Source organism: Phaethon aethereus (assembly GCF_964289735.1).
Source record: "Phaethon aethereus genome assembly, chromosome: 5".
NCBI lineage: Eukaryota > Metazoa > Chordata > Aves > Phaethontiformes > Phaethontidae > Phaethon > Phaethon aethereus.
The window spans coordinates 62,572,247-62,716,425 of record NC_138579.1 but is presented as its reverse complement, the minus strand read 5'-3'; positions in this window follow the sequence as shown (position 1 = coordinate 62,716,425).

The following is a 144,179-nucleotide window of genomic DNA, read 5'->3' as shown; positions in this document are numbered from 1 at the left end:
CTACTGTGTTTTTCTTAAATTTAAAGGTTGTAGAAAACAGGATATGCAAATCCAGCTTTTTCTTAAAGTGATAAATTGACTCATTGCACTAAAGTTAAATGCAATATTCACTGCAGATACTCTGTTCTATGCAGAAACTTGGGTGTTTTGGAAATTCTGTAAAGAAGTCATGTCACTGAAGGAGGACCCAAAGTAAGGCTCGAGTCTTACTTGCAAAGCCACATAAAGGAATGGCACCTCAAAGAACCAAGTTCGCTAACTTTATTTCTAGGTATTGTTAATATAACTGCTCCCGCAGTAGTGGCTTATATTAAATTTAATTCATTGTCCTTGATTCAAATGACATAAAATAGCAAGCACTATTCAGTCATTTCTGTGTAACAAAATAAGAAGCTGAAAAGTTTTGGAATACCCATAAATAATAATTTATTCAAATTATAAAGGTGACAATTTTTAAAATTCTTCTGTTAGCCTAAAATTTAATCCATGTTCCTCAAAATAATCTCTAAAAATTTGCAAGGCATGTCACAAACATGGTTCAATATTAAGGTGAATTTATACCAGGTAATGGGTATGAAGACACACTAGTAGAATTTATATGGTTTAGATCTTAATTTGGGGAAACCATGCTGTGTTTTAATGCTACCGGCATAAATCAAAGTTTGGGAAAAATGTTTTGACTGACATCTTGAAATGGAAGTAACACTTATACTGTTGTTATGACATGATTTTATGACAATTTGTGTTATAGGCTTCAACTCAGCAATGATACAAAAATCCTCTTCCTTACTGAAGAGTAAAATTGCTTAGAAGTATTTAAATGAAAAAAAATGAAATTGCCTCGAGAAAGTTAATTTCAAGATAAGAGTAAAATGTTTGAGTTGAATTTGCGCTGTGCTGTCAGTAGGGTTGAAGTACTGTAGAGACATGAGGTAAGAAATTTAATATTTCAAGAACTAATAAGGAAAACAAAACAGACATGGAAATAATCTTTCAGAAATTTTATTTGCTGAGTTGTATCACCTTATGCAGACACAGGGAAAGGTTGCTGCTGTTAAAATAAGACCATGTTTATAAAGTACTTATTGGACACAGCATAATACATCTGACAACTTTCAGGAGGAATATAAATGTGAAATAGGATGTTCAGGTAGGCATACGTTCATGGATAGAACGCTGCCCCTTTTCCCTGCGATGCCAAGAACATGCTTAACTCAGGCTTGTGATAAGCACTGATAAAGCACTATTAAATTATTCGTTGAAATGGGATGGAAATTAGCTGGCAGAGTGGAAGTGAAAAAAGCGGATGTAAAAAATAAACTGCGTGTCATTACTTCCCAGAGTAATTTCAGGATGTCTAAAAAGAGGCAGGAGCGGTGTTGTTCGTCATGCCCGTTCGAGAAAATACGTGAAGTGTTGCTCTGCTTTTCCTGGCTGGCTCTTCTGTGCCGCTCACAAGCATTGAGGTAAGTACGTAGAAGAGAGAAAAGCAAGAGCACACAGTAGTTCTTTCCTTTGCACAAATAGCACTGTGCCATATGCTGTTGGACAACATCAGTTAAAAACACAAGGAATGCGGCTCAAGTTGAGCCTTGGCCTTGGAAGAGGTGGCTGATAGCGCGCTCCTCCCGCGTGCCGCAGAGGCGTTTTCTCGGGCAGCGCTGTGGGTGCCGCGCGGGCTGCGGCACTAAATAGCTAAGCCTGCTAATAAGAGGAAAGGAGAGAGACTATGAGAGGGAGGGGACAAGGAGCGTGCGTGGTAGGAGCCAGACCGCTGTTCTGTCCGAGCGCTCGGGTGACGCCCGGGTGTGTGGGTTATGCGTGTCGTAGTTAGAACCAGCAGCAGGACTTCGCCGGGCCGCGGCACGGCTCTGCCCCCAGCAGCGGGATTTGCAGGAGCCCCAGGGCGGACCAAGTGCGGGAGCGCCGAAGGAAGCGTTGGACGTTATCCAGTTGCACCACAAGCGTTTCAGACTTAGGAGGTGACATCTGTTTTTTCAGCAGGTGTTTTTATTTTAAAGGGAAAAAGGTGTTAAGTTCAGGCTCCCATCTTGTCTGTTTTGCCCACTTTGGAGGTCCACTCACGTCCCAGTGATGGGAGCTCGTGGCAAGGTATCTGTTGCCAGGCCCAGTCCATACAACATTTTAGTTCTGTGACACAACGTGGGAACACAACCGTTCTTTTTAAAGACTTGGGTAACCTGAAAATCCTGTCCACCTTGCTGAGACAAATTCTGGAACAGGATCTCTCACTATATTTTCTCTCACTTCACTTTTGATGTCTACTGTGCAATGTATGTGGCTGATACCTATGTCTGAGCTATTTGCCTCGAGCTCCCTTTGAAGATAAGGAAAAGAAAAAAACATTCTTAGGGTACAGTTAATTTAAATGCTCATTTCTTTCTGCTGCTTATAAATGGAACTTAAGAACTTAAGGTGACTAGCTGAGATGTACTTTTTTAAAAAATTTAGTTGGTTTTTTTTTTATACTGGAGATGTCCAGTTGGCCAGATGAATCTGAAAGTGCAAAGCAAGAGAGATATCTGTTTTTTTGTTGTGTTGTTTGTTGGTTTTTTTTAGTTTGGAAAGGAAATTTTCATCTTCAGTAATGTTAACACATATTAATCCAACTGTATGATACTCTTCACATCTGATTAATTATTCACTCAGTGGATAAGTTCTTTCAGAGAATTCTGTCACCACTGAATAAGGTATTTGAGTATTTCCTGTTGGTATTTCATACGTACACTTTTTCACAAATTAGTCAAAAGAATAGACCATTCAGTGCTGACAATATCTGTATTAGTATCTTGATGTGATGCATTTGAAATGCCTTGTATTTTGTAACTGGACTGTTAAACAAACAAACAAATAAAAAATAAGTTCTTTAATTTAATAGGTCCTTAGCTACAATATTCTCACATTTATGAAACTTAAGCATTGGTCGATGACGCTCTATGCTCAATAACATGCCAAGTGACATAAAGCTGGTTCTTCTGCCACAGAGAAGACAAACTGGTCGATATCTAGCTCTCATCTACTATGTCAATGCACAAATCTGAGCTACATAGTTTGGTAATGATTTATGATAAAAAGGACATATACTGAAGGCAGCATAGAAAGGACTTCTGCTGAGGCAATGTCTGCTTTTCGGAGATAAAGGTGGAACTTTCTTGTTAGTGTGTGTCGAAGTGCTAGCAGTGTAGTAGGGCTATTCTGTTTAGATGAATTGCAATCCAAACCTGATGTTAGTTGAATTTACGTTTTCAAAAACTAAACATGAATTGAAAGGCAATTTAATGACAATTGGAGAATTTAATTAATTATATTCCTTTCTAAGGACAAGGAGCAAGTCACTCAGAGCAGAGGCCTTGAACTACTTAATAGTAACCTTCAACAACAGAAGTAAGAAAGTGTAGCTGCAGGAACTTGCCACGACATGTCGACTGTACGATGAGCTACAGGTGCAATTTGTAAAAATGCTGGAGCACAAAGGATGACAGTGGAATGCAGATGTAGAGAGTGCTTCCGAATCCACAGGGTTTCACAAGCAATGTGTGTTAAAGATGCAAGACATTTCTTCTAAGTGATTAGAATTATAGAATCATAGAATTAGTGAAGAGAGTGTTCTATATTTTTTTTTTTCCTTTTCAGGCTTTTTATAGAAAAGTTGGAATTTTATAACTTCCCACAGTTATAATTTGGCATGTCTGTCATTTGAAATTTTCAAAGCACTTTCTCAGGTTGACATATGTCATGAGGACTTCGGTCTACTAATTCATAATTACACATGTGAATGAAAATTTGATTTATGTATAAAGTTTTCTGAAGAGTCCTCTGGATTTAGAAATATCTCTATAAATATAGAATGTAGAATATTCTTTGAAAATAAAGTGTTTGCAGTTCTAGTGATGCCTTGCATTTCCCAAAGGATTTTGGGCTGTGATTTAATGGTTCCAGACTTTTGTCTTTGTTGACTTATGGAGACCTTCACATGCTTACCTCTATTTATCACTATGCATGAAATACTCGGAATAAGAGAGGCACCCATTTAGGACCTCTCTTCTTCCCCAGTTTTGACTTACTCTGGTAAGTCAAGGCTGGCAGGATTTTCACAACCTCTGTAGCAACAGGTTTCTTTTAGCTCCTGGATGCAGTCATTGTTGAATCATGGGTCAGTTACCTTGAATAGCTACTTGGTTGTCATTGATTCTAGAAACAAGATTTCCCAGCCACTCTTTTCCATTGCACTAATAATTTATTCCCATATCATACGCCTGTTAGTTGTTTTGGGTTTGGGACTGCCATAGCTAGGCCAGTTCTCTTTAGCATTATTTAATCCATTTGTTCATTGTACATGGCCATCAAAATTGCAGAGCTATAAATTGGATTGAAAAAGTGTTTCTTAGTCTGGGTCAAAAGTGAAACTAAGACTTCTGGGTGGGTATAACATGATGATAATGTTCCACAAAAGAAAGGAAGTCATAAATTTATTACTATTATTTATAAGTTTTCAAAAAGAGCTTGGAGCTTTCTAAGAGACACATGTATTTCAGCACAGCTGACGGTGTGGCAGTGCTCATTGGGTAGTGAAGGAACTTTCTACCTTACTTCAAATTTCTGTGTGATATTGTAGTGCTTGAATCGTTGAGTTAGCCAGACATAGAATAATCGTGCTACCTTTTCTTAAAAATCGTCACACCAGAATTAGTCCCTGCTGCTTTTGTCTCTGTGTAGTTTAGCTTTGAACATCTATGCACTCTTTGAAGTCTTCCCTATTTCAGTGGAATTTTACACGCCAAAGGTATAAGCTTGAAATTTGGGTTACAAGACTGCTAGAGCTGCCAGAAGAAGAGATTTTTCTCAACTCTCTTTGCTCTGGCCTGTGTGTTCTGAATTAGCATTGCAGCGAACGTGTAAATATGTATGAGGCAATACCAGCCTCCGAAAAAATCTGGCAAGTGAGGGCTAATGGTTTTAGCAAATTCAGGGAGACTTCCAGTTGGGAATTCATATGCTGATCGCTTTCCACAGGAACTGTAGTCCGCAGAGCAAAATATTCTGCGAAACATCTGTGTTTCTGGCTAAGGCAGGTCCCTCCGGCAGGAGAGGGAAATTGTGTCTGCCTGGGCTTCTCTTGGAGGAAACTGAGTCCTGGGAAACGGAGGGCACTGAGCGGAGCTTGTTGTTACTCAGAGAGTGCTTGTGCTGGCTGGCTGGAAGGACCCGGTAGCAGGGAACAGTGGGCAGGTGACGGTCATGAATAAACCCTTCTCATTTCTGCTCTGCGTCCCCAGCCTCTCTGAGCTTTCTCTCTTTCAAATTATTTCTCTAGGTTTTTATTCTAACCAAACCTGGCTCCTCTGCATTGGAGGCTTTGTTGGGTGCCTTGCCATGTGGAAAAGCTCTTAGGTAGATCCCCACAAAGCTGGATGAGTTGGGGTCCTATGAGAACGTATTTTAAAGCTAACTGTTGATTTTTAGATTCATAGCTCTGAGCTATAGTGAAGTTGGGTCTCTTCCTCCTAAAGTGATGACAGCATAAACTGAGACACCGGGAGCTTCAAGCAAACCTAAGCCACTGGAGCTTCTGGATGCTTATAACACCATAGTAAGGGTGGGAACTGATAAAGAAGATTCAGAGGAGACTTCAGTTAAGTTTTAAATGAATGAAAGGCATCTGCAAAAGAAAAAGTGAACATTTCTTATCACAATCATAATGACAGGAAAAGAAGCTATGATCTTTAAACCATTATGAAAGCAATTTAGAAAGTTTAGGAATCTAATTCCCCTTAAGTGTAACAGTTTAATGTCTACGTTTATTTTTTAAATTGGCTTATTAATAAAAAAAAGAACAGGAAACTGTTACAAGTGTGCAACATCCCCTGAAGTGTGATTTAGAATACTTTCACGATTTAAAGAGCAGAGTTTTACTTTTACCTCTTTTTGAATTGACAACAGAAGTGTGTTGGCATTTTATGCTATTTCATCTTTCAGATATCTCTGTTAAACTTATAGGTCTGTTTAGTTTTGAATTGGTTGCATACCTAAATTTTTTTTTAAAGCTAAGGATAGATTCTTAAACATATTGGATCATTATGTTTATGCTATTTGTGATGAAGTTTGTATTTAAGTCTCAACTATCCTCAATAATTCTGTTTCCCCAAGGAGATTGTCTTTTACAGGTCTGTGTGGATCGGGAGAGTGATGAGTTGCTACTCCTTGTCTCTTATCCATGAATAGCTGTATTCCACATTTAAATTGCACATGCGGTAATAACATTGTGAGTGATCAGCATATTTCAATGCTGGTTTTAAAAGACTGTATATCCATTCCTGAAGCAATAATATGTATCAGTTATATTTAGTAGTATAGCAGAATTCCATACCTATGACTTTGACAGGGACAATGCTGGTGGTATCCATTGTAAATTCTTAGCTATGAACCAGCTGGATACCTTTGCTTTGTGGTTTACTTACGGTTTTGTGCTTAAATCTATTTTGTGAAGCTACTTAGTAGAAAGCAGAGACATTTCTACTTAGCAACATCGAACTAGAGTCAAAGACTGTGCAAGAGCAAACAAAATTTTGTATTTCTCCTACTTTTATCCTCACTTATTAGAATAAAGTTATTCTTCATCGTCGTTGCATGACCTTTTTCTTTTGTGAAGAGTCTACGTTTCTCCTGAGTAGAATTAAACATCTCTGTTGAGGAGAAGTACCATCAGATTGCAATTAAAATAATAGTGATCTTCCAGCTGAAACATTAATAACTTTTTTAAATGCTACATTTAATGTTCCAGAACAGGGAGTCATATAACACAACGAAGTTCAACAAACAGTACAGAAGGGATAATGTTTATCACTAGCATCATATCACCATATGACAGTGGCAGGTGGTGATCCACAAACGCCATCACAGTCATCAGAAACAATGTGGGGAAATGAAAGCATTCAAAAAGTGCAGTATATAGCAGTACAAATAAATTCAGACCTGTTATTGTTAGATAACTGTAAGGTAAATTTCAAAGTTAAAATTTATGGTGTCTGAAAACATGCTTTGTGGATTATTGGCTATGTAGGATGCTGCATCCTGTGTGTATATTGATTTGCAGGAGCACTGATGCTGCAAGCAGACCTAGCAGTCATGTATTCTAGAGGTTCCTAAAATAACCCTGTGTCCTAATTTTTCAAGACATGGGAGGGAAGAAATTTATAGAAGAGCGTATCAATTAGAAAATGTAAAATTATGTTTTAAATAGAATTTTGTTTCAGAATTTTCCAATCATTTTATTATTTTGTTGAACTGTAGTTAACTATTTTAATTAACTTAATTTTCAATATAAAAATGCCTATTGACTTTATTTTTTGATCTATGAAAATACACATTCACATCGTTTACTACTAAAATATAATATGTTGTGAACATGGTGATAATAAACACAAAGAAAAACTTTAAACTCCTGTGTATCACGCATATACAAAATGAGTAGTTAGAAATTGCCAGTTATGAACTACTAAGAAGGAAAGAGTTCTAGATTTGCACGTCAGTCATTTTGTGTTAGAAATATTCTTTTCTTTCTGGGATGTCTCTAATGGGAACATAGTTAATATCAAATTTCGCCCACTTCCCTTAATTCTTTTTCTTTTTTTTTTTTAATTTGAGGTGTGCTAGAGGTGCTTTAAACCAAAGAATGTAAAACAGAGATAGGATTAAGGCGATGCTTTTATCCACCAATGGTGGGCATGAATATATTGGGAAAAAAGTGAGAACAGAAGGTGCTGTGCCACCCCCTCATCTGTTTCGGTCATTATGGTGTACCCTTCTGTGACATTTAGGGCTCAGCTCCGTCACTAGGCTAGAGGCTGCATTAAATCCTGAAATAAATAAAATAGAGCTTGAAGGACTGTGGAAAAGTCACACAGTTTGTGATTGTGAATAACTGGATAGCTCTTGATTACTCATGAAAATACTGGCATATCCTGAAAACTGATGATCTTACAAAGAGTTATATTTTAGAAATTCAGGGATCAACATAAATCCGTGTAAGCAATCATATATCATAGAAAGCTACCTGAAAACAAAACCATGTCTGATACCTAATTGTCCTTTCTAGGTGGTAAATGCTAGATGTGAAATATTTCTGCAGCTTGTGATGTTCATTCATGAATGATTCATGAAACCCTATAAGTTGAAATGTGCTGAAATTTTAGGCTTGGTGAATGCTTGAATACTGTAAATAGACTAATTTATTTGTGTTTGGTTTTTTTTTTTTTTACACTGCAATAACGTCTTACCATAAGAAACCTTTCAATGTGTTGGATATAATTTTTATCCATTATGTGGCTTTTTTTTTTTTTTTTAAACAAGTAGCAAATCTATATTCTGGTTTATAAATACATCTTGCCTGTTGTGAATTAGTGTTATGTAAATTGATGCATAACTATATGTATTTACTTGCGTAAGTCTTTTGCAGGATGATTAGACTGAAATACAAAACAGTTTGATACTCTAATGAGTTCTCTTTTTCATTAAAAGGGGTTGGTCAGCCATGTCATATCTGAGCACCCTGAACTGAATTTGCCCTACAGTTTTGTGAAACTTCTGGACAAATTCTGGACATTGTTCTAAGAGTAACTCCACTGTTTAAAAGCATTCTCTGTGCGAGTGTTACTTCTTAGAGGATGTAAAGTTGTAAACAATTAGAGTCCTTACAACAGATCTTTTAAGTGTTTGCTACTCTGAACCATCTTGAGGGACATCAGGTTTTTTTCTTCTTATGCTTTTTTCCCCCTGTTTTGAATTCTTACTGTGTATATCTTTAAGCATACATCTTTATTTTCCTTTGTTATCTTTAGAGGTGATTTTTTGGCTGACTTTTAAAGTTTTTTTTAACTCTAGTAACACCTTCCATTCACTGATGCTGTTGAGAAGTAGATTATGAAAATCGGTCTAATTTGCTCTTAAAACTTATCTCAATGAGGGTGCACAAGTCTATCCTCAATCTAGAATTTTATTGTAGCACATGAACTTTGTCCACTTTGTCTCATCGCTGACTGTGTAGCCTGATAATGCTCCTGTCACTAGGTAAGCAAACTTGCATTCTCTTCAAGCCAGGCATAAATTCACTCTTTAAAAATGTCCTTGTCTGATGCACAAACAAGTCACAGGTTCTGAAGGAAAAGCTTTATAGAAAGAGCACTAAGCACAGAATGAGAGATCTGTTTATAGGAGAACAAAGCTTGCGAGGACAGTATTGTCATTAGTTTTGAAGTCGGACGGGAGTACTGTTTACTTGTTCTACGCATGACAATATTTGTTAGAACAGGAACACTTTTGCTTGTACCATGTAATTTTGGCAGTATCAGCAAGCGAAGAACAGTTTCTCAATCGCTTCAAGAAGGCATATTCCACTTCATGATTATCATACTACTTACGACGAGTGTGGTTTCGTTGGGCTACTAACACAGGCAGCGGGCTATTAATGTGACATTTACGTGACTGAGCGTGCAAGTGCGTGCATGGTCCACAGCTTTCCCCTCTGCCTACTAGGGCTCACCTACTGGAGTAGCTCCGTTAACCTCCCTAGAAAAGAAAATATCTCTCATTTTGCTTTTGAAAATCTCTTGCAATCTTGTCCATACGCGTAGGTGTGTGTTTTGCCATCGCAGTGTAATAATCTTCTGTCTACAGCTTAGTCAATAGAATAATAAAAAAATCCCAGCAATGCTTATACTAAATGTGCTATAACCACATTCCGATGTATTTCTCAGCCTTTGGCTCAGTGCTAATATTTACCTTGCTCAGGTAATCCATGAGCTCCTCTCCACTCCAGTTGTAAAGCCGCTTGTATACTGGTATGGCAGAAAGGCAGTACCACTCACGCACCTTTTTTTCTAGGCATTTCTTAATGGAAAAATATACTCTATGGTCTGAGTAACTTTATGACATTAGTTTCTCAAGGATCCATTAGCATATTTCCTTTAAGGTTATTACATGCATACGGACTGTGGCTTTTATTCTCCGTAGAAACAATGCCTGGGTAATGTGTGTAGAATAGTATCTTAATCAAACAATAACAAGTGCTGGGCATGTGGTGCAGTCCCTAATATGCCGCCAAAGTATGTGCATCGTCTTGCATTATACTACTTTTGGTTAATTTGAATCGGGACCTCTAGGGGCAAGGATGGCATATGCTTTATCACTGCTGAGCTGAACATGTCGCTGATTTTCAAGAAGCAACAATTTTACAGTATTTTTCACATGTTGATCTTTGTAATTTAAGGAAAAGAGCAAAAACATATATTTTCTTAAATCTCTACATGTGCAGTTCCAAATGCATGTTTAGTAACAGGAGAGAAATGAGGTTGAGGTCATTTAGCAGTGTCCTGGAGTTTGTTTACTTAAGCCATATAAGCACTGCTGACCCGAGTATTACTGGGCTGTGGCTGGATCAAGATGGCTTTTATTACTGTTCCTATTAAAATACAAAATTAACAATTATAATGAATAATTTAAGTACCTTTGCACCCCATCAGACTATGGCATGTAGCTGTAATTTCAATAATAAAGTATTTAATATTGGTACTATGCGTATCTATTATTGTGTTTGGCCGTTAAGATTCTTTGAAGCTTCCTCTGACGTGAAGGGGAGTGAACCTAGAACCAGCCTCAGTGTTTCTGATCACCATCAGAATCGTGACGTGTTAGCAGATTTACGAGCTATGCATCAAAACTAATGAACCACTTTAAGCCATGTCATAAAACCGGAATTCTTTTGTACTTAATTAGATGGCCTGAAAAAGAGGAAATTGGACCAAAAAACCTATAAAATTACTTTCATCAAAACAAATTGGAAACAGATGAGCAGCCACAGTAACTCTACAGTAATAATGCTGCAATCCTTACAACGCTATGTCTTGGTTCGCTTGGATTGCTTATTCAAGACCCTGTTTAAGTCTTTCCCCACGTTGTTCATTTAAATATTATAGATGGAACTGCTGGTGATGCGTATGGTCAAGATAGCATTATGCTCATAGCCTTGTCAGACTGTAATTATTTGGGCAGATATTTTTTCCCCTTTCCCAAGATGTTTTCTTAGGAATAACATAGAAATTTCTGGGTAAAATTACTCAAATATTTTTGAGAATAAGCCTGTGCAAAACCACTCATTTGTACATATTTTAAAAAATAATTTGTAACAAGTTGTGGAGAAATTTGGTACGCTCATTATTTGGAGCAGGGATTGAAATTTGGCAGGGAATCAGGAATGTGACATTTGCTGAAAATAACCCGGATTTAACCAACTTATAAGGCTTCAAAAAACTACAGTTTGCACATGTGCGGTAAAGGTGTGTTAGTTTGGCAGCTTAAATCTTTTAAGTCTTTTCATCTGTACCGGGCATGTTCGAGGCTGGAGTCACAGAATCTGAGCGGGAGTTTCCCTCAATCGGTCCCAGACGGTGGGAACTGAGGAGGAGGAGATGTCTGCTGTCCACGTTACCACTATGGGTGTCTTCGCGTTGCAGAGGTGCCCTGCCCTGCCTAACTTGAAGCGGATGACTCGGGAACATTGAATTTGGCAATTTCTAGCTTGAAGTGGATGCCTGTCAAAGCTTACAAAATTAAGCTAACTAAACAAATTGAAAATCCATTCTACACTATATATTTGATAGCCCACAAAAGGCTATTAACAAAGAAATTGCAACTTTGTGTTATTAGAACTTCCTAATTGTGTTCCTTGAGGTTTAGAGATCTGATTTGCAAAGTGCTAAGCATTCCTCGTAGCGACTGAAGCAATGGAAACTGTGTGTTGAACGTTCAATATCGGGTTTTATATAATGAGAGTTACTCTGAAAAATCCGATGGGAAGCATTTAAATTGGATCCACAAATTAAAAGGCACTTTTGATCGTAACTTCTGCAGGTGTCAACTCCTCGTTTGCAAAATGGCTCTACTATCCCCTTACCTCCTAGTAGCTGTGAAACTACATTAGTGTTTGTGAAAAGTATCTTTTAAAATCCCATGAGGAAATGAATAATTTTATCATCGAACTTTGAATAGTGTTTACTACGTAGATTATGGAGCTGCTTAGTAATAAAAAAAATACTGAAAATACTTAATGGCTTCTTACTTAATGAGAACAATCCATCTGTAAATGGAATTAGCCAGTCATTCAGTGGGAAAATGTGATCATAGCAATATTACAGTACATAAACACAAACAGGTTTTATGCTGGGACTTGCTAGCTTTTATGTGATTGACGTTTGCCGCTTTAGTATTCTTTTAGCATTGTTTCTGGTGATGATTTAATAACTATCAAAGCAGGAATTTGATTTTGTACAAGGGCTTATTCTTGCATATTTATGGAGATACGCTTGCATATTTGTGAATTTGATTATTCACTTGAGGAGACTTATGTATATAAATGATTTGAAAGGCATTGTCCACTAGCAATTTGTTAAAAAGTATTCTACTCTAATTTCATCTCTTAGAAGCTCTGCATGGAATATTTTTAGGGATGAATATTATTGGTAGTTCAAGAAATTAATGATTAAGCCTTTTAACATTCTGAACTTGTGTTTTCGCTCAGATTTTCTAAAAAATCAGTGCTAATGATTCCTGACTTCAGTTCTTGATCTTGCTGTCACCAGAACCTTAGACATGTTCCAAAGAATGAAAATGTGTTTTGGAAGCCTTCATAATTTCTGCCTCAGCGAACGCAATAGACAGGTGATGACACCCTGTAAATGTGTTTTGAGCTCTCTTGGTGGCCCAGATCTGCTGATCTGTCCTGCTGACAATGTCCTCTGCATGCTGATTCCTCTGTTGGTAAAGAACGAATTCAAGCAGCTTCTTATTATCCTTTTAGCCACTTTTATGGAGGTCATACGTATGTACTATTTTCAGAAAAGGGGATGAGGCGAAATTATTGCAGCACTCTTCAGACCCCCATTAGCTAGGGTGCCCCTTATCTCCCCTCCAGAAAAATATCACTGGTGTTCAAGTCAGGCACCTCTGTGTATGTACTACCTTATGAGAATCTTGGAAATTTCTTTTGCTCCTAGAAAAATCACTATAGGAAAGATAATAGAAAAAGGCACAAATTGAAAAGCAATTTTGAGATAAATTTTAGATTAGAATCATTAATGAAATGGAAATTATGTTTTTTATTTTCCATGTAATGTTATTTTTCCAAGAGTTTTGATTTCTTCCCTCAGAGGAACTCAGTTTTAATTTTCTCCTTTTTTCTTCTGTACTTTGTTTTTCTTAGGAAGATGGTAAACTGAGTATCTAGGGGAGTTTCCCTTTTTTCTTCTTTCCCATTTTAACTTTTCTGAACAGCGATGGTTCAGAAATGTTAGTGATTAAATATGAAAGATTGGTGCTTTTAGACTCCCACTTTTCTTTGGTTTAAAAGGTTTTGAAAAATAAGGGTGAAAAATGAAACAGGAAATGAAGGTGAAAAACAGTGAATGTTCTCAAGCAGATATCAAGCTTGGTGGCTTAGCAGGGCTAAGTAGTTTGAAATGCTCCTTTTAAAGAATATTTCTAGACCTTGAACAAATGGAAGTTTTTACACTGAATCAAAGCAAATAGTGAACAAAGAATAAAAAATAAGAAGAAGTAGTTGAAAACTTTTTCCTGTGTATTTTTAATGAGATTAAGTTGAGGTTTTTTTAAGCAGTAAAAATACATTAAATTATATAGGATAAAAATTATGCATTCTTTTCAGCATTTCTAGAACCAAAAAGTACAACCTCTGCATTAGTATAGTTCTATTAAAAGTTCTGTAAACCCAAATATTTTTGGGTAGGTGTTAGGTGAGGCAAATAAAAATGTTTTGGCCAGTATGCTTATAATCTACTAATATTTCCTTTGCAGGCATATTTCAAGGGAAGCATCATCACGGCTATAATCATCCTTCTTCCGCTGCTAGGATTAAATCTGTCCATAAAATAGATGGGAGCGCACACTGAACCGTTTCAAAGGATGGCAAAGTTCCCATGATAAATTAATACCCAAGTCAAACTGCCTGCCTTTAAGGACTCTACACTCTGTTACTCCTGTTCACTGCCCATTAAATATATATGATGTCTTTAAATGCCCCAATATAGCTATAAACACATTCGGCTGAAACTTATTCTCTTTAATATTTATCTACATCTAGATCTTTGTACCGTTATATCCTTCTTTCATATGAAAGTTTTATACTGTAGTTGTGAGGGAATGCCCACAATCATCACAGTTATATCAGTCCCTTCAAGCTACAATATATTATTTCTTACCATCTCTGTCACATGGAACAGCTTCTCATAATTGCAACCTAAATGTTTAATGTGACAGAAGTCGGGATGAATGGGGAAAGATCTAAGTGTAGAGTGCAAATTAGCTTGAAAGAAGACGACAGCGGTTCTTGCTATGGTCTTTGTATTGTGTAGTCTTGATCATACAGATCAAATTCTGGGAATACAATGAATTATGTTTCATCCTCGGTTTCCATCTTTCCTGTAGGATACTGGGTTTTGTTTGGTTGGTTTTTGTGGATTTTTGTTTTGTTTTTTAAGAGTAAGAATGCTATCCATTCAGAAAAGACGACAACATGTTAATAGTTCAACCCTTCGGAGCTGTTTATTTAATGTCATATGGTTTTTGTTTAACTATCCTAAGCAGACCTTTTCTTGCAGGTCAATAATTACTTCCAAGTTGCTCATTTATATTCTCATACAACTATCTCCTTCCTAAATTCTGTATTTTCTGCAAAATAAGGTATGATTATAAACAAATTGAAACAGTTGCTTTTATTTTGTTTTATTTGTAATGACACTTAACTTGTCATAACCTTGTGATTTATTATGAATAATGCATTCATAATAAAACCGGCTTTATTACAGTGAGGGTACACCAGTTTCTTCTTAATCAACAGTTTCATTTTTTCAATTTAAAAATGCAGGTTTTGGAGACTCCATTTAAGAAGATGGATACTGCAATGCAGTTCAGTTATGGATTTTGCCTTTATTGGTGAGTGAAACCCACATTCCTTATGTGTGTAAGACAGCCTGCTTATAAATTCTCATGCTGGTAACTAAGATACAGTGCTATAATGTGTGTGTTTCTCTGAGATCGTTCATCTATTACGATTGCATAAATGTCCATGCAGACATGTAAATGAGAACAATTTGGAAGACTGTTTTGTTTATCTAGTTTCTCATCTGTTATTTTGTATTCCTTTTGCCTTTATTCTGTCGGTATCTTGTGACTGTGTTATTGCTCTGATTTGGGTGGAAAACCTCCGTTATTATCACTACGGATCAGGAATACCATATGACCATAATTTTCCGGCTTTTTGTCACAGACCATAACACATGTTTGTTCAATATACTACAAGAACTGAAGCGTTGGTTTGGGAATGAACGGAAATACTTCCTAAATAATTGTGGTGTTTTGTGGCTTTTGGTTTTTTTCTTTTACTATTATCTTACATTTTCTCAGCTTGTGCCACTTCTGTTTTTCCTTAGCTTATAAGTTAGGGTGTCTTGCAATTAATGATTTCTTTTTTAAGATAAATATTTCAGGTTATTCTAAGCTATTTTACAGTGGAATCACACTAAGTTGTATAAACACAGTAACTAGATTTTTAGATCTGTGTTATTAAAAGAACAAAAGTTAAAACCTACATGTATATGAAAATGATTTCTAATGATTTTGAAAATACAGAATAGTTTTATAGATGCATCTGAAACATCATGAAGATCCCTTTAATTGTAATAAAACTGTTTTTCTAAAATAATTTTCTCCTCTCTTGTACTAATAATCTTGGAGAGCATGTACTGGTAACACTGGGACCTGTGATGACGACCCAAACCAATACTACTCATATGGGTGTAACCAGTGAAGAAACTTCCATTGACAGCAATTGGCTACATTAATAGCGAGGGCTACTTTGAAACGCTTACTTTTTTTTCCTACTTGTGTTCGATAGCCAAGGTATTAAGGTTTCTGAGCATGTGGCATCTTGTACAGAAATTAAATCAGTTAAATCAGGGAATGTCTCCTGATACTATGCAGGTCTTTACTGTTTTTTCCTGTGTGATCCAACACAGCAATGTGCTTTATACCTTTAAATTACTTTGGATCTCAACAGAAGTTGAAGGTTCTCAATAATCTCCTAACTTTTAAATGCTTGACTTTTTTGTTCTTAACCCAGTGCACTGAAAGGGGTGTCCATATCTAACTTCTAATCAGAAACAAATCTGCTTCACCTTTACTGTGATAAGCCGATGTTTTCACTTTGTGTGAGCCCTGCAGTGATTTGTGAATGAGATACAAAATGAAAAATCCTTTTTCCAGAGAAAGGGCAGTCAGTACTTCAGATATTTGCTCAGCTTGTTAGATTTATTTAAAGTTGAAATAGCCGGGAAGAATAGCAACTGAGAAATACTATTAAAAGAGATTTCAGAAAATATTGAAATAAATGTACCTTTAAAGGCTGTGACTTAGCGCTTGGGGATATGCTGACTCGTGATATAGGTACATAAATCTCCTTTCCAGCCCTACAACATCGAATGCATAGCAGTTCTAGGACATTACCTGTATTCATTCAAGTTTCTCCAGGTTTTGCAGTCATGCCAGATTAAATTTATGTACAAACATGTTCTTATACTACACAGATATGGTACGTGTCTCTTCCAGACACAATTTGAGATTCACTGTGGTAAATAAACTGGCTTGATGAGCATGTGTGAGTAATCCCTTTTTTAGTCATACAAGCCTGTCAGAACTACAATGACAAATACCCCAAAAAGAGGTTTGTTTCAGTGAGTTCATTGCCCAAGGTATTTAGTCAGCCTCTATTTTTTCTCCCATACCACTATTTTAAGTGCACAAGCTGCCAATAAAGCCTATGGGAGATGCCCTCTTACACTGGAAGGAATCGTATCCAAGTGATTAGCGATATCATCATGGAACTGTTCCACATAAACAAATTTTAGCCAGTCTGTGCCTCAGCTGCTGTGCAAGTGGGTCGATATGAGGGTGGTTTACCTGCAGGGGAAATTCCTTTCTTATAGTGGAGGCATTAATAGAAAATCAGATCACCATCAGTTATGTTTGGAGATGACTCAAGAACGTTTTCTCTATGCTTGAGGAAACTAGGATCTTTTGCTCCAGCGCTAGTCTGTTTCTGGGACCTCTTTTAGGTGTGTTCCCAATTCCATGCATTTTCTTATAATCTCACTGGGTGCTATAGAAGGTAATGAAGGAAGCATCCAGATTAATTTTCTTTGCCTAGGCATGAGTAAAATAGTTCTAGCTTGATTAATCACCTCAGTTATCTCTTCATCAGCACACCCAGTCTCCTACTCCTCTTGAGATTTTCGTAGCCTCCCCCCTGCAATTTCTGTGATTTCTTACATCACACGTTGTTATCGTACTGATCGCTTCAAAGAATTTCTGTCTATGCATGGAAAAAGAATAGCCGAAACTGCATACGAGGAAGTACTTTGGATTTTTTTCTTCACTCATGGACAAATCTGTTTTGAAATGTCTCTTAAATCTGAGGAATGCAGGTGCCATTTGTGGCCCTATCAGTGTTTTTCTTCCACCTGTAGATGTTTCAGTATTGTCTTGTCCTTCTGTAGAGAATGCTTTTGGGGGATTAAGTCGTTCCCGCTTGTTCTAACCCCTCAGTGAGATATTAGTTAGACAGTGGCCACCTCCCTGCGTCATCTTTCTGAGCCTGCAGCCTCATGTGCTCTATTTCACCTATGGAAATTACTTTTTGGTGACTCTTACTTTACTTAAGTTAGACATTCACTGCTGAGTATCTTAAGCCTTTAAACTAGGTTTCTCTGAGAAAAGGCTCTGCTTTAGACATGTCCTCTACCCAGTTTACTTTTCATTTGTCCGAGAGTATAGCTTCCAGCCTTCCCCTCAACCATTCCAGCTCCCAGCAGAGGCAGTGCTAGAGGCTCTTGGTTTTTTATTTAAACAGGGTTTTCCCATTTGAAACCCACTTGTGTTTTTATTGTCACAGGAAGAAGTGTTTTGGGAGAATTCTACATGACTGAATAATGCAACAACGTCCGAGTACCCTCTTGCCTGGTCACTGGTCATGTGCATACCATGCCTCTGGGTACAGAGGTGTTTAGCTGGGGCAGAAGGATGCAGAAGGCTCAAGCGTTTCCTGTGGGGCATTTTTGAGGACCATTTCGATTGCAAAGACTTGCCAGGCAGCTATGCTGGGGTTTGTTTGTGCACTCACCAGGGACTTTGATTTAGCATAGTTGTGTAAATGGAAAGCAATTTTGCACAGCCTGTACCAACAGTTTGTTCTTTGGCAACAGCTGGTTAACACAAGTTTAAAAAGGAAAAAAAAAAAAAAATCAGTGAAAACAAACAAGATTAGGGTTCCGCACAGGTGATATGAGAGTTCTGCCAGCTCCCAAGATACCGTAGGAAAAAACCCACCATTTTTCTTCCTATTTCAGAGAGAATTACTCAGGACATTTAGATCCTTTTCAGGTAGTTATCAAAAACTGGAATTTAAAATTTAGAAATTCATTTCAGTTGCAAGTTAAGTCCACCAGACCTCTTGTTGTCATTTATAGTAGCAGCAGAGACAACATCAGGTGCTGAGGGTGGCTCAGCTGTTGGCCAACTATAAAGGAGCTTGCATACTGAAACCGTATACACCGTCTTATAATGGTCTGCAAGGCCCCTTTTAGGTCAAAAGGGAGGATTTTTGTATTTTTTAAATAGCCACTGCTTTTTCCTAACTGCTTATTTACTGGTTATTGCTCGCTAAAGGAACATCTGGTCTGGGTATATAAAGGATGTTATGAGGCTGGATTCTCACAAAATTCCTTTGGTCTTGATATTTTCATTACAGTGGATAGTGTTGCCAATTACAATTTTTTTTTTAAAACAAAAATCAGCTCATGAATTGAACTTTCTCATTTAAAAAAAAAAAAAGTCAAACTTTGCCATTGCAGAAAATAACGTGGAAATTAGAACTGTAAAAAAAGATATGAAATATTTTCAAAATTTATTCCACAGTTTCAAAGGTTTTTCTTTTCATATTCTGTGATTGATAATTGCTGGAAGGGGCAAAACTTTAAATCAAAGATACTAGTACAAAATTGTCAGTTCTCAATGGTGTGTTGGTTGGGATCCATGGCTTAGCATATTTCTAACTGACCCATTGTGCCGTCCTCCTGTGCAGTATTCTCACAGTTCCATCAGCAGCACATACCCAGTTCCTCCTTTTATTTCCAGGAGCGTTGACATAAAGTGGTCAGCGAAAGAAAACGACAGGAGATAAAGACTTGAGGGCAGAGGTTTGAAAAGGTGTTTATGGGAGTTGGTACCCAGTTCACACAGTTACATTAACGAAAATAATTCGTTAGCAAATTCTATTAGTGTCTTTTGAAGTTCTTAGCTAGGGAGACCTAGTGGTTTGACCTAAGGTGACAGCAGAAGTTCAACAGTTGAATCTGAATCTTCTTTACTGTCATCTGGCAGTTATCGTGGATGAGACAGTATTTCTTGTTCGAGGAGATTTAAGGGAAATGTAGAAATTGCCATTTTAAAACATAATTCCAAAATTACTACTTAAAATGATTCTTCCCATCCATGTAGGCTTATATGTGCAGTACTTCCTCTTGCATTATCTTTATGCTTAATGACAGTTTACTGTTTTTGCTATTGGAATATTAAACAGGACATTTCCCATTAATGTTATTTATACCCATTTTATTTTCAGGTACTGTCATCCTACTGCAGAGTTCTACTTTGGCAATAAATTACTAAAAAACAGTTGTATTTTATTCCAAAATATTTTTATATGAATGTAATCTGAATCTCAAATCCACATTTCAAAGTAATTTCTTCAAATATAATACTTTCCTAGCAACATGTTAATTAACTTGCGGTTGTCCTCATAGTTTAATATCCAGAAATATTCTATACTAAAACTGACACTTGAAGTTATTTTATTCAGTTTATGTTAAAACTGTGTCAGTAATGTTCTTGAGATAATATATTAGGAAAACAATGGCTGACTGGGAATCACGTTGATCCCCAATTGATCCTCAGATGCTACTCAATTTTTCATTTTGAATTATAGTTGGGAAAAGATATAATTATATGAGTGAGACATCATCAAAATAGATGATTAATATAGCAGAATATAGTGGCAGGTCTTATATCCTAGTTTAAAAAAAACAATAAAACCCACCCCTGGTTGTATCTAATACCTTTGTGTTATGGGAATATTCCTTTTTCATTAAACCAGTGGAAACAAAGCCTCCATTTAAGTCAATATTTACAGTTGTTTTTTAGAGAGTTAAAAATATTATCATATCAATATGTTTCCATTACAAACTACTGCATTTTGACAACAACTTCCAAGGAGTAGGAGGTGATGAAATCTCCTAACAAATAGCTATTCTATGTTCGATATCCATTAGTTCAGTATATAATTCCAAATACTCATTAGTCTCATGAAGCAGAGACCTTATCTCAGTAGGTTTTATAATTAAAGCTGTCTTTTGGGAGTGAAGGAGAGGGAGATTGCAGAATGTTGTTTAAGATGGAGAATCTTGGAAGATATCTTAAAGGACTAAGGGTATACTGAGAAGTTCTGTGGTCCTTCTAATTTTCTCTGTACCCCTTTTGAGTATAGGGGAACCTCTGTGTGCAATTCACTGTGATCTTAAATATATTCTCTTTAAAAAGTGATCCACAAAGGGAAAGAGAAATGTCTTTTTCTCTTTTTGTTTCTTTTTTATTTATTAATTTTGAGTTGTACTTTTTGTTCTTTCCTGGTATACAAAAGGGCTGAAAAACTGAAGGTTATGCTATGTAGAATATAAGGTGCTTAATGTTAGCAATACAGTTGCTGCCTACTCAGTGGTTTTTGGAAGCCTTGGTGTCAAAAGAAATAATGTGATGAAATTATCACTGAAACTTTATCACTGAAATCCAATTGACTCAAGAATATTTTTAGTCATAATTTCAAATAATTATTGTTTGATTTTGGCTGGTAATTTACTCAAATGAGATGCAGAAGCCTTTGTCAAAGGTTCCAGATCCCTACTTTTCCTACTGACACAAATCTGAATACTTCAGTAACTTTTATTGTGGAAGAAGGAGTAAACAAATGACCATCTTCAGAAATACCTACATTTTTTAAAAGTACCTATTAAAAAAATATTTAAATAATTCCCAAGACTGTTCCCATATGTATCAGAATAAACAAGACAGAGAAAAATGTGTTTCTTACATTTTCCTACTAGCAAGTATGAAAACAATATTGCCCAAGTCTTGCCATTCATCACAAATTCTGATCATGTGGAAAGGAATTTTTGGACAATTTTTTCTTCATCACGTAGAAAGGAACAGTCAAATGACTGTTCTTGATAACACCAGTATAGTCTATTTTGTGCTAAAATGTTAACTTAACTTCAGGCAATACCTTTAGTTTTAAAGGTAGAGACCAAAATTCTCTGTTGTGTGGATTACACACACTGTTCTGTAAAATTAAAAACATGAGTATGTTATATAAGGTGGCTCATGTACATAACACCAAGTTTCAGATTAATGGAGACTGGGAACTAAATGTTTTATCACAAATAAGAGAGCAAGAAATGAATAGGAGCTCTGTCAGGAGTCTATTAAAGCTGTCCTCGTTGCTGCAAGTTCAAGCCTGCTTGCTGCAGTCATAGAAATATGTTCATTTGACATAATTGATCAATACAGAGTGAAAATATAATTATCAGACTAGACTGAATTATGAAAGGGGAAAAAAAGGTCTGGCTATTATACATTTTCCCCCATATCCACACAAAACCCCCAAAAGCCTCCAGTAACATTTCAAGGTTCTATATTGGTCCCAGGTGATCCTTTTCTTTTAGATGGTCTTGCAGTGACAAGAAAACTTTAACTGAAACAGATCTTTTCCTCAAGTCTTCCTCATAAAAGGCTGAAAGAGATAACACAGGAAGGAGATGGGCCGTCAGGAAAATTGATGGTGGGAAGGAATTTCTGCTTTTCTCTTTCACCAAGCGCAGACAAAGTGCCTGGTCAGTTATTTAAACACTTTCCACTGTTCTAGTGCTCAAAAGTGGTCTGTGCAAAGTAAATCAAATTAAGGACATATAGCACATGAAACGGTAAGCCACTCAAACAGAAATCAATGTATGGTGGTGCTGTAGTTGCAGTGTTGTGAGAAGGCGTTTTAAAATTTAGTTGTGTACAATTGCAAGAAATGGGGTTTCTTCCCTTTCACAGGCACAGTGAAACCAGTTATTCAGGATTTCAGCTCAATGAAAATGGAACGTATGTAGCTGTAGTTTTAAGGACAGCAGTAGAAGTGACACTGTGCTATGGCACAGGAAAACTGCTTTTGTTTGGGGGGAAAGGGAGGTGAGAGAAAGAATAGTGTGGGGTTTTTTAGTATATTTTGTTGTATAGTCTGAATTCTGTGCTGTGGTTTTTGCTTACATAATATTTTTTATTACATATTTAGATTTAGTGCCACTTTTGTGTGACTGAGAGTGTCCCCTTGTCACTCCCTGCTGAATAGGACTTGAACCCCAGCTTGCCCCATGCTTTGTTAATATTAATGACCACATCCCTGCTGTGTGAGTAAAATCAGAATAGCCAAAGTTAATAGGCAGAACGCGTACAAACTGGTCTGAAAGGGCTCCAAATAAAGCTGCCTGCCTCCATTTGTATGTATGTGCATGTGAGCACTCCCTGTTTATTAAAAGCTGCTACTGCTAGAAAGAAAGAAAAATTGAGTCACCCGGGGAGGGGAATAATACTGAGATAAATCGACTTGTTTCAGTCATGAGTTGCTGCTTGTTTCAAAGTAAGGTCTCACTTTTCTGATGTACTCTCATACTTGAAAGTTGTCTGTAACTGTTGCCCATGAAACCTTGAGTTCAGTGGTTACTTTCAGGTAAAAGATCAGCGAGGTGGTGGAGAACATGAATCTGTAAATCCTTGCTCTGTCACTGTGCTGCTTTTAATGCTCCTCATTTTTCTCTGTGTTTATTTGGCTTCATTATCCTTCTCAGGCCTTATTTCCTATATCATAGCCTCTTGCTAAATTTTCCTCCTCATTTGTGGATTGATTTTTCTGAAAATACCTCTCAATAGTCAGAATGTGGGTTTTGAAGATTGTTTCTTTTGTAACAGACTGCAGAGAAAGCTGAATGCGCTGTGACTAGGGGATCCGATTCTCACCTTTCTCTGCTTCTTAAAGGCTTAGAGTAATGCCTGCAGACTTCGGTAGGAAGAATGTTCATCAATGAGGAGCGGAGAACAAGCCCTGTATGAGTTTTAGATTCTTGTAGTGCATCTCAGCTTCAGCACTCAGCAAGTTTGAATTGAATAAAATCCCTGTTGGTCAGGCTCTGTGCCACAAATTGTGTAAAAGCAGGCTGCAGCTGTCACTGCAGGATGGAAAGATTATCCTGAATCCCGTTTCTCTCCCTGCTCCTACTGTCCTACTTAGAGCACAGGGAAATTGATTTTCTAGCTTAGCCTCCAAGGAATGAAACTTCTGTGAACTGATGTCTCCCAAGTTAGAACAAAGTCAATTGATTAACACGAATAATCCGCTAATAAAAGTAAAGCAGACCTCGATCGGATAGCTATGGTGTGGCTTAAAGACAGGAGGTTTCTCTTTCCAAGCCCCAACGTCTGAAGCAGGAATCAGCAGCAGAGTGCGTGTGGGCAGCTGAGGCACAGGTGGGGCTGGCTGGGTGTCGTTCGAGCCAGGTGTTTTGTCTCCTGCCCTCTGTGCCTTCCTCTCTCTGTCGGGTTTATGCAGTCTGCCCTACCAACTTCGATATGCTGTTTATTTCTAAGCGGTATCTCCTGTGTTTTCCTACAAATACCATTTTTTTGCTAGTCTAGGCCTTCAGAGGTTTTTCTAGACCACAACTACAAGTTTGACATGACTGCAATTACATTTCTTCTTCTTTACATTAGGAGTAGCTTACTATGTAATTACTATACATACTTTGTAATATGGGTAGACAAACTGCTGAATCTGGATCTTTTTCAAGAATGGTAACTCTGAGACATTTGAAAGCTGTTGTCTTATTTTGAGTGCATGTGAGCAGGATACAGGTGCTTAGGTAAGTAGTTTCTTCAGTCAATGAGGAGAGGTTTCTCCGAAGACTAACTTTGACACTTGGAGTTCATCTCTAATGTCTCGCTCCCTTTTGACTAAAACACAGGCCTAGGGCTAGTAGCCTTTTTGAATGCAGCTCATCTGTTATATTTTACTGGATGTGTAATTGTTAAAAACTCATATTATTAGTATGTTATCAATTCCTCACCTGAGTAGACAACTTTCCCACCCTTGTGTTTCTATGGGTATAAAAACTTGATACAGTTTCCCTTGCATTTTCTGAGTATTGTTTGTTGACTACTTACCCCTCACCCTAAGCCAAAATCCATCTGAAATATACCCAGGGAGAAACTTAGCTCTGTAGTGCTACTTAGTAGAACTTTGCATGGTCTCAGTGTAAGCATATATCCTGTGGGCATGACATCACCTTAAGAAAGATAATATTGCTTTCCTACAATATGCTAAATTAAATTTCTCTAGTCTCAGTGGACTGACATCAACACAAAATTATCTTTTACTGGATTATATTCAGTTAAAGATTTGAATGTTGACTATGAAATTTTTCTAGTTTTTCATAGAATATGTAATACTAGGTAAGATAAAATAATTTGTCTTGGAAACCATTCCAGAAATGAAAAGATAGCAGGATTTCCTGCCAAAACAATATTATCGTTTTTGTTTGCTTGTCCTTTTTTATGGGGGGAAAACAGAAAGCAAATACTTCTCCTCTCCTGCTACATATAAGCTTATCTAAAGATTAAGTAATTTTGTGTAGTTGGAAAAAGGCGAGTAAAGCACAGTTGCAGGATATACTTACATTTTTCTCCATAAAAATGAAGGGGTTTTCCTCTAGATATTAATTTTCGAAGATTTCTACATGTTTTCTTGTTCTTGGTAGTACAATTTCTAAATACATATTGGAATCTCAAAGTTTTAATTTTTAAGAACAAAAATAACATTGGTTTTCTCCTAGTTGATTGTCGTGGTTTGGCCCCAGCTAGCAATTAAGCACCACACAGCTGCTCACTCACTCCCCCCACCCCGCAGTGGGATGGAGACACAATTGGAAAAAAACTCGTGAGTTGAGATAAAAACAGTTTAGTAGGACAACAAGAGAGGAGGAAACAACAAAGACAACAATAATAATAATACTACCGACAAAGGAATGTACAAGCACAAGTGATGCCCAATGCAGCGATTGCTCACCACCCAGTGATCAATAGTCTGTCCCCGAGCAGTGAGTCCCACTCCCTGACTAACTCCAGTTTATGTACTGGGCATGACGTTACGTGGTAGGGAATATCTCTTTGGCCAGCCTGGGTCAACTGTCCCGGCCGTGCCCCCTCCCAACTTCTTGTGCACCTCCCCACTGGCAGAGCATGGGAATCTGAGAAGTCCTTGACTTAGTATAAGTAATAATAATAAGTAATAATAAGCACTACAACTACCTAGCCACAACTAAAAGCTTCAGTGTGTTATCAACATTATTTTCATACTATAGAATCAGAGAATCATAGAATCATTAAGGGCTGTCAACCCAACACCACCATGCCCACTAAACCATGTCCCGCCACGTCTACACATTTTTTGAACACCTCCAGTGATGGCGACTCCACCACCTCCCTGGGCAGCCGGTTCCAATGCTTGACCACTCTTTCAGTAAAGAAATTATTCCTAATATCCAATCTAAACCTCCCCTGGCGCAACTTGAGGCCATTTCCTTTTGTCCTAAAACCAACTCCAAAGCACAGCACTATACCAGCTGTCTGGAAGAAAAAACAACTCCATCCCAGCTGAAAACAGGACATTTATACTACAGAAGACTAAGATTTCAGTGTTTTGCTAAGCCCAGCTTTCTAAATTCTTATTCTTAGCTGCAGCCTGTTACTAGTGTAATACTTGCATGCACTGTGCAAGAGAAAACCTAGTAAGCCGGAATTCTTGTACTTGCTGGCAGCTTTCTCTGTTTAGAATGTTCAGGATCTAGTTTGCTTTATCTCAGCACAGTACTTTAATTGTAGATAAAGTAAATAAATGAATAGAGAATTTTGTGGGAAAGAAGATTTCTGTTTAACCCAAATTCTTAAATACCGTTGTCTTTTACAACTCTGCCTCTGTGAAGAACACTTCCTAGCTAGTTACAGTAAAAATTAATTTTTTTTCATTATGTACCATTTGTTCCATTTCAATAAAGTTTGTTTTATAGTTCAGTATTCCAGAAAAGGAACACTGCTGTCTGAAATGTAGCTTCTCAAATATAGCTGAACTGATGATTCAATCCGAGTAACAAACCTTGACCCAGCCACCGATCATTGCCAGGTTTAACTTGGCAAGTGCAGTGACTTCTGTAGTTATTCACAGTTCCTTTAGCTTTCTTACTTTTGCCCCACATTTTCATAGTTTATGGGAAACAAGTGGTGTGTAAACAGAAGAGATCAAATATCTCAGAAGTCTACTTCCTGCCTCGGCACTGTGCTTATGTGCCTAATACAAAAGGTACTTGTTCTGTCCAGCATGAAATGGGCTGCCCTCTGAAGGAACATGACTTTTACAAGAAAGCGATATGTCTTCCTCCGCTGTTGTGTCTTTCGGAGAAGTATTCCCTGAAGGGCATGAATGTATGCAAAGCTTATGGAGTCTTTAATACAACTTGTAACTCCTTCAATCTTCCCATTTACTTGTGGGAAATGGGCACAAGTGCTCTGAGGTGCCTTTTTTTGCTGCTAGACTTACAGCCACTAGAAGTAATTTTCATATTACTTTGTGGTTGATTTGTATGTAGACATTTTTATTATGTAGCAGTGATTTTAGGGGAGGAGTATTTATGTAGAATCAAGGACAGAAATGAGTGCATTGTATGTAAGCACAGCCCAGAAACTTTAAAATGAGAGCCATGCCCACTGAACATAACAGCATTTAGACAACGGCTGATCTGTAAGACCAGGAAGAGAGGTTGTTCCTTCTGCTCTCTTGTATGGCAGAATGGGGAACATCTTTTAACTGGTCAGAACATCTCATAGTGAATGTCATAGCTAATTCAGCTATGCATAGCCGTTACATGAGTAGAATGGTGTGGCAGTAACTTGCAGAAAATCAGAGTAAGACAGGGAAACCTTTTTATGCCTAACTATCCTGCTAAATTTACTTATGCAAGAAACATTCTTCTGTGCAAAAGAAGACAGAACTGGTTTCAAAGCAAATAACTTCAATAATCTAAAAATATTCATCAGCTAGAAATGTCCATAAAGCTTCTTTCTGCGAGTGTTCACAATTAACCTACCCTGCGCAAAACAAGAGAAGCTCTTTTAGCAATTTTAGCAAGCTGAGTTTACACAACAATTCATCACAATGGTAATTGTCTATTTTAAGATTGCCATATGCAGTTTCACAATTAAAAATGAACACAACAGATAGAAGGAAAGTAGTTGTCTCTGAAACACTGTTGTTAGTGATGTCCTCATCTGTAGATAATTAAATAATGGATCAGACAGGACTTTTTCTGAACACCGGTGATAATTATTTATGTCTGGTCTCCCAAGTTGTTATTAAAAGGTTGCAGTAGCAATGAATGCCATCTGAGGAAGACTAGAAGCATTTTTAACAAGGTAGTTAGAGAGGCAATTTTTTTCCTGATTTAACTATTTCTTTCTCCACTGATAAGAAAAAAACACGTTTTTTTCATTAAATTTACAGCAGGCAGCAGGATGACGTGTGGACTGTAATCTCCACCCCGGTGGCACGTAGCCCTTTGTGCCAATCGTTGTGTCCTGGACACTAATGGGTCGCTCTAACCTTTTATTTTTAGCAACATATTTCAAGCATCTAAACTATTTTGAGTGAAAGAAACCAAACCGTTCACGCTTTTAGCAGTAGCTAACAGTATAATATCTTCTTTTAGCCCGGAGTTCCATTTCCAGCTCTACAGCATTGCCGCCTCTGACGGGTCAGAGTAGTGCTCTGTCTCTAGCCCTCTCCGGAGAGAGGCCACGGGCCCAGTCAGTTCCCTCTTGCAAGTAACTGCTACATTCAAAAAGGTGAACTCCTGCCTTTCAGGAGGACGCTTGTTACGCCGTACAGCGGACTGCATTATAAACAATTTCTAAATCCGGAGCTTGCGGTCCGACTTCCAGTAGGCGATGTGGAAGTTACAGCACGCGACGCCACATCGGGCGCCGGCAGAGAGGCTGCATGGCGGCTGCTGAGAGGGGAGGCCGGGGCTTCCCGTGCCGGACACGGCCAGTTCCAGCCGGCTCCAGCGGCCCCGCCGCAGGACACAGCCCGGCCCCTCAGCCCCGGGTGGTGGCACCTCGGGGGAAACATTTAAGAAAGGGCAAAACGCCACGTGAGGAAAAAAGTGTGAGAAAGAGCCCCGTGATACCGAGGTCAGAGGAGAGAGGGGAGGAGGTGCGCCAGGCGCCCGCACAGGGCTTCCCTGCGCCCGGGGAGGAGACCAGGCTGCAGCAGGTGTTTCCTGAAGAACACAGCGGCCCGTGGGTGGCTGTGGGGGCCCAGCGGGTTCTCCTGGCAGGAGCTGTGGCCTGGGGAGGAGCCGCACCACAGCAGGTTTCTCCTGATGTTCCGCAGCCTGGGAGAGGGCCCACTATGGAGCAGGGGACTGTTTTGGACTGACTGCAACCCCCCACTCCCCATCCTTCTGCACCACTCAGGGGATGGAGGTACGGATGGGAATGAAGGAGTGAAACTGAGCCCAGGAAAATGGGGAAGGGGTTTTGCCTTTTGTCTCTGTTTCTCACTGTCCATCTCTATTTTAATCTGCAATACACTGCATTTCCCCCAAGTCAAGTCTGTTTTGCCTGTGACGGTGATTGGTAAGGAATCTCCCTGCCCTTATCTTGGCTCACAAGCTTTCTCATCTTATTTTCTTCCCCTGTCCAGTTGAGGAGGAAGAGTGAGGGAGCGGCTGGGAGGGCATCTGGCAGCGGTCCAATGCCAACCCACCACATATGTGCAGGTTGAAAATTGTTTTATATAAGACTAATTATCCTTTGCTTTAACCTGAGGTTACTTTAGTGTTCTTTGACCTTTTAAATATTTAACAATACCTCAGTTAAAGCCATCTCGCTGCAAATGCCTACACTTTAAAACTTTCCTTGTTAATTGTACTCAATCCTGGGTGCTGGGTGCCCAAAGTTAACTGATATCCACAAAATCTGGCTGAACGGTGGATGAAGAAGGACAATCTAGGGGTTTTAGAGTCACAGGCAGACATTTTCAGGAAATAAAACACAGGCAAGTATAACCATAGCACTAGTTAGTTAAGAAGAGCTTAAAAATTACACAGCAGAGATAGGAAATAATGGATAAGAATCAAGAAACAAACATACGGTTGGAAAGTGAGAAACTTACTTAAACTACAAGCAGCCAGTATGAAAATTTTCCAAATATCCCTGAATCTTGCCATTGCTGTCATACTTGATGTGTGAGTTTCCAGAACTTCACTAACAGAATAAATGCTGCAGACAATTGGAGAGTGCTTGTGCCCTGGTTCTTCAATTTTGTACTTTTTTGGACATGACAGACCATATCCATATGAGTTAGTGAGATAAAGATGTTCCAGCACATCTCCTATAGAGGAACTAGACAAATAACACCAACACATCATTCCAACTGAATTGTTATAAATGATTACTTAGGGAATGAGAAGAAACAAGTTCACACTATTTATTGGAAAAATAACAGTATAAAGAAAAAGCACCGAAAGATCATTAGGTCATGTCATACTGTGAAGCAAAACTAGCAACTGAGTTGCCTTCACATGTTCAGCATTTGGCAGATAGTCATTCTGTAATTCTGTGGCTCTTAAGACAACAGGAAAGTCATTGTATCTTGATTCTTTTTCCCTTTTATTTGGATGGATCTCTGCTAAGGAAACCCCTTTAAATCGTACCTATTCAGGAAGCACTTAAGTCCAGCGGTGACACTGATATTGTATACTCAGCTATGCAGAGGTGGATTTATACCTCTATTGCAGTGTTTTCCTGGACTCAGAACACAGGCTCAAACCATTCTTGAAATGTGGAGTGAGGGTATCTGGCAGTAGTGTGGTTTTCTGATCCAAATCCTGGATCAGAATCTGTAACCTTAATTTTCTTGAATTATTTTAAAATCTTAGTCTATTTCCATCGTAACTGCAATTTTTGCCCTTGCTCAATCCAGATGGTATTAAAATATTTTTGTGCTTTATTATATAAACATAATAATTGCATGGCATATGATTTATAAATATTGCCTTAAAAGTGTAGTTTTGCATCTGTATCAGAAAGGTATATAAAAATAAACATAAATTGTTTATCCCTATTTTTACAGATGGCATTAAGCATTTATAGAATGAATGTTGCTCATCATTGCTTGCTGAGTGTGTGACAGAGCTGGAGGGAGGAAGAACTGAGATCTGATTCCCATCCCTCAGCCTGTTCCTAGACCTGTTCATCTGTAAGTCCAAATCTACTCTCTTTCATATGGTTTATTTTGCTTGCAGCACAGTGGAATTCGTGTTTAAAATGATTTCTCAATATGGATGTTGAGAGGGTGCGCAGATGTGCAGAAGAATAACATTTGAATGTAAAAATATTTTTTGCAAATTTGAGTAGTAATTTTAAAATTAGTATTACTTTTTATAATAACATGTGCAAGACTGTGAATGGGAATACTACCGCACAAATGAGGATGGGAAAATAAATTTATTAGTAACTGTTCTTCAAGAAAAGATGTTGGTGTTACAATGGTTTGTAAACTGAATGTGACTACAGTTTTAAATTATTGCAAGAAGGACAGGAGCCATGCTGGTTGTATTTGAAAATGACTATAGCTTAGATGATGCATAAAATAATGTCTCTGCTTTGCACAGAATTAATAAGGCCACAGTTATGTCTAGCTTAGTGTATCTGAACCAAAATATGAACCATCTGAAGAGAGCTAAATAGCAAGCAACAAAAGGTTAGAAATCCATACAAGACATTTTAGAGCTTAATGACTGGGATTATTTAGCAGAAGGGCATAATTTGTTCTCCATGTGTATGACTGACAGAACAAGAATTATTAAGTTTAAATTGCAGAAGATAGATACAGGTAAATATTAACAACTTTTTAATGGTAAGACAACAAAGTAGATTTTAAAATCTTAATTCTCAGAGGTTTTAAAGTTAGGGTAGATAAATACCAGTGAGGAAGGACTTGGATATGACCCATATTTGCCTTGAAATGGGACTGAAGTCATAAATGACTTCTCAAGACCTGTTTCAAACATATTTTTGATGACTGTAGAATTTAGTGGGAGCTCCACTGAAATGTAGTGGCTAAGTCAGTAACCTTTGAACAGAAAAAGATCCACCATGTTCTGTTATTTTCACTGCCTTTGTCACCATATATATGAAACTCCCCAGTCATCATTTCTTTATTTCCAGTTTACTGGATGACAGAGAAATAGTTAACCTCTATGGACAATAATACTTCACAGTGACATGAAACTACAATGATATTTTGTCTTCTATTGCTAAAATGACTAGACAGCTTGCTTTTTTACTCAAACAAAAGCAAACACTTTTAAAAGATGGCAAACAAGTGTTAAATAATTCTGTCTCATCATTAAAAAATATTCAAAGATAACAATATTGGTATCAAAACAAAAATTACATTTCACATCCAACTTCTTGCTCTTGAGAGCATGCATAATATGGAGTTAAGCTAATTGAAAATAATGAAGTATTTGCATAATTGTATTCTGGAAATTGTTGTTCAGTCTGTTGAAATCTGGAACACATGAATACAATGCTTTGTGAACCTGCTATTCCCAATTTTACCAATTTAATCTACAGTAAATCTTATTAATACTACCAGTAAGTAGTAGAAATATTTCCTGGTGTACTTGCAGATTAATTATGCTTGTGGCAATCTTTTCTTTATAAGAGGAGGTAATTCATTCAAACAATAGCAATTCTTTCTGAATTCACTTCATACGTCATTATGATGGAATGTAATTTTGGGAATAATGCAAACGTAAGTTTCAGTAGCTGGAAGCTATTTTTTTTTAATGAGATATGCTCTAACATATACCACAGTTTCTACCACTGGCATGGTAAAGTAATACAGAGACAATGAATATGATTAAATTTAGTATTGGTGTAATTCATCTGAAGCTAAAGCTAAATTTAGGTAGTTGCTGTATTTTATTTATGCAGATCATTCAAAAATAAATTATTTCTACCAAATTGTGCCTTATTAAGGTTCAGTATCTAGTTTTACTTTTGTTATAGGTGTGATCTCTATGCTTATTATAAACAAGGGAGAGCTTGATGTTACATTCCAGGAAGGAGAAAGCACAGTTCAATGACACATGTGGTCTAAGGCAAAAATTATCTGTCTGCCAGGAGGCTGAAAAAGGAGGAACTGGTAGCCCTACCTAGGAATTGGTAGCTGTAATTTTCAGAAGCATCTTACCTGTATGCAGGAATTTTTCCTGTTATGCCCTACTATGGAAGACTAGCACCCCCTTCTTTTCCACATCAATGCAATCTTGCTTTTTCTGCTAACTAGGGGATTTATGTGACCGTATAAACAGAAATAAGCTAGCTTCACTGTGAATGTGCATTTCACTGGTTTTCAATTGGTAAATCATACCCACAGATGGTGCAAGTCGTGGTATTCTAAGTAGGATTCGTTTGGGATGGACAAAACTACATCATGGGTGTATTACCTTGAGTTCTTCCCTGGCATTACTGGGTCTCTGCTGGGAAGTGGAGGTATCAGTAGCCTGGAAGGAGACCACTGGGGATAAATAATATCATTGGGGGATGGAAGGTGGTGGCAGTAAGGTCAGGCATTCAGGGATTCAACCTGAGAATATGGACTTGAAGGAACCAATGAGTTGAGTAGCGCAGTTTGTAGTGCAGTCCTGTCAATCAAGTGAAAGCAGAAGAAGAGGAAAAGATACAAAGACAGGAAGAGACAGCTTTTTTTTAAAAAAAAAAAAAAAAGAAAATTTATCAGTAGCAAATGTTTATAAGAAGGGTAGCTTTCTCTGGCTGCTACAGAGCTAGGTTCTGCAATTTAACAGATGCTTTCTTCTTACAGACTCTTTTCCACACAGCTTCTGCTTTACAGATAAAGTAATAAAGTAAAGAGATCAGGAAGACAAACACAAACATACTTTTTCTCAGAATGGTCAGTCCAATGGGAAATATCAAGAAGTTATTAAAGTCAAGATGTTCCATACTAAGATTCCCATAAACATCTTGAATATATAGAATAAAAGATGTAGAAAAATAATAATAGTTTAAAAATATTCCTTATTTGAACTTTCTTAAGTGTGTTAAAAAAAGCAGGTCAGGTAACAAAATACTGTTGGACAAATCTAGGCCAAATGTTTAATCAATATGAATGTCTGATCACTTTTCCTCTCTGTCATCCTGGGAATATGTTTTCAATATGCCTTTTGTAGAATTCTTTAATGTCTTTTGCAAGTTACTCTGGTTAAAGTGCTTTGATCTCCTGATATACCTGAAAAATCAATGGGGAGGAGAGGGTACAGAAAGCGACGTATAACCAGGGTTCATATCACAATCATAAAGGCTGCCTTTTTACAGCTTTTTTTTGGCTACGTAGTGCTGTGTGATGACTGAGAAGTTATCACTAACTCCCTATCTTATATTTTAGAATTGACTTTGGAGTGTTTCAACTTGTGCCCTCATCTATTACCATTAATTTATAGATTGTATTTTATTTTGAGATTATTCTTGATATTATATATCAATATTGTGGCAATTTATGCTCACATTATTAAGTAGATAAATCTGTTGAAAATCAGATTATTTTTCCTGTATCTGAATTTTACTGTCATTCAGACAGAAATGTGTTGCGAATATGGGACTTGTGGATAAATGTATAAATGTATAAATGTTCTGTAAGTAGGCACAGTCCAAGAATTTTGTTTTCTGGCAGTAACCTTTATGAAAGAAAAGCCATCTTGCGTTCAGGGAGGAAGAGGTTTCTGAGCTGTAGAGAAACTGGAGAGTTTTCCAGTTGTATGTTTTGGTTTCACAGGGACTACAAACAAGACGCAGAATATGTGTTTTAAGCATCCAGCCAAATAGTGGATTTGTGCTCATTTCCTCTTCTGAAACCTGCCCAAAACCCCTCGAAAAGGATAACTATGTGAAGAATGATGACTGTATCATATATTTGAAATATATGTTATATATTTGAAATATATGTTATGTATTTAAATTGCTTGTTAACAGATACCACAGAACCATTTACATCTGGAATACTTTTTAATCTATGTTTATCAGAGACCCTGATCTACAGTCCTGTGTGAACACTGCTCTTAATTTCTCATCTGTGTAGCTGAGCTGGAGTGTAATCATTTAGGAATATTTCCCTTGATTTTTTGGTTCAGGGCCCTGGTGTATGACGACTTTTGTCTGACTGAAGTTCCTCTGAATTTGTTTGAGAGAGAAGGCATGATAAAGCCAACATAATTGCGACTACATTATTCTGTCCCCAGCAGTCCTGGTTCAAGAGCCCCCTTGGCTACCAGTGCTGCTGCCTAGAAATTGTCTCTTGTACCCTCTCTGCTTTGGCAGGCATCTGCCAAAATCTATTCATCTGGATGCTGCACTTCTTTGGGAATAGGGTATGCCTACTCCTCTCTGGTAAAAGACTTCCTTTGCTAATAACGGGAAGGAATCTGTCAGAGCTGATAGTGTTACTTCTCATTCTGTCAGACACTCTAATTAAACAGTGTACTGTGTCATGTGGATGTTAAGTGGATTCTCTAACTTGGATTACTGGTGTTTCTCTGACAGCTCAGGTGACTTCAGTAACATCTGGTTTTCCTCTCTAAGGTGTTCTACATCTTCACCAAAACCTATGAGATTGTTAACCAAGTTTTCTTACTGGGACTATACCTTGTTTACCAACATTCTTAAATATCTTTTCTGCATCTGGACCATGTATGATTAGAATTAATAAATTATTTCATTATTTACTTCTCTAGAACCTGATTTAATCTAACTGCTTTCTTGAAATAAATCTCATACAAAAGCATTCTAAAAGTGAAAGAAGGTATTCTTTTATTGAAACTGAATTAGTTGAATGGTATTTTCTGATGTGAATCTTTGAATCCCTGAATTTCATAAAAATACCTATGAGCTGACAAAACAAATTGCACAAATGGAACTTAAGCTGACAATTTGAATGGCTTACTGCTATATTTAGCAGAGCTTAAAAGCTTGTAGTGCATCCAGAAAGGTCCGACACTTTTTACAAATTTTATAGTTATAAAAGTAGCTACAAATTTTAGTAGTCAAGACATTTTATAAAACTAAGGGTATGCTAAAATAGAGATGATCTAAATATAGCAATTGTCTCTATATAATATGCAGAGCAGCAACTTGGCATGAATATTGTATGCTCAGAAGCCCACTTACCCTTTACTAACATATTTTCACCCACACATGGCTGCCAGTTTGGGCCTCTTACTATACATTGTGTATGTAGTCATTTTAATTTCTTTTTACCAAACACCTGCATCATCTTTAGTCCAGGTTCAGGATTAAGGGGAAGGGATCCATGTGACTCTCAAACAGTTCACAAATGTAGCTGTATTACCATGCTGGCTTTTGAGAACAGCAAATATAAATTGCTAGGCATATATTTCATTCAGTCTTCACAGAAATTATCAAACAGGACTACACCTATTATGAAATAAATAACGTAAAAATAACAAGCTTGCTTCAGAAGCAGACTTCTCTGAGCACAGCTGGTGATGGGATGGAGGAAAAAGGTGCTATTTATGATTAGCTATTATAAAGTAGCTGTTGTGCTGCTGTAACACCATCAGGTTCCTTGCTTTGGTAGAATAAAGTGAAGCACTACAAGTTGGGGAAGATTCTTTAGTGTAGGTTTGGATCTTTACTGAATTTGGACCAGAAAAAAATGTTTTACTTCATAATAAGCTGGAAAGCTTAGAGGGAGCCATCATTTTGAACATTTATTCCGAACACATTTTTAATCCAGTACAGTTATCAACTTCAAGTCTGATTATAAGAAGTATGAAATAATTAATGCTGCAAGAAAATATGAGGATTTTCTTTCAAGAAGATGTGTTATTACATATGTTGGTTTGTGTTCTGATGCTGAGTGATGAATTGAAAGCACTGTGGGCATAAAGAAGCAAGCAGAGTAAAGAGGAAAACTTTGCATTTGAATAATGTAGTACTGTAACAGCTAACACTAACGAGGCCTGACTTTTCTGACTGAAAAAAAAATTAGTGAAAAGACTAAGCATTAGTTTAAATATTATCAAATTTTCTTCTAAAACCACAGATTGCTTTGTTCTTTTCTTTTAGCTCTCAAGTTTTAAGGGATCCTACTTAGGTTTGGATCCAAGGTGACTGTTAAAAATGAATAGCAAATAGAAAGCACATTTTAAATCTTGTGTTCTGTGGTGGACTGTATCTCCCTCACTGTATTTCTAATATCAAGCTCTGCATCAGTGAATCTGGCACCATTTGGAAGCCAATCCTGCTTCCACTGGAGCTAAAGACAAATTTCTTCATTAATGGAGATGAAACTTGATCTTTTCATAGAGTATTTCATTTTCATATTAAACTTGTAGCTTTTTCTGTTCGTTCTTCATTAGCTATCAATTTCAGCCTGGGCTCAGAAAATGCATGAGCTAAAGGAACCATATGTTTGAGATTATATTTTAGGAAAACTTTTCTGATTTGTCAGAATTCCTTTGAACTAGATTTCTGGCATGTGCCTCTGTAAATATTTGAAATTAGCTATTTGTGCCAAGGAAGTTAAGGATTTCAGTTTACTGTGGAGTATGTGAAATGTGTTTTAAATCATTTATGATAAAGCAACATAATTAAATGTTGATTAAGGTTTAATTTGATGCTTTAAAATTAAACAGGAATGGTGCAGTTAAATGCTTTTAATTCCACCTGTAGCAGAAGGTATATCAGCTAGCTTATGTACCCTTATCTTACAAATGGATCAGCTCAAGTACTGACAGCAGTTTAGTTCTATAAGCTTGTAGGTCTGCTTAGCTTGGTATGTCAGTGTTGTTTGTTTCCCCAGTTCTCTACAATTTCAGCTAGCTTGAAAATCTCTGTAGGGCATTATCTAGTAGAGTACCTGTATAAAAAGAGGATTTTGGGGGGTAGTATCCATACCTGTAAGAAGGGAAGTTTCTGCAGTAAGCTGTAACTATTTGAAGCGTTTATGGGAAGATGTGTGCTTTAAGTATGAGAGAGGCACACAGAATTTTTTTATTTAGTCCATTATCCTAAACAGGTATCTTCACCCCTCTAAGAAATGCTGCTTTTCCAAGAAGCAAAACCATCTTTTTTTATTAAAAACAGTTGCGTGTACAGAATTGATGTGGTCAGGAAAAATGGGATGCAAATTACAGATGCAGTCGGACCTGTAGGAACTCCCTGTGTACATCTAGAATGTGGTGTGGGAACCATCCCTATCACCTGAGAGGTGTCCTACAGAAACAGTACAAGATTTTAACTTGCAGCATGCTTCATAACCAGTGATTTAGATATAAAGATTTATACTACAAAAATGTATAGGTATTGTCAGAAATGTCTCCACCAATTTGAAATGTCTGAGGTTATGACAGCAACCCAGGCAGCAGGTCTTCAGCTTCATGAAAGAGCCACAAACTTTCATTCGAAAGTACTTAAGGTGTTTCCTGTTGTCTTGCCCTCCTCCATATTTCCTCAAATGCTCTTTTCTTTTATTTGCAGCTGGGTAGACCATGTTCTTCCTCAAAAACGTATGCTGTTCCCAGAAGCAACTAGGAAAGTTGGGAAATCAGTAGTTAGCAAAATATTGTGAAAGAGAGCTTGAAAGCTGATGGAAGTATTTAGGAATGTAATTAATTTGCATAGGACTCATTCATAACTGTAATTTTGAGGATATGTTTTTGAGGACAGTACTTTCCTGCAGTCACATAGTTACAATCAATTAGACAAAATAAAAAACGTTATTCCAAATCCACGCAAAACCAGCTTTACTAAGAACTGGCATTTTTTTACAGAAGAACAAACTAACGTGCTATATATTATAAGAGTCCTCTCAATTTTTGAATTGGGAGGTTGGCATACTTTCAAAGGCCAGATTTGCCATAATAATTTGTTTGGCTTGCCTACACATAGATTATCCATATTGTGGCCTGTTCCTTACTATGTTTCTGTATGGGCTTCAAGATCTCTTTGGCCAGTGATTGTTTTATGGGTTGATTTGCTTAGAGAGCTGTGGGCTGAATTCAGATTATAAGGGAGGACACAAAATTGTGCAAATGTATGTTTTTGAGATATCTAGGAATAAACACCTTGTCTACCAAAGCAAATAAGCATGTTTTTCACACTTTTTCAGGAAAGTATATAGTTATGGGGAATTAATTACAATTTTATTTACTGTAATAGAACATGAAAAACAAAAAAGGCTTATAAAAATGGAGCCAGCAGTAAGAGATACCTGATTTCAAAAACAATCTATGACCATGCCTACCAGTTTGTTTTGTGAAAACTAAGAACAAACAGTTCAAACTCAGGTAGCTCAGGCAGTCGGAACAATCCTCTGAATTTTTAAGTGCATATATAATCTTCACTAAATTCCCAAAGACTTTGAGATTTTCCTGTTAGTGGAAAAAAGCCACTGTTCCAAATCACAACTTCTAAGAAAACGGTATGCTGCCAGGAGTTCGCACAGGAAAATAACTAGTCCTGGAATTGAAATAGGTCTTTTTTTAAACAAGCCTAAAAATCTGAACAAACTGTGCTCCTTCACTTCGTGAAGATCCACCCCTGTGACCTAAGCAGGCTCTGCTAGCCATATGCTGATAGGTCTTATGCAAGTCCTGTATGTGCTCTCATTTGATGACTTGAATGCCTTCAGCTGTGTTTAAGATTTATCTGAAGCTCAAAATAGAGAGAAAATTTGTCTTCTGCTGGCAGAAGTGCTGCACCTGCTTTTGAAACAACATTAATCCTGAGCAGAGATTACCCAACTGAGAACACTTATGAAACTATCTTTCAAAGACGTGCCTTAAGTGATGAGAGATGTTGAAGACTGAGACCTGCTGAATCTTTGGTATGTGAAACCTTGAGCTGAGAGCAGGTGGGATAACATGCAAGAGTTTGAACATTAAAAGAAAAAGACCTAAACCTTAATAGAGTCAAGATATCTAGACAGAACTGAAAGAACATTAGCTGTCAAACTGAAAATGAAGTAAGTCTGGTTGTTTCATTCACTGTGTATGCTTCCCACATATTAAGCACTCAGAATTCTGCATTTCAAAATTAGAATATGAGTCGTGTTGAACTACTGTCCCACAGCTTTTCTAAATGCCATAGATGTTACACACAATAAGCAGAAGGGGCAGGAGGTGCACAGTTGGAGAGGGTATAAGACATACCTCATGCTCAGTATTGCAAGTGGGATCCTCACCAAAGGCAAAATAAGGTGCTTTTGGATAGGGAAGCTTAACTTGAACTCTGGAGTGTATAATGAATTTATAAATGGTATCCAGATTAAGCAGCTTAAAATTAGCTTGCACATCTCATTTACTTTTGTAACTCATCTTGTATGCAGTATAGACATATGCATAGTAGCTGTCTGAGGGCATTCATTAAGAAATGTGGATTTTTTTCAGCATTCCAAGTACTCTTTTTGTTTACAGTTTTCCAGTTCCTGTATTTGCAACTCTCAAAGTTAGCTTTACACCTTTAGGCTATGAGGCAATTTTTCACCATCTTGATTCCAGAATCAGTCATTTTAAATTATCATTTGACTGGAAAGACAGGAATGAAAACACAATTTAAGCTTTCCTTAACAGATGATTCAAGGATGAAGCACACTTCAACACAACATCTAAGAGAAAATTAAATTGGATTTGAAGAACATTGACACTTTTTTCCAAAAGTTTTGGGGGCACAACTGAAATTTGAAGAGAGGCCTAATATTCAGAGACAGGGAGATGCTCAGAAAGTTATGAGAATAACCATCCTGTATATAATATGAAAGTCATCAGCAATATTGAAATTTCTTAGTCTAACGCAGCAGAATCACATTTTACACAGACTTCTTTTCCCGATTTCCCCAAAACATATTATATTATTTAATATATTTTATATTATATTATATTCTTTGTCTGTTTAGCAAACTCGCATTTGGCTGTTTTGACAAAATCACCTATCCTATGCCTACAAAGAAAATTATACATCTATCAGCTATGGTACGAATTTGGAGTCCTAAAGCTGTGTACTGTTATTCTTCCTGAAGACACTGTTAAGAATGCTGTTATGGTTTAGCTTTGGTTATCTAGCATATGAAAGTCTTGGCTAAACTGGAGAAAACTACTTTTATTGCAGGAAGTTATACCAATGTAAATGATAAAGCTTCCCAAATACAAACAAACTTGTATAGAAAAGGCTTGATGGTTTGATGAAATTTTCAAAACATGTAAACTACTAATATTTCAAAGCATGTAAACTACTAATAACAATAAAAATTATTAACAATATTCTGCACTTTATGTGCAAACTGAGAGATACTCCCTTTAAAACTGTCACGGCATCTTCAAATTTCACTGGAGTAGTTACAGAAAAATTAAGTTAGTAACATATCTTAATACTATCTGGCTATGCCTGAAAATTATCTCCTATAATTTAAACATATTTGAATTTGAGAATATTGGTACTTACTGTAAATGCAGTTTTCAGTTCTGCTTTTGTGCTTTTTAAAAGCTTTTGGATATTTTCAGTTAGTCTGCTTTGAAAATTCAGACTTTCAGATTCAGACTTCCAGATTCTGAAAATTCTGAAAATTCAGATTTTTTTCTTTCAGACAAGAAAGATGGAGCAAAGCTCAAATAAGGAAGAGAAGGTGATTTTGTGTCTTTGTACACTTGGAGCAAGTCAAAGAAAGTGGATCAGATGCAGCTTACACGGAAGCAAAAAGGATATGTTTGTTAGGAAAGTTTGTTCCCTCCGACTCTGATTGTGTAACCCTGAGGAGATTCAGCTGTATGCTGGCCTTTGCATACACATAATCCAACCTTCTATAGTCTAATGTTGATTAAGTAGTGAAATATTTTATGATTTTTTTTTTAATTGCGGTAGACAGCTGTGAACTCCCCACATAGTCACAAGATAGTTCTCCATGGTAGAACAGTGTATATCTGAAATACATTGCTCTTCATGCTTTCCATGGGCATATTGACTCCTATGTGTTTGTTTAAAAATAGCGTATATTAGAATAGCTTCACAGAAATTGTGACTAGCACTATTAGTAACCTCAGAAAAAGGAGGGTAAAAGTATGCAAAGCTGACACTTTCTTACAGTGTACTGTAAACATTGGAAATAGTCATCTGCTGCTGAAGTGCTACAGTGTTAGAGAAAAACAATTTAAAATATATCAGAATACAGTTATGAATTGTAAAAAGAGCTAATCTGAAATTAAAAGGAATCCTGTTCTGATCTCTGTTTACCACAGTGATGTTGCAGAACAGCACCAATGAATCATGAAATGTAACCTGCTGGTGTTACCGCTACCACTGAAGTCATCAGACTTGCTAGGTACTGGAAATCTCCAAAGTCAGGTAGGAGATAGGAAATAAACACGACGTCTCCACTGCTGCATCTCCTTCATAGCAAGTTATCTTCATAAGCACCAGAACTAGGAAGCTGTTTGCCTGTGTATGTATGTTTTATGTCTGCTTACATGCTTTGTCTGAAGTTTTTTCTCTGGTTGGAGCGTAAGTTCTCTTTCCTGGAAATATTCTTTATTTTAAGAAAGCATATGTATACTTGAAGCCTTTCTCTCAGTGGGATATGTAATGTGATTACATAAAGATCTCTCTTCTCTTCCCATCTGTTTAGTGTCACAAAACTTGTGGGAACATAATATCTCTGAGGCCATATCCTGCTGTCAAATTTTGTTAAAATTGAGGAATGTGTTCCAAAGCTATTGGAGGAGATAAACAGCATGAAGTTATAATCCTCATTTCCTTAGGATCAAGGGAAAAAATCAGTGTTCCATATCTCTATGACAGCAAAACAATTTAACATCATCACAAAATTTCACTGCTAGGTTTGTAGTATCTGTGAGTTACAGTATTGCTGGCTTTGTGTTACCGGACTTTCGTTTAGATGGAACAATGTGGTATTTGCTACTTGGGCTTCATGAGCTACGTTTTTCAGACACTCTGGGTAATGCACTACGCAGGTCTTGTCACATTGTTGGAATTAGGGGGAAAAAAGGAAACTCTGCAAACAAAACATTGATTAATACTGAATACAAGTCTTACTTTTCTAATCTCTGATGGTTAATCTGGAGATGCCACCATAAGAACTATTGAGGAAAAAATATTGTTTATTTGGATTTTCTTTTCCAGGTAAAGTATTACATCTGACAATTAAGTCAGCGAGGGGAATCACTCAGTCAGAACAAATGCAAAATATGAAGTCTCCCTATTCATTGTTTTTGTCTCTGTTTAGTAATTACAGACTTTTCTCTCAAACATAAAGTTTTAAAAATCTTGACTGTTTAGAAATTTTCACACCATGAGAATGGGGTAGCTACTGGGGAAAATGAATAAATGAAGATAGCTTAAGAAATGACATCAACATTCCATTGGACACAATTTCTAGCTTTCACAAGTTTGGTTTAGCTTGGTGTAGCTTGGTGCTGCTATATCTCAGATTTACTAATTTTGTGGCAATAATATCTGTTCACCAAATTACTGCATTTTCTTTCTTATTATCTCTTTGCAATTTAGCATTTGAGTTACTTTCCTTTTCTGTCCTTGTTCAAGCTACCAGGAAGTCCTTCACAAAACTAAATTAGGCAATTGATAAAGTCACGTATTAGATTATGTTCCTTTGCACACAGTACAGGTTTTCTTCTGACCATGAACTCAAAGTAATCATGCAGAGCTGCTTTGTCTATGTTAATGGAATACCTAACTACATTTTACATTGGTGGAAATGATCCATTGCTCTGTTGTGGGGGGTGGAAATGTTTTGACAGATACAATTTTCCTATTCTTACTACAGAAACAATTGGTTTTTAACAATGCAAATGAAGAGCGTCAGCATAATGATCAATCTTTCAATATTTGACAAATTACATATGTTTGACTTTTTACAATTGTAATGAAAACATTAGTAGAGCTTCATAACACTAAGCAACAGTTCTTCCTATATTTACATCCAGAAAAACCACCCAAGTATTTTATAGATTTTCAGCCTGGATCCTAAACTTCCTAAAGATAATAATTTAAAAGAAACATGTAAAATTGTATGCATAAAATTCTTCTTGCCTCTTTCATTGCATGAATTCTATGAAAGATGGCTAAATAATCTTGGCAATTGTTTTTGAAACTTGAGTTTTGTGAACTACTGTGTCTCCGTATCAGTCATCATATATACCAAGGCTCAGCTTTAGAAAAGATTTCATTGTAAAGTGTTTTTCCTCTAAAGAAACACTGGAGGCATATAATGTGTTTTAAATTGATTGCTATATGTTCACAACATCTCTGGACTGAGGACTGATGACCAGTATATTTTGGTTTATCATATTTCATATACATAAGGGACAAATCCTTTCCAATAACTAAGCAAAGAATGAAAACTTGAAGAATATTAAAGAACAAAACTCCCAAACCACATTCTAAAGCCCAAGCTGACTATGCATTTAAGGAAATCATGCTGCATCAGCTACTGATACAAATGTACTGGTATTTTTATTAAAAAATAAAACTAGTCCTTTTCTTGGGGATTATCTGTGGTTTGTGCTTTCTTACATTAAATGCTTATATTTGCGTAGTAGTATTCTCAGCAGCTTAAAATGCTTTAGTAGAATAAACCCTTTTCTCCTTTAAGTGACGGCAATGTTTCTCTTAGCCATTTTATTTTGGGAGGGCTCAAGCATAAGTAAATAGTTGTCTTTTCTAATGGCTAGTGCTAGTTATTACTCCATCATCTTCTCTTTATTTTGTGATTTCCAGAACAGAATTCTCAACTTTCAGGAGCTCTGACTCAAAAAGTTTTCAGTCTTTGTTACAAAGGAAACAAAAAATTTATAAGACGTCACAGGTTTTGGGTTAACTTGATTTTTTTGGTACTTGGCTGCTCTTCAGAATACACTCTCAAACTCTTTCTTAATTTTTTCAGTTCTCTGCCCTTAGTGAAACCTCATGATGAACTTGAGGGTTTGTCACATTTTTAACCCAATAACAAGTGGCCTTTTCCACCATGCTGTTAAATTGTTTTAGCTCCAGTGAGTTCACCTCATTATAGTATTTGCGTATTCTCTAGTAAGGATAATTTTCCTCTGCATATCTTTTCTCTTTCTTATTTGTCAACTGCAGCCTGTGACTTTTCTAATCACTAATCAGAGTTAACACAGGTTTGTTAATGTGTAAACTTTTATACCACTGTTAAAGCTGCAACAGCATTTAGTTGCTGCAGTCAGTGATTTATCTGAGTAGCTGGTGCTGATTTTTCTTTTGTTTGGACTTGCAAACGATTGGAAATCAATTGCATTTCTTGAACCTTTTGGTGGATAACACTGGTTGTCTTGTCTGTAATGATTGCTCCATGTGCTGCTTTTTTTTGATGCTGCCATGGAACTATATGGGCCATTCTCCCTCAGATGTTTGGTGAGTTTTTTTGAGACATTTTAGATCCTGCCTTCCAGTGTCTGAGGATCCTGTTTAAGAAGTGTAATATCATTACTTTTACTCATTACCTTTTCATCATACTTAACAGAGTATGCAGAAAAGCTAGCCTAAAACATCTTTTCTTCTCCTCTTTGATACAGAACTCATTTGCACTAAGACTGTAAGACTGACTGTTTAATCAGAGACTAGTCACAAAATTCTCTTGAATTTCAACTTTGCTTTATGTTTTATTGGAAAATATCTTTCTCATGTCTCATGTTTTTACCAAGGCCAATAGTCTACAGATTTCTTCAGTGCAGTCTTCAGTTAATTCGTGCAGTGGAAAATAGCTAAGAAAATGCTTCAACAAAAAGGGTGCTTCTGAATCAGCTTTTGTCAGAAACTGGGTACCAACAAAAAGGTAACCTCTGTCTGCAGCTATACAGGAAGCCATACTGAAATTTCCCACAGTCGTCTTCCATATACATGCTAAGTAAGTATCTCTGCTGGCACCTTTGACTTGTCCATTCTTCACCTCAGAATTTTCTTACTTTTTTTTTTTTAATAAAAAATCAAACTAGTGGCATGATGGAGACATACTCAAGTACTTACACAAATTTGACTTTGTTCTGTCTCTGGTTCCATTGGGCTGCTCATAAAAGAAAGTTTCACAGCTTTATTCATTCTGCATGAAATCAGTTAGAGACAAAAGGGATAAAAAGGGGTGTCAGTGTGTTTGTGAATATAAATTTGTGGTGGAGGGTGGGGAGGAAAAAGAGTTATAAATGAAAAAGGTATTTGTGATTTGTATGCTCATTTTAGATAAGTAGGGGGAACAAAGCTTCATGTGATCTAGTTTTCCTAAATAGCTTTTCATAATACTGAAAAGTCCTGGTTGTTGATGGATTGATCAGAATGTGCTGTTTCACAAAGTGCAGAGTAAAGGGTCTATAGTGTGTGTTTGACTGCAAAAGCTGACAAATTGTTTCTAGTGTGTTTTGCTGTTTGCTTTAGGTAGAAAAACAAACAAGTGGACAGGTTCTCCATTGTACATCGTTGGCATTTAGGGAAGAATGTAACTTTAGAATTGTACTGATGGCTGTGATTGCATCCTAGAGAGGAAGATGGAGTGTGTTTTGGTTGCTATTTAACAGGAACATGAAACCTTGTCTGGGTGAAAAATGTTGATAATTTTATCGATAGGGCTTAGTAAACTGGAAAGTATATGCTGACATCCATTATATATGCTATAAATTCATGCATTACCTTAATTAGCTTAAAGCTGTGGTACACTCACTTGTATTACATTTTCCTAAGCTTGTTTCAGCTAGTTTAGTTTTTCAATTACTTCCCTTAGATGCCTGTGGCAGCTGAGAGAATTTTAAAATTATTTCTTATTTTCTTTTTTATTAATAGGCTAAATATTTATTTTAGTATTAAAAAACAGAACCAAAATGGCTGAAGGAACATTACACAAAGATATTCTTTCAAAATAATTTATCTTACATACAGAGTTTGTGTTGAGAGAGCATGGTCAATGAAACAAAAAGATGCCAGCAAAATCTGAGGCAGTGAATTCTGTTGCATTGTAATTGTTATCTTTTCAATATGACACTGTAGAGACCGGTTCAAGAAGGGATTAAGTAAATTAATTAGGGATGGGATTCCTAAATTGTGCCCTGAGCTCTGGAAAATAGATTTTGTTTCCATTTCTCTGTGAATGGTTCTGCACCCAGAGAAAATACACACAACCTCTTGGACATTGCTAAAAACGTGGTAAAATTGGTTTGGACCCACAAAAATGTAGATAACTGAAGCTGTCAGCAATTGCAGAGTCATTTTACTGAAATGGTTTTGTGTCTGACACACCTGACCTTTACTTGTCAGAATATTGACTTGAGTAAAAAGTTTTTTAAGCTCTGGTCTAAAGCTCAATGTGATTTTAGAAAAACAGAGTACCTTAACTTGCCTAACTTACATCATCATGAGTTTCAAAGAAAAGACACTATATTGGCAAAAAAGACTATGATTTTAATTAGAAAGATAATTAAATAAACAATGATTAAAATGAGGAAAAACTGAGACGTGTATTTTAAAGTATTATTGATTACTGTAATAGTAAAAGGAAAGAGTAGACAAATAGGTACAAGGAAAACTTCAGTCACTGGGGGTTTTTTTATGTTTTTCATAACTTCAAACAGCTTACATATAGAAATTCAGATTTATGGTAAAAAAGGCTTATCACAGTTTGTATAAGAGACAAGTAGCAGAATAGAAAGGGCATTTACACCAAAATTTTTAATTATAATTGTAATTTTAATCATTTTATAATACTATTTTATTAATAGTATTGTATTGTATTGTATTATATTATATTATGTTACTATTTCAGGGTTAGGTTTACGGTGCTTCCTCACTGAAGAAAATTCCTTCAGCTGCTGGATTTAGCTGAACAAGTCTAGTGCTTTTTCTAGAATAATTTACCTCAAATTGCCTCTGGAAAACATTCTAACCCATTTGGCTCTCCCCCTCTTATTGCAGCTGTTCAATTTTGTATAAATAATTAAATATTCATTTGAAAAGGTATTGGCACTCAGGGGTTGCCTCTGCCAGCTGAGTGCCCTAACCCCAAATCTATAGACTCGCTTTCATGCTTTCTATTTGTTCCAGTGAATATTTCAATGTTTCATGTAAAATTGAACAGCTTGAAGAGGACTGACTTGGAGAGATCTGTTGCAGCATGGTAAAAACATTCTTCCTGTCATGTAAAAGAGACAGAATGAAGTTCATCATGGAGACATTAGAGATGAGGTGTATTTGAACAAGAGTCATCTCACACCCCGTATAAGGGTCATAATTGCTGTAAACTCAGGCGTAAGGGAAAGGACCGTGGGTTTCATGTTGCTCTTCACTGTTGTTCCCCCCCCCCCAGTCCCCTGGTGATTACATTTTTCAAAAATAGCAAAATGAAATACTTATTGATTTGTTGAAAACTTGAAAACATTTCAGTGCTTGTGGGAAAAGGAAGATTTCTTGTTTTATTCGGAGACTATAATTCTTACATTATGGATTGATGTGCTGTTGCCTTCTAACCTGCTATTAAAAACTGTCCCCAGCCAAGCATCAAGAGCAGGAGAGATGGGAGTTTATCTGCTCATCTCTCCAGTGTATGAATTCAAAACTACAGGGAGCCTATTCAAGTGCTAAATAATAACTTCAATGTGTGAAATTAAAAAGGGAAATTAAGTATAAGAAAATACTGTTGAAAGTTCCAAGTGTCATCACAAAAACACAGAATAACCCATTCATGTGTTTTTCAGTAACTTTTTATTTCCCCGTTGCTAGTGTTCTGCCAAAGCTGTCCATAGCGTTTAGTTTCTGTCCTGTGGTACAATAGAAAAATAGAGGCAAGAGGGATAACAGTTCAAAAAATAAATCACATTAGCTGAGCATCAAAAAATAACATTTGGGAAAATTGGGTGGGAGGTGTTATTCAAATTTTGAATTTAAAAAACTAATGAAATCTTTATGTCATCTGTACTTTAACATTAGTTATTTGCATGTTATATACGCCTATATACAGATCTGTATACAGATATAAACAAGTCTGGGTATTTCTTCCTGTTAGCGTCTTGTGTTTTGGAAAACCAGTACTTTTAAATTTTCTAAGCTTTCATCTACTTTTACTTTCAAGTTAGTTAAGTGCATTCTTCTAAGAATAAAGGCAAATTAAAAAAAAAAACTATTCATAAGAACCAAGAATACCAAGATTATAGGTGAAAGTGTATTTTGGATGGGAACTTCATTTCAACAAGATTGTTTGCTTCATAAGTGTATGTTCCCTCTCTTGGAGTACACTAACACTTTTTCTTTTCCTCCTGTGAAAAATTTCTTGAAGAAGAAATGTCGGAAGATAAGTACTCTAGATTTTAGTTTAAAATGTCTCCTGATGCCTCTTCTATGGACTTCATCAGATGGTCTCTGATACTTGAGAACTTCCACACTTCCAAAGTGTGAATAAAACTGCATGGCTACTTCTAAAGAGTCTATTTTGATCTAATACCATTTTTCAAAGATGTAAATGGTAAAAGATGTAAGGTGATGGGAAATCAGACTCGATGTTTGAAACTATTTGCATTTGTACTTGTTTGCCTTTTCTCAGGCATTTTTAGCTGAGAGCATTGAATCTAATGGATGCTTAACCTTGACGATATGTAATTTTTTCAGAAATAGTAGGGCTGATGCAGCCCCAGTATAGGTAAGAGTGGTACACTGAAGTGGGCAGCCATAATGAGAAGTTGTCATCTCTCCTAGTAAATCTACATTGGTGAGCTGGATGTTCTATACCCAAAGTAGAAGACTGGCAACCACAGTTTCTGGGATCTGGGATCTGCTCTATATTTTGCCATCTATGCTTGGTGGGCTTCAGTTTACCTATTTGTTAATAATTTATACTTATAATACTGTAAAGGCTTTGATGAAGCTTAATCTGGACACTTTGAAGTTAGTGGAGGCAAAGAGGTATATTAGAGTGCTGCATTAGTATTGCAAGGTAGAATTATCTTGATTTAAAAATAATTAGCATGTATCAGTGTCTCTAGATCCTAGATGCAGTTCAGTATGAAAGCTTGCTGATTGTGGTCCTGCACGTAAATGAAATTTCCCTGTTTTTTTCTGTAGTGAATTAATTAATGCTTGTCTTTCTCACTTCTGTCCAGCTAAATTTATCTCACTATTTTCCCATCTTCTCTAGAGAAATTTGAGGAAGAAAAGTGTATTCTTTTTCTGAAATGCTCCTCCCAACCCACGTTAACTGCATTTGAGAAAGCCTGAACATCTGAAGTTGTTGAGCCTGGTGAAGTTACCATGTAGCATTTTACTTTTACTGAGATATACTGTGTTTCACGGACTTCTCAGCTCTTTATGTTCACAAGTCTCTGCACAGAAAAGCCAGAGATGGATTCTTTCCATTCCTTTGGACTCCTTGTAGTCCCTTCCACCTTGGCAAATGGGTATAAAAACCTAATGATGTAATTTTACACACAGTGCATGGGACAGATAACCCTTTTAAAAGAACTTACTTAAAAAACAGTTTGGTGTAATTTTGTTTCTTGAATGTAATAAAGTGCAGAGGCACAATGACAAATTTCTAAGATGTCTACCAGTAAGACTTAGTTAATTGCCTGATGATGACTTCTTAAAAACAATTAGGCCACAGTTTTCTTTAAATAATGCACTGACCTCCCTATGCAAGCTTAAGGTCCATAAATGTGCTGGGTAATTATCTTTTCACTAATCAAGGAAAAGTATTATTGAAAAGATTCCAATTTAGAAATATTCATAAATAACTCAGACTTAAGCTCATTTATTTGGGGCATTTTTGTGGTTTGTTGCTGTGTTCTTTAACTGAAGATAGTTAGAAGAGACTAAACTTCAGACGACCACCTCCCATATAGCAAATTTTTACTGAAAAAGTAGTGTTTAAGAACACTAAAGAGTGTATTTAGGTACATTTGTTATCCAAAGACTTGTCTATTAGCATTTACAAACTGTAGGCAAGTTAACTCTTTAAGCTAGAAATGCTTTTTTCTGTTGGAAAAATAGTTTCAGAGGATGAATGAGGCATGGAAACCCTGTTCAGCATAGCTGGCTGCAGCAGTTCCTACTTCAAATTCTAGAAAACCATGAGGCAGTAAGTTTTCTGTTCAACAGATTTTCCTGCCTATTAACAGCCAATTTATTTGACTCTACTGTGTGCTATTGGAAATGCTAGCTACCAGAAACAGACAGCGTATGTGTTTCAGGGAACAGAAAGAAACGCTTCTTTTAAAGTCTGTTTTCATCTCCTGTGAATGTTTCTCCTACGGCCTTAGGTTTGGAACTAAGTGAGCACAGCTTTTCCTCAGTGCAGTGTTAGATGTTTTCTTTTTAAATATGACAACTACACCTAGGTCAAATAGAATTACGAATTCATATCCCTTAGAAACCTGTCCTGAATCAGCTCCATTTCGCTGGTGCAAGTTCCGGTTCATCTAATTCTCAAGTAATTGCAAGTAGACGTTAGTCCTTCTGTCTGCTGTCAGATGGGATATATGCAGCGGTGACACCTGCAGAATAAATGTCTGCTATTTCAAAATCATAGAATCATAGAATAATTTAGGTTGGAAAAGACCTTTAAAATCATCAAGTCCAACCATAAAGTTAACACTGCCGTGTCCACCACTAAACCATGTACCTAAGTGCCACAGCTACATGTCTTAAATACCTACAGTGATGGTGACTCAAACACTTCCCTGGGCAGCCTGTTCCAGTGCTTGACAACCATTTCAGTGAAGAAATTTTTCCTGATATCCAATCTAAACCTCCCCTGGCGCAACTTGAGGCCATTTCCTTTCATCTTATCACTTGTTACTTGGGAAAAGAGACCAGCACCCACCTTGCTACAACTTCCTTTCCTAGTTATAGAGAGTGATAAGGTCTCCCCTCAGCCTCCTCTTCTCCAGGCTAAACAACCCCAGTTCCCTCATCTGCTCCTCATAGGAATTGTTCTTTAGACCCTTTAGCAGCTTTGTTGCTCTTCTTTGGATCCGTTCCAGCACCTCAATGTCTTTCTTGCAGTGAGGGGCCCAAAACTGAACACAGTATTCGAGGTGTGGCCTCACCGGTGCTGAGTACAGGGGCACGATCACTTCCCTACTCCTGTTGGCCACACCATTTCTGATACAGGCCAGAATGCTGTTGGCCTTCTTGGCCACCTGGGCACACTGCTGGCTCATATTCAGCCAGCTGTCGACCAGCACCTCTAAGTCCTTTTCTGACAGGCAGCTCTCCAGCCACTCCTCCCCAAGCCTGTAGCATTGCATGGGGTTGTTGTGACCCAAGTGCAAGACCTAGCACTTAGCCTGATTGAACCGCATACAGCTGGCCTCAAGCCATCGATCCAGCCTGTCCAGATCCCTCTGCAGAGCCTTTCTGCCCTCAAGTAGATCAATACTCCTGCCCAACTTGGTGTCATCTGCAGACTTACTGAGGGTGCACTCGATCCCCTTGTCCAGATTACTAATAAAGATTTTAAACAGAACTGGCCCCAATACTGGGGAACACCACTTGTGACCGGCCACAAACTGGATTTAACTCCATTCGCCACAGTTCTTTGGGCCTGGCCGACCAGCCAGTTTTTTACCAAGTGAAGAGTACACCTGTCCAAACCACGAGCAGACAGTTTCTCCTGGAGAATGCTGTGAAAAACAGTGTCAAAGGCTTCAGTTTACTCTAGTTTTACTATACTGATTAGGTTTACTATAATTTTTTAGGTATTTTTAAATAATCTATCAATCTAATTGTTTAGTGTGGTAAATGTCAACGTTTGAATGGTTGAATGTTACAGAAACCTAGAAAGGCCTGTGTGTAAAATAAACAGCCTACAGGTGAGGAACAGGACGTGTAATATCAAATTATCAGTTGCTCTCCATAAGTCTGCAAGATTTTGCCAATGAAACTGCTTTAAAACTACTCAGTGATACCGTATGCCTCAAGGTGCCTATGCCGTTTTGGGATTTAACCACATCTACACCAAACCCATCACTTCTCATGATAGATACTGTATGGGTTTATGCCAGCATTGATCTCTTAAGTGGGATACATACTGAAGTAAACATGCATCTACTTAGCACTTACTAAAATAATGAAATGCCTAAATTGTGTTCATGCCCTGTGTATTCTGAAGAGGGCAGCCAAGTTTGGTAGACCCCAAACTAAGTAACTGTTTTTCCCCCGCTATGTTTTTACACTATGTCAAACGGTGTAAATTTTAACTAGATTCATTACCAGTAGTTCAACTTTCAAGATGAGTCTTAAAATAGGAAAATTGTCTGTGTGCAAAAGAAAAATTAGGGGATGAATTAAAAACATAAGTACTGTACATTAAGATGTGAAATGAAATAACTCCTTTTCTTTTGCTTTATATGCAAGAAATTTAAAGTAAAGAACAGTCATATTGGGCCTGTTATTTAGCGTTTTCTATATTCCTGTGTGTATGTCTGTTGACAGAAAGATGCTATGATTCTTGTAGCAGGCTCTGAATCATACAGGATGGTGAATATTAGGCTCACAAATTATCGGAGTAAATAGAGACTTCTCTCGCGACAGCAAAATAGGGAAGCAAAATTACTGTGGTCTAGATAGCCACTTCACTTTTCTACAAAGAGAAATGCAAGGAGGAAATTCTCTCATAATCAAAAATCTCCACTTCGCCTCCTCTCCTATCGACCAAGGAACTCCATCTAGATCTGCTTTTTGTCTTTTCTGGGTAAGCAGAGTCTGATTATAGCTTGTTGTCTCACTGCTTCTTATTTTCTGAGTTGGCAAAATTAAATTTTGCTTACATTGTTGAGAGCCCTTGAACTGGCTCTGAAAATAACGTTACTTGATTACTGTAAAGTTATTTCTCAATTGGGGTAAAAACATTATAGTATTTTTCTGTTAAATATTTACATTAATTAATTTTAAGAATATTATTGCTACTAATTTGAGGCTAATTGGACTGTAATTTTCCTTCTTTTTTGGGATATTTAAATAATGTCATGACATATCTATATGCAACAAAAATAAGATAACGTTCTAATTTTTATTCTGAATTTCACATTTTAATACATTAGGTTAAACTGTGTTAAGCCTCTGTTCTCTGTGGGTTATGTAAGTCAATGTAGGTAATAATCTGATTAACAGGTATATCTAGAAATTCTTGTTAGGATCAGTTACATATTAAGTTCAAAACAAAAAATCTGGCTCAAAAAACTTTGGAGTTATTTAAACAAAGATAGGTGATTAATGACACTTCTTTTCCTTCAACGTTCAACTTTGCAAAGCTTATTTATGGCATTACTGAAATCATCAATGTACCATTTGCCATGACTCTACCGTAAAAATAAACTCCTTAAAAGCTCCAAAGATCTCAAAAGGAGCACAGAATGCTTGTGGAGAAACCTCAGTCTGAACATACATCCTAATCTTATTTTCAAATGATCTTTCCAGTATTCTAAAAAAGAATGTATATGTCCACTGTACAGTAAGTTCTGTCCTAGTTTCTATGGTTTGAAAATGAATCACACAGTTCAGAGTGCCAAATGAGTATAAATTAAATTGTGTTGTTCAAAGATTTTCACTGAGAGGAAAATTTAGGTTACAATTAAAGTTTATCAACTAACTGACTTTTAATTTTTCCTGGACAGTACTTCAGGTATTTTCAAGCTCTTTGCTTGATAGCATGCTGCAGTGCACTCAATTGAAATGAAAAGGGTTTGTAATTAGTATGGTTACTTTCTTATGCAAAATATTCCCAAGTACTGGAGAAGCTTTAATAATATTTTTTGCTTTGTACTTCATGGGTTTTAATCTGATAGCAACACATCAATGGAAACAAGATTTAAGGGTTTGCTAAAGAATCAGGTATGTCTTCTTTATGAACTGCACAGTAAACCTGTGCATACACTGGATTTTTGCTAAGGCATTCAATAAACAAAGACATCTTTGATGTATATAAAATTGTTTGGAATTTTAATTTCTAAGACCTTTTTCTTGATGAAAGCATTAAGGTTGTATACTTTTTATGAGTAGCAATTAACTGTGACATTCTGGCCTGTAAGAGAGGACAGAAACCTGTCACAATCCTGTCATGCATTGAGATCATGCTTTTATTCTAAAATGGCTTAAATTCTCATACAGAATTGTGTTAGTATCAAAACGAATTTATTTCCTTATCCATTAAGGAGCTAAGGCTCTTGCAAGGTCTTAGCAGAATATCTTGGGCTCAAGATAATGATTGTTCAAGCCCTTAGTTCTTCCTTTTTTCATCTTCATGTAATGAGACTCACCATTATTCCTACAGTTTTACTGCACTTTTGGGGGCTTAAACAGTATTTGTTCTGTTAGCTTTCTCTGATGTAGCTGGGAAAAGGCTTTGTGTGTTGAGCAGAGTAATAAATACATTCTGTGAAAAGAATGAAGCAGAAGAGCAAAGAATATAATAGATAAATAGAGCAGCGCATGGAATTGCCAGTTGTTAATTCCCCTCATGGTGACGGTGCTACACGATACTGAAGGTAAATGCTTAGTCTGATAAAATTCCCATTAGCAGAATCTCAAAATTCTGAATCAACAGGGAAACCAGGGCTTGAAGACAGGGAAAGATGAAGAGAGAGGAGAGGGAAATTCCTTTGGAAAGACAGTAGTTCCTTGGAGTATCCTGGTTATCTGTATTTCTATTTCTTCCTCTTACTATTGATCCCTGTAAAATCATGGAGGACTCTCACAGGAATTTTGGCTGACTACAAATTTCTGTTGTACTTCTCTGTTCTTGGATTTAGGTAGTTGCCTTCCACAAGAAAGAACTTTGATCAGAAACTTGTTTCTGTTTTTACTTCAGCACTTGTACATGAAGAAATAAAAGCTGATTGATAAGACCCATGTTCTTTATTTTGTCCCACAGGTGACGAGTAACAACCAAAGAATGGCTTCTTAGGGCTCTGACATATGAAAAAAGTATTGGTTTTGCCTCTCTGCATCTATGTGCTTGGTGTTTCTGTGCGAAACTGGTCTTCTGCTTTTGTCTCTGTAAGATCACACCCTTCCCAGAATGCTACTGATCAGAAAATGGATTTGCAACTTTATTTCAAAGTGTGTTTATTTTGAAGAGTGCTGTCACCCTAACTAACCCTTACAGGGAGTAACCAATTCCAAGTTGCTCCTGCTGATAGGAATGAGAGGAGAGAAAAAGGGTGTAGAATTGGTGGGTAGAACTATTGAGCAATTGGATCTCCCTTCGTATATTCAAGGAGAAAAATTAATTAATCTGAAAAGAGCTGTTGGTGTGAGTGGCTTTTGTATGGAAAACTGAGCACCAGGGATATGTAAAATAAATCCAGGCACATGACACAAGCATCAGGTGATAGTCTGAAGTCCAGAACAAAACTCTAATCAGCCATTAACACTTTATGTAACAATTCTCCTAACTTCCATGCTTCCAATATGGGAAAGAAGTCTTTTTACTAGCAAAGCCAATGAAATAATGTGTATTTAGTATGCAAATATACCTGTTTCCTGTTACTATGACTTTCTATTTTTTTAAAAATATGCATGTGCAAGCAATATAGGTCATAGTTTAAATGAAAGTAAAAATTGTTCTTCCTGTAATATTAATTACTATGAAGGCAGATTAATAAAATTATAATTTAAATAATAATAATTTAAGTAATCTCTCTTTTAACAGGAAAAATGTTGGATTAAAACAAAATTGTTCTTCCCTCTGTCTTCTTCTCACAAGTACCATAGCAGATGTTAGAATATGTTGCATTATATAAGTTTTCCTTTAACATTTCAGACTGATTCTCAGGATACGTATTTTAAGAAGCAATCCTCCTCAATTAATCTGGGAGAGGTGTGATTTTTAAAAAACCTTATCAGCAGCTGACCTTAAAAAGAAGGCAGCTGAATCAAGGTGGTGCCCTCTTTGGAGGGAAGCTGTTGTGGTTTGCCAGATGGCAAAGATGTCAATAATTTTGGATGGTTGGGTTTTTTTGGAGGGAGTGGTGTAGGGGTGTTTTAGTTTTTTTGTCTTCCCCCCCCAGTTTGATATTACCTGTCTTTTTCTTTCTCTGTCTCCCAAAAAATATCACTGAACTCTTGCTTATGCCCTTGCTATGGATGGGTTTGCTATCAGCAATCCTTTGGTAGGGAGCTGTACAAATGGGTGGAACATCTTGGGCTAAAATAAATACAGATTATAACATTACTATAAAGATGTCCTGGCAGGATTAAAGACTTCAGCGGAATCGCTGTGAGTTTCCACCAATACAAGTGAGATTAAAATCTTGATCTGAAACTGCTGAGAGGTTCTTTTCCCTAATGTGATGAAAGCTGTCAAGTGCAAAGGAGATTCTGTCAATTCATAGTGTGACATCAATGCTGGCTACACAGTATCAAAACTTGTTTTCCTCAGTTACCAAAATGTTTTCTCATTTTTTGATCTTCAGACAGTAAAATAAACCTTGTCTTCTTCAATAACAAGAAAGAAAAAAAAAATCTGTCACAAATGCTAGTAATGCTTTTATAGTTTGTTCTTTGGTGTTTGTGCCATATAAGAGCTTTAAAAAGGTGAGAGAAGAAATTAACACTTGTGTGGCTCAAACCTCTTAGGAATTTGGAACTTTCGGAGTTAACAGCATTAAAAACACTAGTTTATTACTGTCTAGAGCCTTTTTTATTTTCTAAATAAAGAAGTGGTCATTAGTGGAGTTTATTTTAAATATTAACAATTTTCTGTGATCCTTTTTTCCTGTCACTTTATGTAGTATTTAATGGGGTTTGGTTTCTATGTTTTATATATTCCAGGCTCCTTAGTATTTCAAACAATAGAAATCAGATGGATAGAAGAAAAGTTATTGTCACATGAGAGGTTTTATCTACCTCTACTTATATGTTGGTGAACAAAACTAAAGCTCACTAAAATATCAAATTTCAAAAGACAAATTGAAAATTAATTAGAAAATATTGTTTATGAGTTAGATATCATTTGCTTTAAAATTATACTCCTTCAATCACTAGTTGAAATCAAAACATTAACTGTTCTGTACAACTAGTTCACTGAGTAGTTCACAAAGAGAAATTATTTTTATGTGAAATACATTAATTTAATTTTTGTTCCATGATACCACTTTATGAAGTATGTATTTTTTTTAAATGGTGCTAATGGGCAAATTTGTTAGTCAAAGAGTTACTGAGTGAATTAATTTTTAGCTCTCAAAATACAGTCTTCCATAGGTGCCTGAAGCACACCTTAGTGATAGCGCTGCATGGTATATCTTCTTGTGCCATTCTGTCTGGTGTGTTCTGTCGGTATGGGTGATATATATCACGAGTTTCAGAGATGTCTTCCCTGCTGTTATTCACATATGAAGTGAATTTTTCCGTGCTTGACTGCTGTTTTCTAACATAACAGACAACAATCTTTCATGTCTATTCCTCCATTTTTACAGCATTGTATTTGAGCACTTCTCACATCTGATTTGTGTGCAAGGTAAAAGCTTAGAAGACCTTTTTACTCGTCATTTCAGCTGATCATTAACTCATTTAAAGAGTTGTTTTCTGGTAAAGCTTTAGTATTTGCTTCCCTTTTAACAAATTTTCATTGTTGTATTGTTCCCTACTTTTTAAAATATTCTTGTGTCTCTTCCACAGCTTGTTGAAGTAGTTCAGACGCTTTTTGTTTGTTTCTCCAAATAAATAAAATTTGCTTGGCATTTTTCTATTAACTACTTACATAAAAGTTTAGCTCAGTGTCTTATCAATAGGCTGAAAGTGAAGGTAGGTTTCAGTTTGTGAAGTGGTAATTTCTTTATTGTCATTCAAGAGACAAAATGAATCATTGTTCTCCTAACTATATTAGTTTTAAGTTTTCCTCTTCCTATTTTAACGTTATTCACGGAGAACCTATTGTAGATGAGCTTCTAATTTACTAATTTCTAACTAACTACTACTAACTGGCTACCAATTAATATTATCAACTTCCTATTGTTAACTAACAAATTATTCTAGTTAATTGACAGATATCTTCTCAACCCTTGAACACCAAAATTTAGAATGAGCAACCATGCCTTTTGTTGGGTATATAAACAGGTTCTCTTTTTTGCTTCATAATTCACTGATACAGTACTGTGTGTTTATTCTTCGCGTAAGGTCTGGACAACAGTTTTAACTATATTTTGAGTAATTACCTTAATTTTTTAGGTTTTTGTGTATTTCCAAATTTTGGAAACAGCATGGCTGCAAAAAATTGCCAATGTCAATATCAATTAGTTAGGGTAAATAAGAGATTATTACAGATTTTCTTCTGTCAGCTGAGTACTTCCTATGTCATCTCCTCATTTTGCAGGTGCCACTGCATAAAATAAGATGCAGAATTAGAGATTCCAAGAAACAAACGTTTCAGGGTAAGGCAGCAGGAAGAGAAAGGCACTGATCCAGAACTGAAAGTTTAGGTGTTCTTCTTAGGTGGTAGGGAAGGGGAGAAACCACTTCTGGTACCGAGGACCCACTTGCCTGGTGCATGGAGATACCTCGTGGAACGAGGCGGAGGGACTTTCTCTAACCAATTGGGACTACTATCCAGCTCATCCCCAGCCTCCTGCACTCTGTGCATCGCAGGGTATCAAACTGCAACATGTTCCTTTGCTGGCACAGCACCACCATTAACCCGTTTGGGAAAGCCACCCTGGATGCTCTACCTGGGCTCTGTTTTCTTTGTAGCAAGTGCCAGAATGGTTCAATGAGCTTCAGGTGGGCTGGGTGGGTCATGGTAGCAAGCATTCAACTACCCTGGGCTGATGGCAAAGCACCCCTTTTCTTTCTGCCTGCGGATGTACCTCCACTACAAATTCAAAGAAATAAGGGTGCATGGAAGGAAGTTAAAAATAAAGGTCAGTCCTAAAGCTGTGTTTTAAAAGTTTGGATAAAACTGTGTGCACTGCTGATGTCATAGATTTTTATTTGGTGTATATGTGCTAAATAGCTAAGTATTTCAGTATGTGTCTGGAGCTTTTTTCATTTCCTTTTACTGTTCATCATATATTTCATATTTGTAATTTTTAATGGTCAATGTTTAAAGTATTCATCATTTATTCTTTATTATATTTAAACTCTGTATTGGAGGTGAATGACAGTGAAATACAAAGAGAATTTGTTCTTTGTCATGGGGTTTATATGTTGAGGCAGACCAAATAATTTTCTAGTCTCTCTAAACTTCAGTTCCTCCAACTAAGCAGAATGACTCTTCCATACAAACATAGCATATTTGTTTTATTTCTTTAGTGATTATGTATCCTGAGGATATTTTTGAGATATTTCTTGAAAACTGAAGAGTAGAGCTGTGAACTCACATGGTGTGAATTGCCTTGATTATTTTAAGTATGATATTCTAGAACTGGCTGAGAAAATATTATCTCGTTTTGTTTAAAATGAATCCTCACTATTTACATGGAATCAAGAAAAAAGACATGATTACATGGTACAAACAAAGGTATCTTTACTTTTGGCAGTTAATTATTCTTTCCTTCTCTTTTGCAAGTTTTGTTTAATAGAAGATCAGGCTTTTGTATTGTTCTTTTAAAACACTCATTATCCATTTTTGTCGTTTTCTGTGTTCTGCTTTTCACATCTTGGTTTCTGTCAGTAGCTTGCTCTCCTTCTCAGAATAATTAAATTTTTTTAAAGTAGCTTTAGAAATCCTGATATCTACATTTGGAAATAATGTTTAGTTTTCAGAAGATTGCTGCTTTTTAGTTAGGATATATTAGAACAGATATGTAAAAAGAAAATTTGCTTCTTCCTTTGTATTTGCAAGTTTTTCTTGAACAAAAGTAGGTAAGAAAGAACACTTAGAAAACATGATTTCATAAGTTTTTGCGACTTAGTAAGGGAGGGAGTTCTTTCTTCTTATCCGGTATCACTCCTGCTTTCTTGCAGCTGATCAATGCAACAGAGACATTTTTATATTCAAAACAATAGTGTTTTCTAGATAAAATTAGCTAATAATTACTTTGTTTTATTCTTCTGTGAATGAAAAATCACACTATCCTTTCTTAGCCTCATGTTTGAAGTCCAATGAAGCCTTGTTTCTTAATTTGATGATAATGAACAGTATTACTTCACGTAGGCTGATAAAATACTTTGTCCTCGTAGAATGATAGCACTGGTGGGAGTGGTGCACAGGTGGTGCAGCTTACTCCTGGTAGAGTTCTTACAAGGAAACAGGCCAGTGCTGGAAAGTAACAGGGCATCTGGACTTCATTTTTCAGTCCAGGCAAAGAACAGGTGGACTAGGTTTTTCTTGAATTCAATATAGGCAGCATTTAAGTATTGTGTCTCGCTATAAATCATGAACCTAGGTGTATTGCAAAATAAGGGCACTTGTCTGTCACTTGCAGGTGTTCTGTGTTTTTAATATCTGTATTTTACATACCAGGAAGGGAAGCACTGTACGTACTGGGAAGCCCAAGTGGAGTACTTACTCTACGTGGTTCATATCATGTGGGTGGGTGGCAGGTACTCTCATTCATACTGTTAAGTAGAGCAGGTTTACGTTGCTCTACCATGCAGAAATGCAATTGAAAATGTGGAATCACAGTTGTTTTATTGCTGCTTTCTTAAAAGAAAGCTGAGACACAAATGCTTATGTTGTGCAGTAAAATAAAAGATGTATCAAAAGCAATCCGTGGTTATGCAGAGGGGGTGTGGTGGATTTTGTTGTTTGGTTGGTTTTGGGTTGTTTTTTCTTGGTCAGGAAACTGAAGTTTCTCTGTGCTGGCTTATTTCTCTCTGTTTGTATGTTTTTAGTTCCAGGTCTTTTAAGAGGTTTCCACTGAATCTCTTGCAGCTGAAATTCATAGCAAGGTATATTCTGGCTATCTGCTTTATGCCTGCTACTGAATTTCACTGAGTTACCTTTGAGCTACCTTCTGGAAGTGGTGGGATATTTTTGTTGTTTATTTTGTTCTTTGCTTTATTGTAGTAAGCGGGGTATCCAAAGGAATATCTATCTTAGACCCTTTTTTTACCTCTTCAGAGTTTTTGTATAAATCTAGACTGTCTTAAAACTTCTGTGTGAGGGCATATCTATATCTATATGAAGTCTTGTGATATAAGTGTATTTATATCATTCTCTCATGTGAAGAGATTGCACCGATTTAGACTTTTTACATTTTAAGCAAAAAATGCTTTCTTATTGTACATATAAAGCTATGCTAATAACTCTCATGTCATCAATTAAAATAGACGAAGAGTAACTCTGCTACTTGGACCACATGATCAGATACGATGTTGAGGGAATTCAGCTTAGACCTCCATGTTCAATGCATAGCCCACCTGCCCTTGATTTTCTGCTGTCTATCTGAGGTACATCGCTTTTGAAAGAGTATCGTTCATGCGTATGATGATACAATATGTAGGAGGTCTTCTAGGGCAACATTACTACAATGTGAATAATCATATTCAGCTTGTCTTATGTGCAGTTGCTTTGCTCCACACCAAAACCTGAACTGGCAGGAAGAAAAAGTCAGAAGACACTAAATTCTTAACAGTTTCCTTATGGAGGGTTTAGGAACTTATCCCCTACTAATGAGCAAGGCGCTAGCAATGAACATCATGCCACAGGATCGTTACTACAGAAGTTGGGTTCCCCCGCTGTCATATTGTTGCGAGTATGAACTTGAAAGAAATGGGCGCTGTGAATTGACAGGTATGTGATGTTTTGAAAAGACAAGCTGAGTTATTTCTTGGAGAAAATAGGAATTGGGCAATGATGTGCCAAAACTTGTATCTAGCTCTGCTATATGAGAGCTGTGAACAGGTAAACAATGTTGTTTAATGACTAGGTCCTTGAACTAAGCACCACATTATCAATTTTATATATGAATTTCTGTGTACCCAATAACTTTATCTGTTTCTAAACAAATCACTCTATATGCTGTACTATATTCTGATATTAAACAAGATGTTGTGCAGCTTGATGCTAAGTGGGTATTCTAGAACAGTTATACCATATTACTTTTCTGTAGAGATACTTACATTCTGGAAGACTGCTAAACAAGAATAGTAGTTTTTTTCCCACTTCATTCACACCCAAAAATGACTTAAATTCCCTGTGTAACTGAACTCTCAAATGAAATGCAATGACTGGTTTAGGAGAGCATCCAGGAAAGTGCCAGCAACTCACCATTATTCATGTTGTGGACTACTAAATGAGCAGTCTGAATCAAATCCTGCCTGTTCTGATATGCTTTGTGAGTACTGAGTTCCTGCCATTATGTGGTAAATGAAAACCACCATCACCACAAATTACCTACCATTTTCTTTCATGCAGGTGACCTTCTCGGTTTGGAGTTTTTAGTTGTGTGTGTTTGGGTGTGTTTTTTGTTTTTTTGTTTTTTTGGGTTTTTTTTAAGAAGAATAAGTATTCCAGTTGCATTTCCTGAGAAAATCAAGCTATTTAGTAGTTACTAAGTACAGATCAGCTTCTGTCACTCAAGGTTAATTCTCATGCTGATGTCCTCTGTGGATAAGGTTTTTTCTGCTGCATTAGCAAGCTGAATCTGTATATTATCAACAGCTGAATAAATGAGGCATAGAAGTGAATGCTGAATATGTTAAAATCAAACTAATGCATAAAATCACAAGTGAAACATGGTATCTTTAAAATTTGTCACTTTTGCTTTGTAATAAACATGGTTTAACACTTATCTCTTGATTTCTCGTGCCAATGTTTGAAAGGTTGCAGTATTGCTTCTAAAATTGCTATACACTGCTTTTGTAATCTTCATATATTATAAACAGGTCATGAAATTCAGTAAGAGAAAACAGAAAATGCAATCAGGCCCTGGATGGCAGTGATGGCTATAGATGTATCCAGGAAGCAAAGATAACTAGCCATTGCTGTAAAATCAGATTATTTTTTCCTCTCCTCCCTGGACAGATCCAGCAATCTTTCCACTGAATTTAAAGGGATATGGACAGAGTCCTTCAGATTCTGCTTATTTATCTTAAACCAGAATATGTCACGTCGGTAATGCTGAGAAATAATCTTTGTAAAAGCCTCAACAGGATGACTTTTTTCCATTTAGCATGTAACCACATTACATTTAGCAAATATTATAAAATAAAAACTCTGCTTGTGGCCACAAACTTACAGATTTGGGCACAGCTAGCTTTGTATACTTTACTAAATATTTTCATATCTTCTGTCTTTCATGAAAATAATTTCTTTCCTGCAACTCATGGAAACAAAAGCATTGGGACGGGGGGGGGGGATTATTGATTATCCCCTGTTGGTTATTAACTTATGATTTCATATTCCTTTTTGATTAATATATTCCATTCTTCTATGATTCAGGCAGTGAAACTATTAATAATTTACAAATAGTTTAGATTGATTTGTCTAATTCATTAACATGAGTAAAGCCTATATGATTGTTAAAGTAACATTTTTAGTTTAAAGGGTAGAATATGGCTTACCCTCTGGTTCCTATAGAAATAATGTTTATTGGACATACTGGATGTGTTATGCTTAATCTTTATTACAATCTCACGTGAAGACTGAAGAAAAAAGCCATGCATGCCTATTGAGGGATTCATGTGGTGATTACTACCAGTGGCAATTAGCCAGTAACAGAACATGTTGTGTGCAATGACAGTAGAGGGAAATGCAAGTGAAGGGAGAAATAAGGAACTCCTTTAATTTTTTATTTTGGTGTGGAAACTTGCGTGGCTGTTGTAGAACCATAGAATGTAGAGTGAAACAATCCAGCAGTATTGGAAGAGACAGTTTATTTTTGCCTTCAGGCCTAGAAGTAACATTTGCCATTAAATGTAACATTGATAAAGATAAAACAAAAAGAAAACAAAAATCTCAGGGCATCCATTCCTCAAAAGTCAGGGAGAACAGACTGGAAGGAGACTGGAAAAAATCTGGATTTCATTTGAGCACATGTGAATGCAATGCTGACAGCTATGTCTTGTACTGGAGAGTTTCTAGTTCAGATGTTTCCACTCATTTAATTCAGTAGTATGTTTTGGAAAGAGCAAAGATTAGTTGGATCCTATGCTAGAGATAGAGAGGAAAAATTCCCTCTGGCTTTGCCAGGCAGCTCAGCTCTTAAAGTGCTGCTGACTGGTATTGTTTAAATGAAACCTGCCTTAATGATTAGGCAGACACTTGGATCAGGCATCAATGTTAAAGACCTGTGTAGATTGTGTAACCACAATTGAAAGTTGAAAGTGTGAATTGCACTGACTTGTGTAGGTGAGGGTTACTCAGCTGTGACTTTTAAAGTCTCTGCTTTAATTACACTTGAGAATAAAGCAGTAATCGCTTAAAATTTTAAAAAATTATTTCTAAAAAAACCCAAAACAAAACTTTCTTTTGCTTCGTTATTTTTCCTAAGCTACTCATCAGATTCTGTCTATAGCTGATGCTCTGCAATGCACTTAGTCTTGTGTACAGTGTATTTATTTCAGTCACCATTCTGCATGCCTACTGACTTATTATTTACATTAGAATAATGTTATCCTCCAGCGGAAAATGTTTTACTGACGATTTGTGCCAAAGTATGTCATTGATACTTTTTGTTTGGTTTTAAAACAACAACAAAAAAAAGAAGGCTAAGACATCATTTTCTGGCTCTTATTACTTAAAGTAGCACACATTTATGGTAAACACTACAGGTTCTGCAAGTGTTTTCAAAACATATAGAAAATGCGTGAAATTACATGTACATACACACATGGTTAACTCCTCAATAGTGACTTACACTTTGTTAAATTTTTGAAGACCATTTTGTATGTGTGAGGCTTTCCTTTCAGGGAATAAGAGTTGCTAAGTAGTAGGAAATTTGTTTCTGTGTTTGTTTTAATTTGATTTTGAGATCTCTATATGTTGAGCAGCCTCGGAAAGGAAGACATCAGGTTTTAATGAATTTTTCAAGCTTATACAATCAATAAATGCTTCTTCACTCTCTATAAGAGGTTCCTTTTTAAATTCTGTGACCCTTTATTTGCCTCACGGCCGTACATTCAAGAACATTTCTATTAAGTGTAGCTGCTTCATAACATATTTCTTACATTTCTGTTGTACATATAAACATGTATGTGCATATATAGGTATGTATTTTTACCATAAACCCACAGAAAACTTGAGCAAGAAACCTCCAAGGTGGAAATCTGTGGAAAAATAACTGTAAAAAGTGTTTTTCTTCATTATTTCTTATTCAAGTAGTATATCTTATTGGTCATATTCATCTCCTAGTAAGTTCAGCAACGAGTGCACAAGAATTCATAGTGCATCATCTTTTAGGGAAAAATTTGAGATTTGGCTCTTTTTTTCTCAATGTGGTGAACCCAGAGAAGGAGGTATGAATTGACGTTTGAAGGCAGATAAATAAGGCACATTTATATAAGTGAAGTACCGCTTCAAAGCTGGTTTATTTGTTTCTGAAACTAAATAAGAGGTTCATAGAATCATGGAATGGTTTGGGTTGGAAGGGACCTTCAAAGATCATCTAGTCCAACCCCCCTGCCATGGTCAGAGATGTCTTTCACTGGGTCAGGTTGCTCAAAGCCCTGTCCAGCCTGACTTTCAACACTTCCAGTGATGGGGCATTCACAGCTCTGGGCAGCCTGTTCCAGCGTCTTGCCACTCTCATAGCAAAATATCTGTACTGTTAAAAAGTGCTCAAAAAAGTTGTGCCATTATGAAATGGCAGCATATAACAAACAGTTATTTTTCACAAATTATTTAGCAAGGTGAGCCCTTAGCTCATGAAAAGGAATCACAATGGTTTAAGTAATTCTGAAACATTAAGTGCTTCTGGTAGTTAATTGCCAGGGTTAAAATATAATGCCTTTTGTGGGGGTGGTATGTTGATTCCCCCAAGAGAGCTTAATCTTCTCCTGTTCTTCCAAAACCTTGCAGAAAACTGAGACAAAGCAGCTTCTCCCTAATTTGGATGAACTGAGAAGAAAATGAAACCAGGGGGTTTTAAATCTGGCTTAAAACCAGAGGAAGAGGGGATTTTTTTTTTTTTTTTTTTTTTTGTCTGACCACTTGGGTCCCTCTCTGGGAGGGAGGAAGGAAACTTATGAATTGCTACATTGTTCTGACATGTCTCCTAACCAGAAGAGACAATGTGTCCTAAGGGCTTAAAGTACAAATCAAAAGATAGAACAAAGGATATAAAATATGTGGCATATATGACATGCATCTATTTTAAATGACAAATGTATGAAACCCAAGTTATTCATACTTATAGGATATTAAAGACCAGGACTTGTTGGATTTTGTCATTGGCTTTTATCTCCTAGAAGATATTTTTCAAGATTACTAAACCAAAAGAACAACACAACAACAAAAAAAAGTGTTCAAATAACTTCTAGCATCTCAAATAATGAGCTTACATTTTAACTTTGTCTTAGTGATTCCTGTAGTGTATGCAGTATAACATTATCTGGAAAAAATTTACTACCCAGTGTTTGGAAAATAGCAGTCAAATTGCAGCAGGGAAAGTTGCCTCTGATGTGAGGCTATGGCTTTTTCATTACTTGCTCAATGCCCCTCTCAAAGTTACTTTCAGGTGGATTTTATATCACTTGAATCTGCATAGTCTTAAAAAATAAAACTAACTGAAGAGTCCTGTTGGCCAGGGAATGCAAAGCAGTTAGCATGTCTTCACTGCTCTGCAGTAGAGAGAAGTAACAGAGGAAGGCATTTGCGCTGAGAAATTAATAGAGATATATATTCAATCCTCACCAAAAAATTCATCCAGAGGGACTGGCTTATTGCTAGCTAGAAGACAAATGAGTATTAAATTGATCGTTTATTTATGGAAGTTTCCAGTTGACTTTTTTCATAAGTTATGAAATTTATCAGAAACAGTTTCTTTTTCCAGACAGAATCCATACACAATAACAATTGTTATGGGTTTTATATATCTCCTTCTGCCAAAAGATTATTTATCCAGTACAGGATGGTAGAGCTGGCTAGAATAATTTACCGTATCGTATTATGCAGTAACTAGACTAATTCAAAATGGGCAAGCTGAGGTGCTCTTGCCAGCTGTTCATATTTGCCTTGCCTAATAAAGGCTTTTACTTTTAATTTCACAGAATCATTTAGGTTGGAAAAGACCTTTAAGATCATAGAGTCCAACTGTAAACCTAACACTGCCAAGTCCCATTAAACCATGTCCCTAAGTGCCACATCTACACTTCTTTTGAATACCTCCAGGGATGGTGACTCAAATGCCTCCCTGGGCAGCCTGTTCCAGAGCTTGACAACCATTTCAGTGAAGAATTTTTTCCTAATATCCAATCTAAGTTTTCCTTTATTTTTATTTTTCCTAATATCCAATCTAAGTTTTTCCTAATATCCAATCTTAATTTCACACTAATTATGGCTCTGCTTATTGTGTCATTTTGTAAGCTAATATGTCTTGGTGACTCTGTTTACAACACATCACTCTTTCAAAAACATGGCATAACTTCAGTTTCAGGACATATGATTGTCATCTGTTGCACTTCCTTGTTTCTAAAGCGTTGCTTTTTCAGTTAAAGGGTATTCAGGCATGTGTTGTGTAGACATTAACATAATTACTTCATCACCAGTTAACATATGTTTGCTAGAACATATAGTGTGGCTTCGTGTTACTCATTGTTAGACACATGCCAGAGATTTTTCTTTTTGCCCTGGATTGTGTAAGATCTTTTAAAGTACATATTTGTTTTAATAGCTCCACATGCTTCATTTCCTGAAGTTAAAACTAAATTAATTAAGTAACCAGTAGTAGCTGGTTTCTGTGCTTTTCTTTTGGATGAACAGTGCAATTGTGGCATCCTGACATAGTTGATAGAAAATACTGATTATATCCTCAATGAATGAATAGGCTGCAAAGACGTGACATGACACGTGATAGTTGCCCAGGAATTTATGACAGAATATAAAGTAGATTTCCTTATATCTCTGGTAGATCTTTTTTAGGTGTATGTGTTTTGGTTTTTTTTTTTTTGGTAGCTAGTGATGTACATTTAACTTACTTCACATAACGTAATCAAAGAATGTCCTTTGAAATAAAAAGTTGAGATAATAAAAACAAAGGAAGGAAATCTTTCTTTAAACACGGAGAGCTTTCTGGCCTACTCTTAATGAGAATTTACTGTCTTAATCAGATTGATTAGTATCTATGTTATGTAAAGGGTCAGACTGCATATTCATAATGACACCTCGGCTTCAAAATTCAAGGCTACAGTAACCATGTTTCTGTTCATTCCTATAATTCTGTTTTCTATTTAGTAATATGGTAATAAGATTACGTTAATTTTTGAGAGGTAAAGGGTTTTTTTTCCTTCTGACCACTATTAAAATTCAATATAGGATGCAAAGGGGAAAGCAAGTTGAGAAGTGAGTACTGGCACATAATGAAAAGGTACTTGAAAGACTTTAGAAATTTTGAGGTACTAGTTCTGTCATGCGTCTGTGTACGAAGTACATGAGAGTATTTAGACTAGAGACATATGAATGGATGTAAACCCTCCCAAAAGCCTAAGACTAAGAACCAGAGAACTATTTCCATGGTTGTGTCAGACAGACAAAACCAAATCTAACCTGACCTGTGTAGACTAAGTGATCAAAGACAATTAATGAGACAGTGTTTCTCCCGAAGTCTTATTTAAAATAAGTTTAATTAAACATATATAAAGAACCCTATTGATGATCTGAATTATAATAAAGAAAAGTCTTGTTAATGTTATTTATATTCAAATATTTGCAAATAATTCAAATAATTGCAAATATTTGCAAATAAATTAGTTGGCATGACTGTTTGCTTACTGGCACTGCAAGGCAGCATGGTTGCTTTCTACACTGATATCAGTTATGTTGAGGAATTTCCACAAAGAAAATATACACAAGCAAAGAAACTAATAGCTTTACCAGTGCCTGAAATTGCATGTGCTGTGCAATTCTAAACTAAATTTATCTTCAGAAAAAGGAGACTTTTATTAAAAAACGGAAAACGTTTGTAATAGTTGAGAACACCATGAATTCATCAATGCCAAAATTATATGCACAGTCTGTGTACTGAAAAAATACTAGCTATAACTCTCAAGTGAACAAGCATTCTGATTGGAATGAAGCATTAATATTTGTTACGGTCACTCTCCAGGGAATGTTATTAAATGCCACCTTTTTAAAAAACAGAGATGTATTAAGAAATTAAAAAACAATCTATAAAAGTATGTTGTTGTGAGTCATAACACCCTCATAAGGTAATCGGCATCTCCTAATACTTCATAAAATGTGATCACCAATCTTGATGTGGAAAAAAATTAATTTTATATATATAAGTTGGCTATTCAAGAAGTTGGAAGGTAGAAGAAGTTAGGTATGAATTGGAGTGGGGGTGGGGGAGAAAACTGGGGTGGGGGGAAATGTGTTCATCAATTTTTTAGTGTTTTGAGATCTGAAACCAAGGAGTTCTGATTAAATTATATTTAAGGTTAATAAGATCTAGCATGACATTATGTATTTCCCCATTTTGGAGAACTTTGCAGCAGGCATACAATACAATGCATTTATACAAAATGTTTATGGAAATTATGATTTTCCTTAAGAAATGTCCCTTAAAATATAGCAAAAAAGAATTGCATGCATTACAGCCATGTTTTTAATCTCTGTTATTACCAATTTCCTGAAACTTTCTGTGAGACCCAGTGAAACTGCTGTTTCTTGGGATATATGTGATGGTCTAATTATCAAGCAGTAGAAAGTTTCCTGTAAAGTCTCCCAACTATGGAAAGGACAAAGGAGTATTGAAGTTGAGGGGAAGAAAATAAAACAATCACATTTTTATTAAGATGCAATAACAATTTACTAACCAGCAAAAGCATAAATCTTTGCTGGTGTGCTCAAGAGGCATCAAGCTCTGAAATTTTGTTGTTGTTCTTATTTTAATGCTAATGGACAGTGCTTTGTAGTAATTCAACCATCCATTCCAAACACAATGCATTTATTTTTCTTTTATACTAGAGAATACTGTGGAATCCCAAATGTAAAACTAAAAGAAAAACTAGCTAATTTTACAAAAATGAAAATAGAGTTAAAAATAGATTTTTACTGCTTTAGGAAGCATCCTTCAATTTGGGAGACCTATTAGAGTTTGGGAAACTCATACATGGTGTGTTTATGGCAATGTATGATTTGCATTATTTGCAAATGAGTGGTCATTTGCTGGGATAACCCAGCCAAGCCCAAGGAAATTGGAAGCTGGAAATAATGAGGATTATGATGAATGAGTCTGAGATTGTAGCTCACTGTGTAATCCAGGAGAGAACTCATAGACTTTAAAGCTATGTTCACCACAGGGGTACTTTAATTGACCTTCCTTGACAGATATAAAAATGTTAGAGGTTTCTTTATTTTAAAATTCTTTTCATAGTTTCATAGACTATTTTTTTTGTGTTTGAGTTTTACAGAATAAAAATATCATGGAAAGTGTGGAAATCATAACTGGAGTTTAGTCTGAAATAAGAAAAACTATTTTGAAAGCATTATGTCAAACATAGACAGGGTTAGATCAGTTTATGTGCTTTTGTGCCGGGTCATTTTCATCTGCGAAGTAACTTTGAGTTTGTTTTTGGTTTTGTTTTACCTGAATAGCTAGTCTAATTTTGGACATGGCAGGATGGAAATAAAGCCCTAACTAGCTATGCATATATTACCATCCTGAAACAGTTATCATACCTTCAGTGGGACACGTGCCACATGTTTTTATAGCCACACAAGTTATACTATAATGATGCCAAATTATAAATGTGTAGCCTATGTCCTTTGAATTATTATTTGTCCTTCAAATATTCTGTGAAGGTTAGGCATGTAGGCATCAGGTAAATCTATACATGCAGTGCAAATATCATAAATACATTAAAAGAGAAAATCAGGTTTACAGATCAAGTAATGTCAAATCTTCCATCAAAATTAACTCAGTTATTGAAGAAAGATTTGAAAGTAGTTTTTAAGTTGTTTGGTTTTGATAAGCTGTTAAGTATACGGGCAATGGATACAAGTCTCTGGCATTATTGATAGATGGATGATTATAATAGTACAGTCCGATACCCTGTTGGTATTGTAACTCTACCAATCACCATAGACAATACTATTTTTAAGGTGATTTAAGCAGTGGCACATTTCAAATGTGAATCAAGAATGGGTAAGTGGTGCTTATGCTGATGGTCCTAAATATTTGGCTATTAAGCAATGTATTTGCAAGAGCTTTATGGCCAGTGAAAAGAATAATTTTATTTAGAAGAGCAGCTGTCAATACAAATTGAATCCGTTTATTGTAGAGTCTTTTCTGGTAACAAAGGTGTTTCTTTGAAAAAGCTAATCTCATTATAATTAGACTAAAATAAATAAATGAAGCTGTTTAGAAAGCTTGAATCTTCCTCCTGGCACCTTGAATGCCATTCTCTTTATTTTGTGGAAGAGCTGCTGCTTTATTTTTATTTTACAGAAGGGTTCATCTTATGTTCTTCTGTATGACCAGACACTGTATGTAAAGGTAGAAGTGGGATAACATTCTATTCACACTTAAACAAACAAACAAACAAGTATGCTAAGGGCTGATACTCTGTTTTAATACTCTTTCAGGGCAAAAAATAGACAATTGGGGGACAATGCAGTCTTGAAAAAACATGGCTTCAGGTACACTTGCAGGTAGTAATTGACCGAAGAATTGAAAGACATAAATTTTTAAAGGACAGATTTCAAGGCACTTGTAATGCTGACCATAATATATGCTTATTTAGTATGTTTATAAGCTATTACCAAGATGGTTGCTAACTTTTTTGTAATTATTAGAAAGTTAATACCCTGGAATTAAATTCATATCTCCCTGGAAGAAAAAGTAAATAACATCGATATTTTATTCTGAAGACCTTCACAGTTTAATGGATTAAATGAGTCATAGAAAGAAGAATACTGAAATGGTGAAAGGGATACTCATCCAGGGTAGTCTTGATTTATTTTTATTTATATATTTTATAAATGCCAAGCTTGTTTTAAAAAAGGTTGAAAATAGGTCTGCATGGTGTACCTGAAAATCAGAAAGCTCACGTGTAATTTTATATCAATCTAACTGCTTTGTACTTACATGACACTATTTCTTTGCTCTGAACTTGAAAAAATACCTTACTATTCCTACTGAAGTTGAAGTGCCATGAGGACCTGTGTGGGAATGTCAGAGGAAATTTTAGGCCAAGTGTTATGCACTATGGTGCCAGGGATCAGTCCTAAGCAGCAGAAATTTGGGCGATTTTTGGTTTTTTTGACTGAAGAGCTATACGTCATAGACTGGTGTCCAGGTCTTTGGCAGTGTGGATGTTGATCTGTGTGCCATTTAGCAAATGGATTACATTGCTTTGAATTTAGTATACTCTGTGAGAGTACATGAAGAAGCTAAAGTGAGGAAGTCAGTGTTCTGTAAATTAATATCCTACCTCATTGTACAATAATTTTCCTGCATAAGTGACCTCTAAATTTTAGTGGGATCAATGTATTTAATAATTTTTTATCATAGGATTAATAATAGCATTTAACTCACATTATAATGACAGGCCTTATTTATCTCAAGGATTTTTGCCACATATCACACATAGCTGAAAAAAATCTACGATACCACTTTCTTAGTAATATGCTAATCTTCAGATTTTACTATACATATATATGCCTTGCACCTGAATAGACATCTTGATTTTTTTTTTTTTTTCTTCCCCATTTTGTCTGACTGCTTTTCCTCAGTATGAGTGTTAAAGGTGATGTCTGGATTTGTGTGTAATTCCTAATACCACTGTGTACACTGAAGAGTCATCTACTTAGTTTTAAGCCAAAGGAGTCCCAATTCTTTTTGTCTGTAAAAATCTGTATGAAGTAACAGCGGTGCTTCAAGCAGTATCTTGTTCAAGGCCGTAAAAGCTGTAATTGCCAATATATCTTTCTGTTGTTTCAGCAATATAAATGTCACAGTTTTGTTTTTCACTGATGCTAGATGGTTACCAAAGTTCAGTCAGTCTTCTATTGGACAAAAATTAAATAGATGTGTTTGGTAACAATACATGAACACAATGTGTTCATCACCTTGAATGGGGTCAATAAGATTGTCAATGAGATTTTGATTTGACGAAGGGCTCCAATATAACAGCATCCTTGTTGAAGAAAGCATTTAAATAGATAGTTGTTTGATTTGCATTAAGGCATCAGCATTGCTCAAGCACACTGAGATAATGTGCTTTCTTGAAAGAGATGAATTTATTAATATTTGCAGAAGAGCAAAATACTGGAAAAAGAAAATGAGGAAAAAGTAATTACTTCATATACATTTACTTATAATTGTAAATTAATGAATTTAGGCTCTGAGTTATCCATTGCATACATTTACAAGCATGACTATATGAACCAAGTGATTCTTAAACTGAGTAGAGCAAAATTAGTAAAAGTGTTCATTGTCTTAAGAAATAACTTGACAGTTATCTACGTAAACTATTCTGTACAATCAAAATCTTGCACACTGCCCCTTAAGTTATGATAATGTTGGTTGCTGCAGCCTTTGAGTGTGGAGTTTTTAATACTATAAAACAAACAAAAAAATAGCTGATTTTACTGTAATAGAACTGAATTATTTATACCTTTGAATAAATAGTTGGTGGAAAATTTCATGCTTTTATCTAGAGACTGTGTATCTCTCCATTTCCTCCTCCCTCCACAGAGTAACTGTGTATGTATTAACAAAAGAGAGAGAAAGAGAATAAGCTGAAGAATATACTTCTGAGCCTCACGTTCTGTCATAGCTAACATTACTATTCCGTTTCTATTACTGAAAAACTACTGCTATCCATTTACAAAGCACTATTTTAGATGCAGGACATCAAGCGATAATTTTGGATATCCACCGTAACATTCACATTTGGTCTATGTATATAGCCAAATAGTCAATTCAATACACTTGTGTCAGTCTCTGTAGAAATGCATGCCAAGCTATAATACCTTTTCCAAAGACCTGGGGATTTCAATACCCAGTCACACCTGGGGAAGTATGCATATGGGACAGGAAAAATATTTAACATATTTCTGATATCTGTTTCCCAAAAATCGCCTGAGATCAAAGATCATCCCTTCCCTCCCCCCCCATGTAATATGCTCTGTAATAACTTTGCTTTGCTGGTTCTTGTTTGCGTAGCATTTTCATGAAGTACTAAATCCTTCTTTGCTGTATAAGAAACAATAGAAAACTTTTCTTCTAATAGTTTTCCCAGGAAGAGAAACCCATCTGAATTGATCAGGCTTAAGCAGTGGCCGGTGTGAGAAAAGAAATAAATTGTTTTTTCCTTTTTTAAAAAACTATATCATAATCATAACATTTTATTTTAATTAGGACAAATACATTAATGCTTAATATTCCTTATATATTTAACAATCTTGCCAATCCTGGATGGCATGTATCTTTCTCTGGCTTCACAACAAATACCACGCTACTATAGTGTAACTGTATTGGATATAATGTAGGTTAGCTTGTGACTAGCATCACAAAAGACCCTCTTTGCAGCATTGTCAATAAATTATGTCACCCATCTCAGTACACTTTCTACTTTGCATCTTTCATACAACTTGTTTCTAAAAACAGCATCCAAAGCTCTTGCTTATTTACAAGACCATCTGGATTGTAGATATGTTAAAGAACTCTTAAATTTGTAAGCATGAATTAATTAAAGAAAAAGTTCTTCTTTATTTGGTACATAATGTTTCTTATTTTTCCTTAAATCATGCTTTACAGCAACCATAGACAATACAGTTAATTTCATAGCTAAATGATTTTAAAAAAACCCCACCTTTAAATTATGGTAAACAGGCAGCAAAACATAAATATTCATGAGAGAGAAAATATTTCAGAATGCTGGTCCCTTGCATGCTTCCACAGCTCATCCCATGCTGTTGCTGTCTCATTTCCACATTAAAGGTAATTTCGTGCTTTATAGATGCAAAATTCTTATCATTGATGGGAATTCTAAAAATTTTGATAGACTGGAAGAAGCAGAGGGAGTAGGAAACATGAAACTGGAATAAATAAGGGACATATATATGCTGGCTGATTTGAGTAGGAGGGTACTAAAGAATGGGACTGGTAGTGAGCAGGTAACTCTAAGGTACTGAATGTCCTGAAGAGACCAGTTTACTAGTCCTTGGATAAGGAGAGTGGAACTGGAATGAAAAGAATGACAGCTGGAGACTAAGAAAATAAGATTAGAAAAAGGACAAAAGAAGGGAGGGAAGTAGAAGTGTAGTAAGGACATGCTGGGTGTGAAGACAGGGAAATGATTGTGCTGGTGTGAAAAACTACCTAGTAAAGAAAATTTGTTTGAGAGCTGGAATGCACGTAAGATTCCTGTATCTCACCTTTCCACTCTTGTCAGGAAATACCTATGACATTGTCCATAGAATATGCCATTCTTGACAGGGTTATTCCATGAGAAAGATGACAACCTACCGCTTTCATTGCATGAAATAGAAGTACATCTTTAAGGTAACTAACGAAGTGCTGTCTGAAGCAGCCTTGATGGTCTACATGCATATAGCTATGACATGATATAATTAAACTCCTGTTATTCATAGTCTTTAAAACACAGAAAATTATGCACTGGCTTCTCCTTCCCTGTTGTTTGTCCAATGTAAAATTAGCTCCCTCGTCCATATACATATGCATTATGATACCGTCTGTAATTAAATAAGCATGTACTGTGGTTTCCACAGAATGGCTGTGTACTGTGGCGCTTTGCAAATAAATCAGGGATGGGAACATGCCTTGGATTTAAATTGAGAATGGTGAAGAACACTGTCATCTGTGTGACAATAAAATTAATGAAGAAGTTTGAAGCATAGTAAATGAAACAAGGATTTGCAAGATTAAATGTGGCATTCTGGCAAAACGTGGTGCATTGGATTTTGCCCAGTGATTGCTAAGGCTAGCTTATGACATGATGCCAAGCTTAGCCTTTTATGTTAAACGTAGATCCTAAGACTTTCAAAGGCAAGCTGCATAACAAGTTTGTTTCCAAGTGAAAATTCTAAGTTTCTTCTTTATTATCTTTATCACTATGCAGTACCAAACCCATAGTTTTCACAGTTAGCCACTAATTGTGTGGTCTTCCTTTAGGGAATACTTACTTTGTGACCCTCCAGATCCATGCTGGACTCTCAGCTGTAGCTGCAATAAAATAATAGATGTGCTTCAAACACACAGTCCTGTCTTAATAAAATTAGGTCTCATTGTAATGTGATTAGATATTTCAAATTATTGATAGTTTTTATTTTAATCTTTCTGTACATCCATCTGTAAAATATAGGAGAATAAAAATAAAATGTATAATACACTAGTGTTGAAGCAAGGATATCAATTAAAAACTCTTAAGGAAATCAATTATTCTTTCTTCAGTGTTTGTATGGTGTAAGGTCAAAAACGTGTGAGGTCACAAATGAGGCTAAAAACAAAAAATACCAAACCCAATTCATTTCATAAGGCCATAGAATAATTCAGGTTGGAAGGGTCGACTGCTTTACTGGTAAAATGCTGAAGTGTTTCCTTATAGCTGGTCTGAATCTCCTTTGTTGCAACTTGTGCCTGTTATCTGTTGTCATCCCACCATGTACTACTGTAAAAGGGCTGGGCTGATGCTTTGTTGTTGAGGGTGTTTTTCCTCTGTTATCGTCTACTGAGCTTCATTTAGAAGAGTAGACCCAATTTCTAGGCACAGAACTATGTAAAGCAATTTTTGTCAGGGCTTTGACACTCTAAAAGGCACAGGGGGAACCTGAAGCAGAATCTTGCAATCTCTTTAATTGTACTCATAGTAGTCTCAATTACTTATTTTGTGCAAAGAAGAATAATTGCATTTTACATTAATATATTATGAAAGGATGAAAAAGAACTCTGGCTCTTGAGTAGAGGGACAGGTGTGAATCCTAAGTCTTATGTAAGAGCAACAGATGTTCTTTTCTTATGATCTTGTGACCTGCCTCCCCGTGCATTCCCATGCGTGCTGCCCTAGTTCTTGTATTGTTAATTTTTAGTGCTTACAGTAGCTTGCCCACCTGCATTATGCAGAAGAACAAGGCATTTGTTCTATTTGCAGGTGAATGATCATAAGAGCTTGAAAAGCCTGATACATTTTTTTGTTGAAAAATATTTCTTGTGAAGGTCTTTTTTACCTAGAATGTTATTGACTATATTTCTGGAATAGCCAAAGCAGATGAAATGCAGCAATTGTTGGAATGCTGCATGAAAGAGTGAAGACTAATAGCTATTTCTCTGGAAAAAAGTTAATGGGGATGTCTGTTCATTGTATATATTCAATAGCTTTAATATCTTACACTGCGAGTGTTGGTAATGAGAAGTCATTTTTAGTAAAACAATAAAGTTCTTTGCTCATTTGAGGAGGAGGGAGACTCTCCCCTCTTTCCTTAGCCTAGAATTCTACCTTTACAGTCAGGTCAATTTGTCACAACATAGATTTTCAATAATGCCAGAGTGCTTTTGCAGAATTAGGGTTGTCTGCAGAGATTCTTCTCATTGTGTCTTGCATGATAAGTGGATTTTTTTGTTGGGGGGGCTTTATATCTGGGGGGAATGAGACTTTTTTCCCTTTTGTTCTTCTGCTCATTTTGCTTCCCTACTGTTTCTTGCAGTTGCTTGAGGTTTTCTGAGGACAGAGGATCTCATTCAGAGTCCTCTGAGGTTAGGAAAAGAACCTTTCACTTGAAGATGTATTGCATCTGGCCCCAAAATTTTACTTTAAGTTGACATATAAAAAAACCCAACAAACAACCTGGAATGTCAAGAGTCACTTGTTAGCTTGAAGACTTTATAATGCAAACTGCCTGCAAAATAGAAAGGGGAAGGAAGTATTATACTGTCTACAATTTGTAGATTGAGGCCTCGGAGAAAAGTAATGTCTTTAAAATAAAATAAACTATATTCAGATGAGTTTTGGAAGCTTCGGCTGAATTTTGGCTTAAATATGTCTAATCAAGTGACAGAAACCTGTTGTTTCCAAACTGGTCTTACATTGTCTCTCACTCACGTGAGCGCTATCTCTGTGTCACTTCAACAGGAGCAAAGCTCGATTTATATGCCCTACTATGCTTGGCAGTTGGGTCATGTACCATTGATGCCATCCTTTTCCCCTGCATTCAGCTGGGCAATAGTCTTGTGTACCCAGGCAGACCACCTCTCTGACCCTCTCAGTGTCCACCTTGCACTCAGTGCGTGTGTGTGCTTGACAATGCAACTTGCCAAGTCAGGGTCAGGCACATGGAGAAGTTTTAGTGTTTTCTACATATGTGTTGATTTTGAACTAAGTCAACTTTTGGAATTTTTTTTTTTTTTTTTAACTTCATTGTATCCTTAGCATCTCCAGGACACTGAACTGCCACTTAGCTCTTCTTCCTTTTATTGTGTCCTGTATTGTCCAGGTAGAGAATCTTTTCGGTGTGCAATGTTGTATAAACTGAGGGAGTAGGACTGGGACACAAACCCAGGTGTAAGCTAATGTTAATACAGACAAAGCTGTTGGGAATATGTAGTTGGTCTTTTGCTGCAGGTCTGCCTTTTGAGCTGGTCTTACAAATAATTACATGTACCTGCTGAAGTAGGAAAAAGGAATCATGCTTGGGTCTGCATTGCATAGTAGCCTCTAGTTGTCTTTGGTTACTTCATGTCTCTGAGAAACTCTCTCCTGGATCTTATATTAAGGCCATTTAAGTCTTCTGCATGAAACATGTGTCTACCAATATAAGGCTAGAATATTAAACAAATAATGCAAAATAATTCTTAGAATGCTCTCAAAACAAAGACAAAAAATGAACAGGATAACTCAATGTTCAAACGATCAATACTCAGTTGTGTCCTGAACTTTATCAGAGGACAAATTAAGGTATTTGTTTTCTTTGGTGACTTTACTCCATTTTCGCCTAAAATTTTAAACTGTTGCAGTTGGAATGGCTGAAATTTCCATTTTTTTTTCTTGGCTCCAATAACCATCTAAAACTTGACTAGAGAAGTGGAAATGATCTCTTTGCCCAAGCTTCTGCCCAACTCTAAACACAGGAAGAGGCACAGTAGGTGATGGTATGGGAAAGGAAGCTTACTATGCTTAACTTTTTTTCTGGCAAAAAGTAGCTGAAGGATTTTATGGAAGTGGAATAAATTAGAGGTTTCTCTATGACTTCTAATTAATGCTGGAATTGAGCAGTAGATGATCAAGTGGCCAATAATTGATTTCTGCTGTCTCTAACCAGAATTTGGACATAAAATATAATGTAGCTCTAGGCTTGATTCTCACGAACATGAATAATCCAGAAAGGCCTGTTCTGGAAGAAATTTGTTTTTCTTTGTTTTCAAGATTTCAACTGCTTTCCGATTAAGTGAAATGATATTTCATGTATTTTTATTCTCTTGTCACATATCTTCAAAACTGAGCTTTAGCTCAGAATTTGTGTTAATACAATGGGTTGGAAAAGCTTGTCTGATAAAACTCTCTGGTGGCACAAATAATTTATTGCTGCTAGAAGTTTCTGTATAAATGTCTTCAAAAACAAAAACTGACATGGAACCAGAGTAAGCTGGTACTAAAGGAGCAGAAGCATACAGGATTTGCTTTTTCCAGCTTTAAATTGGTAGACTATGTTGATACTGAAAATAACAGAGCGTCCCATTAAAACACAAATACTTAAGAAGTTAGTATAATAATAAAAAGGGGGCAACAAATTGTACTATTTAGGGGGCAGAAATTGGACCCGAGTGGAAAATGTGTTGGTGTAAGAAATGGAATAGGAAAACTAGCTTGTTTTCCCTCAGATGAGTTTGTTCCACATTGAGAAGAATAAACTAGATGTGTTGTGAATTTGAAGCAAAATAGTTCATGTATAAAACCATGTTTTTCAGTTTTGTGCATCTGTAAATAGCCTTTTGCATTCTGGAGGAGGTAGTGTGGACTTCTCGTGCTAAAAGTAGATTGCCCTAGCAGATCGATATAAAATGATTGTAAAAGACCTGGAAATTACCCTTGATTTGGGTAACCTTAAGATACCAGATGCTTGAAATGAAAGTTCTCGTGCGTATCCCTGAAAGTCCTTGATGTAATAATGTCAAAAGAGTGAAAGTAGGGATGTTTGCAGTAACTTTTGATGGATTCGTTTAGTCTTTTAACATTATTTTAAGGCCATGGACTCATGCTCTAGCCCCCGTTCCGAAGTTAAGCTTTCTTAAAATTGTTAGCTAGTGTTAAGATTATCAGATACTCTATATAACAAAATCCCTATATTATACAGGGATTAAAATCTAGGACCCCACGTGAAATCTAATAGAATGTGATTTTTTTTTTTTTTCTTTCTTTTTTTCCCTGTGTCTTCTTGTAACTAGCTCCTCTCCCAGCTCAGGTTGTTGGAAAACTGCTGCTAAACCACACAGAGATAAATTGTATTTGTTCAGAGGATCCTCTGTGCTGTTGCCATATGGTTGAGCTGCACGTGCCCGAATGATGCACTCCCTCCATTTGTCATGTTGGGATGCCCTCTGCAAGCGTTGTTTATCTTTCTGGACTTAGAGGGGCTCCTAATAAACAGTGTATGCAGGTTCTCTTAATCCCTGAAGGCAAGGCCCTTAAGCAGACAGCCTGAGTTGTCGCTTGTGTCCCAATCTTTTCTGTCCCTGTGCTAAGCCCATTCAGCTCAGATTGGCTGTGTATGTTTCAAAGAACTAAGTGCAACTAATAGCTGATTTGAAATTGTGAATGTGGAAAAGAACTCGGCAAAGCTGTCTTTTAAAAAATCAAATCTGGACTGATACATGATATAGCTATTCAGATAAATAATTTTTATTTTCTTGCAGAAAACTACAATACTCTGTTATGATCAGATTTTTTTTTTTCTGAGAAGATGCTTTCCAAACATTGTATTCTTTAATTTATTCTAGTACAACTGAAGCCAAGCTTATATGGCAGATGTACTGTTGGAACTAGGCACAAACTCTGCAGTTATGCGCGTAATTTTTACCATTGTGAAATAAAAAACACTTTTGCAGAGCATGGTCACCATTTTTACTTTCTTCTGGTATGACTGAACCAGTGCTAAGAAGCTTTTCCCTACTTATTCCTGAAGAACAAGATATAATTTGTTTCTTATATGGCTTGCAGTGAGCTAAATAATATGACACAGAAAGTATACATTTATTCTGAAAAGCAGAACATGAGCATTCTGCATTATATAGTTGTAATAATTGGTGGCTCTAAGTTCTCTTAAATTTTTGGTGGACACTTTGTGTTTGTGGGTGGTTGGTTTTTTTACATCTTTTCTTTCTTTCTTTGACCTCTTTACCAGTATACTTCATCCCTTCTCTCTTTGTCTCTGCTAGCTGGGAAAAGATTTGTTGAATGTTGCATAAAGCCAAAATTATTGATTTAAGAACAATCATCAGTGACATCTATACCAGGACACACTTAAAAAAACTTAAACACTATGTTTGCTTAAACTTTTTTAATGAAAAATTATTTTTAATGAAAATACTAAAAAAATGTATTATCTATTCCTGTGAAACTAAAACCATCCTTGAGAAGGTGACAAGGGAATAGGATGATGTAATTGGAAGATTTCGCGGTGTCTTGAGGAAAAATTGCACCTAACATGTCTCATTCCACTATTTTTGTGATGTTTTTCTATAATTAACTCTGTCCATCTGCTTCTTTTATTGGACTACAGCTTGTGGCAGAAGTTACTGAATTAAAATATAGCAAAATCATTAACTCCCAATATTTTGATGAATGTGCAATTGCCCTTTCCTGTAACATCCCTGTCAGACTGGTGCTATGTTATATTTTGGGAGAAAGAAGACAAATTCCTGGATGGACCTGGCTCACTCCAGTAGACAATATTCAGCCAGTTAAACTGAAGATGACTCTCCGCTCTGTTTGTGCGGTGGAGTTATGTCATGTATGTGCAGGCTCAGATTTTAGTGTTCCCTTCTGTGAATGCTTCCTGACAGGAGCTATTGGCAAACATACTTAAAAGCTCTTTAGCAGACATTTAAAGGTGGAAAGGACTCTAAAGCTGATAAAATGTAGCCTGTTTCTTTCCAATTCTTCTTCCTCTAAGTTTGACAGGAACGAATCTCACCCCACCTAATTGGATAGTTGCTTTGTCAGACAGCATGAGTTAGAAGTAAGTCCTTATCATTCGAAGTCACCCATTGAAAGCTTACAAAGGGATGCTGGCAGAATCTTTTCCTTTCTTCTTGATTGCTGAAAATGTCTGAAATGGATCACTGCACAGCCATCTAGTATATTGAGAGAGGACTGTTGCAAACAGGGTCACCAAGTGCTGATTCAGCACTTTTGTAGCTTTTCTTAAGATATGTTTGCAATCCCTGTTCAAACTTGAAAAGGGGTGGAAGGAGATAAATTGCTGTAAATATCTGTAATTTACTATTGTAGCTTGTGGACAAAATATTTTAATTTTTTAAATTTATTTTATAATTTTTTTTTAGCAGAATACACCCCTAATTTGCAACACTCCCATGCCAAGTGGGATTCTTAGTTCTAGGATGTGGGTTCAAAATGTTGAATAAAATAACTTTGTTCAGATGCTTCTGTTTGAAGTATACTTTTCTTAAATATTAGTCTACAACAGTCATATCTTAGTCCACACGTCCATTTTTTCCATCAGGATGGGAAGTGAGCAGTAGTTTTGTTTTGATGCATTTTTCTGCTAGGAGATGTAATTCAGAAGCGGAGTGCTTGGCGTCTTTTGAGCACTGACAAAGTACGGATTATTATCCTGACAAAATAATGTTTTCCTTGGGGTTTCTGCATAGTCTGAGAGTGGCTTAATCAGACTTTTATGTTGTGTTACCACAGTTTGGAGAACCTTAAAACATGAAGCATCCGAAGGACTCTTATCCTAGAGCTGGTGCTAGGATATGTTAGCTTGGGAAAACCTGAGCAGAGGCCGGTGAAACATAAGGGCACCTCTTCATTCATTCATTCTTGTTTGTAGGCAAGCCAGGAGCAGTACTGCAATGGTTCTTCATCTGTTTTTGTATATGAGGCATTTGTTGCAGCCAAATGCTATTAGAAAGCTAAATTGCTTTGGTTAAAGTTGTATCTTTGTGCAAAACAACCTGTTGAGGAGGAACATCTCCCCACTTCTCTTTTGATAGTAAGCGCCCAAAGCCCACACCTGTTTTTAGGAAAATCAATAAGTTCTATCTTGCAGTCTTAGTAAACAAATATTTGTCCTTTTAGGAAGTTGTTTTCCTTTGTGTTTGAGAGGAAAGAAACTAATGGTGTGTACAAAGACTGGAGTTCTTGTTTGGAAAGAGACCAAAGCCCTCTAACTCTGGTGTTTCAGTTCAGAAAGGTTTACTTCAGCGTTTCCATGGAAGTGATAGTATTCATCTAAGACTTCCACACCAACAATATCAGTCTTACTGAAACTAGGTGGTGATACTCTCTGAAACTCTTCCTCTCCCTGGGCACAACCCTGCCAGATGCTCAGCAACACTTGAAAGAATCCGAGCTGCTACTGACCTTAGTCGGAGTCGGAGATGCACAGTATATTTCAGGGCAGGATCTGCAGTCACCGAAGCTGTGAATTCAGCCCATGTTGCTGTACTAAAATGCATATCAATGAAGCTTCAGCAAAGTGGGGGTGTGAACTGCTCTTCTGAAAGGAGTGTTAGCTGTGTCTGTCTTAGGAAACTCGTCTGTCTGCTTTGATACTTACTGCCACTATGGAAATAAATCTTTAGGATGCCTTTTCTATCAAGAATTACTGATGTTTAAAAATACACAGTTTTTAACTGAGAATAAAGCTTCTGTTTGTAGGTAAAAGTTCATAATATAGCCTATGATTGTCAGCCATGGCAGTTTTACAGATCATCTAAACTGAGAAGAATGTTTAACTGCATGATTTCTGATCAAGTTGTTTGGAAAAATAATGGGGTTGTGTGGGTTTGGTGTGTTTTTTTTGTTTTGGTTGGTTTGTTTAAGACCAGTATGCAGGCATAGCCTGCCTGTTCCCTGGACACAGGAACTGAAAACTAGGAAGCTTGAATTCAGATCCCACTCATATGGTGATTCCAGCTGTGGCCTTGGCAAGTTATTTCAACTCACATTTGTAAAATACCTGTCTGCCGAACTCACAGTAATATTGTGTGGCACGTTTTTTTCAAATTAGAAGAAGATTAAACTCCTCTTTCTGTTTTGGAAAAAAATCTTCCTTGAAACTCTTAGAACATTTTGAACCTGAAGAGAGTGCTGTAATTGCTAATTACTCTTCTATCCTGCTAGTGCTAATGAACATGTTTCTTAAGCCTGTTACTGCTACTCGAAAGAGCTCCAGGCCAGTAATAATATATCTAAGAATTTAAGTAGACTACTTATGTGTTTATGCAGCAAAGGTACTTTTGAAATATAACAGCAACAGACTATCATTTTACATTATATGCAACAGCATAGGAAATTTAATCAAAACAGCAAAATGTCAACAGAACAGCTTACAAGCTTTAAGATAGTCATGCATTTCAAACATGAAGAGTTTTCAACAGCAGTAGTCTCTCACACAAAGATTTATTCCTTCTGAAGACTTTTTCATGGCTCATAGAGTGATGAATGAACTTAATTTTTAGTTTAGTCGCTTTCTTTTCAGTTCAGTAATTGATACTAGAAAAAAATTAGTGAGGATCTGGAACCGCTCACCAGTCATTACTGATTGTGTATGTTACACACTGCACATAGACCACAACAGGTTGCCTGACTTTTTGGAGGGTGGGAAGAAAGTCTTCTTTTCAAGATTTTTTTTTTTTTTTTTTAAGCAGCATTTTAGTATTTATTGCATACAATGCCTGACTATGATTTTCCATTCTTCCAAATGAACCTTTTTCAAGGATAACTTTAAACTTTTTCCCAGTTATTATAATCAGTTTACTGCTCTAGTACCTCATGCTAATATACAAAAGAATTCTTCTCTGACTTCCCTGAGAGTTTGTGTGTATAAGGACAGCAGAACTGGCCCCTACTGTGGTCTTGAGTGATACCTGATTCCCTATTCCATAGACTGAAGGCTCCATGCTGTTTTCCGTGATTAAAATGTGCTGAGAAAATAATTGCATGTTTATACATATAAAGAATTTTTTAAGAAGTAACAAAGAAATGAAACACATCAGAAAGAGAATTGGTTTATGTGTGTAAACTTTTTTTGTTGGGTTTTTATGTTCTAAAAGCTGCATTATTCCACCGTGGAGTTTGCTTGGCACATTGCTCTCCCATTGTGTTACCACACTTAAATTTATAAAACATTTTCGGATGATGATGTTGTAGTTACTGGGTTATTCTTGCACATCGTAAAAGAAACCATAAGAACAGTTCTTTGTTTCCTCTAGGTTTGTATTACACTTCAGGAAAGATAAAGGAAACTTGTAATATTTAAGACCAAAAAGAGCACTGAGCTAGAGCTATGCAAATAGAATCCATGGAAACATAAATAACATGCACCTGTAACAGCAGAGATATGCAGGGCCTTTAAAGTCTTACAAAAGAGATATGATACAGCTGCTGCAACACCTGTGGTGTTTAGTATCACAAATTTACTTTTTAAGATATGAAATTATTCTTGTCCCCAGACTTATTTCCATTCTGTTTTTTTTTAAATATAGCTAAAAATAACAATTTTAAGATATGTCTTAAAAGAGTACTTTTACTTTTCTTTCTTACCTTTTTTTTTTCTCTCCAACACAGTTCTTTGCAGAGACAATCTGCCATGTATGGTAAAATCACAGTCGAGGGCCCCACATGAAATTTAATAGAATGTGGGGGTTTTTTTTCCTATATCTTGTATGCATTGTAGCATAGTCCCTATGCTGACAGATACCTATTTGATGAGAAAAGTCTGAATTTGAGGTTTGCTGACTGGAGCCCAGACACCAACTGCTTGAGAAGGCTTTTTTCTTCTTCTTTTTGTTACCCAGAAGAGAGAGTTCTCTGAGAAGGTGGAAGTAATGAGTGAGTGATGGAATTACAAATGATAATCCAAAAATCAACTAAATGTTTTGGAGTCTTTCTACTGATTTCGTAAGTGCCTGAACTGTGGCAAGGAGTTAGTGTCTAATATGTGAAGTATGCTAAATTATTAATCAGTTCCAAGTATTGAAAGAGCCTGTGCTCTTACATAGCTGTAACAGATGTCAAATGCTCTACATATTGCTGGATGATTTCTGGTCTTACTGGAAGGAATGACAGTGAGTTACATGCAGGGATACTTCAGTTAAATCACACTGATATCAACAAGTGTTTTTTCTGTGTATTTTGGAACACCACCAGAATTTTTAGTCCAGCTTTAAAGGCTTTAAAAGAGTCTGCTAGTAGAGATAAACTCTTGTTAATAAGACAAGTTTTGGGGTCCATGTCTGAATTAAAATTGAGTCTTTTCTTATTTACTGTTTTCCAAGGTAAAGCTACTTTTATGCTTTGAATTTATGTAGATATGTAGAAGAAAAAGGTATGATTCCTCATCCTCTGTGTAGGGGGTACAGAAGGAGAATGCAGACAGCACTTTAATAATCATCGCTGTGCTATTACAATATTTAACACAGAGATAACCAGAAGAGAGCCCATGCAGCCATTATTTTTATTTTTCTGTGTTAAACCTAGTCTCAAGTACTTCACAGTTAAAATTTTTATTTTTATTTTCTCCTTCTCTCTGTTTCCTGTCCTATTTCTGATTTGTCTCATTTCTTCTAAACAGCACAGGCAAGAGAGAGACAGTTTGGACAAATGTGTAGAGTCTTCTCTAATCTGTCATCAGTAAAAATGTTGGATGACATTTGTCTCATTGTGTTATATAATTTGTTTTGCTGAATCCAGGGGGCTAAACTGTGATGCTCCTGACTGTCAGAACGCTTCCTGATGCTAGCAGGATCCCAATTTGCCTCAGAGTGTCCTTAAGAGGTCCCTCAAGTTGTGTACCATGCAGGAATCAGCTGTTTTGCCTGTTTGGAGCTCTTATTAAGATGAGACACATTAAGAGCTTCAAATAATGTGCATTCCTAAACATGACTATGTACAGCTGCAGGTACTGAAAATAAAATTTATTCTAATTTTCTAATTATTCTTACTGTTGAATTATTCTTCTAACTATTAAACTGTTTATTGAATTATTCTAATACTGAATTCTAAGTATTGAATTATTCAAACTATTCTAGTTATTCTAATAAAATCAAATACATTAAATTGGAGGTCTGTCCTAGGTATGTTATTTTTACCAATGTCTTAGATTATAGGTTAAAATTAACATAATAAATTGGAGAAATGGCTTGAAATTAAGATGGAATTCTCAAAAGACTGCTGCAAAACACTGCACTTAGGAAGCCAAATAGATAGTGATAATTGGCTAGACAGCAATTTAGAGATTACACTAGATGACAATCAGAGTAGATTACTCTAAATTACTCACCAAAATATGAGTTGAGGATATGTTATAATTGCAAAGAAAGGTAGGTAAAATTCTGGTATGTAGTCACAGAAGTTCCAGGAGGGAAGTAATTTTTCCTCTTGTGCTGTATACCAATGGGACCTTCTCTGCACAACTGCATTCACTTCTGAACACCTTGCTATAAGAAAGGTGTAAATATGTAAAAAGATTTTTAGACTGTAATAAGAATTATGAGAACCTTAGGAGTCTTGATCTTTGAAGAAAGACTGAAAGAGAATAATATACATTTGGTATGAAAAATGATGACACATTTGTGCTGCCTGTGCAAAGCTCTGAGCTTTGAAGGAGCTGGAAAGTTGGAGGATTACGCTGGGTATCTTTGCATGTGTGAGGTGATAGCAGTAGATGGGCTGTATAGTTGTTCCTTTTTTACTTCTCTTTACCTTGAATTTCTAGTTGAATATTGCCTGGAACAAACTTTGGTGCCTCTTTCTTAACGCACAGAGGAATATCTAGAAATTGAATTGTCTTCTGTCTAAGCCTCATCAAAGTGCAAAGCCTCATTGCTGCACGTAGATCTTTTCTATCTGGCAGTAGTCCATCGGGGAAGATGGTTGTACACATCCTCTTCTACCGTCTGTATTTTTTAAATTGCCCTGTCATACTAGTCTTCTCTCAAAACAAGTAGGAGGAACTTTTGCCCTTTCACTTTATCTTTCTGTGAATGTGGATTAGGGATATCAATGAAATAAGCCTCTTCACAACCTATAATGAAGATGATCACCTGAGATAATTTAACTGACTTTCAGATCTGAAGGTCCTTGAAACATTGCCACTGAATCTTTAAATAATTTTCCCATTTTCTCATAGGATTTATTAAAAAGTCAGGAGGCAGTCTAATGCTCATTGACACCAGCCTTTTAAGATGTTATTTTTATCCACAAGAACATTTCGGGGTTTTTAATTTTATAATCTGATATATTGTAAAAAGGGTTAACACTTCCTTGACCGTAGTATTCAAGGACAACAAGAAACGGTACAGGTTGCATTTCCCAAAGTAGATAAATTGTAGAAGCAGAAATGTTCCATTATTTGCAAAGAATTTACTGTTACTTAAGAGATATGCTGCTGATTTTGTCAGATGTGTGGATCAAAGAGAGCCAGCATAAACTTTTTGAATTTGTGTGGATCGGAGAGCTTTATTATTATCAGGGGTTCACTCAGCATGCACACTGGGGGGAAGGATTTCTCACAGAGCCTTCTGCTAGAGTATTCTGACTTGACCCAACACCGTGAGCTAGCAATGTGTAGTTTGTTTTTTTTTTTTTTATTCTCCCCACCATCCTTTCTCTTTTCCTGTTTCCTCTTATTCTAGATTGAACTTCTAGTTAGGTAATGAGCTGGAAATAACTTTTGATCTTTCCCTCTCAGAACACATGACAATGGTCTAGAGAGTGCAAATTCATTTTTCATCATGGTGAATGCTGTATTTACCAAAAAGTCTTTCGAATATGAAAAGGCATGAAAAGGTCTCATTCAGCAAACTGATTATTGTTCATGAGTAAAGGAAACAAAACAGAGACTTAAAACTAAAATCAATGGTATCTTAGGAAGCAGGACATTTTCCAAGGCCTTAGGATTTTATAATTACACCGACGCTATGATTTTTCCATTATAAAGTGTTACTTAAAAGGCTGATGTAAGAGAACTAATAGAGGGTAAAGAAGTAGAAACCCTTTAGCAATTGCTTTATATGGATTTATGTAACAAATCTCATTTCAGATTAAGTAATTGTTTCTCAGCTCATAGTTTTCAAATACACCAACAGATAAGGATTTTTCTTCCAGCTTCATTAAAACCACATGTCTGCCAAATTAGCAATTACAATGCTATTTAGCTGACAATATCTTACATTTAGAGTGACATTCCTTTTACAAGGTCTTGTGTATGAGATACGTATTTAGTAATATAACAGGCTGCCACTAGCGATTGGCCCTTTTCAGCTGTCTCAGTTCATCCTTTGTACTTGCCACCAAAGTAGATAGCCTGAGGAAATAAGAGCAAAATATATTAACATATATAGCCTAGGTTAACTCTAAGCTGAATAAAAAAGGCCATTTGCTCTTATGTTAGGTAGCATATAGAAACAACTCCATAAATTGATAATATTGAAGATATGGCACTTGCTGCTGTCCATCACCTCTTTGGTGCTCTCCCTACAGATCCCACATTGGAAATGATCATGGGACTTCTTCCAAATACAACAAAAGGAAAAATCCCTCAATAAATCTATGCTGTTAATGAAAGCACATAACAATTAGATCATTTTAAATGCAGAGGACTAGCTTGTGCTCACAAAATTCCTTGCATTGGCTGAACTTTTTATACCTGGTAACTGTTACCTGATGGGTGAAAGCTAACATTTAGGTATGTTACCCCAGACATTCTTCATTTCATCTTCAGCTTGCATGTTTGAACGGTCTGCTAGCTAATCTGAAAAATTAGCTAATTAAAACACCTAATTAGGTAAAACACTTAATTTAGTATCACTGCAAGAACAGTCTTGGTTCAGTGGTGTGAGAAGAACAAACTACTATGTATTTTAATAGGACATTATTTGGTATCTCAAGTATAAGTTGAAAAAAGTCATTATTCAAGATAGTATGTAAGTGGTAAATGCATTTTGTAAATTGCAACAACTTTGAGATGCAGCCACACTTAGAATCTTTTTTTAAGTTGATTTTTTCTAGCTGGTATTACTGTGTTTTGGTGGGTATGTATGTGTAAGAAACTACTGACAACTGTAATGAAAAAGAAAAGATATTTCTGTTTACAGCCACTTAAACTTACTCATTTTCTCTCTATGCCTTTTTATTATGCTGGTTTCTGATCTGCCTGTGATCAGAACAACACTGCCTTATAAAAATGTATGACACAAAAGGTGTATCTATTAAATAGGAGCTAACTATAGGTGTTATTAAGATATATATCTTAAGAATTAATTTTTGTCTAAGCAGTCTTTGTTTCCACACCCCCAATAATAGGTTTATACAAGCCAGTTTAGCTAACTAGAATAGAAAGTTAGGCATAAGCAAACTTTGAGTCGGTGCAGGGTAAAATGACAAGCTAGATATTCATTATGTAGCCTTGGGTTATTAGATTCAAGCTCAGTAGCTTTTATAGATTTATGGATGTCACTGTAGATTTACAGCCTGGAAAAGATGATAACAAGGTCCAGAAATCTGATGTTCTGTTGAGGTTTCAACATCTCTAAAGGGATTAGTTGTGAGTTCAGATTTGAACTAATGAAATAAGTTAGATACAGAATTTCTGCCTATCATTCTCAGGTATTTTATGAAGTGCTACTTGTAAAAAGATATCTGAGCTGGATAAAGTACGTTGCACACCTCATGTATCCTGTGTTGACATATATAAAATTAGTATTTATATATAGTATTTGTATATATAGCCACAGAACAGGACCCACACTGACTGCCCTGATAAGAGTAATCATAAAGCCTATTATGTTGTTACTGTCTTTTTCTTTAAGGCGATCCTTAGTTTTGAGATATATTTGTATAGGAAGTTATGTTTCTATTTGTGGAGGGTGGACTGTTTCAGTAACATTGCTTCCATGTCTTCCCAAAATGCTAAATAACTTTATTGTTTTTAATGAAATCAGCAAGGAAGGTTGTATAATAACACTAAAACCCATGATAGCAGATGTTATCATTTATTAGTTAATGATTTTGTATTGATTTCCTAGGATGATGGGTTTTTGAAAAGGCTGTTCCTAATCTCATTTCTCTGTCATCCTTTGTGACTTGTGTTGACAGTGCCTTTTAAAGAATAAAACAGATTATTTTTGAAATCTGTTCTTTTATGCTGAATTCCTCTGCTAGAGGTCTGTCATTCTCCCACGGAGTTTGTTGTTGACATTTACCAAAGCACAACAGTGTTTAATTTAATTTTTTTGTGCTTTAATGTCACATTCCCAACACAATGGTTTGTCATTTTTCTCTCCTAATATAGCTAATGACAGCTAACTTCAGAAACTCCTTTCATTCTTTACCATTTGAGCATAATTAGTGTTATGTCCATTTAGTACCTGATTTCTAGACCTTTATTTGTGAAATATTATACTGTGAGTGCACCTATTGAAATTAGTAAGACTAGGTACACTGTGAGAGATGATGCCTGACGCACAAGGGAGAGCTGCAGAGCTGGGCATTTAGGTTACAAGAATAATAAGACAGTATAAGATCATGGTGTATTTCAGTACTATAATAGCAAGCAAGTCTATATGTGTACACACACGCACATATATATGCTTGTATATACATTTGTTGATATGTTTGTACATGTATGTGTGTGTATGCAAATATACACTTTGAGACAAAGCAAGGTTGTGTGCTTTTTTTAATTATAGCTCCAGAAGTTATGAAAAATAAGGTAGCACAAGTCTCAGTAAATAAAATGATTTTGTAAGTTTTCCCCCATCATGAACTTCTCATTAAAGATAAGTTGATTGAACTAGGAGGCCAACAACATTAACTTTTAAGAGCTGCAGCTGTGCAACAGCCTCCCCTTGAGAAAGCAAGGGTGTAAGATACATGGCCTTGCAGTGTTGTTATGGAAAGTCATTTCAAAACAAGGTTGGTCTGTGTTACAGCATCCATTTGGCCAGGCACAGTTTTGGTAAGTGCCATCTTGTGTTTGTTAAAATCCTGCAGTAAAGTGAGTAGCTGTTCTTCTCTGGGGAAACTGGGTGTGGGATGAGGTCTGATCAGTGTTGGAGAATGATGACGATGAGGGGCAGACATGGAAATGGCAGGATTTGATCACTGAAGTCTAACTCTACTGCAGAGGGTTCAGGATTACACCTAACTTTCAGCCCTTGTGTGGGTGAACCCATCTCCGAAACGGTGCAGTTTGGAAGGGGAGAAGGATGTTCTTGAGCAAGGAGTTTATTTCAGGACAGATTGCAAAGTGCTTGCAAGGTTTTGTTTACAAATTTCAAATGGAAAGGGAATGGAGACTGGATGGGGGAAGAATGAAAAGTGGAAAAATCTATTAAAGGTCCTCTCTAACTTGCAGGAAAGTAGATGGAGATACCCAGAGAGGCATTTATTACTTCTTTCTGGCTTTCATTCTCTTTCGTTCATCCTGTAGTGAATGTAAAGAAAACCTTAGGAATTAATTTATACATCAACTGAATAATTTAGAATCAGCTGGTAGCAAAAAGCTATGATGTGAACAACTAACAGAAAGGTAAAGAGATGAACTGCCAAAAGTGTAAGTTTAAAAATCACAGATCATGTGCATCTACTAAACTAAAGCAAGGAAGGAGCTGACATTAACTCCTCAAAACTCAAATGCCTGGAAAAGAGTGTGCAAACAACCACAGTGAATGAAGAGAAGAAACTTGGTAGGAAGGAAAGACTAAAAGTGGGGGAAAGGGAGGGACAATTATGGAAGAAAAACTAATGAATACAGATTATTTGGAGACACAATCACTATGATGGTAATTTCCAAACAGGAATATATAACATGTTATCAAGAAACAAAGCAAAAGAAAGAAAAAACCTAGCATGGTAGTATGCATGAAAGATGTAATGGAACTGCCTCCAAGTGTTTCGTCCCCATCCCCCCCTCCCTTTCCTCCTGCCTGCCAAGATTAATGATACTAGTAATAAAGTAATTAAAGTAATAATACCTTACTTTTTGGAAGTAATAAAGGTCTCAAGAAACTGGTGGAAATTTAAACAACTTGTACTGAAAGAAGGCCATCAATTCTGAAAATGCTGAGTGCTCCTGTTTGATAGGGAATGTTGTTTCTTTGTCATGATACTTCAAGGACCCTGACTACAACAGCTTCTAATGTAAGCAGGATGGAAAGATGTGTTCTAATGTCATATTCCCAAGACAAGCTAGCAATTTTTCTCTCATGATATAGCTAAGCCTTAGAATAATTTAATAGTATGCCCGGTTTCCCATTTCTATGCCCACAATTGTTGTTGGACCTAGACTTTTATGATATGAGAGACTTCTGTAAAGTGAGTGAATTAATGACCCTGGTGAACAATTTAGATATTTACATCTCTGTATCTTTAAACTGCATAAACATGCCATGATTACATGGTACCCTTATCTCCTGAAATCCATTTGTGCGTTGCAAATGTTCCTTCATTGTCCTTTTTCTGATGACTATACTTCTTCTAGTATATGTATGTGTGCTGTATATATATACCATAATAATGAATTAGGGTTAGTTAGATCAGTACTAAAAAAAAAAAAACAGGGTGGATGTGTGTGTAAAATGATCAGACCACCACTATTTAGATACCGGTTAGCAATTAAAACTGGAGCCAGTAGTAAAGAAAAGACCAGTGAAGTAGGACCAGGTAGAAAGTGTTTTCTTAGCATAAACTTGTGGGGCTATTTTGTAAGAAATAGCTGTGTCTGATTGCCTTAAAAAGGAAAAAAATAATTAACTGCTTAGTAATGTATAGCTGGACTCCTTAATTAGATTTTACAACTAAAAATGCAATGTATCAAGTTCCTCCACCCATGAGAAACTTTTTAAGCTTTTTACTTTGGATTAAAGGAATTAACTTCGTTACCTTGAGAGATCAAATTATTCTGAGTGCTTCTGGGAGGGAAAGATGATTTAAGATTTTTAGAGACGGCACAGTAGGGAACCACATTCTGACTCAATGAGCCACCACAAGTTAATCAGTACTTTTCACTCTCTATTGTTTTCTCTTGCCTTTGCAAATCTCATGCTGTTCTTGAAATGCTAGGGAGTTGAAAGAACTGATTGGCTGTCGGTACTTGGAAAAAAAAAAAGATGGTATTTCACAGTGAGAGAAATGTATACGTCCTTCTTTTAAAAGTTTTTATATCCTTCTTTTAAAACTTTTTTTTTATTTAGCTGCTGGGACCCCCAGGAAAGAAAAATGCTCCTTGTGGGAACAAATATTTTCCTGTCCCCTGCAGAGAAAATTATTAAGAACAAATTTAGTCATAAAGTAATAGAATAAATAAAAAAATTTGCCATGAGCAAAAAGTGCTATTAATTTTGACTAGCTTCTGGCACAAAGCTGAAATAAAGCATTCTTAATATTTAAGAATGGCTTAAGACCTGAGATTTTGCTCTTACGTTCAAAGGCTCGGGAAATACAGTAAGAGCAGTTACAGCTCTGGCTATGTATTCTGGATACATCCAGCTCTTTGGAGGTGTTCACTATTAGGAGTTTTGGCTCATTCTTTTCTCCATTCCTCTTAGCTTTCCACACTAGTCCTTTATTTTATTTTTTTTCCTCACACGTTCATGCTGATGCAAAAAAGACAGACATTTCTCACAGTACTTTTACACATACTTAAAATGAAAAAAAAAAAAGGAGAGGGGAAATTCAGAGAAGCCTATTTCTGGCATCATCTAGTTCCATTTTTGTCAATTTAGCAAGAGCTGTGAAGCACCTGAACCCATATCCAAACTCCAGTCTGTAATCATTTAAATAATTATCTGAAGAATTTAAGTGTTTTATTTAAGTTGTGGGGAGGGGGAGAAGAATTAATTTCAGATATATCCATGTATTTCTGGAAAAGCAAGACTGGAACTATGGTGTTGTTTTCAGGAGACTGTGACTGGCTGAACAAGTATAAAATAGCTTTCAGACAGTTCAACAAGTGTAGGTACAGTCTTTAGTTGTGTGCTATTGGTAAAATGGTTGACTTTTTTTTTTTTTCCCCACCTGACCCTAGCTGCATAGCATTGACTTTGGATGCACTAAAGAGATTGAACAAAGTGAGTCATTATGTTAGTCCCCCTAGGGTAGGAGTACAAGCAGCTCGATTCCTGAAACTTAGCTGAGGCAAGAGTAAATGAATCAAAACAATCAAAGAAATGTTTGATTCCAGACCACGTGCCCAGGGAGCTATCTGCTGGTGGTAGAAGGTCTTGTGGTTTATATAAAGGAAATCAAGTATGCCAGAGTCTTGACTAATCAAAGAATATAAGAATAAAAATCACTACCTGGAAGTCAGGAGGTAGTGATTGCTGAGGCATATGTTCAGTATCAAGCAAAATTTTGAGAGGCTTAACATAGAATTGTATAGCCTGTCATTAAAATGATGAGCTTTCATTAAAATTTGCACCTTAATATATGATATAGTTTCTTCAGTCATTAATGCAACGACTGTAATTACTGTAATCCATGTAACTGTTTCAGCACACCGTAAACTTAAGTTCCTAAGGAAAAAAGAGGGACTTGTCAAAACAAAAAAAAAACATCTCCCCCAGCCCACCCCCCCAAAAGTCTGTGAGATTTCTGATATCATAGTTTTATTTTTGTTTGATTTGGTACCCATCACTTCGATTTGGAAATTCTTTGGTAATGCATTCATAGGACTTTTTCTGATTCTTTTGTAATTGTTGCCAATTGTTGTTCAATTTTTTTTCTTTAATGTTTCTGTTTGTGAAAAGCGTGTTAATGCACAATACATGGAAGAATTAGGAAACCTTGGACATCAACCCTGATGTCCATGCAGTAGGATCATAGCATGAATGATCTCTTAAAGACTTATAAAACTAAGGTTCCGTAAGAATCCGTAAGACTGGATTCAGTGCTTTAGATTTCGTGGTGATGGGGGGTGTGTGTGTGAGTGTTGGTTTTGTGGGTTTGTTTTGGTTTGTCAGGGCAGAGGGAGAGTTTTGCTGTAAATATGCAACCTGCAACAACCGCTGATAGGAGTGATGCGACTGATTTCTCCACCTGCTTTGCTGCAGATGCCCTCCCAGGGAGCTGAATGCTGCTGCATAGCCAGTTAGAGGAGACCTCAGTGCCACAACCAGTGACAGCTTGGGGCCAGCCAGCACTCGAGTTCACGTTTTCAATGATGCATCTGTCACTACCTCCTCAGAGCTGCTTTCATATTACTAATGTGGTAGGAAGGATTATAAGGTTTGTGATCACTGTTGCTGAATAGAATGAAAACATGGAATTTTGCGAGGAGGTAGAAACTATAAGTGTGTGCATATATATATACATTTTTCTTTTTTTTATTAAAATTGTGCTGGGTTCTGGTGTTTTTTCTCCTTTGAATATCGGCACTTTCACTGATGTCACTCTTCTTTCTATACTTTTCCTGAGATAACAATTTGAATATCCAAAGGCTTGTTTTTCACTTAGTACCATACTGACTGATGACAGGAATTTAATCAGGCAAAGAACTTTTCTGAAATACAGGGATTTTAATCTGTTACTACCTCTTCTGAAATGCAGAATATAATTACTTATTTATGTAGTATATGTCAAGGTATACAGACCTCCTAGAGATATGTTCTCTCCCTAAAGAACTTGAAGTCCAAAGAATTTGTTATGCGGATGAAAACCAGGGACATACATCTTTGTTGTGGCTTAACTCCAGCCAGCAACTAAGTGCCACGCAGCTGCTCACAGGTGGGATTGGGGAGAGAATTGGAAGTGTAAAAGTGAGAAAACTTGTGGGTTGAGATGAAGACAGTTTAATAGGGAAAGCAAAAGCTGCGCACGCAAGCAAAGCAAAACAAGGAATCCATTCCCCACTCCCCATGGGCAGGCAGGTGTTCAGCCATCTCCAGGGAAGCAGGGCTACATCACGCTTAATGGTTACTTGGGAAGACAGATGTCATCACACTGAAAGTCCCCTCAACCCTTCCTTCTTCTTCCCCCAGGTTTATATGCTGCGCATGACATCATGTGGTATGGAATATCCCTTTGGCCAGCCTGGGTCAGCTGTCCTGGCTGTGCCCCCTCCCAGCTCCCCATGGAACCCCAGCCTCCTTGCTGGCAGGCCAGCACGAGAAGCTGGACTGTCCTTGACTGCTCAGCAACACCTGAAAACATCAGTACGTTGTCAACATTATTTTCATCCCAAATCCAAAACATAACCTCACAACTAGCTTCTGTGAAGAAAATTAACTCTATCCCAGCTGGAACTAGGACAATACTTCTAGCTGCTATAAATTAAAGAAAGAAGGCTGAAGGAATTAAAATGTGGGCATCTCAGTTGCATTCAGGATATGCTGTAAGGGTTTTTTTTCTGTCATAAGAAAGCCCAAAATATCAAAAGTCTTTTGTCTGACTATATATCTGCTTGTTGCCACTAAAGTGTGTATTAACTTTCCTGTTCATAACAATAAATGTACTTTTTGTAGTCTCCTCCTGCAAGACAGTTTATTAGTGTCTATTACTGACACTGGCTATGCCGGTGTCTTGGTTTAGCCCATCTCTGGGCTAAACACTAGCAACTGCTCTATCACCCGAAAACACCCTCTCAGTCGAGAAAGTGAAATTGGGTAAAGAAAGGAAACTCGTGGGTTGAAATAGAAATGGATTTAATAAGACAATGAAACTAACATTAATACTAAAGCAATATAAAGTACACAGAGCTATACTCAGCCCATATAGTGGTCACGAGCTGTGCACTCCCAGCAGCGCGTGCCGGTTGGCGAACCCTGCGAGCAGCACAGCTCCGGCGCAGGGAGAGCAGGACTCCGGAGCAGAGCGATGGGCGAGACCCTCCAGGGATGGCAGCCGTTGAGAGGGAGAGCCGTTCCCAGCAGAATCCCCAATTTATGGTATGGAACTCTTCTGTTGGCCAGTCTGGGTTAGCTGCTTCGGCCTCCCTTCCTCCCAGCTTTAGCGCCTGGCGCTCTCGAGGCTGCTGGAGGCCTCGATCACTATGGCAACCCGCATACCCTGCGGGCCATGAACTAAAACAAAGTGTCTTATCAACTTTGTTCTCCCAGTAATGGATGCTGCAGTTTTCTTAGAAATGCAGCTTTCCTGAACAGAAAACTGATTTTATGATTCTATCCCAGCAAAACCAGGACAGCCAGTGAGGGAAAAGTGCAAATGCTGTGACTTGTCCTCATGCTTTGTGTTTGCAAACGAAGAGGACAGATTCAAAAAATTTTTAAAAAATAATTATTTTATTCACCTTCTCTTTCCCAGAAAATGCTATTATTTGTTTAGAAGAAATAAAGTTTATCTAGTGATGTGCCCATCTTATTGAGCAGTCAGAACTTTTTTTCCTTAGGAAATCAGGCTCAATTTGTGTTTATTCAGCTCTTTACAACTGAAATTTTAAGTACAGCCACAGTGTAGCTGTTGCCAATTGCTAATCCAATATGAAAATCATATATTCCATGCTGTGTCTGTGCTATAGGTGCCAGAACACCTGTGAGTGGAGGGATTTGCACATCTCTCATTTCTCCTATGAATCTAAAGATGTTTGAAGTCCCAGGCTCAACTTCACTCCTTTGTTCCTGACTCTTCTGCTTCCTCCTTCCCCATCACCAAACAGTGCACGTGGAATGGGGAATGGAGGTTGTGGTGCATTTATAGCACTTTGTCGCTGCTTCTCCTTTCTCAGACTTTTCCCCTCCTCCAGTGTGGGTCCTTCCCACAGGCTGCAGTGCTTCAAGAACTGCTCCAGCATGAGTCCTTTTTCACTAGGTACAATCCTTTAGGAACTGCTCCTGCATGAGTCTCCCACAGGATGCATTTCCTGCTAGAAAACCTGCTCCTGTGTGGGCTCCTCGCTGCCAGCTGCAGTTCCTGCCAAGAGTCTGCTCCTGTGTGGGCTCCCCATGGGCTGCAGCTTCCTTGGGGGCATATCCACCTGCTGTGGCATGGGGTCCTTCATGGGCTGCCGGGTGGATATCTGCTCTGCTATGGTCCTCCACAGGCTGCGGGGAACAGCACAGCCTTCTTCAACATGGTCTTCTCCATGGGCTACAGGGGAATCCCTGCTCTAGTGCCTGGAGTACCACCCACCCGCACCCACTCCTCTTCCTTCATTGACCCTGGTGTCTACAGAGTGGTTTCTCTCACTTTTCACATTCCTCTCTCTTACAACTCCTGTGCAGCCTTTTTTACCCTTTCTTAAATACGTTGTCGCAGAGGTGCTACCAACATCGTTGATGGGCTCAGATTCAGCCATCTGTCCATTTTGGAGCCAGCTGGAATTGGCTTGGTCCAACATGGGTCAACTCCTGCTGTATTCTCACAGAAACCACCCCTGCAGGCCCCCACTAACAAAGCCTTGTCACATAAACCCAATACACCAAGTTTCTTTGAAAATAGTGGTGTTAGTTAATATTTCTCCAGATGGAATTTGTCCCTTCCCATCAGCATCAAACTGTTATGCTTTGTCATTACTATGGCAAGACAGGATGGGTTTAGGTCTCTGCAGAGTTGTAAGAAGACAGGTTGTTGCCAGAAATGTTTTTTTCCTTTGAGTAGGAAAAAATTTCAACTCAAGCATAAAAAGCAAGGGAATAACAAGTAGATAGCAGAGTGAACAGACAGATTTTAAGGAAGCAATTTTGCTTGTCTTTTTCAGACTGAAATAAAGAGCTTTCTACTGAAAAGAAATTTCTTGAGGAATGAAAGACACCAAGAACTGATGCTGTGGTTATGTGTTGTCTTCTCCTACATTTGTTTCCTTAGATTCCAGAGGTGGCTTTCCTGGCAAAACATTTTTTGTGTCGCTGAATTGTTGATAAGGAAGAATAAGATTGCTTATGCATTACAGTGGCCAAGACTTTTTTTGCACTGTTTTGTTGAGGCTTTGTAGATAGGAATGATGTATAATTACTTAGACACAGCTGCCCTCTTGAGCGGACACTCGCTGAGTGCTTGCTTCCTGCTGCAACTCTTCATTGTGAAAGAGGTCCACATTCTGCTGAAAAAATAATCTATCCATTCTCTTGAGCCTCCAAAAAAACAGTGAAATGAAACTGGGTTTACTCTATTGGTCTTAAATCCTTTGAATAACGTTTGTTTTCAAACTGTCATTTATACTAGAAGAAAATGTATCAAGTCAAATTTTTCTCATAAGGAACCTTAGATTTTTGTTTCTATAGTTTCTAGAATTTAAATAAGTGATGCTACAGCTTTTAGGCCTGTACATATCTGCAAGCTATAATGTCAGGAGAATTACAAATGCCAGAGATGATTTTAATGCTTTTTCCTTGAGCTTTTAAATCACAGTACTGCTTAAATACAGTCCTTGAAGTTTTAGTTTCATTGAACCGAAACTGATTCCAAAAACAACTTGATTTGCAGTCCACTTGAGAACAAGGTATAAAAAGATCACCTTTTGGCCGAGGATTTTTTAGTTCAATGATAAGCGACAAGGATTTTATTGATAGTTTGGTAGCAGCAGTACATTTAATGGCACAATCTTTGGGAATGGAACCAGTGTAAGTAATTGATCTGCAAGGTCACACATTTTTATAAGCTGAAATGTAATTTTATTTCAGTGTAGGGGGGTAGGATTGTATTGCTTTGTTTTTAACAGGAGCTTTCTCTAGAAGGTTTCTTCTTGTCTGCAATACCTTGCTAGACCTTTTTAGAAACTGACAGGAATCAACTTTGCATCGTACTAATCAACCATTATTAAATGTGCTTCAGAAAAACACTGTGAATGATCTTGAAGAAATCGTAGCCGAGTAACAAGAATAACACAACCCCTTGAGAACATAATAGCAAAGTACGTTCACTAGTTGTCATCACCAGCTGTTGAAAAAGTCTGAGAATAGAGTCGTAAGAGAATAAGAAAGATAAAGGAAGAGAAAGTCCTTTTTTCTACAAGTTGATAGTAGATGTGTCAACATTTCCCAGTCTGTATGTCCTGAATAACCACTGTTCCTGAAAAGCATAGACTGCTTCCATGCCTCTTCCCACAGCTGAAAAAAGACAGTGAAATTGTTCACACAAATTGTTGAGCTGAGTGAAGAAATAAAGTGGATCTATGTATCTGGTTTCATCAGTGACATACTCAGGAATGAGCTGAAAAGTTACCTCTGTAATGGAAAATGGTAGGGTTTTCATATACTGTTTTTACCTACTCCGGTATGTGGATGTGTGCACTTATATATAGTATGTAATATGTAGAAATATTATGGTATTTAACCCAGCAAATAAGTATGAGAAAAAAATTGCCCGATGAAACACTTTTAGTAGCCAAGTGGAGGTTACATGAGTAGAAATAGCAAATGGGAAGGAGTGGAAGATGGAGCAAACATAGATAGAGTTGCATAACTTCTGTAAATCCTATGACATATTAACTGAGGATCTTGAAGCACTTTTACAATAGCAAATTTTTATTTTTTCCTTTCCGTTCAAGTGCATGTTCTTTCTATTTCTGTACATTTCTTTCCAAAAAGTTCTTTACAGTTTTTCACTTGTCTGTTTGTCCTCTTTGCAGTATATCCTAGTTTCATCCTCCCTCTGTATTTTGCTGATCTGAGACACATAGCACCTGAATAAAACTGTGATAGTTCGCAACTCCATGTGCTAACTGCCGTGCTCAGAGAAACATGCTTCTTCAAGGTTTCGAGTCCAACTTGCTCAAAGCAGAAACCATTATTTACAGCTGTTTATCCACATCAAGGGGCGGGGGGGTGTGTGTGACTCCAGTTTCTCCTCGATTTACTCTGACCTTGCTAAAGAAATTATGAAACTGCAAAATACTGTAAGTTTCTAACTCAGGCATGAGTCCTACTTCGTTGTTTCAGTGCAGAAGTTTGCTTTGAAGGTACTACTTGTGATCTGACAAATGTTAGTGGGCTAAACAAGGTGGGTGAAATATGTGAAACAGCCAGAGTGCTGGTATGTCTACGCACACTGAAAGCCAGGATACAAGCACCACTTCGCTAGTTTATCAGTTCTGCATTTGGTTTTTCTGCATGTGTGAATTTTAATGCTGATTCCTGGCTCAGGGCTAATCAGGGCAACAAGCATTAAAATCCCACAGATTAGAATGAAACTGGCAAGAGATGTCAGCCACTTCAACTGATCCTGTTATAAACCTGGTCACCTTGCTTGCAAGAGCTGCTAATCTGAGGGACGCAAGTTTGAAGTCTTTGCTATTCTGGACAGACTGAGGGAATCCAGGGCTTTCTGAGGGTGACACTTCTGCTAAACAAGTTTATTAGAGCATTTGTCACTAATTTGAAAAGATGAGTATCTCCTATGTATTGGATGGCACTCTCTGATGGAAGTCCTTTGCCATGGATGGAGCACAGCCTACCCTGCCCTGTTACACCTCTGAGGTATCAGCCCCAGGGCAGAGCCACCAGGATCCCTTTTTCGTCTTCAGATTTCCAGGCATAGTAGTGGGTCATAGTAGTCTGATGCAAAGGGCTCTGTTTTGCAGGCAGTCCCCTGCTGTGTGGGATTATCATGGATGCTTTCTGTGTCCTCAGTCTCCCTTCCTCTCTCTTTCAACCAGGGTTGACATTAAGTAGGTTGCTAAAAATTCACTGAACCACATTTTTATGTTGACCTTGTATTAAATTCAAAGTTCTCTGTAGTTTTTGGCAGAAAGTCATGTGGAGCTTGAAATGTTTCTTAGCCAAGTTTTCAATGAATTCTCTGTGAGCCCTTCAGACCTGAAACTCAGAGGTTTAAACGACAGTGATCATAAGTTTGAGAATTGTTGAATCTCTGCATGGTCACTGCATTTTATGCAGCTCCAAGTTTCAGCAGTTGGATTCAGTTTTCTGTATCACCAAAGAAAGGGTTGGCCAAATGTACAGCAAATACAAGCCAGTATAGTTCTGTTAGGAAGAAGCTTATACTGATTTATTCTAATTTAATAACAGGATCCATGGTTGTTTATGGGGTATCAATGAACATAAAACACTTTATGAAAATATTGTTCAAGCTATTAAAATATTAGAGTTTAGTTCAGATGTGGGTAGAGACAGAAGCTCTCTGCTGAGGTCTTTTGCAAGATGTTCTACAGAAAACATGAGAATAGGGAAAAAAGTAAATCTAGAAATATGAGGAAAAAATGCTGTAAGAATGAAGTCTGTTGCCTACACCAGAATTTTTCCCAGTGCAGACAGCTCAATGCTCAGGTAGTATTCAAACTCCAATCTGAGGTCTCACAAGGAAACTAAGAATGCCTCTTGCTGCATCTCTGCCTTGTTGTTAATTCCTTCCATCAGAGATGAGAAGTGTTGTAGGTTATTAATAATATTAATCACATTAATAATATTAATAAATATACAAACCTGGACAATTTGAAAAGGAATAATTGAAAATTTGTTTTAAAAAAATCTAGGAAAACCTCATTTATAAAAGGAGGATGGACAGAAAACTGGATTTAAAAAAAAAAATAGATTGTGATGCTTTGTGGTCTGGTCATGAAGCATAAATTGGAATTCTCTTAGCAACTACTTAGTGTAGTAGGTGTATGAAGGTTTTCCTAGAAGGAAAATCTATACTGGTGATTTTAATCAGCAGATGCCTGAAATAAGCTGCTTATTTGTAAAACTGGACATGTTCATGCTATTAGAATTGCAGGCTATACTATTGCCCTTTGTATTGATGTGGACTGATGATTTGAGAAATGATTGTTTGCCTTCTATCTCTGCAGCAGGTGGGAGAAGATAGAACATACGCCACTGCTCTGGTTGACTGTGCAAAGCAGATGCCTACCTGTCTTTGCCGCCTTCTTTTCATTTGTTATTTTCAGCTTGAATAAAATAATAAATCCTTCCAGTTTATTTTTTTTAATATATCAAAATGATTTGGAATAAGTCTGATATGAACCATAATTATTGGAGGTGGACAGGACATCTTCTTCCGTAGAAACCTTGTAACTTAGAAAAGAAACCTTATGTTTACATGCAGGCATCTGGAAAGAAGGATTTGGACTATTTTCTGTCACACATGCCCAATCCACTAATCCAATAGACACATTTGTTTTAGGAATATTTTATTTCAATATATTTTTCTGAAGACATAGTGAATATTTTTCTGAATTGGTTGTTGATTGGCCTTACATTTTATAAGAAAAAATATTTGCATTTTTCAGTACCTAAAACTTCAATAGCAAGTTAGTTAGTCTTCAATAATTCTTCATTCTTTAGAAAATAATAGGAAAAAATCTTAAAAACAGACCTTAAAAATAACTCTATATTTTTAAGGTGGGTATTAATACTTCACCTTACCTGCTGAAGTCTTTGTCCTTTGTAGAGTCTGAGCACTCCTTAAGATGCTATGTGTTTTCTTTAGTAAATTAATAAAAACATACAATTTCATGTGGATTTTTTTTTTCTGCATGTTTTGCTTTAAGTCTCAGTTTAAATTCAAGCAATAAAGTATAAGAGGTAAAGGTAGAATGTTCATTCTGGTAATTAATTTAATTTAAAGTGGAGTCTTTGCTTGTTGATATAGTTCTTTATGCTAGGTTTTGATTTGTTATAGCAGTGTAGCATGATTTAACTGGATTTGTAAATGGGCAAAAATTAGACATATTATAGATATGAAAACTTGGCAAGTAACCTCTCTTTTGTGGGTGGCTTATATAATTCAGTGGTTCAGATATCATAGATCTCTGCAAAGAATAAAACTACTGTAACATCATCTTTGCTAGCAGATCAGATGTGTAGATCCAATGACCTATCAGCTACTAGCGAATTGCATACAGAAGGCAACTCGTTGGCACTCTGAAGTCATCTGTTCACCTTTTTTTCCAAGTTGCTTTGCCTCCTTGAAAATAGACCATGTGAGAATTGATGTTTTTATGCCAAATGAGAATTTTTCTGATCTTGTGAGGGGTGTATAAACTTGCTTTAAGATGATTTACGCTTGCAATATGCTCAAAACAGATGGAGTACATCAGTGCCTTGATATAAAGTCTCTTAACAAACGTTGCCAAAGAACCCCCGACAAAAAATGCTGCAGCTACTGTATTTACACAAAACACGCTAAGTGGATCACACCTGTATAGTGAGGCAGACTTTTATGTCTGTTATTCTCTTTCCAACTGTTGCAAAAACTGGACATAAGGTTCATTTTTCCCATGTGTTTTACTGCAGAAACAGTGCTTCTGCAAGGGTATCATCATTAGTTTACCTAATTTAGCGGGATCTAAGAAAGTCTGTCAGTTTGGATTGTTCTAGATTAAGCAGATTGGCCTGTCTGCAGTTAGGAAGCGTGAGATAAGATCAGTTGCAGAGCTGTCACGTTCTGATTTTTTTTTTCATTAATACAGTTACTGCATTGCATACATATAACGTATCAGGTAATCTAAATAGACATGCATTCCATTATATACACAGGCAACTAATCATTTGAGACATTTACATTTTATGTTTAATTTCAGAAGTAAACTGCTTTATTTCCTGTGATAAAACAACAGGGACATACTGGTTAATATGATTTTTTTAAAGTAATTTTCTTATCAAGATGCAGGTAAAAAAATTATTTAAAATGCTAGATTAATAATACAGCATGATTAGTTAGCATTAGGTGTCCTCTAAAAAGAGAAAAGTCGATTTAGTGTCTAAACACACTTCAGCAGACGTATTACAGTTGCTATTTGTGTGCAGTCTTTGAGCTTCCAAAACAATATTGCAAATGAAATTATCATTTATGATGTTGATCATTAGCTACAAATTATAGATTTAAAATGTGGGAGGGGAAGAAATTGGAGGACAATATTGGGTTTTAGGTGTTTTTTTCTATGCTATTCTTGCACAGGCTGTTCCATTGCATCCCTCTGTTCCTAGCTATTCTTGTTTCACCCTCACAATTTTTAGATGATTGTATGCATGTATTGGTAAATTTGTATATTGCAAGGACATGTGCTTTTAGAGTCTCCTGGAATTTAGAATCTAAACTTCAAGTTGTTACAGTGAATTTATAAAAAAAAAAACCCCAAAACACCCAAAAAACAATTACAGCATTGAACTTTTGGGGGCTTTTTTTATGGTCCCCGCCCCAGCCCACTCCCCTCCCCCGGAGGATTAGTCTGAGATGCTGAAGGCATCGCTTTTTTCTGCAATACAATAGCCTGTTGTTTGCATGTAGAAGAGATGCCCATTAATGACAAGTGGTATATTTGTTTTCCCACCAAGGCTGACACACAGTTTCGAAGGTCAAGCACTGTCTGATACTGCATTTACTGGCTTAAACTTCTCTTTTCCCACAGTGGATGAATTTGTATGAGAACTGCCCCAGCTGCTTTTCCATCAGCTGGAATGGGTCTCTAGCAGTTCTCTAGCTTCTTTGCTTCACTCAAAGATGAACACAGCACAAATTGAAGCTAGTTAGTCTGTCCTGATAAATAAAGCAGTGCTTTATGGGAGAGTGGGGCAGACCTGCGTAAGCATAAGCAAATGCCTTGGGTTAAAAGTTGATTTTTTTCCAAAGGGCTCAGTTGAGTGTTTTGATCGTCACTTTGATTAACAGGTGAAAATGCAAAATAAGAGCAAGCTGGAGAGTTGCAAGTGAGATTTTTTTTTTCCATCTGACATTATGTTAAATATTTCCATAATCCATAAATGTTTCCAGTACATGCTTCGATTCAAGAACTTTGAAGAAAAGAACATCACATGGGAGTGGCTGGGGGATGCTTTTTTATACCAAGAACCAAACTTTGTACTGTCTTTTGGAGTCGTTGCCCCCACGGCATGCATGGGTTGCTGAAAGGGGATTTCTGTCCCTTTCCCTGTTACCCTCATTACGCAGCAGGCACCGGTTCTGGCTAAGCACTTTGTACGGCAGTCACATAAGGGCCTTTTCCCTTAGCGGTGGCAGGCAATAAGATAATATCCTCTTGTATTCAGGCAAGACCAAGCTCGGTGAGGCAAAAAATCAGTTATTTCCAACCAGCTTATTTTTGATTGAAGGAACAGCTTCCAGCCTCACAGCAAGAGGACTAACTTGTCACTCACTGAAGCAATTTACCTGTTCCAAAAGGAACAGCAATTGTTTCAAAGAATGAAAGCAGCCACTGTTAAAAACAGAAGCTACCAAAACTGTATAGGATTACTTTAAATTAACATTTCTTAGGAACAGATGACCCTTCCTATATTTTTTGAAGCTAACATTGTTTAAAGTCTTTGTTAAGAAAGCATTTAATTAACAACATAGAGGGGAAAATGAGGTATTTAAGTTAAAAAAAAAAAAAAAAAGGAAAAAAAAAAAGATGCTTAATCATTTGTTATAAATATATTCCAGAATTACTTCAGGGTAAGATTTCAAGCAACTAATGTCATGTCAGTGTGTTCCTTTTTGCTTTTGAACAGTTCTTCAGTCAGGGAGGTGAAATTATAGTGCTTTTAAGAAAACTAATTATTTTTTGTCTATTTTTTTACTGCACATTTTTTCTCCAATGAAATGGTGTGTCACTGACCCCCTTTTATAATATTGTCCCTGGTGTTAGCTCAAGTGCAATAATTGCTTTTTCTTGCAGGCTGAGTGAGGCATCGACCTGTGAAGTATGAGTTAAAGTTCAAATTACGCAGTCTTTGTTCTTTGCTTTAGACTACCTGCTCTGAATACCTAACACAACCAATAAGACATCAAATCAGATGTCTTAAAAATGTATTTTTCAATTCTGAGAGCAGATCAGTATCTGTGCAGGAGACAAGTGCAGTATTTTTTTCTTTAAAGAAACACAAAGACTATACAGTGAGTGTTAGTACTATATCCTGTTTTTTCCTTTAGCCTGTTCTTTCCCTTCTCTGTTTTTTAACAAATTAGCCTCAGTGCTAAAACTGTACTACATGCAGTTAGAGGTTTTTGTTGTAAAAAATATTGTAGCAAAACACCCTTTAGAGCATCAGTTGATTTATCTGTATACATTATGTGAAGTTCTTTATGGTCAATGAGTTAAGATACTACATGATAAAAAGTAAGACTGTCACAGGTATAAGAATTTACTCTTGCATGAAAAGGTCAGCATTGTGTCTAGTATTTTTGCTAATCTTCCATCTTTGTGACTTATATGCTTGTCATTATAGTCAAGCTACAGAGCTTAAACAAATGTACAGCTGAGACTGGATATCAGAAAAGGGCTAAGCTGAGGGGAAAATACTATTTTATTTTGGCAATTCATTGCAGCTCCCATGAACAGCTTATTAATGTGGTTAGCCTGTCATGTCTTTCCTTCTGCCATTTCCAGTAGATCAGCCAGGCTATTTTTTGGAATATTGGAAGAGTGGAGTTCTATTTAAAACACCGTAAAATAATCAGATTAAATATTCAATAGCATCTTGATTTCCCTAGACAGCAAAACATTGCCATCTATGGCATATTGATACAACCCACATGTAATCAGATTTGTAGAGTAACATCCTATTCCTCTGAGGCCAAAACTGGCTGCTCTGAAGGCGAGACGGCTGCAACTACTTACACTCTTGTTAATATGCAAATCCTGTCCATATGGAGTTGTTATTCTGGTCCATTCTTAGCTCCAAGCTTTCCCTGTGCTACTGAGTGAAGATACTATTTCTATACCGTCCAAAGCCTGTCTATCAGTGAATGCATCTGTGTCTAGGTAGAAATCTCCATTGCATTTGAGGATCCTGGGAAATAGAAGGCAAGGCTAAAACCCTTCAATGAAAATTAAGTGACCAAGCAATGCAATACAGCCCTGTCTCTGTGAGATTGCCAACTTGTGCCAGCTTTGGTCAACATTATTCTTTGCTCAAAGGTTCTGCAATCAGATCAGATTTTCTGAAACACTTTAGTCTTGTGCACATATAAGAAAGAAAGGCGAGAAAACATTTTTAGGTGGTGCTGGTGTGTTGTTATAGTAACTTCAAAAGTCTAGGAATCTGAGGCAAAACACTTTAAACAGTTGGCCTCTTGCAATTTCCCAATAGCCAAATGTTTCCACTGTGTTATTTCTACACCACTATCTCCTTTGTTAGTGATTTAGTGAACTCTGTTAGCAAATTCCCTATGCTTCTTACACATACATACTGAAGGTAAATTATAAATGGCTGTACTGGTCGGGCCAAAGATCCATCTTGCCCAGTGTCTTTTATCCAACAACATCCAAAAGGGAGAGGCTAGGGAAGAATGTAAATACTGGCGATACTTTGCCTAAGTCCTCTCCTTGTCTCCCAGCCACTTGTGTCTCAGATCCTTCCTCATCCAGAAATGGTTTCTATGTATTAAGTCATCTTCATTGAATTCTGTTCCAGGAACTTGGTCATTACTCTCTGAGCCTGTTAACTTTTAATATCTAATATTAGATGGCTAAGAGTTAAATCAGAGTAGAGGTTAGAACTAGGGATACTGGATGAAGTAATGTAGTTATGTTCTTGTTTCAACCATTATCTCACTATGAGACTCTGGGAAATCATGTAATCTCTCTAAAGAATTAAATTGCTTACTTGTAAAATGTGAATAGCACTTACAAATCGTGAAAGCTTTTTCTCACTCTGTACCATGAGCAGATAAATTATTATAATTTAACATCCTCATCAGTGTCCTCTGTATCAAAGAAGCTCTGAGAAGCATAAACATAAAAAGAGAACATTTATTCCACTTAGAGAAATTGCTGAGAAACTTGATATAAGAAAGACTCTTCTGATACAGTATGCTTTCTCTTGAACTCCATATTTTAAGTACCTAAATAATGTTTCTACCCACACATTTACATCAGGTATAGTGTAAAGCAAAATTATAATTTTTGTACCCTTGTCATAAAGATTCTCTAAAATTATGAAATTGGTTCTTCTCACCAAGTCTGGAAAACTTACTCCATCTTGAGGCATAGATTTTGAACTATAAACAAAAGATATTTAAAGGATGTTTTATGCTAATGGAAATATTTCATAGAATAATGCAAAAAACCCAGAAATTAGCCCTATACTATAGAGTGCCTACTCTGCAAAAACTCTATAGCAAGTCTGGCTATTAAGTGAGGCTCCTATAGGAACTAGTCTGAATACAACTGACAGCAACTCACACAGAAGGCAGGCAGAAGAGGTAGCTATTGAAAATACTGCTCAGCATGATCCGAAGGCAGCTATCTAAAGGCAACAGAGTTTTCTACATATGCCTTCTTAGGCATGTGAAAAGCTGTTGCTGTAAGTGGTCTCTTAAACTAATGTGGCTGAATAGCCTTGTTCTTGATCCATGCTTCTGCCTTGTTCAGGCTCTGAAAACTCAGCATTTTTTGTTTACCTATCCTGAATAACTTTATTAGTCCTACACATGAGCTTTTAAACTAGTATTTATATAGCATACAATGGTAGTTATCATCACCTTTTAAAAGTACTCACCATGATGGTGATGATGTATGCTTTCTGCTGTCCTTCCCTTCTCTCTGAGTACAGACATTGGACATAAGGATATCACTTTTTCACAGTGAGTATAGTAAAGCAATGAAACAGGTTGTGCAGGGAGGTTGTGTGGTCTCCATCTCTGGAGCTCTTCAAGATCCAAGTGGTTAAAGTTCTGAGCAGCCTGATCTGACCTCCTAGTTAACTTTATTTTGTGAGACCTCCTGAGGCCTTTTCCAACCTGAATTATCCTACAATCCTATTCCGCTTGGACAATAGAGACAACAGGATGCATATCTTTCACATCTTGAATAGCTCTCTATTCTTTGAGCTACTGCATTTAAAACAGAGAGTCAACAGCTTTTTCTCTGGCGATGTTTTTAGTAAAAGAGTGACTCTGCTCTCACTTAATGAAAAGAAGGTTTAAGGTGACCAGATTTAGGAGGGATTTCCAGGATGCAATCCCAGAGTGACAGAGGTGCCTCTAACATCACTGAAGAGAGTCTAACAGTCTGAAGAGAGTCAAGATTTCAGAAATACTCTTTTCCTGTGTATTTTCCTTCTTAGTTACACACCTTCTTGCTCAGCATACTGATGTTAGGAAAATTTCCACTCAGCATGTTAGTTTTTGTGGATCCATTTCTGAAGGCTCACCGAAATTTTTTTTGGACTATAGTTGGAACAATTTTTCATTTCTGCTACTGAGCTGGATGCTGCTCTCTGAGCAGGTGAATTACTGTTAATGGGTTGTTTGAACATTTCTAATCTGTTTTGATTCAAAAACAAAATCGGTGAGCATGGAATACCTTGAGTGGCAATTTAAAATAACCTGGTTGTCTTCAGTGTAATCTTGTGTGGTGGTTTAACTGCTGGGAGGTTGGTGGGGAGTAGCCGCTTAATTTACTAGGGCTGTCTCCAAAACAGCTGCTCTGCTGTTCTGTGATGGGAGGGCCTGGATTCAGATTTCCACCTTAGAGGGTAAATATTGATACTACTGCAGTCCTCACAGCTGCCATGGCTGAGTTCCTCTTCCTTTCTTTTTCACAGTTCCTGGCTACATTCTTCCTTCTGTTCCTCTGTGAAAATGTGACTACTTCTGTCTCTGTATGTTACCGGGCATTTGTGGAGGAGCTCATGAACCAGTCCTGCCACAGCCGTCGCTGCAGTTTTCTGTCTTAATTTCTGTACTGGCATTAAGACAACTTGGCACTGAAGTTATGAGAAATATTGACAGCAAACTAAGATTTAGACTTGCAGTCCAATATATTTGTAGAAACTCCTACAAGTCTTTGGAAACAATATCTGAGCATATTTGCATAGGTGAAAAAGAGCTAGTTAACATTCCTGCAGCTAGTTGTTTTATCACCTATGAAGACTTAGCCTTCTTCTTCCTAATAAGCATTGAAAACCCCATGACATTACTTCCATGTATTCATTCTTAAATATATTACAAACGGGGGTAAAAAAATAGCAAATAATGGTGGTGTATAGGCATAAAAGACAGGATGCTATACGAAGCTTTCCAAAGAGGTAGTGGGGGATGACTTTCAGATTGCACCTTTCTCCACGAGGGTGTTCTTTGTGTAGAGCATATACTTAAGGAACAGCCATTAACATGTTTCTGCAGGGAAAACGTATCCTATCAGACAGCATGCTAATGAACAAGTTGCTAAATGTGAATTAGCATCTATTGTAACAGGGAAACAAGTCAGGTTTAAAAGCTTTTGAGATGGTTTTGTGTGTTTTAGTGTAACACATTGCAAATGCTATTTCAAAACCGTAATTGACTTTTCCTGGCACAAGAACATTAACTGATGGTTAAACATGTTTTCTAATACAATGCGTTTTCCTGGAGGCAGAACTAGCTAGCTCAAAATCTCATCATTCTTGCACTGTTTTTCACAGAGCACTATTTCAACAAAATATTACTGACTGAAAGGAGGAGAAACCAGAATGATATGTCTTCTAGAGTAATCCTGGAATAAATATTCTGAAATAGTAGTTTTTAAATGTAGAATTAATATATCTGAATAAGTAAAACAAACTCTGTGATCATGATAAGTGCCATCTCTGAAAAAATCTAGGAGGGAAAAATGTCTGACATCAGATGTTATAGGAATATTTGAGGCACTAAAATTAGTATTTACCAAGTCCTTGGGTTTTTTAGGTGTTTTTTGTCCTACCACTCGAAGGTAGAATTTTGAAAACACTTATATACAAGAATAGTTACTGCTTTGTCTGTTTAAGTAACCATCTCTAGTTGCAAATAGTGAATTTTTCAGCTCTTGCAGGTGGTTAACAGGGAAAAAAAAATTCTTTCATGACTTATTGGAGGGGTTGTTTTTATTTTGTTTCAAGGAATTGTTTCAGTCTCACCGTTTTCTGAATACTGGTTCATGTTCCGAAGTCCTTCTAGGCTGTGAAAAACTTCACGGTTTTAGAAGATATTAGTGGTAAGCGAACTCTTAAGATACAGAGTTCCAAATGTGGGACAAAAAAATAAAAAATTCTCAGAAAGCACCCTGCTGCTTTTGAATTTTAAGTAGTGATCATGTTGTAATCATTTTGACAATACTAAGATAGTTTGATAACTAAATTAAAAACTGCTAGATACATAAGAGAACAACAGTGACATTAGAATCTCAAAAACTTTTAGTTCAAAAGTGCTATTATATGATTTTGCCACTTTTACTTATTCCAAGAAACACCCTTACAGCATTTGCTATTAGTGATTCTGAATCTAAGTTGACATTTATTTTATATAGACAAAGTAGGCAATTTACCCTCTCTGCTCTTCTTTTATTGTTTGAATAGGTCACAATGACCTACTTCTAAAATGGATAAACACTATGGGGTTTTTTTTTTTCCTCCTTGATATCCTACAGAGAATGACTTGCAATTCAGCAATGTCAAACAGCATTTGTATATATTTGCCTACTTCTCGCCACATTTTCATCTAAAGGATCCCAGCCAAGGAGGAAAGTTCTCTTGTAGTAGGAACTCTACTTACAATGAAGAGAGTCCGATTCCCAGGGCACTTTCACATGCAGTATCTGTCTCTCAGTGTCTGTTCCTCTTCCTTTGTGTTCTTTGCTTTCACAGATGCATATTAGCAAAGAGTTGTTGACTGTAAATTAATTGCTTTGCCTTTTCTCACTGTTTTACCCCTTCCTAGTAACTTGTCGTGTAAAGTGACCTATACAGCTAGCGTTATTTTTGCATATCTCCAGTGGAATAGATCCCAAGCTCTTTAATCAAAACATCTTCACTGCCATTGTGACCACACTTTAAAAATTACATTTCTAGCATCAATTTATGAGTTATTGATTAAAAAAAAAAAAATCAGTCTGTTTCACAGCTTTTCAGCCCCATGCCACTCTGTGCAGCTGTATTGTTTTGCAAATTAGAAAAATATTAAATGAGACAACATTTTCCTTTCAAAAATGCATTGTCATTTTCCTGGCACCTTCATACTAACAGTATGTTTCAAGTTTTTCAGTGTTTGTAAAGTTTGCTTCATGACAACTTTAGCTATTATATTCATCTGTGTAACAACACTTTAGAGCTAACGTTTAAAAACTGAAAGCTAAAATGCAACTTTGTAGGCAGAAAGTTTGGATTTTTGTACATGTCAGCACAGTAGGCTGATTTTTTTTTTCTTACAGCAAGGCTAGTTACAATAGTGACTTGTCAACAGATCAAGTACATAACTGAAATAAGCGTTCCTTGCTTTAAAACATCTGATCTGGATTAACTATCCATTAAAACACCAAATCAAATACAAAAGCTCCTGTTATTTTGCCAGAGTATGTGAAAAATGTAACACAATTTTTGCCCAGGAACAGCATAACTTCAAGCTGAAACATGTGTGCCAAAGAACTGACTATGTGCTTTATTTCTTGAGTTTGCATTTTATAGTTAAGGAATAAACTCTTCAGAATCATGTTGCCTCTAAGAGAAATATTGAAAGCTTTGAGTGTGACTCTGGAGCTTGAAATTTCTGTTGCTGTGTGACACTTTCCTTCAGAAGAACTGCATGAGAAGAATACTTTGTATTTTATGCATATTGTCATCCTATGAAACTATAATGTAGTCAATAAATTAAAATTAAATTTGGTACAGTTGTGCAAACATTCCTTTAAGAGAGTTTGCTCTCTAAGGTGGCTGACCTACCATTCTGCATTGTTTAAAAAAACCCAAACAAACCAAAACAACAAAAAACCCTCCAATACTGCAGTTATAATGAATGAAAGTGTATATACTGCTAATCAGTCACCCTGTAAATGAGAAGCAAGACTTTCAGTTATTCTATCAGACAGTAGCTTAACAGATACTTTAATAGTGGGAGGTAAAGGTTACATGGGCAGTTGAATTCCAATTTACATTTTTAATAAAGGGCTGTGCTTATAAATGCTGCTGGATTTTTATTTTTTTCTTCTCAGAGCAATTGGCTTTTTGTCTGAATAATGTATAGTGAGGAACTAAGGAAAAATACTTGTCCCTTCTGGGGAGCACTCAGGTCTTCCAAGACTTGTACATGTGCTGTGCCTAGTTTTTAGGTACAATTTCATGTTAATAACATTAATTTAAAATGCAGTTACTAACAATAAAATTAATCATGGGCCTAACTTTTGCTTCAAATTGTTCTTAATGGGGTTTTGGTGTGTGATAAAATTGTCCCCAAACTGGCAGCTCTGGAGATTGCCCCCCTGTCTGTATGTTCAGAGTTAATGCAGTTGGGTGAGGCATTCCTACCTTCCAGCGCCAACTTGCTGCATTTCAAAGGTGAGAGATAGTGGTCATTCTCACTGGAAGTAAAACAGGGCTAATAGAGTTATCCATTTATGCTTTAGAACAGATATTTCTTTTGTCAGTTTTAATTGCTGTATGTTGTGATAGCCAAAAGTTATTTTTCTATGTGAGAGCAGACATTTTAAACCTCAGCTAGCCCTGTCCTAGCCTTGGTGATACTGATATCAGTGAGAATTTTATGATTGAATTCTAAAGCAAGACAAATGTTAAGTGCTTTGAAATTCATATTAAAGAGTAGTTATGTATATGACAACTATAATCTCATATAAAATATTGCTTAAGCAGCCTCAGGGAAGCAAACTGACCAAAAGGAGATACTGGGATTGTACCCTTAGCACGGTTCCATTTAGTTGTTACATAAAAAGGTTACCAAGTTAAAAAAAACAAAACAGAATAAATAAAATGTAAACCACTACTTTTAACTAGTGCTCCCACAGATTCACACACATTATTCTGAGTGTTGATTAAATGTCCATTTTTAAAAGACATAGTACACATGTTAAAATGAAGTTTGTTCATGAGGAAGATTTCATACTTTTCTTTATTCCTAGATAATGTGATTTTATTCCTGTGAATTCTGAACAGACTCTTTTGTAAAAGAAACAAGGCTTTTTTGAAGTACTGCTGCTGGAACAACAGCAACATTTTCAAACAATAAATGAGATGGACATCTAAATTAGTCAAGCCTCAGAGTACTGGGCCGATAAGGTTATTTTAGGTCACACATCTGTGCAGGTAGAAAGCTCTCCCATTGTTGTTCTTAGCATTTAAGCTCTCTTCTGCTAACCTTTTGCTTTCTATAGATCTAAGTTTCTTTTTGATCTGAATCAACACGAGCAATCTGTCTGTGGTGGCTAGGTCTTGGCTAGCCGTCAGGCGCCCACCCAGCTGCTCTCTCACCCTCCTCCTCAGCAGGAGAGAGGAAGAAAATCAAATTAAAAAGCTTGTGGGTCAAAATACAGACAGAGAGTTAATTTACCAATTACTGTCATGGGCTAAACAGACTCGACTTGGGGACATTAAATTATCTCCAGTTACATTTGTATTCCAAATTAGATTTGTATGGTGAGAAACAAAGACAGATTAAAACAAGTTCCCCCTGAGCAGTGCAGGGGGATAGGCAATGGGGTCAGTCCATGATGGTTCCTCTCTGCTGCTCCTTCTTCTTCCTCCTCCTCCTCCCCACACTTTTGCCCTGCTGCAGCCTGGTCTCCTCCCCGAGCGCAGGAGAACCTCTGCTCGCACGCCTGGCGTACCTCCTCCCCGCCTTGCTGTCGCAGGGCAGTTTCTCACCCCTCAGCGCCCTTTCTTAAATACATTTCCTCCGAGGTGCCGCCACCCATGGCTGAGGGGCCGGGCTGTGCCCTGTGGAGGGGGCCGCTGGAGCCGGCCGGAACCGGCTGGAACCGGCCATGTCCGGCATGGGGCAGCCCCCGCCTCCCCTCACAGCAGCCGCCCTGCAGCCTCGCTGCCGGCGCCTGGGCCCGCTGCACTGCTCTATTGCGTGGGCCGATTGAAAAAACATGGTTGCAAACTCATCTAACTGCTTGTAAGCTTTCAGAGAAATGTGTGGTACCTGCAAGAGGGTACACCTGGCATTGCTGGTGCTGTCAATGTTTAGAGGTACGTGCTAAAAAAACCCCCATGATTTGAGTTCCACTCTAGAGGTTCAAAAAAAAAAAAAAAAAAAAAATCTGTACATACTACGTCTACACATATTTCTATAAGTTTATGGAATTTCATTTTTTAGGCCTTGTTCTAAAACTGCTAAAATTTATTTCTTCTTTTCCTTTGAAACAGCAATCAATCGCTTGTACTTTCAGTTTTCTGTCTGCAGTGGTGCTTCTTGAAATAAGCAGTTGTGGAGTTGTGATCTTATGAACTTTGGAATTGCCATGTTTTGGATTGAACTGACAATGCCTCCACGTGCTTTGTCTCTCTCTCCCTCTGAGAGAAATTACACGGGGAGATCTGCGTAAGCTTTGAACCATCAGGGCCTATATCCTTTTTGGGGGGTGGGAGTGGCTCTTTTGTCTTAAAAACAAAAACTCACAACCCAAAAATACCCCACAAACAAACAAAACCCAGAAATAAAAATCCTATTTAAATTTCTATGTTTTTCCCCATACAAATTTGGGGAGGTATTACCTTTCATGTTCTATAGCAAAAAAATTCACTGTTGATCTTCACTTTCTATGAAAATGCATTTACTTTATCCAGTTTGAATTTATCAGTTCCATGTTTCAATTAAACAGGCAATCGTAGGGAAAACATTCTGTCTGTTTTTCCAAAGCAACATTTGTTATGAAGTAATTTACATTACCAAAAAGTTTTTTCTTCTTAGTCTCATAGAAAATTCTGCAAACAGAGTGTCCTGTGGAGCAGCATTTATCCAGAAATTGCACTTGTATCAACAAAATCAATTTTGTTCGAAACACCTTGCAGATAGCTGCAGCAGTGTCAGTCATTTGAAAGTAGATATCTTTTTATAGAACACTTCTCAGGACATCTTCTTGAACTTTCCTTTGAATTTCACATAAAATAAATTAGTTCTTCCATCAGCCAGTAAATTAGAAGATTGAAATGAGTAGCTGTTCAAATCAACATGTTGTTATCATTAGGTACCACAGACACATATTAAAATATGGATATATTAGCCGTCTTCCCTCATCATTCCCTTATACCTAATCATAAGTCTGTCTTAGATACGTGATTTGCAGCTGAACTGTAACGATGGCATCAGTCTCTCCAGAGTGCTCTGAAGGCACAGCTTCAGTTAGTTACTCTGGCAATGATGTGATTGAACTATAAGATGGGAAAAAGGCTTAATGAAATAATGTTCTGGTCAGACAAAGCAGTTGAAGAAAATGGTGTTTCCTTTTGTTCCGGACGTTGTTTAATCTTCTGCTACTTAGCTTACGTATAGCTCTGTACAGTTAGCTTTGATCAGCTTCAAATGTGAAAGAAAATCTGTGTGCTGGTTTCATGTCTCTCTGAGTGCTTTCCTGGTGTGCTTGAACTGAAGTGTTCGCAATTTAATTTGAATGTGTTTTCCCTGTGTTTGAAAACTACTTATTCTTAACTTTTTTTTCTTTGATGCATTTGTATCTGTAACATGGAGAACCCCTTCTTTAGAGATATTGCTAAAAGAGAGTTTGAGAAATGTTTAAGGCAAGGCAAGAGTTCTTACCTACTTTGAACTTTAAGGACTTAACTTTTATGTTTTTATATCAGCTGTGATGATTGTTAATGTTTCCTCGTTTTTGTTAAAAAGTCACTGTCAAGGGCGGGCTATTGTTTTTTAACAAGTCCATCACATATGTAGATCCTCTCTTGTCTTCATAAATACAATATTAAAAAAACATCCATATTTCAAAAGTATCCAGTGTCTTCTATCCTTGAACCCAAGTAGGAAAAATACCAGATAGGTAAAAAGGCTTGAGTCTCCCATTTGCCAGTTGCTCATAGATAACCTGCTCTTGTGCCTGTCACATACAGACTTTCTAAAATCCTCAGGACCAAATAACCTTTTCCTGCTATTAAATACTTAAAAAATTTCCAGGAACACTCAGGTGTTAACAGGAATGTCAGAATCACAAGCTGAAATATCCTTTTGGAAAGTATTGCTTTGTAAGTGCTTTAAGAGCTGTCACACAAGTACTCTTGCAAGCCTGTCTGGGTAGCAGGGTATAGAGGAATGGATGCTGTTATGCCAGGCAAGACTAGAAAAATGATTGTATTCAGGTGATGTTTGTCTTGCTTGCAGGGAGCAGTTCAGGACAAATAATGAGCTGGGGACATTATTGAGTTCCAAAGTTGTGAGTTTGATTTAATATGTTGGCTTTTCAACTTAAAATACAAGGGGAATACGTGCACTGGAAAATGTGCATTAGAATACATGCATTGCAAAAAGGGAACACTAAAAACTTGAACAGTAGAGCTTTAGCAGAAGAATTTTGACTTCATCTGCAACGGCAGTTCACGGGCAGTAGAAGAAAGGTGGCTTCCAGAAATGGACTGGAGTCAAGATGTTAGATTCTACATATAATCAAACAGAAAGTCTATCCATTAACAAATCATTGATTTAATGTGTTTCATACAGTAAAGCTGTTTCATAGATAAGGTATTGGTGGATTACTTATAAAGAGATCCTGGTTTTAGGTCAGTAGGAGACTTTTCTTCCAGTCTTATGAGCCTCTCAATATTTTAGACTGATTCCACTGACTGCAATAAGGGGTGAACTTGCTGGGGACTTCAGACAGTGAAGGGTCTCTATATGGGATCAGAGAAATGTGATCTTTCTTCCCAGAACTATAGGGTACCATTAGTCTCCTTTGTTCAATTGTTATTCTTAAACACAAGGAGTCTTGCTTTCTAGGCCTATATTAAGCCTTATGTGATATGCAAGTTTTGTGACTGAATATCTGTATAAACTTTCTGCAAGAGAAGCCAAAGAGAAGTCTTTCCTCTTTAAAGGTAGTACAAGTCGTGGTACAATTGCAAGAGGGACAAAAAAGGATGATGGAGTAGAAAATTCTTAATATATAAATACGGTGAAACAGCTGTTAATAAAAAAATCCTTGATAAATTAGGTAGAGCAGCCAAAAATAAAATTATGTTATTTTGCCACTGACTAGAGTTGAATGAGACGTACAGATATTTCAAATTATCATCATCAAGGTTGAAAGAAATTTATACTGAAACTGAATTGCTGATATAAAAAGCACCAAAATCGATGTGCTTCTGAACGAAATTAAAACCATTGATATGATTCAAAAAAGCGCTCTTCATTGACAGATGCATAATTGTAGTAGCCAAGCTTAATTTTTCAAATATTTATAAAGGAAGATTGTATGAATATATTGCTCATTTTTTTCATGCTTCCTGGATGGTTGGTACAACTGTGCATGAATGAATGCTACCTCAAGCCACTTCAGCTATGTAAAGGAAAATTCCCAGAAGGCAGCATTTAAATTCCCATTTAAATGTTGTAAATCTCTATGCCTCTCTGAAAGGTATCTGTGAGGATATGTGAAGCTGTGTGTTGGGATGTACACTGGTGAAATGGCTTTTCTATCTTTGTGCCTGAATCCCAGGCTATACTGACAGACTTTTGGACATGATTTAGGGTTTAGCCTCTCAAGTAGCTATGGAATGACTGACCAAAGACTGCTGAAGTCACTGAAAAGGCTCCTGTTTAAAACTCCACTCAAGTGAGCCAGGACTTGTAATCTTGAGCTCAAGTTGTCTCAGACCTTAGAAACATGAAGTAGTTTACAGAAAGTTTTTCAGACTTGTTTGATTTTTTAGAATCAAGCTCCTGTCTTTTATTTTCCTTCAAGGGCTCTTCATTCGGAAGCATGTTCCAGAGACTGATTTGAATATGTTCAGGTAAGAGAACCAATGCATTGTCTCTGCAAGGTGATGATTACAAAATACCCCCAAAACCCCATAACAGCTGTAATCACATTCCCAAAAGCAAAAATTCCTAACAGTAATCACATTCATCCAGAATTTGGAAAGACTTTAAGGGAGAAAATGGTTTTCCCAAGAACTGTTTATGCTTAGTAGAAAATGAGGAAATATTTATCTAGTCTTTAGGTTTGCTTGTGTGTTACTTTTAAGAGAGCATTGTGTACAACCTCTCGGCTTTTTATAACTCAGTTCCATTATTCTGAGAACAACTCGGGAAAGAAGTAATGTGTGTGCTCCTCCCACAGCTTTACAAATGTATGTCTATCAGTAACACCTGCAACACCTCTGGCTCCAGGACCAGGATGTGTGTCTGTGTGTGTGTGTGTGTAAATTAGCCACAAATGACACAAAACCCGTGAGGCCCAAGTACTCCTGATGAGTAATATATATTCATTTGGGATGGCAGTAAGTAATGCTGGTTGCAATTCTCCATATTTGAATGATTGGAGAGGTGTGGTTTGTTTTTCGTAAACAGTTGAGTGGGATTATATTCTTTGCTGCTGCTGCTGCTTATCTAGTAAGTGTTAAAGTTTGCATGTAAACTCTTACAACCCATTTTAGCATAAGAAGATTCCTGCAGAAGGAAAGTGTGATAATATTTCCTGGAAGAGCAAATTTTACTAAGGAGTTTTCTTCAACTATTGATAACCCTGACTGAGAATTTGCTTTTATTTAACCTATGTGAACCTAGAATGCCAGGAAGCGACATTTCTTTAAAGCTATATGGTTAAAGAAATTTTGCCTCTAGGGTACAATATTAAATGGGAAAGTGCTGTTTGTTTACCAGGGTAACACTTGGAATTAAAATCTTGGTTTAACTTGTGTTATTTCACAGTTGGTTGAAAGAATACATTAAGATAGATTAAAATCAGGAATTGGAGTACTGTGCTGCTTCTACGCTAGCAGAGGTCTAGTGTATAGGGCAGCATAAAAAACTTTTGCCAAACTTAACTGTTTTCAAATTGTTATACGTTATCATTATCAAATTGTTATACATTATCAGTGTTGTTCAGGTCCTGGTGACTGTGTATGGATATGCAATCAATGGCTTTGCATGAAACCCAGTGTTGATCGAGGCAATAATTAAACAGGGATTCATACTGAACTGCTATTAGTAATTTTAAAGCGTAATATATATTGGTCTATGAACCTATAAAATGGTGTAAACTAAGGAAAGGAGTAAATTGAAATGACAAGTTAGAAGATGTAACCTGCAAGGTGTAGCCATTATAAATCGGCTAATACTGTAAAAGCGTAATAAATCTTGTTTGAACTCTGCTCCATTAAAATTAATGGAAATGCTGTGATCAAATTCAATGAGGAACATGGGTAAGCATTCCTGAAAGCCTTGTCCCTTTGGGCCAGTTCCTTATCTATTTGGTATCGTTTAAATCTGTAGGTGCAGTTATGAATTGCCTCAGTAGCTGTGTCTTCTGTTTTAATCTCAGACACAATTGGACTAAGGCTTCCAAAGCAGTTCATTGATTAAAATTGATGAAAAAAAAGAGTAGCTAAATTCTCTGCATTTTTTGAAAATTTTAGCCTTTGGGTGTTAACTTGCAGTCTTTAATCAGTCCTTAATCAAGTAGAATTCTCACTGGGACTTTTGCTTGAATAAAAACTACACAGTTTGATCTTTTGGCAAGAAGGTTTTACAGGAAACTGGTTTCTGCAAACAGAAGAAAATTTATGCAAGAAAGGTTCTAAAGTACATGAGAACAAGCAGCTCTTCCCAATTATAAATAGCTAAGCACATTTTATTGGTTGTGGCAGTGGCTTTCGGGTGAGCAAGTATATACTAACAGGCAATCTGAAATGCAAATAAAATGGGAATTGTTGCTTCGGTTGACATAATGCTTCCACATATTTCTAGCTGACTTTTTTGTACCACAAAATTTTTCTTGTATGTGTCATTATACTTTAACTTTCAGTGACTGCTTCTTATAGAATAGGGACATTGATTACAAGGTAAAGAACATAACTAGTACTGATTCTGAGATCTGAAGAGATATTCTGAGAGAGATGAATACCCTGACCTGCTGCCTAAGCACCATCACTTATGGTGTATACATCAGAATGTAAACTCCAAAATTGTAGATCTATTTCTTTTATATATATATAATATATAAAAATACATATATATATATGTATTCATATTTCTGCAAAGAAATTTTTAACTTAAACTAAAATGCAACTTTGCTGTTCAGAAAATTCAGTTAACAGGCTTGAAAAACAAGTGTGGTGGGTTGACCCTGGCTGGACACCTGGTGCCCACCAAAGCCACTCTATCCCTCCCCTCTTCAGCTGGACAGGGGAGAGAAAATGTAATGAAAGGCTCATGGGTCTAGATAAGGACAGGGAGAGATCACTCACCAATTACCATCATGGGCAAAACACTTGACTTGGGGAAATGAGTTAAAATAATTACCAATCAAATCAAAGCAGAATAATGAGAAATAAACGCAAATCTTAAAACACATTCCCTTCCACCCCTCCCTTCCTACCGGGGTTAACTTCACTCCCAAATTCTCTACCTCCTCCCCAAGCGGTGCAGAGGGATAGGGAATGGGGGCTGCGGTCAGTTCATCACACGTTGTCTCTGCTGCTCCTTCCTCCTCATGGGGAGGACTCCTCACACTCTTCCCCTGCTCCAGCATGGGGTCCCTCTCCATGGGACACAGTCCTCCACGAACTTCTCCAATGTGAGTCCTTCCCACAGGCTGCAGTTCTTCACAAACTGCGTCAGTGTGGGTCCCTCCACGAGATGCCGTCCTTCAGGAACAGGCTGCTCCAGCCTGGGTGCCCCCACGGGTGCCGTCCTTCAGGAACAGACTGCTCCAGCATGGGTCCTCTGCGGGGTCACAAGTCCTGCCAGCAAACCTGCTCCAGCCTGGGCTCCTCTCTCCACTGGGCCACAGGTCCTGCCAGGAGCCTGCTTCAGCACAGGCTTCTTGTGGGTCACAGACTCTTTTGGGCATCCACCTGCTCCTGTATAGGGTCCTCCATGAGCTGCAGATGGAGATCTGCTCCACCATGGACTTCCATGGACTGCAGGGGGAGAGCCTGTGTCACCATGGCCTTCACCACGGGCTGCAGGGGAATCTCTGCTCCAGCACCTGGGGCACCTCCTGCCCCTCCTTCTTCACTGGCCTTGGTGTCTGCAGAGGTGTTTCTCTCGCATATGCTCACTCCTCTCTGGCTACAGTTGCTGTTGCACAGCAACTTTTTTCCCTTTCTTAACTATGTTATCCCAGAGGTGCTACCACTTGTTGCTGATGGACTCGGCCTTGGCCAGCAGCTGGCTGGCACTGGCTCTGTCAGACAGGGGAAGCTTTAGCAGCTTCTCACAGAAGCCACCCCTGTAGCCCCTCTGCTACCAAAACCTTGCCACACAAACCCAATATAGTGAATAACATTTCGACATTTTCTTTTTGGCAGTTCAAATGATCACTTACTTATTTTGAAGTGAGGCATAGCTAGTATCCAGAATTCTGTTCTTTAAAGCAACGAGAAAATTACATATATATATATATAAAGATGGTCTGCTGAGATTCAAATTCTGCAAGAAAATAATTTCCAAGTTTATTCTTTTATTTTTTCAGAGAAGTAGTGGCAATGAAGGGCAAAACCCTTCTTTTGAAATATGGAAAAAATATATAGGGACACTGTCTTACATAATACAGTGCTGTACTTAAAATAGATTTGAAAGTTTTGTCATTTAAAGCACAGGGCAATTGCAATCCTATAAATTTCCACACTACAAATTTTGGAGGTGCACTGATTTCCTTACAGCTCCTCCACACCAATTTTTTTGCACTGACACTTCTGAAGGTGGGTTCTATTTTTGTAAATGCTTTGAACTATTGTTAGTTCATTTAGAAATGATTCTCAGTTAAAGGTAGCTCTCAGAATTCAATCACTTACACTTCCAAAATGTCCACTGCCCTTTTGGATTCCTTTAGGACATTTGAATGAGGAAAATCTCATAGAAAAAAATAAGAGAGAAAGCAGGAAATACCTGATTAAACAATGAAGTCTGTGCTTGTGTAGCCTCCTTGCAAACCTGTCCTTTCTAACACCAGTAAATCTTCTATTTGTATGAGTTCCTCATACACAGAAATTATAGTATCTAATGAGAGTATTTTCTGCAAGTGATATGAAACAGAGGACTTGCTGGGGGTTGTTGACAGAACCACCAGATTTGTTTTTAGGCACTGAAAGTGAACTTTAAGTTGTAGTAATGTGTTGTGAAGACAAAAGCAAACCAAATATTAAAAAAATCAACAGAACTGGGAAAATGGAAAAATGTCTGATACTTTCTCTGAATCTTTACTGAATCTATAATTACATGCCCTGTGGAAAAGCCTTGTGTAAAAGACATCCATAATCATGGCATTTAAAATGGGGAACTCTTTTTTTTTTTTCATACAGGAAACCAGAAGTTCAAATTCTAAAGGTGTCAATACTATTTGTTGAAAAAATTGATTTTTCCTCCCAAATGGAAAAAATCAAACGTGCTAAGCCTCAAATAATAAATGACCTTGAGTTCTTGAGGATTATATATTAAGCTGTATCCACAATTCTTGCAATAAGAAATACTTGTGATGTTCTCAAGTTTAGAATTGTGACAGTATTTGTGGAAAAGTATTTATATCCTCCTGTATTCTCCAGCTCTGTCTTTACTGGGACTGCAAGAGGTCTTTGTAAAATGCAGCTGCTGTGCTTTGACTCATAGCTGCTTGGAGCAAAGACCTCCAGACTGTCAGGGCCCTGGGGCCCTGGCATTGTCAGAAGCCTGTGCCCACTCTTTTACCTTCCTGATCCTCACCTTGCCTGACCTACCAGCTCGACCTTGGACGCTGCAGACCCAGCAGCCCTGTCCTGCTGCCCACTGGCAAAATGCATGTAGTGGAGAGGGCTGGGGCTGTACTGAATTGGCATCTTTGAGTGTCAGGGCAACAGGTGGCACTTTCTAGAGTAGTTCTTTAATATGATCTGTATTACATGGAGTATTTTCAGAGATATTTTGGAAGAAAGAATAATTGAAGACCTTCATAGAGGAAAGGGGATTAGAAAGAAACATATATTTTTTACGATGTGATTTGTGTAAGACTGGCCTGCTGTCTGAGTTTCCTAAAAAACATTCTGAACAAGGGAAATGTGGAGAATACAATCAGTTTTTTGTAAAATATTTATTGTTAAATAGGCAATTGTTAGTAAAAATGGTGATGATTTGGGGAATTAAAAAAAAAATTATGTTTATTAAGGGGAGAACCAGATGGAATTTGTCATAAGATAATTTTAATTTTTTCCTGCTGAAAACAGTGGCAAAGGTGGTTATCAGCTCAAAATTTCTAGACCTGTGGTATGATCCTGTCATACTTCTTTATGCTTTACTGTTATGCCTTACATGGCATGGCCTATATTGATGTTATAATTCTGCCACAAGATCAAGACTAGATTTAACAGAATTCATCTCCATCTTTACTGAGCATTAAAGTTGAGTCTTGATCAAGAGCTACTGAGGAAACTCATGCATTATTTATATCTGTCTATATAGAGAATGATTTTCACGATGTATTTGTGTATGGGAACCAAAATGATTAATGGAGCAGAGCAGTCACCTTATAAGGAAGAGACAAGGCTGGAAACAAGAAAGCTGGGAGATAATAAGACTGAGAGTTGATATGATCAATGTTCACAAAATCATGAAGGTTGTGGGTAAAATGAGTAGAGAGTTGTTATTTCCCAAATCCTGTGATGTTTGAGCTACAGTGTATTGATGAAACTATTAGGAGTTTGGTTTAAAACATAGAAGAAAGCACTTGGACTTCTGAAATTTATTAGCAAAGGAGGATGTGAAGACAGATTCAAATTCACGGACAACAAGTCCATATAGAGATACCAAGTGAATAGGCAGGAATGTAGTTTCTAGTATCCATCATCTAATAAGATGCCAGGGAAGCATGGAAGAAGAGGAATACAAAGACTGAATTTGTATGATTTCCCTCAGGTAGCATCTGCTTGTGCCACTGATGGAGACAGGATGCTGGCCCAGGTGGAGCACTGCTCTGACCCAACAGGGATACCCTTATGTTCCTGTATTTCATATACTTCAGTATATGAAAAGTTATGTACTAATATATAAGCCCTAGGATTTGGAAGGAAATTTTAATTTCAGCTGGATTAATACTTTGTCTTTTGATAAATAAAATAATAGGATTCAACCTGGCATGTGCAGCAGAAATCTACCATTTGACAATTCTTCAGGAGATTGGATGTGGATCAAGGAGGAACGATAAGAAATTCTTAGGTAAATTGTGTGATTCTAAATGTGACAGCCTGTCACATAGTCAACAGATATTCTAATCCCATAGGTACAGTAATCCTATGTACAGGCTTGCTGCTTTACTCTTACTGTTCACAGTACCCCAAAACAACACACTTGAGATTCAAGGTACATTACAGTTAGGCTAGATGGGATGTTTTAGTGGCTGGTAATACAACATATTATTGTGGAAAAGACATTTTCCAGTAATCAAACAATAGCCAGTGTATATTTGGCATGCAACAGAACAACAGTGGAAGAGACATTTCAGTTTCAAAGTGAGTTTGTAACAAATGCCTACCTCTTACGGCCCTTATGCTGATGTGTAATCGTTAACTGGAGAATTTTGGTATTCTTCTATGACAAGTACCACACAATATGAAGTATCACAATCTAATTGATGTCTTCTAATGGACGTCTCTCTCTGGATCCACTGAAGTGGTGATACCTCTGAAACAAGTGTTCTGGAGGGGGTTCTCAAGCTATCAAACATAACATTTTCAAAAGTCCCATATGTTTCCATACTAATAGGCACTTTCTGATTTTGTTAATTTTCTACACAACGCATCCCTATAGTTTGATCTGTTGTCTCCAAGTTTCTATGGTCTTTTCTTATCTAACTGTAACCTAAATTCCATAAAAGTAGGGGACTGTCCAGTGTTGGAAAGCTGTAAGCAAACCTGTTCAGCTGATCATACTTGTCTGCCTGCCTTTGCTGCTTTTATTTGCTGTGCTATAGTTTTATCTGTCCCTAAGGCATACTAATTTACAACTCCTTTTTACTAGACCGATAAAGAGATTTTGTGCTATGACTTTGCTTTATTATCTGATGCTCTGAAACACTGGGTCAGATAGAACAGCTCTGCATCAATGAGAAATTGAACTGCAGCAGCATTTTGTTTGTTGTTTGTTTTTTTTTTTCTTGCTGATTGGAAATTTGTCTGTTAAATTGAGCAGTTGCTCTTTGTGAATGTGCCACATGGTAAAGTGTGTCTGTTGCAGATAAGGGGAAAATTCCAGCTTCCTGTGGTTCACCATATACCACAGATTTTGGTGTTCTTATTGTTTTCATTTTTTAACAGAAGAGGTAGATCTCTGGCTTTAAAAACTGTGTTAAGATGAAAAATTCATAATGAAAGAAAAAGCTGGGTGAACTGCAGTTGAAAATATATTTAAATAAGTAGATTGTTAGACTTTGATCTATGTGAGTTACAAAGATGATCCTCTTTGGTGGGAGTTTAAGACTTTAATGAATTTTATTTATGGAATAAATTAGCAGCCTGAGGTTTTGTTTCCTTTATCCACCATTTTCCCAAAGGGTGTAAGACTTCTGTTTATATAGTGGTGTTCAGGTGCACCCAGAATATTTTTCATCTGTGTTTCAAAGCTGTGATAGAAAGATTTCTGATCTTGAATCAGTGATTCTGGTTCAGAGTAATATCTGGAAGAACTGCTGGGACCAGAGAGCAACTGACACCTGATAGCACATAGTTGAGTCTGATGAGTGTTGAATCCCTTGTGGTTAAGACCTCAGTCTGCAAAAAGCAGACAGTCCAGCAGAAGTCTTGTAATTTTTTCCCAGTAAAGGAGCTCTGAGAAAATGGTGGGAAGAGTTTTAGAAAATACACTAACAGGAACAAAATCCTGTAATAGGGTAATTAATAGGGTAATACAGGGCTAAATCCTTGGGGTGCCTGGTGTTCTATAGGAAAAATGTTCCTGGTTTCTGACAAAGAATTGTAGAAATGGTCAGAAATGTGAGAGAATTCATGAACTGTATCACAGAGCAGAGAAAGGCCATAAAATACTTCCCTGGACACTGGCAACAGCTACATAAGACATCTATAGGTTGTCTTAGAAACATCCAAGAATTTAAGACTCTGAGAATAAATGTGTAAGGCAAGCAAACCCAAAATAGTGGCTGAAGATCTGTTTTGAGACTACTGGCATTCTTGGACTCTCTTTTGTGACATGGTATGGGGGTGTAATTTCTCGGACTATTCTGTAACGTATCTGTTTGTAGCATTTTGTAATTTTCTGTAATTTTTCTCATCTGATACATGGTCCAATTAAATAGAGGACTATGAACAGATGGGCCACTATAAGGGAGGAGTAGTTAACATACGGAGAACTTGCTGATCTACAGAAAGGTTATAGCATGGGCACTGGACAGTAGTGGATCCAGGGGTCTAGAAGCCATCCCTGAGCAGCAAAGATTTGTTTGGTTAAAAAAAACTTGTTGTACATGTCACTTGGTTCTTCAAGAAAAAAAAAAGGCAAGTGGTTGACAACTGTAGATCCTTATATGTTACACCTATTTCCCATTAAGAATTGACATTTCAAATAACATGCTACTTCAGACTAGTGTACCTTGTAAAAGCAGAATTATTTCCTGCTGCTGCGTTGTGGATGTTGAAAATTGTGTGGTTCTGTGACTGCTAGTCCCATTAGAGGCTCTGTAGAGATCAATAACTGGTATGACAAATTACGTTTTAATGCTGGGAAACACATGGTTTTGTAGGCAATTAAAAAATAAAAAAGCTTTTTAGAAATCGGGAAAGATTTAGAACAAAAATTTCTTTTTTTTTTTTACATTTTAATGAAATAATTCATTTAACTCTGTTAAGATTTGAGTTGTAAACTCTTATCTATCTATATGTGCTCTTTAACTAATATTCTTGTTTTGTTCTTTCTACCTTTCATCTTATTGGATTGAAACACTTTTCTGAACAGTGTCCTGCCAGCAAGACTTTGTATCAAACTTCTAGATCTGTATTAAGGTAATCGGTACATGGGAAGGATTTGTGACTGAAGCAAATGAATTTCAGGAGTCAGTGAACTTCCTTTGTGTTATGTTCTACTCTGAATAAAATAGCACTTACCATTATGAAGGGATTAGGTATGATTCCAGAGTGTGGTATTTCAGCCATTGATTCCAGGAGTTAGGTTGGGATTCCAGTTCTTGCTCTAATGTCTCCTTTGCATTTTATTAAATTGTGGTGCCATACAAACCGCTCACAGGCACTGGAACAAAGAGGATAGCTGGGTCTGTGCTCTCATGTGAGTGGTTTGCTTGGTTCTGTTTAGCTGTTACACCAGAGCCCAGTAAATGTGTAGTGATTACATGTATGTCAGAGCTATTCTCAAGAGGATTAGGAGCACCTCTGTGGTTTGAGGGGAAAATGTGGGTCTGAATCTCCCACAGAGTTGCCCAAAGGAGGGTGTAGGACCTCCTTCCTTGAGACACTCAAAATTTAACAGGACAAGGTCATAAGCAAACTGTCCTATCCTTGAAGTTAGCCCTGCTCTGAGGAGGAGATTGCGTTAAGCAAAAGCATAAAATATGCTATGATTTTATAATTTCATAATAATTTCATAGATCTCATAAACATCTGTGAAATTTCTGTTTGTTGCTTTTTGGGGATCCCCTCCATAGGAACTAAAACCCTCCCAGCCTTTGTGTTTGCAGACTACTAATCCCAGTCTGGATGTTCTTCTGCTATTCCTGGTACCAAGTACCAAAGTTCTTTTATGTAACCTAAATGCCTGAACACGTGACTTTTAGACAAGAAAACAATACTTATGTCCTTTCCCACTATTTCAGGGAAATGGCTTGTATGATTAAAAGAAAATCCTGTAGCACATGGGTGTATTTTCAAAATTAAACAGATTTATGAAAAAAAGAAGAGTTAGGACACCCAGAAAAAATAAAGCCCTGAGGCAAAGCAAACCATTACGAAATTCCTCAGTAAAAGTATTCCTTTTAAGTTAGTTTTTATGGAAATGTTGGTTAAAGTTGCATGTTCTTCCATAGAAGTAGGATATGATTTTATGTTAGTTACTAAACAGGTCATTAATATTCAGTGCAAAAGTCATTGTTTTTGCAGAAAGTAATGTAATTACATGCTGTCCAGAGAGGAAAAGTGAGTCTGTAGTGCACATGCTGAGAAATGCGGATGTTTATCAAGATGTCAGGTGTTCCTCGGTGCTAAGAATCAGTCATCCTGAGAACGTTCTATTCTAGTGCATTTTAATGAGCACTGCTGAAGCTGTGAATGGTCTGTCAGCACTTTTATTAGGCATCTTATTATTAGGGAGTTTATAGCTTGGCTGTAAAACCTTGCTGTAGGCTAAAACTAGTTAAATAATACTTTCAGAGAAATGTTTTGTGCCAAATTTATTTTAGATAGCTTTAGGCATTTTTCCATGTTCATATCAGAAGGCAATATTCAAGTTCTGACTGAAATCTTTTAATGTAGGGCAAGGCAAAATACAAATGGCCTAGACCTGCAGCTTTACTCATAGTAGACAGTAAGCCAGTCTAGTACTCTAGAGTGTATGTTTCCTGTAATAACGATACACAGTGGCTGTAGCGGTGGGACTCAGAGTTTCAGGGTGCAAGATAAAAGTCCTTATTGAAACGGAATCCAGTTTTGCCTGAGCAGGATCTTCAGAACTGGAGCTAGCCTGAGGCTGGCTGTGAAAGCCGTAAATGACACTGACGGAAAGAGATGACATTATTTAAAATGAAAACTATTTACTTTAAATGCTGATGAAAAGTCGTTACTTTTTCTGTGTTGTACCCGGTAAGAGCTCTGCAGAACAGTGAACTTGCAGGGTACTCTGTTTCCTCTTTGTTCATGGAATAAATGCTCTCATTTTGTACATCAGCAATCACAGTTTGCTACAGCTGTTCTACCTAGTCAAAGCATATACTTTTCAGGAGGAGGTAAGACAAAAAGTAGTACATCATTCTATTGTCACTTCAAGACTTTGGCCATGGAAGTCTATTGATCTTTAACTTTACAAAGATTGTTGACAGGAAAGTTTTATAAACCTGTAGCTAAAGAATCTAAGCTTAAAAAAAAAAAAAAGGACAAAGTATACTAAGTTCTGTGAAAAGCTACCGAGTGCCTTTCAGTACAATGTGAAGGGAGATTGCCACATGGAGTACATGTCACATCAGTAATTCTCAAAAAGTCTTTCATCAGCTGCCAGTCACACGTGTATTCCTGAGGGTGAAAAATTTTCCCATGTTCTTGTCAGTAGTGTAATGTCTAGAGAAACTTTTCTGAACTGATCGGCGATGCCTACCTCAACAAGTGTGCTGAGGAAATCTCTGTTTATTTGGACAAAAAAGCTTTGTCATGTAGCACTGTCACTCTGACCACACATCCTAGACTGTGTAGTCTATTGGATGTAAATGGACACGGCTGTATAGTAAGTTGAGGTTAAATATGGACAGATATTATGAACTCGACGGCTTTTGTTTTCATAAGATTTTGTCCCTTAACGAATGGAATTCAAAGAATAATGTCAGAGCCAAAGTAGTTCCTCCTTTGTACCCCTCTTTCATTTACTTTTCTTCTTCACTGCTGCAGCTGTGTACCCGCTAAGGCAGCTAATATGTACCAACTGTAATGCAAACCAGATACATGAGTCACCTTGCAAATAGTTTCAGACAGCTTCTGTGGGAATCCAACTTCTGTGGAACACAAATTATATAAAAATCCAGCTAATGCAATTTTCTACCAGAAGCTAATTTCTAAGTTTTTACAGGTTAGATAGTTATTTTTGGAATTAGTAGTAAGTGAATATTTATGGTGGAACTCGAGCACTTCTGAACTCAGTGAAGATTTTAATTCTGAAAATGTGGATGTGATTAACTGCATCAAGCTATTAATGTTTTATTAAGTATTACAGGTGTGCTAAATGTTAGGCAGTGTAAGAGTTTCTTCAGTTCTTCCACACCATTATAGTGGACAGTACTCTTTGTGGTGGTTTTCGGTTAGAGCCACAGGATGTTACTGTTGTTGAAGTTTCAGTAGCCTTATGGGAAAAGTGGAATAGATAAAGGGTTTTTAAAGATTATTTGGTCCTGTTTCTTCTCTGCAAAAATTAGAAAGATGATGCCCAAATCTTGAGAACACCTCTAAAGTAAACCGTCACTTACATTTTAAAATGCACCTCTACCCCTGTCCTGCTAAAAAAACCCTGTTTATCAAACATCCAAGGCAAATGCACTTGCCTTCAAGTGAGTGCTTCAAGGTACATATGCACTGAAAATCTAAAGCGTGGTAGCTGAATTGCATGGTTTGCAGGAATTTTATCTACAAGATGAAGAGTTTTTACACTCTATTGATATGTGGAAATGGATTTTACTTTTTGTCCTGCAGAATTTAATATTTTTTTCAGGACTCTTTTTTTTGTAAGGTTATTTCTAGAGAAGAGACTGTTCTAAAATTTATTTTATTGGCTGTCTTTGCAGAAGTGTCATGCATAAAGTGAGCTACTTTTTTTTTTTTTACATATTTATAGTTTCACTTAAATATCTAACAAAACAAATATGAAGATAGCAGAGGCAAGATAGACTCACTCCACAAGCTTCAGGTACAGACAACTAGAGATAAAAAAATACTTGCTTCTCAGGATGTAATTTAGTCTACAGGAAAAACGAAGGCTTTTAACCCTGACTCAGCACTGGGTTTCTCAACAACTGCTGAAGATCTAAGGTGTTTTGTTCTGGGCTTTTCACTGAAAGTGATCTCTGTTGTGTTTATATATAGACAAGATTTTGCCTGACCTGTTGAGGTAAGTGATGCTGATCTAGTAAGTGTGTCTTTCTAAACTAGAGCACTGGGTACCTCTAATCCTTCTAAGAAACCCGCATATGTGGCAGTGCGTGCTGCACAATCAGCTTTGTGGAAGCTGATTGTCTCCCCAGCTACCGATTAATCAAAGTATGTGAAGTCTAGGTTTCTGTTTGAAGAGCCACTAATTTAACTCTTTTATGTACCTGGAAAACAGTTTTTCAAACTTAAGGAAATACGAAAATAATGTTAATAAAAAAATATTTTTTTTAACACTTTTCTGTGTTTGAAGGAAACTGGTCAACGGTTTTGAAAGCGTAGGGGCTGGAAGAGGGAGGCTGGCATAGAGGGTGGTCGCATTATCTTTGCATCCTTGTGCAATCAGGATAAAAATGGGCAGGGAGATCTATACTAATGCTGAGTTTGATTATATATTTCAAAGGCCAACTTTATGTAGAAGTGCTTTGATGAATTTTTAAACAGTCTCACAAAAGTTCAGGAAAAGCATTTGTACTGTCAGTTACTTCAAAAAAGTAGTTCTTAATTAGTGCCTGGTACTTTTTCTTCAATTAATTGTTCTTTCTGGTTGTACTGTAAATCCAAATGCTAACTTTTCATAATTACATATTTTCTTGTTTCAGACATGATGGCCGAATGTAAGAAAATTAAAGTAGATGTTTAAAGAATATGTATATTCATAGAATATGTATAAATGTTTTAGTCTTGATGTTAAAGTCACTGAGATAAAATAAATTTTGCTGTTGTTTTAAATAAATTATTGAGGCATAGGCTGAATATCTTATTTACGTCATTGCATATCCTTACCCTCTCACTTTTATGAAGAAACAAATTCTGTGCCTGAGAGAAATTTTTCGGGTAGGGTGATGCGAGGAGAAAGGTAAAAATGACATTCTGTTTGATATATTACCTCAGTGGCTGCTAAGGACAGTTAGTCAAAGGAAATCTGAAAGAAAATTGATGAGAATAGTAAAACAAAAAAAGGTGCCAAAGAGAGGTTTTATGTAATTTCTGGTTAGACTGTGAGAAAGGGGAAAGAAGAGAGAATGGTCAATGAGCAAAATACAAATTTTCCTACTTTCTGATTATGACAGTTGTGCTAGTACTTATGCTGCCTGTTTAAAAGGGTATAGGATTCATTTGTAGTTCTAAACTTGTAGTATTATTTATTGTTAGCTTATGTTTAATCTTTAATACCTGTAGTTATACAGGTGGACACTTTGCTAGTAGTCTGAAATATGTCTGTGCTGTCAAAGTATTGTTAAATAAGCCCTGTAAACAGTGATGATTGACTATTCCTCTTTTCATAATTCAAAAGCAGAAAAAACTATCAGCTTTATCCAATGTGACTTTTTACATATAACAGTCCATTACATTTTATGCAGATATCCCATCTTAGAGATACAGATTTCAATAAATAAGTAAATTAAGTGACAATAAATAAGTAAATTAAGTGAATTATTCTGATTACTTTGTACAGCACACTGAATAGCAGGGATTAAGATGTGTTTACTCTCAAGTATCTGCAGCAGCCAAAAAATGGAGTGAGATATACCATCAGTTGCCCTTTGAAGTATATTTCTATTACATTCCAGTTTCCCCTTAATCTAGGCTCTTTATTAAAGAGGGTACCTACCAGCTGGAACTGTTCTTATATTTTCATTATGAATAATTGTCTTGAAACCATAATGGAAGTCTCCAAAGGGAAGAATAGTGATGATTCTTTGATTCTTTTTACTGATCTTATGGCTTGGGGTCTGTGCTTCTCCCTTCAATTTTTTAATGAAGAATTTTTGAATTTGTTTTAAGTAGTCCTATACCACTTTCTTGTAACTCCCTTCTTCCTTAGGTCTTTAACACAATTTCAACTGGCATTTTGTCCTTGGTCTCAAATTTACTTGTGTTTACTTTGACTGAGATGGCATTATAGCACTTAGCTGCATTCTCTTTGCTCAAATTCCTTTCATTCTTCCAGTTTCCCTGACAACTTTCAAAGAAATATCCTGTGGTAAAGGGTTTTCTGAGCTTAGTTATGGGGTATTGCTCTTAGAGGAAAGAGGAAAACTCTCCAAAAAGAGAAAATAAGAATGCTAAAAATGAATGCAAAATACATCTTAAACTTTTCCTGAATGGTTACAGGGACCATGTGTTGTAATGGCAATGCCATGGAACAATGCAGTGCTGTAAAGGGAGAGTGGAGTACATGACCATCCACTGTAATCATAAGGCAGAAGAACATCAGGAGAAACGAAAGATGGCCTCAAGCTGCATTTGGCTGAGGTTTGGTGACAACAAGGCCCTTGGTTCAATCATGTTTTTAAGACTTAAAATTTCATAAGTTTTTCTTCCTAATGGTTAAATAGAAATTACAACATGTTGATATTTGTTGTTCCTGAGTGGAAGGATTTTCTTTGTTTCAGCAGATGCAAGCACACTGAGAGAAAACAGTAAATGTCAAATAATTGGATTTATGTGAGGGTTAACTTGTCCATTTCTGCTGCTTTGTGAGTGCCCATAGCTTGAGATGGTCTAATTCACTGGTTACATCAACATCGCATCTCCCTGAAGCTACCCTTCGTTTTAGGGAGAAAGGGGAATGGTGTGATAATACAATCCATCTCTGTGGCATCATACGCTTCATATTTCAGGAACTATCTATGTATGTATGAGCTGTGCTAACCTTAGTAAATAGCAGGTATTGAGCCATTTCACTGCACAATAACAGACAAATATTTATTCTGACTATCTATTTTCTACTGGTTCACTAGTAGGATGTTCTCAGTTTTGTGCATACTGGATGAAATTTGGGAATGTAAAAGTTTCTTAAACTACCTTAGCTTCATGACTTTAAATACTTTTAATTTTTAAAGACTTTAAAGTACTTTTAAGAATTGACAGATAGCTTTACAATTTACAAGAAGAAAACATCACACTATGAGGAAACATTAAAAGGTTTATTTTTTTATATTAAACATAAGTCCAATTATCATTCTTTTGATTTACAGCAAGCACTCTACAGAAAACTAATTTGAAAAAATAGAGAAAAGTATGCACTTCAAGGGATATATTTTAAATACCACTATAGCAAGAAGATGTGTATATCATCACTGCATCTATTCTCTTTAGCCGTATGTTTTTATGTCCCCATTCTGTCAGTCTGCAGTTTTAAACAAACAGTTCCAAATGTCAGTGATATTTTTGCTTAAAAGACAGAATCTGTAACCCTTCAGAGATTATATTAATAGCTGCAGAAGTTTGCTATACACAGTATTTCAGCATTTTCCTTATACACACATTTTAGGAGCTCTGAATTTGTTAATATTTAACCTTTCTTTTCTTACTAAAATACATTGTTAAATTAAATTATTAGTAAGCATTGCTTAAAATGGAATCTAGGAAAGATAATACTATATATAATCTATTACAAAGAATAAACTACACAATTTCTCTGTCCACCTGTTCTGGCACTATAGTGCTTCCCTATTTATTTAATGATTTAATATTTTAGCTTGATTTTTGACCGTTTGCGTATTCCTTTGCCTATGTATACACATGCAAATATGCATCCTGCACTGTTGCAGCTGAAAGGCAGTATAAAGGTCTTGGTTTTATTTCACATTGCTATTCTAAATACCTGCCTAGCTAGGTTTCTCAGTTTCCCCCCTGCTTGGAGTAAAAAGGAGAGAAGTCCTGAATGAGGTGAAAGTGGGCTAAAGCAAAGGGAGCTGTTGCTTTTGCTTCTTTATTGCAGTATCAACTCGTGAAGTATGCAGGGTTGTGTATCAATACCTTCCAAGACCATGATTGTGCCTGAGGTCACATTTAACCCAAGGCACACCCATTATGTCTCATGGCAGTTAACGTATCCATTTCTTCCCTCTGATTTCAGTAGAAAGGGACTTCAATATATGCATAGAGCCAATTCTTCCGTCTGCACATGCAGGATCTCTGACCCTTACTGATTTTATTAACGTTTCTGAGCAAAGGAGTTGGCTATAATGTCTGGATGAGATCCTTAGCTATATTTTTAAGTTAGACTGTCCCAATTTCTGAGATTAAAAACGCCAGCTGTAAGCTAAATGCAGTTTAAAACATCAAAGACCAATCAAAAGAGCTCACCATTTGTTTTCACAAGTATAACTATTTATATTTCATAAAGAAATCCAGTAGGTATCCTTAGTTTTCAATACACATATTAAAGCATAATAATCAAGAAAGGTTATCATATCCAAAGATACTTTTCCAATCTTTTATAGTTTGGGGGGTCATTTTAAGGAAGGAATGCTGTGTAAACTTTCCCTGTTCTTGTAGAGTTGCCTGGGACTTTTTTAGCCACTGCTGGAGCTTCATGGTGCTGAGACAGAGGGATCTTTGCTTTATGTTATAGTGTAGAAGCTTGGACAAAAGTGCTTTATCATCATATCAGTACTTTAATATGGCAGTCATTAGAAAATGTTGTTACATGTAAGTCTAAGATGTTATGAGTTTTGCATCTACTTTCTTCTTTTTAAGTTATTGAATCATTGGCATGCATGATTTTTTTTTAGCTTAGTTTCTTTCAAAAGAGGAATACTGTCTCTCTAAGTGAGAGTGTAGCCAAAGGGGAACTACTTGGAACAACAACAATTTATGCAGCCTCTCGGAAATTTATATTTGGCCTTAACTGATGGTTTTAGTCATCTTTTAAAATGATTGGTTTCATATGACAGTAGCATGTGCAGTAAAGTAGTAAGTATCAAATGTTGATATATTTGGTGTACAAGTTTATACATTGAATTCTACTGTAGACAAAATACTTTGCAGACTGATCTGGGCAAATAACGAATTTGCTCAACACTGCAAAAGTCTTCTGGATTACACAGCTCCTAAGAGGTACCAGTTTGTCACCTGAGATGGGCAAGTGTTCTCAGTGTTGAAAAATCTGCTTGCCTGGACATTAACCTACATGTTCAGTTCTGATTTTTCAGAATATATACTATGGCTTACATCTTATGGACTCAGTCAATGATCATTGCATGTAAACAGGAGATCCAAGATGTTGTAAAATAAAGTCAGTTTCTCTTGTAAATGAAGCACACTGATACTTTTGTGGAGATGGAGAGGAAAAGCATTTAAAAAAAAAAAATCTTAAAAAGAAAAAAAATACCATAAAAACATTGTTTGTAAGGCTTTTATTCTTTTTTTTTTGAAAGAGCACAACATGCTTTAACAGCTTTCAGGTAGCTGTCCATGTCCGTGGATGCTTTGAAAAGGTACCAAAGAAAATGTTAGCTAGCTAAAATATGATATTTTAAAGAATTTTCTTTTTCATATTTAAATGTTCAGTGGAAACATAAGATGTATTGTTATACTCCTTGACTTTTTCCTCTAATATATAGTTCTTAATCCACATTATACACATTACCTTTCATAAACTTTTCTAAATAGATCAGTGCTTAGTGTTAAAATTGATGATGTGGTGGTTCAGCCTCATCTTTAGAGCTGTGGCTGGAGGTAATTGACAATATGAATGTGTGGGTACAGCGATGGGCTGACAATGCCAGCGTTTAAAGTACAAGGTGTAGAGCTGCAGCGAGTCTGTCACTCCTATGTTAGCCCTCATGTGCAGCACCCTACTGCTGGTGCTTCAGGGAAGGCTAGAGTAGGTACGTGCCTTGTGTGCTACGCTCCAGTCTGAAAAACTGGTGTGGGTTTGCTGGTGAGAACAGCATGATTGGCTCAATACTGGGGAATATTTGAAGGCACTCTGAATTAATTGCTATATTCTGGGCATGGCTTAGTTGATTGTCTAGTGATGAGTATGATTTGATGGCATTATGTTTCAAAATAGGTTACTAACTAACTCCATTTTTTGGGGAAGCTGTTAGGAATCTGTCTCTATACTAATGTTTATATTTTAAATTAGCTAACTTACTGGTGATCAGGATAATGCATTTCTGCCTCCTGATTTCTAAAGAAGTCTCTTCACATGCTTGCATAATGTCTAGCAATAGTAGCAGATATTATCTGTAAGTAAACATAGAGGAACAGACTACTGTGTTTGTATTAGGCTCTAGTTTAGAAAGTTTTCTTCTCACCATCACATTATGGACTCTGGAGCTGAACAGGAATCTTCTGTTTTGACTGGACAATGTTGATTCATTTAAAACAAAAAAACCCCCAGTTTGGCATAACTGCAACCATTCATTCTTATAAAGCAGAATTTTAGATCAAAATAAGGGAAGGTATACTATATTCCCTTACCTCACAAAACTTACAGTAGGCTAGGGACTAATGTGGTTCACAGAGGTTTGGGTATTCCAGTACAAGAGTCTGCTGCTTCCTATTCTAAGCATGAATTTAAGCTCTTAAACCTCAGTTTCCTGAGTACTCTAAACAAAATTATCTCAGCTTTGAGAATGTGGGTGGTCATTCTCTTAATAGCTTTTGGCTAAACCCTTACAAGCATCAACTTGGCTTTAATGTAACATCTCAGATGTTTGCATAAAGCAGAAAAACTATTTCCCTTTCCAACTCATCTGGAGTGTTTCTATATTATATCTAGCAACATTTTGCACTTGATGTCCAGCTGTGTGAATTTGTTGCTTAAAAGAAGAAACTTTTTATTCAATAATTTGACACTGAGATTTTTTTAAGTATCTGACGTGATCACTGTATCTCTAATCTCTTCTATCTCTGTCAGTCAGTTCCCTTGTTTAATTGACAAATTATTTTCTTTTTTACTAAGCCATACTTAGTACTTGCATTTTCTTCTTGAATCTCTTGATGCAATGATTAAAGACCTGTTTTTTGGTTTTTTTCTTGTTGCCGCCTTTGAGTTTTATTCTGTACTGATTTTTTGATCAGGAGTATGCTTTTGACTTACCCAATTGTCCTCACTCTACTGAGCTTTGGTTTATCATATGAAACAGTCTCAGAGTGCTTGACTTGGATTACTTTTGGATGAAGCTGACTGGAAAAGACGTTTTAGGAGCAAATCTAATGCACTCCAACCAATTGCTGGGTGTTCAACCCCTAGGACCAGACCCCAGCTTGTCCAAAGTAAAAGTCTCAAAATGTGTAAAGTGGACATTGGGTTCTCTTTGCTCTACAGTTCTGCTCCAGTTTTATTTTACTACTTGCCAGTTAGGGTATAGCTGCAGACAACATTGGGTATGTTGTATCCTCTTATGTTTTCTCACTTTCTGGAAGGTTATCTGTCCTTTAATGACCTTTTCTCCCTTTACACTAGCTGTGGTGTGCAGGCAATAGGTCATTTACAGTACAGTACAATTTGTCAATGATTAATAATAGCTTCAATAATAGTGGGTTTACATGCATTTTTCTGTACATGGTATAAAATACATAAATGATTCTGTACATTGTATAAAATACATACACGATTAAAAGACGTCTTGAGGGGCAATGCCATTTAAAATTCCATAAAACAACCTAGGAAACAACAGATTCCAGCACTGTTTTTTCACTTTGACATGATGATGAAACATCAGGTTCCTCAGAATGTCTTCCACTTCATTAGTTGTCTTGCTACTTTCAGTAATCTTTTTGTCTCTTCTAAATTCTGGTGTGGGTTTATATTATTTAGTTCTTAAAATTATTTATCCATGATTCTTTTCCTCATGGAAGTCTATTATAAGCATAGCCTAAAGAATAATGAGTGCCATACACCCAAGCATGATCCAAAGCTCACTGAAGCCAGAATTTACTGGAAGGGGGAATTTACTTTCAATTTTAAAGAGTATTGGAATATATTGCATTTATCACATTGTAAATTTATGGTTCAGAGTTATTGCTTATGTTACAATCCTCAGGTATCCATGCTTATCACTCAGAAGCCTAGGACATAGTGCATTGCGGTTACTCCACAGAAATATGTTTTACAGGGAGGTAGCTCAGAATTCCCACTTTCAGTTTAAAAACACTAGACTATTTTATGAAAATGATTTTGCCTTAAACGTTCTGTATTGGGACCAGTACTGTTTAATGACAGTGGTATTGAGTGCACCTTCAGCAAATTTGCAGGTAACAACAAGCTGAATGGTGCAGTTGACATGCCTGAGGAATGGGTTTCAACTCAGAGGGACCTGGACAAGGTTCATGTATTGAAACTTCATAAGGTTCAACAAGGCCAAGTGCAAGTCCTGCACCTGGGCAAACCCCGGTATCAGTATAGGCTGAGGGATGAAAGATCGAGAGCAGCCCTGCTGAGAAGGACTTGTGGGTACTGGTGGATGAAAAGCTGGACATGAGCCGGCAATCTGCACTCACAGCCCAGAAAGCCAGTTGTATCTGTGGTGGTGCATTTCTCCCCGCCTTTCGGCTGGACAGTTCTATGACCTTAGGAATTCTGTTGCCTGGCAAGCCTTGGCCTTTGCGATGAGTTTGTCTGTTAAGAGTCAATTGACTGTACCAAGCACTCTTGTGTATTTCAGATGGAGAATGGCACTGATCATACCAGGAGTTCGGTTGCCTGGCTAGGGCAGGGAATGAGAGAGGGCATAACTGACTATCCACTGACAGCCCTGGTATGATCAGTACCAGTGTTACTGAAGATTTGAGAACTCCAGTAATTACCGAGCCAGAGTGTGGCCAGGATGGAAATTCACTGATGCCTGAAGTCATCATCACAACCTATCTTGTGATTATAAACAGCGGTCCCAAGTGAAGACCTTTGAGCTTTCCTGGACCACAGTGGGTGTGATTATCTCCTTCTGAGATGGATGCCTCTCAGAGCTTGCGAACCCTCAAGTTTGCAAAGTACAGAGGACCGTCACCAAAGACTGACAACAGGACCTGGGCTGAAACCCCCACTCCTTGAGGCTCAACCCTCACCCATTGAGAAATGAAAAGACATTCAACGAGAATATGTTACTGAACTCAAGGGGAATTTTTAACAGGTATACCTTTATATCTCTCTCTCAGTGTGTGTGTGTGTGTGCGCGCACAATATGAAAACTTTGTTAAGTCTTCAACTAAGTTGTTGTGGTAATCATAGCAAAGTGATAAAGTGAACATTTCCATCGAAATCTGTTAAGTTGCACATTTGACAAATTCATATTAATTTTTTTTTTTAATATCTTTGGAGGTGATTCTTTAAGCAGCCTAAACCATTCATTTGTGACAGCATCCTTGGCTGCATCAAAAGCAATGTGGCCAGCAGGTCGAGGGAGGAGATTCTGCTCCTCTGTTCCGCTCTGATGAGACTCCACCTTCAGTACTGCGTCCAGCTCTGGAGCCCTCAACACAGGAAAGACATGGATCTGTTGGAGAGGGTCCAGAGGAGGGCTGCAAAAATTATCAGAGGGCTGGAACACCTCTCCTGTGAGGACAGGCTGAGAGAGTTGGCGTTGTTCAGCCTGGAGAAGAGATGCTCTGGGGACACCTTATTGCAACCTTTCAGTACTTAAATGGGGCTTATAGGAAAGATGGGGACAGACTTTTTAACAGGGCCTGTAGCAATAGGACAAAGAAAACTATTCTATAATTCTATGATTTTTATTACAAAACACACTGTAATCATTAACAAAGCCTGATGGAATTAGTGATAGTGTAGCATGAGTCTTTGTTTTTAAAGGTGGTTTGGAATGTATATATGATGTGAATTCGGTCTTTCTTGTTGGTTATAATTATTTATCTTGGTTTGTTTGAATTTAAACCTTCAGTTGATATTACAGACTCACTTTCTTAAGTTCAATACCTGCACATATGGAGAGGTGGCCTCCCATCACATCTGCATAGATGAGATTGGCAAAAACAGAGAAAAATATTACATCTCTCTCTCTGATATGACACAAATCACAAAGCTTACATTCTTAATCCAAAGCTACACAGAAAGCCTTGTGGGAAGAGTGCATTACATTATTGAACCTCTGTGTTCTGCACAGACCCATGGAAAGA